The sequence below is a fragment of the Triticum aestivum genome, chromosome 7D, assembly GCF_018294505.1.
Source record: "Triticum aestivum cultivar Chinese Spring chromosome 7D, IWGSC CS RefSeq v2.1, whole genome shotgun sequence".
Lineage (NCBI taxonomy): Eukaryota > Viridiplantae > Streptophyta > Magnoliopsida > Poales > Poaceae > Triticum > Triticum aestivum.
In genome coordinates this window covers 6,283,401-6,427,579 of record NC_057814.1, presented here as the reverse complement: position 1 = coordinate 6,427,579, position 144,179 = coordinate 6,283,401, and the positions used below count along the sequence as shown (strand labels likewise).

Sequence of the window (144,179 nt, the reverse complement as noted above, 5' to 3'; positions counted from 1 at the left end):
TTCACCTTTTTTTTCGCTTGCCTCTTGTTTGCTTGTGTGTTGGATTGCTTGCTTGTCACGATGGCTCAAGACAATACTAAATTGTGTGACTTTACCAATACCAACGACAATGATTTTCTTAGCACTCCGATTGCTCCTCTTACCGATGCTGAATCTTTTGAAATTAATGCTGCTTTGCTGAATCTTGTCATGAAAGATCAATTCGCCGGCCTTCCTAGTGAAGATGCCGCTACCCATATAAATAGCTTTGTTGATTTGTGTGATATGCAAAAGAAGAAAGATGTGGACAATGATATTGTTAAATTGAAGCTATTTCCTTTTTCGCTTAGAGATCGTGCTAAAACTTGGTTTTCGTCTTTGCCTAAGAATAGTATTGATTCTTGGAATAAGTGCAAAGATGCTTTTATCTCTAAGTATTTTCCTCCCGCTAAAATCATCTCCCTTAGAAATGATATTATGAATTTTAAGCAAGTTGATCATGAACATGTTGCACAAGCTTGGGAGAGGATGAAATTAATGATACGTAATTGCCCTACTCATTGTTTGAATTTATGGAAGAAATTAATGTTTTGAGTGGAAAGATGGATGAACTTATGAAATTGTTTGCTAATGAGAGTGTTTCTTCTGATCCTAATGATATGCCTTTGTCTATCTTGATTGAGAATAATAATGATTCTATGTATGTGAATTTTGTTGGTAGGAATAATTTTGGTAACAACGCTTATAGAGGAAACTTTAATCCTAGGCCGTATCCTAGTAATTCCTCTAATAATTATGGTAATTCCTACAACAACTCTTATGGAAATTTTAATAAGTTGCCCTCTGATTTTGAGACTAGTGTTAAAGAGTTTATGATTTCTCAAAAGAATTTCAATGCTTTGCTTGAAGAAAAATTGCCTAAGATTGATGAATTGGCTAGGAACGTGGATATAATTTCTCTTGATGTTGATTCTTTGAAACTTAGATCTATTCCACCTAAGCATGACATCAATGAGTCTCTCAAAGCCATGAGAATTTCCATTGATGAGTGCAAAGAAAGAACCGCTAGGATGCGTGCTAAGAAAGATTGCTTTGTAAAAGCATGTTCTTCTAGTTTTTATGAGAATAAAGATGAAGATCTAAAAGTTATTGATGTGTCCCCAATTAAATCTTTGTTTTGCCATATGAATCTTAATAATGATGGGACTGGAGATGAGTCAACTTTAGTTAGAAGGCGTCCCAAAAATTCGGAGTTTTTAGATCTTGATGCAAAAATTGGTAAAAGTGGGATTGAAGAGGTTAGATATCAATGAACCCACTATCTTGGATTACAAGGAATTTAATTATGATAATTGCTCTTTAATAGATTGTATTTCCTTGTTGCAATCCATGCTAAATTCTCCTCATGCTAATAGTCAAAATAAAGCTTTTACCAAACATATCGTTGATGCTTTAATGCAATCTTATGAAGAAAAACTTGAGTTGGAAGTTTCTATCCCTAGAAAACTTTATGATGAGTGGGAGCCTACTATTAAAATTAAAATTAAAGATCATGAATGCTATGCTTTGTGTGATTTGGGTGCTAGTGTTTCCACGATTCCAAAAACTATGTGTGATTTGCTAGGTTTCCGTGATTTTGATGATTGTTCTTTAAACTTGCATCTTGCAGATTCCACTATTAAGAAACTTATGGGAAGAATTAATGATGTTCTTATTGTTGCAAATAGGAATTATGTGCCCGTAGATTTCATCGTTCTTGATATAAATTGCAATCCTTCATGTCCTATTATTCTTGGTAGACCTTTCCTTAGAACGATTGGTGCAATTATTGATGTGAATGAAGGAAATATTAGATTCCAATTTCCGTTAAGGAAAGGCATGGAACACTTTCCTAGAAAGAAAATAAAATTACCTTATGAATCTATCATGAGAGCCACTTATGGATTGCCTACCAAAGATGGCAATACTTAGATCTATCCTTGCTATTTTTGGCGCCGTTTTTATTTTACTTTGCATCTTTATAATAAATATACCAAAAATATTATCCTATCATATCTATCAGATCTCACTCTCGTAAGTGACCGTGTAGGGATTGACAACCCCTTATCGTGTTGGTTGCGAGGATTTATTTGTTTGTGTAGGTACGAGGGACTCGCGCGTAGCCTCCTACTGGATTGATACCTTGGTTCTCAAAAACTAAGGGAAATACTTACGCTACTTTGCTGCATCACCCTTTTCTCTTCAAGGGAAAACCAACGCAGTGCTCAAGAGGTAGCAAGAAGGATTTCTGGCGCCGTTGCCAGGGAGGTCTACGCAAAAGTCAACATACCAAGAACCCATCACAAACCCTTATCTCCCGCATTACATTATTTGCCATATGCCTCTCGTTTTCCTCTCCCCCACTTCACCCTTGCCGTTTTATTCGCCCTCTCTTTTTCGTTCGCCTCTTTTTCGCTTGCTTCTCGTTTGCTCGTGTGTTGGATTGCTTGCTTGTCACGATGGCTCAAGATAATACCAAATTATGTGACTTTACCAATACCAACAACAATGATTTCCTTAGCACTCCGATTGCTCCTCTAACCGATACTGAATCTTGTGAAATTAATGCTGCTTTGTTGAATCTTGTCATGAAAGATCAATTCGCCGGCCTTCCCAGTGAAGATGCCGCTACTCATCTAAATAGCTTCGTTGATTTGTGTGATATGCAAAAGAAGAAAGATGTTGACAATGATATTGTTAAATTGAAACTATTTCCTTTTTCGCTTAGAGATCATGCTAAAGCTTGGTTTTCGTCTTTGCCTAAAAATAGTATTGATTCTTGGAATAAGTGCAAAGATGCTTTTATCTCTAAGTATTTTCCTCCCGCTAAGATTATCTCTCTTAGAAACAATATTATGAATTTTAAGCAACTTGATCATGAACATGTTGCACAAGCTTGGGAGAGGATGAAATTAATGATACGTAATTGCCCTACACATGGTTTGAATTTGTGGATGATTATACAAAAAAATTTATGCCGGATTGAATTTTGCTTCTAGAAATCTTTTATATTCGGCCGCGGGAGGCACTTTTATGGAAATCACTTTAGGAGAAGCTACTAAAATCCTAGATAATATTATGGTTAATTATTCTCAATGGCACACTAAAAGATCTACTAATAAAAAAGTGCATGCGATAGAAGAAATTAATGTTTTGAGTGGAAAGATGGATGAACTTATGAAATTATTTGCTACTAAGAGTGTTTCTTCTGATCCTAATGATATGCCTTTGTCTACTTTGATTGAGAATAATAATGAATCTATGGATGTGAATTTTGTTGGTAGGAATAATTTTGGTAACAACGCATATAGAGGAAACTTTAATCCTAGGCCTTATCCTAGTAATTCCTCTAATAATTATGGTAATTCCTACAACAATTCTTATGGAAATTTTAATAAGATGCCCTCTGAATTTGAGACTAGTGTTAAGGAATTTATGAATTTGCAAAAGAATTTCAACGCTTTGCTTGAAGAAAAATTGCTTAAAGTTGATGAATTAGCTAGGAACGTTGATAGAATTTCTCTTGATGTTGATTCTTTGAAACTTAGATCCATTTCTCCTAAGCATGATATCAATGAGTCTCTCAAAGCCATGAGAATTTCCATTGATGAGTGCAAGGAAAGAACCACTAGGATGCGTGCTAAGGAAGATTGCTTTATGAAAGCGTGTTCTTCTAGTTCCTATGAAAATAAAGATGAAGATCTAAAAGTTATTGATGTGTCCCCTATTAAATCTTTGTTTTGCAATATGAATCTTGATAATGATGGGACTGAATATGATCCACCTTTACCTAGAAGGCGTTCCAAAAATTCGGAGTTTTTAGATCTTGATGCTAAAATTGATAAAAGTGGGATTGAAGAGATCAAAACATTAGATATTAATAAACCCACTATTTTGGATTTCAAGGAATTTAATTATGATAATTTCTCTTTGATAGATTGTATTTCCTTGTTGCAATCCATGCTAAATTCTCCTCATGCTTATAGTCAAAATAAAGCTTTTACTAAACATATCGTTGATGCTTTGATGCAATCTTATGAAGAAAAGCTTGAGTTGGAGGTTTATATCCCTAGAAAACTTTATGATGAGTGGGAACCTACTATCAAAATTAAAATTAAAGATCATGAATGCTATGCTTTGTGTGATTTGGGTGCTAGTGTTTCCACGATTCCAAAAACTTTGTGTGATTTGCTAGGTTTTCGTGATTTTGATGATTGCTCTTTAAACTTGCACCTTGCGGATTCCACTATTAAGAAACCTATGGGAAGAATTAATGATGTTATTATTGTTGCAAATAGGAACTATGTGCCCGTAGATTTTATCATTCTTGACATAGATTGAATCCTTCATGTCCTATTATTCTTGGTAGACCTTTCCTTAGAATGATTGGTGCAATTATTGATACGAAGGAAGGAAATATTAGATTCCAATTTCCGTTAAGGAAAGGCATGGAACACTTTCCTAGAAAGAAAATAAAATTACCTTATGAATCTATCATGAGAGCCACTTATGGATTGCCTACCAAAGATGGCAATACTTAGATCTATCCTTGCTTTTATGCCTAGCTAGGGGCGTTAAACGATAGCGCTTGTTGGGAGGCAACCCAATTTTATTTTAGTTTTTTGCTTTTTGCTCCTGTTTAGGAATAGATCTTCGATCTAGCCTCTGGTTAGAGTTGTTTTTGTGTTTTAATTAGTGTTTGTGCCAAGTAGAACCAATAGGACCTTCTTGGATGATAGTTATTTGATCTTGCTGAAAAAGACAGAAACTTTGCGCCCACGAATATAATTGTTTAAACTCACCAGAACGTGATAAATTACCGATTCTTTTTGCCGTAGATCAGTACGCAAATTTTCCAGGTTGTCCTAGTTTTTCAGGATCTTTGGAGTTCCAGAAGTTTTCGAACAAATCTTATTACTGCAGACTGTTCTGTTTTTTACAGATTCTGTTTTTCGTGTGTTGTTTGCTTATTTTGATGAGTCTATGGTTAGTAAAAGAGTTTATAAACCATAGAGAAGTTGGAATACTGTAGGTTTAACACCAATATAAATAAAGAATGAGTTCAATACAGTACCTTGAAGTGGTGTTTTGTTTTCTTCCGCTAACGGAGCTCTTGAGATTTCCTGTTGAGTTTTGTGTTGTGAAGTTTTCAAGTTTTGGGTAAGGATTTGATGGATTATGGAACAAGGATTGGCAAAAGCCTAAGCTTGGGGATGCCCGAGGCACCCCAAGGTAAAATTCAAGGACAACCAAAAGCCTAAGCTTGGGGATGCCCCGGAAGGCATCCCCTCTTTTGTCTTCGTCCATCGGTAACTTTACTTGATGCTCTTTTTTTATTCACCACATGATATGTGTTTTGCTTGGAGCGTCTTGTATGATTTGAGTCTTTTATTTTTAGTTTACCACAATCATCCTGGCTGAATACACTTTTGAGAGAGACACACATGATTCGGAATTTATTAGAATACTCTATGTGCTTCACTTATACCTTTTGAGCTATATAGTTTTTGCTCTAGTGCTTCACTTATATCTTTTAGAGCACGGTGGTGGTTTTGTTTTATAGAAATTATTGTTCTCTCATGCTTCACTTATATCATTTTGAGAGTCCTACAAAACAGCATGGTAATTTGCTTAAATTATGAAATTAGTCCTAATATGATAGGCGTCCAAGATTAGTAAAAACCTTCTTATAAGTACGTTGAATACTAAGAAAAGTTTGATGCTTGATGGCTGTTTTGAGATATGGAGGTAGTGATATTAAAGTTGTGCTAGTTGAGTAATTGTGAATTTGAGAAATACTTGTGTTGAAGTTTGCAAGTCCCGTAGCATGCACGTATGGTAAATGTTGTGTAACAAATTTGAAACATGAGGTGTTCTTTGATTGTCCTCCTTATGAGTGGCGGTCGGGGATGAGCGATGGTCTTTTCCTACCAATCTATCCCCCTAGGAGCATGCACGTAGTGCTTGGTTTTTGATGACTTGTAGATTTTTGCAATAAGTATGTGAGTTCTTTATGACTAATGTTGAGTCCATGGATTATACGCACTCTCATCCTTCCATCATTGCTAGCCTTTTCGGTACCGTGTATTTCCCTTTCTCACCTTGAGAGTTGGTGCAAGCTTCGCCGGTGCATCCAAACCCCGTGATATGATACGCTCTATCACACATAAACCTCCTTATATCTTCCTCAAAACAGCCACCATACCTACCTATTATGGCATTTCCATAGCCATTCCGAGATATATTGCCATGCAACTTTCCACCGTTCCGTTTATCATGACACGCTTCATCATTGTCATATTGCCTTGCATGATCATGTAGTTGACATCGTATTTGTGGCAAAGCCACCATGCATATTATTTCATACATGTCACTCTTGATTCATTGCCCATCCCGGTACACCGCCGGAGGCATTCATATAGAGTCATACTTTGTTCTAGTATCGAGTTGTAATCATTGAGTTGTAAATAAATAGAAGTGTGATGATCATCATTCATGGAGCATTGTCCCCCAAAAAAGATAAAGGCCAAATAAAAAAAGAAAATAAAAAAGGGGCAATGCTACTATCTTTTTTTTTCCACACTTGTGCTTCAAAGTAGCACCATGATCTTTATGATAGAGAGTCTCTTGTTTTGTCACTTTCATATACTAGTGGGAATTTTTCATTATAGAACATGGCTTGTATATTCCAACAATGGGCTTCCTCAAATGCCCTAGGTCTTCGTGAGCAAGCAAGTTGGATGCACACCCACTTAGTTTCTTTTGTTGAGCTTTCGTACATTTATAGCTCTAGTGCATCCGTTGCATGGCAATCCCTACTCCTTGCATTGACATCAATCGATGGGCATCTCCCTAGCTCGTTGATTAGCCGCGTCAATGTGAGACTTTATCCCTTTTTGTCTTCTCAACATAACCCCCATCATCATATTCTATTCCACCCATAGTGCTATATCCATGGCTCACGCTCATATATTGCGTGAAAGTTGAAAAAAAGTTTGAGATTACTAAAATATGAAACAATTGCTTGGCTTGTCATCGGGGTTGTGCATGATGAGAGTATTCTTGTGTGACGAAAATGGAGCATGACCAAACTATATTATTTTGTAGGGATGAACTTTCTTTGGCCATGTTATTTTGAGAAGACATAATTGCTTAGTTAGTATGCTTGAAGTATTATTACTTTTATGTCAATATTAAACTTTTATCTTGAATCTTTCGGATCTGAATATTCATGCCACAAATAAGAGAATTACATTGAAAATTATGCCAGGTAGGATTCCACATCAAAAATTCTGTTTTTATCATTTACCTACTCGAGGGCGAGCAGGAATTAAGCTTGGGGATGCTTGATACGTCTCCAACATATCTATAATTTTTGATTGTTCCATGCTATTATATATTCTGTTTTGGATGCTTAATGGGCTTTATTATACACTTTTATATTATTTTTGGGGCTAACCTATTAACCGGAGGCCCAACCCAAATTGCTGTTTTTTTTGCCTATTTCAGTGTTTCGAAGGAAAAGGATATCAAACGGAGTCCAAATGGAATGAAACCTTCAGGAACGTGATTTTCGGAACAAACGTGATCCAGAGGACTTGGAGTGGACGTCAAGCAGTTAACGAGGAGGCCACGAGGCAGGAAGGCGCGCCTCCCCCTGGGCGCGCCCCCACCCTCGTGGGCCCCTCGTAGCTCTCCTGACCGACCTCTTTCGCCTATATATATACTCATATACCCTGGAAACATCATATACGGAGCAAAAACCCTATTTCCGCCGCCGCAACCTTCTGTACCCGTGAGATCCCATCTTGGGGCCTTTTCCGACGCTCCGCCGGAGGGGGCATTGGTCACGGAGGGCTTCTACATCAACACCATAGCCTCTCCGATGATGTGTGAGTAGTTTACCTCAGACCTTCGGGTCCATAGTTATTAGCTAGATGGCTTCTTCTCTCTCTCTTTGGATCTCAATACAAAGTTATCCTCGATTCTTTTGGAGATCTATTTGATGTAACTCTTTATGCGGTGTGTTTGTCGAGATCCGATGAATTGTGGGTTTATGATCAAGATTATCTTTGAACGATATTTGAATCTCCTCTGAATTCTTTTATGTATGATTGGTTATCTTTGCAAGTCTCTTCGAATTATCAGTTTGGTTTGGCCTACTAGATTGATCTTTCTTGCAATGGGAGAAGTGATTAGCTTTGGGTTCAATCTTGCGGTGCTCGATCCCAGTGACAGTAGGGGAAACGTCACGTATTGTATTGTTGCCATCGAGGATAAAAAGATGGGGTTTATATCATATTGCGTGAGTTTATCCCTCTACATCATGTCATCTTGCTTAAAGCGTTACTCCGTTCTTATGAACTTAATACTCTAGATGCATGCTGGATAGCGGTCGATCTGTGGAGTAATAGTAGTAGATGCAGGCAGGAGTCGGTCTACTTGTCACGGACGTGATGCCTATATACATGATCATACCTAGATATTCTCATAACTATGCTCAATCCTATCAATAGCTCGACAGTAATTCGTTTACCCACCGTAATACTTATGCTATCTTGAGAGAAGCCACTAGTGAAACCTATGGCCCCCGGGTCTATTCTCCATCATATAAGTTTACATCTATTTTACTTTGCGTTCTTTACTTTTAGTCTTTATCATAAAAATACCAAAAACATTATCTTATCATCTCTATCAGATCTCACTTTTGCAAGTGGCCGTGAAGGGATTGACAACCCCTTTATCGCGTTGGTTGCAAGGTTCTTATTTGTTCTTGTAGGTGCGTGGGACTTGAGCGTGGTCTCCTACTGGATTGATACCTTGGTTCTCAAAAACTGAGGGAAATACTTATGCTACTTTACTGCATCACCCTTCCCTCTTCAAGGGAAAACCAACGTAGTGCTCAAGAGGTAGCAAGAAGGATTTCTGGCACCGTTGCCGGGGAGTCTACGCACAAGTCAAGACATACCAGGTACCCATCACAAACTCTTATCCCTCGCATTACATTATTTGCCATTTGCCTCTCGTTTTCCTCTCCCCCACTTCACCCTTGCCATTTTATTCGCCCTCTTTTTCCGTTCACCTTTTTTTTCGCTTGCCTCTTGTTTGCTTGTGTGTTGGATTGCTTGCTTGTCACGATGGCTCAAGACAATACTAAATTGTGTGACTTTACCAATACCAACGACAATGATTTTCTTAGCACTCCGATTGCTCCTCTTACCGATGCTGAATCTTTTGAAATTAATGCTGCTTTGCTGAATCTTGTCATGAAAGATCAATTCGCCGGCCTTCCTAGTGAAGATGCCGCTACCCATATAAATAGCTTTGTTGATTTGTGTGATATGCAAAAGAAGAAAGATGTGGACAATGATATTGTTAAATTGAAGCTATTTCCTTTTTCGCTTAGAGATCGTGCTAAAACTTGGTTTTCGTCTTTGCCTAAGAATAGTATTGATTCTTGGAATAAGTGCAAAGATGCTTTTATCTCTAAGTATTTTCCTCCCGCTAAAATCATCTCCCTTAGAAATGATATTATGAATTTTAAGCAAGTTGATCATGAACATGTTGCACAAGCTTGGGAGAGGATGAAATTAATGATACGTAATTGCCCTACTCATTGTTTGAATTTATGGAAGAAATTAATGTTTTGAGTGGAAAGATGGATGAACTTATGAAATTGTTTGCTAATGAGAGTGTTTCTTCTGATCCTAATGATATGCCTTTGTCTATCTTGATTGAGAATAATAATGATTCTATGTATGTGAATTTTGTTGGTAGGAATAATTTTGGTAACAACGCTTATAGAGGAAACTTTAATCCTAGGCCGTATCCTAGTAATTCCTCTAATAATTATGGTAATTCCTACAACAACTCTTATGGAAATTTTAATAAGTTGCCCTCTGATTTTGAGACTAGTGTTAAAGAGTTTATGATTTCTCAAAAGAATTTCAATGCTTTGCTTGAAGAAAAATTGCCTAAGATTGATGAATTGGCTAGGAACGTGGATATAATTTCTCTTGATGTTGATTCTTTGAAACTTAGATCTATTCCACCTAAGCATGACATCAATGAGTCTCTCAAAGCCATGAGAATTTCCATTGATGAGTGCAAAGAAAGAACCGCTAGGATGCGTGCTAAGAAAGATTGCTTTGTAAAAGCATGTTCTTCTAGTTTTTATGAGAATAAAGATGAAGATCTAAAAGTTATTGATGTGTCCCCAATTAAATCTTTGTTTTGCCATATGAATCTTAATAATGATGGGACTGGAGATGAGTCAACTTTAGTTAGAAGGCGTCCCAAAAATTCGGAGTTTTTAGATCTTGATGCAAAAATTGGTAAAAGTGGGATTGAAGAGGTTAGATATCAATGAACCCACTATCTTGGATTACAAGGAATTTAATTATGATAATTGCTCTTTAATAGATTGTATTTCCTTGTTGCAATCCATGCTAAATTCTCCTCATGCTAATAGTCAAAATAAAGCTTTTACCAAACATATCGTTGATGCTTTAATGCAATCTTATGAAGAAAAACTTGAGTTGGAAGTTTCTATCCCTAGAAAACTTTATGATGAGTGGGAGCCTACTATTAAAATTAAAATTAAAGATCATGAATGCTATGCTTTGTGTGATTTGGGTGCTAGTGTTTCCACGATTCCAAAAACTATGTGTGATTTGCTAGGTTTCCGTGATTTTGATGATTGTTCTTTAAACTTGCATCTTGCAGATTCCACTATTAAGAAACTTATGGGAAGAATTAATGATGTTCTTATTGTTGCAAATAGGAATTATGTGCCCGTAGATTTCATCGTTCTTGATATAAATTGCAATCCTTCATGTCCTATTATTCTTGGTAGACCTTTCCTTAGAACGATTGGTGCAATTATTGATGTGAATGAAGGAAATATTAGATTCCAATTTCCGTTAAGGAAAGGCATGGAACACTTTCCTAGAAAGAAAATAAAATTACCTTATGAATCTATCATGAGAGCCACTTATGGATTGCCTACCAAAGATGGCAATACTTAGATCTATCCTTGCTATTTTTGGCGCCGTTTTTATTTTACTTTGCATCTTTATAATAAATATACCAAAAATATTATCCTATCATATCTATCAGATCTCACTCTCGTAAGTGACCGTGTAGGGATTGACAACCCCTTATCGCGTTGGTTGCGAGGATTTATTTGTTTGTGTAGGTACGAGGGACTCGCGCGTAGCCTCCTACTGGATTGATACCTTGGTTCTCAAAAACTAAGGGAAATACTTACGCTACTTTGCTGCATCACCCTTTTCTCTTCAAGGGAAAACCAACGCAGTGCTCAAGAGGTAGCAAGAAGGATTTCTGGCGCCGTTGCCAGGGAGGTCTACGCAAAAGTCAACATACCAAGAACCCATCACAAACCCTTATCTCCCGCATTACATTATTTGCCATATGCCTCTCGTTTTCCTCTCCCCCACTTCACCCTTGCCGTTTTATTCGCCCTCTCTTTTTCGTTCGCCTCTTTTTCGCTTGCTTCTCGTTTGCTCGTGTGTTGGATTGCTTGCTTGTCACGATGGCTCAAGATAATACCAAATTATGTGACTTTACCAATACCAACAACAATGATTTCCTTAGCACTCCGATTGCTCCTCTAACCGATACTGAATCTTGTGAAATTAATGCTGCTTTGTTGAATCTTGTCATGAAAGATCAATTCGCCGGCCTTCCCAGTGAAGATGCCGCTACTCATCTAAATAGCTTCGTTGATTTGTGTGATATGCAAAAGAAGAAAGATGTTGACAATGATATTGTTAAATTGAAACTATTTCCTTTTTCGCTTAGAGATCATGCTAAAGCTTGGTTTTCGTCTTTGCCTAAAAATAGTATTGATTCTTGGAATAAGTGCAAAGATGCTTTTATCTCTAAGTATTTTCCTCCCGCTAAGATTATCTCTCTTAGAAACAATATTATGAATTTTAAGCAACTTGATCATGAACATGTTGCACAAGCTTGGGAGAGGATGAAATTAATGATACGTAATTGCCCTACACATGGTTTGAATTTGTGGATGATTATACAAAAAAATTTATGCCGGATTGAATTTTGCTTCTAGAAATCTTTTATATTCGGCCGCGGGAGGCACTTTTATGGAAATCACTTTAGGAGAAGCTACTAAAATCCTAGATAATATTATGGTTAATTATTCTCAATGGCACACTAAAAGATCTACTAATAAAAAAGTGCATGCGATAGAAGAAATTAATGTTTTGAGTGGAAAGATGGATGAACTTATGAAATTATTTGCTACTAAGAGTGTTTCTTCTGATCCTAATGATATGCCTTTGTCTACTTTGATTGAGAATAATAATGAATCTATGGATGTGAATTTTGTTGGTAGGAATAATTTTGGTAACAACGCATATAGAGGAAACTTTAATCCTAGGCCTTATCCTAGTAATTCCTCTAATAATTATGGTAATTCCTACAACAATTCTTATGGAAATTTTAATAAGATGCCCTCTGAATTTGAGACTAGTGTTAAGGAATTTATGAATTTGCAAAAGAATTTCAACGCTTTGCTTGAAGAAAAATTGCTTAAAGTTGATGAATTAGCTAGGAACGTTGATAGAATTTCTCTTGATGTTGATTCTTTGAAACTTAGATCCATTTCTCCTAAGCATGATATCAATGAGTCTCTCAAAGCCATGAGAATTTCCATTGATGAGTGCAAGGAAAGAACCACTAGGATGCGTGCTAAGGAAGATTGCTTTATGAAAGCGTGTTCTTCTAGTTCCTATGAAAATAAAGATGAAGATCTAAAAGTTATTGATGTGTCCCCTATTAAATCTTTGTTTTGCAATATGAATCTTGATAATGATGGGACTGAATATGATCCACCTTTACCTAGAAGGCGTTCCAAAAATTCGGAGTTTTTAGATCTTGATGCTAAAATTGATAAAAGTGGGATTGAAGAGATCAAAACATTAGATATTAATAAACCCACTATTTTGGATTTCAAGGAATTTAATTATGATAATTTCTCTTTGATAGATTGTATTTCCTTGTTGCAATCCATGCTAAATTCTCCTCATGCTTATAGTCAAAATAAAGCTTTTACTAAACATATCGTTGATGCTTTGATGCAATCTTATGAAGAAAAGCTTGAGTTGGAGGTTTATATCCCTAGAAAACTTTATGATGAGTGGGAACCTACTATCAAAATTAAAATTAAAGATCATGAATGCTATGCTTTGTGTGATTTGGGTGCTAGTGTTTCCACGATTCCAAAAACTTTGTGTGATTTGCTAGGTTTTCGTGATTTTGATGATTGCTCTTTAAACTTGCACCTTGCGGATTCCACTATTAAGAAACCTATGGGAAGAATTAATGATGTTATTATTGTTGCAAATAGGAACTATGTGCCCGTAGATTTTATCATTCTTGACATAGATTGAATCCTTCATGTCCTATTATTCTTGGTAGACCTTTCCTTAGAATGATTGGTGCAATTATTGATACGAAGGAAGGAAATATTAGATTCCAATTTCCGTTAAGGAAAGGCATGGAACACTTTCCTAGAAAGAAAATAAAATTACCTTATGAATCTATCATGAGAGCCACTTATGGATTGCCTACCAAAGATGGCAATACTTAGATCTATCCTTGCTTTTATGCCTAGCTAGGGGCGTTAAACGATAGCGCTTGTTGGGAGGCAACCCAATTTTATTTTAGTTTTTTGCTTTTTGCTCCTGTTTAGGAATAGATCTTCGATCTAGCCTCTGGTTAGAGTTGTTTTTGTGTTTTAATTAGTGTTTGTGCCAAGTAGAACCTATAGGATCTTCTTGGATGATAGTTATTTGATCTTGCAGAAATTTCCAGAAACTTTTTATGTTCACGAAAATAATTGTTAAACATCACCAGAACGTGATAAAATATTGATTCCAATTGCTTCTGATTAATAAACAAATTTTCTAGGTCTTCCTATTTTGGCTGATTTTTTGGAGTTCCTGAAGTTGGCGTTAGTTACAGATTGCTACAGACTGTTCTGTTTTTGACAGATTCTGTTTTTTGTGTGTTGTTTGCTTATTTTGATGAATCTATGGCTAGTAAAATAGTTTATAAACCATAGAGAAGTTGGAATACAGTAGGTTTAACACCCATATAAATAAAGAAAGAGTTCATTACAGTACCTTGAAGTGGTCTTTTGTTTTCTTTCGCTAACGGAGCTCACGAGATTTTCTGTTAAGTTTTGTGTTGTGAAGTTTTCAAGTTTTGGGTGAAAGATTTGATGGATTATGGAACAAGGAGTGGCAAGAGCCTAAGCTTGGGGATGCCCATGGCACCCCCAAGATAATCTAAGGACACCAAAAAGCCAAAGCTTGGGGATGCCCCGGAAGGCATCCCCTCTTTCGTCTACTTCCATCGGTAACTTTACTTGGAGCTATATTTTTATTCACCACATGCTATGTGTTTTGCTTGGAGCGTCTTGTATGATCTGAGTCTTTGATTTTTAGTTTGCCACAATCATCCTTGCTGTACACACCTTTTGAGAGAGACACACATGATTCGGAAATTATTAGAATACTCTATGTGCTTCACTTATATCTTTTGAGTTATACAGTTTTGCTCTAGTACTTCACTTATATCTTTTAGAGCACGGTGGTGGATTTGTTTTATAGAAACTATTGATCTCTCATGATTCACTTAGATTATTTTGAGAGTCTTAAATAGCATGGTAATTTGCTTAAATAATCCTAATATGCTAGGTATTCAAGATTAGTAAAAACTTTCTTATGAGTGTTTTGAATACTAAGAGAAGTTTGATGCTTGATGACTGTTTTGAGACATGAAGGTAGTGATATCAAAGTTGTGCTAGTTGAGTAGTTGTGAATTTGAGAAATACTTGTGTTGAAGTTTGCAAGTCCTGTAGCATGCACGTATGGTAAACGTTATGTAACAAATTTGAAACATGAGGTGTTCTTTGATTGTCCTCCTTATGAGTGGCGGTCGGGGACAAGCGATGATCTTTTCCTACCAATCTATCCCCCTAGGAGCATGCACGTAGTGCTTGGTTTTTGATGACTTGTAGATTTTTGCAATAAGCATGTGAGTTCTTTATGACTAATGTTGAGTCCATGGATTATACGCACCCTCACCTTTCCATCATTGCTAGCCTCTTCGGTACCGTGCATTGCCCTTTCTCACATTGAGAGTTGGTGCAAACTTCGCCGGTGCATCCAAACCCCGTGATATGATACGCTCTTTCACACATAAACCTCCTTATATCTTCCTCAAAAACGCCACCATACCTACCTATTATGGCGTTTCCATAGCCATTCCGAGATATATTGCCATGCAACTTTCCACCATTCCGTTTATCATGACACGTTCATCATTGTCATATTGCTTTGCATGATCATGTAGTTGACATAGTATTTGTGGCAAAGCCACCATTCATAATTCTTTCATACATGCCACTCTTGGTTCATTGCATATCCCGGTACACCGCCGGAGGCATTCATATAGAGTCATACTTTGTTCTAGTATCGAGTTGTAAATAAATAGAAGTGTGATGATCATCATTTTCTAGAGCATTGTCCCAAGTGAGGAATAAAAAAAGAGAGAAAGGCCATAAAAAAAGAGAAGGCCCAAAAAAATGAGAGAAAAAGAGAGAAGGGACAATGTTACTATCCTTTTACCACACTTGTGCTTCAAAGTAGCACCATAATCTTCATGATAGAGAGTCTCTTGTTTTGTCACTTTAATATACTAGTGGGAATTTTTCATTATAGAACTTGGCTTGTATATTCCAACAATGGGCCTCCTCAAGTGCCCTAGGTCTTCGTGAGCAAGCAAGTTGGATGCACACCCACTTAGTTTCTTTTGTTGAGCTTGCATATATTTATAGCTCTAGTGCATCCGTTGCATGGCAATCCCTATTCCTTGCATTAACATCAATCGATGGGCATCTCCATAGCTCATTGATTAGCCTCGTTGATGTGATACTTTCTCCTTTTTTGTCTTCTCCACATAACCCCCATCATCATATTCTCTTCCACCATAGTGCTATATCCATGGCTCATGCTCATGTATTGCGTGAAGGTTGAAAAAGTTTGAGATTACTAAAGTATGAAACAATTGCTTGGCTTGTCATCGGGGTTGTGCATGATGAGAGCATTCTCGTGTGACGAAAATGGAGCATGACTAAACTATATGATTTTGTAGGGATGAACTTTCTTTGGCCATGTTATTTTGAGAGGACATAAATGCTTAGTTAGTATGCTTGAAGTATTATTATTTTATGTCAATATTGAACTTTTATCTTGAATCTTTCGGATCTGAATATTCATACCACAATTAATAAGAATTACATTGAAATTATGCCAAGTAGCATTCCACATCAAAAATTCTGTTCTTATCATTTACCTACTCGAGGACGAGCAGGAATTAAGCTTGGGGATGCTTGATACGGCTCCAACGTATCTATAATTTTTGATTGCTCCATGCTATATTATATCCTGTTTTGGACATTATTGGGCTTTATTATTCACTTTATATTATTTTTGGGACTAACCTATTAACCGGAGGCCCATCCCAGAATTGCTGTTTTTTGCCTATTTCAGAGTTCCGCAGAAAAAGAATATCAAACGGAGTCCAAACGGAATGAAACCTTCGGGAACGTGATTTTCGGAACGAACATGATCCAGAGGACTTGGACCCTACATCAAGAAAGCTACCAGGAAGCCACGAGGTAAGGGGGCACGCCTACCCCCCCAGGCGCGCCTTCCACCCTCGTGGGCCCCACGTTGCTCCACCGACATACTCCTTCCTCCTATATATACCTACGTACCTCCAAACGATCAGAGACGGAGCCAAAAACCTAATTCCACCGCCGCAACCTTCTGTACCCACGAGATCCCATCTTGGGGCCTGTTCCGGAGCTCCGCCGGAGGGGGCATCGATCACGGAGGGCTTCTACATCAACACCATAGCCTCTCCGATGAAGTGTGAGTAGTTTACCTCAGACCTTCGGGTCCATAGTTATTAGCTAGTTGGCTTCTTCTCTCTGTTTGGATCACAATACAATATTCTCCCCCTCTCTTGTGGAGATCTATTCGATGTAATCTTCTTTTGTGGTGTGTTTGTTGAGACTGATGAATTGTGGGTTTATGATCAAGTTTATCTATGAACAATATTTCAATCTTCTGAATTCTTTTATGTATGATTGGTTATCTTTGCAAGTCTCTTCGAATTATCAGTTTGGTTTGGCCTACTAGATTGATCTTTCTTGCAATAGGAGAAGTGCTTAGCTTTGGGTTCAATCTTGCGGTGTCCTTTCCCAGTGACAGTAGGGGCAGCAAGGCACGTATTGTATTGTTGCCATCGAGGATAACAAGATGGGGTTTTTATCATATTGCATGAATTTATCCCTCTACATCATGTTGATGTCTACTACACAACCTTCTTCTTGTAGACGCTGTTGGGCCTCCAAGTGCAGAGGTTTGTAGGACAGTAGCAAATTTCCCTCAAGTGGATGACCTAAGGTTTATCAATCCGTGGGAGGCGTAGGATGAAGATGGTCTCTCTCAAGCAACCCTGCAACCAAATAACAAAGAGTCTCTTGTGTCCCGAAGACACCCAATACAATGGTAAATTGTATAGGTGCACTAGTTCAGCGAAGAGATGGTGATACAAGTGCAGTATGGATGATAGATATAGGTTTTTGTAATCTGAAAATATAAAAACAGCAAGGTAACTAATGATAAAAGTGAGCGTAAACGGTATTGCAATGCTAGGAAACAAGGCCTAGGGTTCATACTTTCACTAGTGCAAGTTCTCTCAACAATAATAACATAATTGGATGATATAACTATCCCTCAACATGCAACAAAGAGTCACTCCAAAGTCACTAATAGCGGAGAACAAACGAAGAGATTATGGTATGGTACGAAACCACCTCAAAGTTATTCTTTCCAATTAATCCGTTGGGCTATTCCTATAAGTGTCACAAACAGCCCTAGAGTTCGTACTAGAATAACACCTTAAGACACAAATCAACCAAAACCCTAATGTCACCTAGATACTCCAATGTCACCTCAAGTATCCGTGGGTATGATTATACGATATGCATCACACAATCTCAGATTCATCTATTCAACCAACACATAGAACCTCAAAGAGTGCCCCAAAGTTTCTACCGGAGAATCAAGACGAAAACGTGTGCCAACCCCTATGCATAGGTTCATGGGCGGAACCCGCAAGTTGATCACCAAAACATACATCAAGTGAATCACGTGATATCCCATTGTCACCACAGATACGCACGGCAAGACATACATCAAGTGTTCTCAAATCATTAAAGACTCAATCCAATAAGATAACTTCAAAGGGAAAACTCAATCCATTACAAGAGAGTAGAGGGGGAGAAGAAACATAAGATCCAACAATAATAGCAAAGCTCGCGATACATCAAGATCGTGCCAAATCAAGAACACGAGAGAGAGAGAGATCAAACACATAGCTACTGGTACATACCCTCAGCCCCGAGGGTGAACTACTCCCTCCTCGTCATGGAGAGTGCCGGGATGATGAAGATGGCCACGGGTGAGGGATCCCCCCTCCGGCAGGGTGCCGGAACAGGGTCCCGATTGGTTTTTGGTGGCTACAGAGGCTTGCGGCGGCGGAACTATCCTGCCCCCCGAAGGTTTTAGGGTATATTGGTATATATAGGAGGAAGAAGTACGTCAGGGGAGCCACGAGGGGCCCACGAGGGTGGAGGGCGCGCCCCCTGCCTCGTGCCTTCCTCGTTGCTTTCTTGACGTGGACTCCAAGTCTCCCGGGTTGCTTACTTTCCAAAAATAACTTCTCCAGAAGGTTTCATTCCGTTTCGACTCCGTTTGATATTCCTTTTCTTCGAAACACTGAAACAAGGGAAAAAACAGGAACTGGTACTGGGCTCTGGGTTAATAGGTTAGTCCCAAAAATCATATAAAAGTGCATAGTAAAGCCCATTAAACATCCAAGATGGATTATATAATAGCATGAATACTTCATAAATTATAGATACGTTGGAGACGTATCAGCATCCCCAAGCTTAATTCCTACTCGTCCTCGAGTAGGTAAATGATAAAAGAAAGAATTTATGAAGTGTGAATGCTAGCAGGTGCACAAGTTTGATCAATTATAATTTCAATCACCTTTTCTAGCATCATTATATGTCATAACAGTAGCTCAACTCATAAAACTTTTCATGATCAAGTAACAAACTATTCACATGTTAAAGTATAGACAATAAACTTTCTTGAAAACTAACAAACCGTGTTATTTAGTCATCAAACAATTACAATTCATCTTATTTTCAGGAAGAGTCTATGTCAGAGCTTTGATTTAGCAAATCCCACATACTCAACTATCATATAGTCTTCCATGATTGCTACCACTCAAAGCATATTTTTAGAACAAATAGCATCCATCGAACACAGAGAAAGATAGGGGCTTAATGTTTCGCCTCCCAGCTTATTTATCATATAGATAATTGTCAATAATAATAATTCATGATCAAATATATTTGAATGGCCATATATGCTCAGATCTTTCCATCACATGATGCTTGCCAACTAAAGAGTAGGTTGGAATGAGGAGGAATACTACTGACTCTTGCATAAAAGTAAAAGATAGGCCCTTCGCATAGGGAAGCAGGGATTTGTAGAGGTGCCAGAGCTCGAAGCAAAAACAGAGATGAAAATAATTTTGAGAGGTATGCTTTCATTGTCAACATAACGACCAAGAGTTCCCAATATCTTCCATACTACATACATTATAGGCGGTTCCCAAACATAAAGGTAAAGATTTTTACTCCCCCTCCACCAACAATGATCAATCCATGGCTTGCCCGAAACAACGGGTGCCTCCAACTAACATCAAACCTGGGGGAGTTTTGTTTGCAATTATTTTTGATTTGATTTCGATCTTTTGATCATGGGACTGGGCATCCCGGTTACCAGCCATTTTCTCTTGAATGATGAGCGGAGTCAACTCATCGTGAGAGTAACCCACCTATCATGGAAGATACTGCTAGCCCTTAGTCGCTACATGAGTGATTCGGGCATACAAAACAGATTATTATTTGAAGGTTTAGAGTTTGGCATATGCAAATTTACTTGGAACGGCAGGTAAATACCGCATATAGGTAGATATGGTGGACACTCATGAAAGAAACTTGGTTCAAGGAATTTGGATGCACAAGAAGTATTCCCTCTTAGTACAGATATTTTGGCTAGCAAAGGATTCTAAATAGCAAGCACCACATGTTAGAGGATCCATAACAATATAACTTATACAAATATACCCAAGCATAACTCATTATGTTGTCTTCCTTGTCCAACTTCAACTAATTTGCTCAGGTTTGAAAATAATTAATGGTGCTCACAATCATAGAAGATGTCCAAGATAGTATATTTATATGTGAAATCTCTCTTCCTTCAATATTCTTTCATGAATTGTTCAAGTGATCAATACAATGTTTGCTAACCTTCAATAAATTTACCACCTCTACTTCTTATATGTGAAATCATTACTCCCCATGGGAAAGGCATATGAAACATATATAATTTCAGATTTATGACAATCAAATCATTCAACCATTTACTCATAGGATATAAGTGAAGCACACGAGTAAATGACAAACTACTCCAAAAAGATATGAGTGAAGATCAATGAGTAGTTAAATAATTATGTAGCTATGTGAAGACTCTCTAACATTTAATAATTTCAGATCTTGGTATTTTATTCAAACAGCAAGCAAGGCTAAAGAAAATAAAATCACGCTCCAAGCAAAACACATATCATGTGGTGAATAAAAATATAGCTCCAAGTAAAGTTACCGATGAACGAAGACGAAAGAGGGGATGTCTTCCGAGGCATCCCCAAGCTTAGGCTCTTGGATGTCCTTGAATATTACCTTGGGGTGCCTTGGTCATCCCCAAGCTTAGGCTCTTGCCACTCCTTATTCCATAGTCCATCGAATCTTTACCCAAAACTTGAAAACTTCACAACACAAAACTTAACAGAAAACTCGTAAGCTCCGTTAGCCAAAGAAAACAAAACACCACTTCAAGGTACTGTAATGAACTTATTCTTTATTTATATTGGTGTTAAACCTACTGTATTCCAACTTCTCTATGGTTTATAAACTCTTTTACTAGCCATAGATTCATCAAAATAAGCGAACAACACACGAAAAGCAGAATCTGTCAAAAACAGAACAGTCTGTAGTAATCTGTAACTAACGCAAACTTCTGGAACTCAAAAAATTCTAAAATAAATTGGTGGAAGTAATTTGTCTAGTAATCATCTGCAAAAAGAATCAACTAAATAGCACTCTCCAGTAAAAGGTTTTAGTTAATCTCGTGAGCGCTAAAGTTTCTGTTTTTTACAGCATGATCATAAAGACTTCACCCAAGTCTTCCCAAAGGTTCTACTTGGCACAAACACTAATTAAAACATAAAACCACATCTTAACAGAATCTAGATGGGTTATTTATTCCTAAACAGAACCAAAAAGCAAGAAACTAAAATAAAATTTGGTTGCCTCCCAACAAGCGCTAACGTTTAACACCCCTAGCTAGGCATGATGATTTCTATGATGCTCATATAAAAGATAAGAATTGAAACATAAAGAGAGCATCATGAAGAATATGAATAGCACATTTAAGTCTAACCCACTTCCTATGCATAGGGATTTTGTGAGAAAACAACTTATGGGAACAACAATCAACTAGCATAGGAAGGCAAAACAAGCATAACTTCAAAACTTTAAGCACATAGAGAGGAAACTTGATATTATTGCAATTCGTACAAGCATATATTCCTCCCTCACAATAATTTTCAGTAGCATCATGAACGAATTCAACAATATAACCATCACATAAAGCATTCTTTTCATGATCTACAAGCATATAATTTTTATTACTCTCCACATAAGCAAATTTATTCTCATGAATAGTAGTGGGAGCAAACTCAACAAAATTACTATCATATGATTGAAAAATAAGATCAAGATGACAAGTTTCATGGTTATCATTATTATTTAAAGCATACGTGTCATCACAATAATCATCATAGATAGGAGGCATGGTTTCATCATAGTAAATTTGCTCATCAAAGCTTGGGGGACAAAAAAATATCATCTTCATCAAACATAGCTTCCCCAAGCTTGTGGCTTTGCATATCATTAGCATCATGGATATTCAAGGAATTCATACTAACAACATTGCAATCATGCTCATCATTCAAAGATTTAGTGCCAAACATTTTATAGACTTCTTCTTCTAGCACTTGAGCACAATTTTCCTTTCCATCATTCTCGCGAAAGATATTAAAAAGATGAAGCATATGAGACAAACTCAATTCCATTTTTTTGTAGTTTTCTTTTATAAACTAAACTAGTGCTAACACAAGAAACAAAAAGATTCGATTGCAAGGTCTAAAGATATACCTTCAAGCACTCACCTCCCCGGCAACGGCGCCAGAAACTGCTTGATGCCTACTACACAACCTTCTTCTTGTAGACGTTGTTGGGCCTCCAAGTGCAGAGGTTTGTAGGACAGTAGCAAATTTCCCTCAAGTGGATGACCTAAGGTTTATCAATCCGTGGGAGGCGTAGGATGAAGATGGTCTCTCTCAAGCAACCCTGCAACCAAATAACAAAGAGTCTCTTGTGTCCCCAACACACCCAATACAATGGTAAATTGTATAGGTGCACTAGTTCAGCGAAGAGATGGTGATACAAGTGCAATATGGATGATAGATATAGGTTTTTGTAATCTGAAAATATAAAAACAGCAAGGTAACTAATGATAAAAGTGAGCGTAAACGGTATTGCAATGCTAGGAAACAAGGCCTAGGGTTCATACTTGCACTAGTGCAAGTTCTCTCAACAATAATAACATAATTGGATCATATAACTATCCCTCAACATGCAACAAAGAGTCACTCCAAAGTCACTAATAGCGGAGAACAAACGAAGAGATTATGGTAGGGTACGAAACCACCTCAAAGTTATTCTTTCCAATCAATCCGTTGGGCTATTCCTATAAGTGTCACAAACAGCCCTAGAGTTCATACTAGAATAACACCTTAAGACACAAATCAACCAAAACCCTAATGTCACCTAGATACTCCAATGTCACCTCAAGTATCCGTGGGTATGATTATATGATATGCATTACACAATCTCAGATTCATCTATTCAACCAACACATAGAACCTCAAAGAGTGCCCCAAAGTTTCTACCGGAGAATCAAGACGAAAACGTGTGCCAACCCCTATGCATAGGTCCATGGGCGGAACCCGCAAGTTGATCACCAAAACATACATCAATTGAATCACGTGATATCCCATTGTCACCATAGATACGCACGGCAAGACATACATCAAGTGTTCTCAAATCATTAAAGACTCAATACGATAAGATAACTTCAAAGGGAAAACTCAATCCATTACAAGAGAGTAGAGGGGAGAAGAAACATAAGATCCAACTATAATAGCAAAGCTCGCGATACATCAAGATCATGCCAAATCAAGAACACGAGAGAGAGAGAGAGATCAAACACATAGCTACTGGTACATACCCTCAGTCCCGAGGGTGAACTACTCCCTCCTCGTCATGGAGAGCGCCGGGATGATGAAGATGGCCACCGGTGAGGGATCCCCCCTCCGGCATGGCGCCGGAACAGGGTCCCGATTGGTTTTCGGTGGCTACAGAGGCTTGCGGCGACGGAACTCCCGATCTATCCTGCTCCCCGAAGGTTTTAGGGTATATTGGTATATATAGGAGGAAGAAGTACGTCAGGGGAGCCACGAGAGGCCCACGAGGGTGGAGGGCGCGCCCAGGGTGGGTGGGTGCGCCCCCTGCCTCGTGCCTTCCTCGTTGCTTTCTTGACGTGGACTCCTAGTCTCCCGGGTTGCTTTCTTTCCAAAAATAACTTCTCCAGAAGGTTTCATTCCGTTTCGACTCCGTTTGATATTCCTTTTCTTCGAACCACTGAAACAAGGGAAAAAACAGGAACTGGCACTGGGCTCTGGGTTAATAGGTTAGTCCCAAAAATCATATAAAAGTGCATAGTAAAGCCCATTAAACATCCAAGATGGATTATATAATAGCATGAATACTTCATAAATTATAGATATGTTGGAGACGTATCACATGTCATCTTGCTTAAAGCGTTACTCTGTTCTTATGAACTTAATACTCTAGATGCATGCTGGATAGTAGTCGATGTGTGGAGTAATAGTAGTAGATGCAGGCAGGAGTCGGTCTACTTGTCTTGGACGTGATGCCTATATACATGATCATACCTAGATATTCTCATAACTATGCTCAATTCTGTCAATTGCTCAACAGTAATTTGTTCACCCACCGTAAAATACTTATGCTCTTGAGAGAAGCCACTAGTGAAACCTATGGCCCCCGGGTCTATTTTCCATCATATTAATCTCCCGACAACAAGCTATTTCTGGCGCCGTTTTTATTTTACTTTGCATCTTTATCATAAAAATACCAAAAATATTATCTTATCATATCTATCAGATCTCACTCCCGTAAGTCACCGTGTAGGGATTGACAACCCCTTATCGCGTTGGTTGCGAGGATTTATTTGTTTGTGTAGGTACGAGGGACTCGCGGGTAGCCTCCTACTGGATTGATACCTTGGTTCTCAAAAACTGAGGGAAATACTTACGCTACTTTGCTGCATCACCCTTTCCTCTTCAAGGGAAAACCAACGCAGTGCTCAGGAGGTAGCAGGCCATGACAACGTCATTGGCGTCAGTAGCATTGTTTGTGGCAGCCTCAATGTTTTCAACCTCCGTTCGTTGCAGAACAGGAGGGTCTGGCACAATCACATTCTCCTCGAGAATGACTTGGTCTGTGGTAGGGGGTGTGGCAACTCTTTCTTCTTCTCTTTCTCCTTGATTTTCACCGGCTGATGCAGCCGGAATGTCTTCAGCAGCTTTAGCTTCAGACTCAGAGACATTCGCAGTAGGGGTGGCTTCAGGAAACACTTGACTGCTACTGAGCTTTGTTGCACTTCCCCTTTTGGAATGCTCGACATGGTGACCTGTGGCCTTTGCGAAGCCTGCGATATGCGGGCGACGCCTTCGGTGATGGAGTGGTCTGCACCATGTAGGTTTCATCGTCAAGTACCGGAGTGGTGACTTGAGGTGGTGGAGTTCTGGGTGTCTCATCATCAATGGGGGTTTCTTGCTATGAGCGCTCGGGCCATGAGTCATCTTGAGCGATTGGCGTCAATGGACGACCAATGCTGATTAATTCACTGCTCATTGGAGCAGGCGATGATACCGACTGGGGCTCGAGTTGAGGAAGGACTTCATCATCTTCAACATTGTCTTCATGACCAATGTATTCAGCTGTGATGGGGTCAACAGCTGGAACTTCTTCATCTTCATGAGCCTCTGTGGAAGCAGGCTTGTGGATCACAATACGTCATTCTTGGTTGTTGGTGGCTGGAAGAGCGACAGAGATAGGTTCAACAATGAGGGGCTGAGAGGCCGCAACACGCTCTTTCTTTGAAGACTTTGTCTTCAACTTCTTCGTTGATGGGGCCTCATCAGAAGCATCCTTGTGCTTGCACTTCTTGGCTTCGGCTTCAACTGCCCTTGTCTTCTTCAGCTCTGAAGTTGCTGAGGCGACCTTAGGCTTCGAGCCTGTCATGCTGGCAGGGAAGATAATGCGAGGTTCTTCCTGCCTTAGTGCTTCAGTTTGTGTCACAACAGACTTCTTTTGTTTGGCAGCCATCCTGGGATCGATGCCAGGGCGCCCAAGAGCTTTGTGCTTTTCAGCTTCATTGTGTGCTTGAACAGATTTCTATGCAAAGTACTTCATGCGCTCTCTTGAGCCTTTAGCTTCATTGCGCTTCTTGTGAAACTCTTCCTTGAGGTCATGCAACATCTTCTTGAAAATTTGAACATCTTCCATGTTGAGCTTGGCCATGTTCTTCTTGAAGTGAGCCTTCTCATAATCAATTTTTTTCTTGAGCTCAACTATCTTCTGAGCCAAGGCCAACTCGGTAGCAATGGCTCCGTGGAATGTGACGCTGATGTCCACAGGAAGCTGAAGATCATCAATGATAATGCTTTGGTCGCCGAACCACTCATCAATGAAGTTGTTCAGAATGTCAACATGAAAGAGGGGCAAATCGTTGAAGATTTCCGCCTCTTGCTTGCTCTTGATTAGCATCTCAAGGGCATCATCACCAAGATCTTCATCACTGGACAGATCAATTGTATCATCCTCATTGCGCAGAACGGCAGCAGGAGTCAGTTCATGCCCAGAGATCTTCTTGGGCTTCTTGGCTTTCATTGTCTTCTTGGCCTTCTTGGAGACACAAGACAAATCTTCAGACTGCACACTGGGTTCAGGAGGTGCAATGGCCAAGGGCTTCACAATCGAAGCTTTTGGTGTGGCAGAGGGATTTGAAGCCTTTGTCTTCTTCTTCTTCTGCGGCTTTGGTGGTGCTGGCGCTTCTTCAAAGTCGGCGTCATCAGCGGATTGATCCACAGTGGCCCGCTGAGCAGCAATGTGGGAGAGGAGGCCATCAAAGTTGTTGAAGGGGCCAATGACATTTGGATTAGCATCACGTGTGCCATTCGGCCTAGGAGAAGATGGACCAGGATTGAAGTTGATTCCAAGATTTTTCTTGTTCTTCACAGCTGACTCTTTTGCAAACTGATAGTTGCGCTTGAAGAGATTGTCTTCGCGACACCATAACATAGATGATGGGTTGGCATTCTCTACCTTCGGTCCTCGGACCATGCATGGGTAGAAGCCTTGAGCAATGGCTTCAGACTTGGACTTGGGCTGCAGATTCCTGTACATAATATCTCCCCATGGGCGCTTGATGGCGTTCTTTTCAGCATACTCTGCAGTGACAAATCTATACTTGAACCATTCTTCTACCCAATATCTTCGAATCCATTGGATTCGGGTCTTGCGCTGGCCATAGCTTTCCTCAGGATCTGACTTGTACAGTTCATACAAATCAGGAGGTAAATCCTTAGCAGTATTTCCACGGCGCTGCCTGCCACCTTTTCTTGCAGATTTCTCAGTTGCCATTATATTCAGACTGAATGGCTTCAGAACTGTGAATGGCTTCCTTTTGCTGGTCAGACAAGAGCTGGCTTCAGGGGAGTGAATATGACGCTGTAAGAACTCTGCAAATGAATGCAGACTATGAGAACCAAGGGATTCTCCCACGAACATGTACCTAAGACAGTATTAGAGGTGCGAGGGAAGGGGAGGAGGTCATATGCATTCTCAGAAGATTTTGAAGATAAATCAGTTTGAAGACATTGACCTCATAGTGCGAAGACATTCACTTATTTGAAGAGAGTTGGTTCCAGATTTGTACGAATCCATGAATAAGTACAAGTGAGGAATCTAACTAGTTATGAAGCATAAGTGAATATACTTGGCATGATATGAGATGCAGATGAAGACAGATCCAGATTTGGAACTGAAGAAACCTCTTTTGGTTGAAGTGGATGGATTTGATGGATCAAAAAGGCAGTAAAAGGTAAGTTTTAATTACCGCTAACGAACTGCTAGACGAGGTAGGGAGAGAGGCCGAGCAGTTCAATCCCCCGCGCCCTAACTTGGCGGCGGAAGACACCTACGGCGGCGGCGGAGAGGACGAGGTCTGCGGCCAGCGTGAGGACGGCGTCGAAGAAGTTGCGGCAGCTAAGCGCTTTGTCTCTGACGTCGACACGAACTAGTGGAGGCGCTAGGGTTTGTGTGAGGTGGCGAGGTGGAAGAAGAGATAATGACCGCGGGGTGTGAGTATTTACAAGGAAAGGGACAGCACAACGTAATTACGCAGGTGCCCCTGGCGGTTCACATCTGAAGGACACATGGCATGCATGCAACTTATTGGAAGTTGTTCCATGTTCCCATGCATGCCTGGATTGTTGGGTGGTCGTTCCGGCTTCTCCGGTATTCAGGCAATAAGGATACAACACTAAAACAGATTTAAATGTTTGTCTCTTTGTCTTCTGCTGACAAGGATTCAGAGAAGACAATCGATAGGTTTCAATAGAATGCATATGATTTGGACGGATAGAATTTGAGGAAGAAGCACAGAAGAGGTTAGGGTCCGATCACATTCACTTAGATCAATAAAGATTCAAGTATGAAGACATAGCTATAAGTGAATGTTGTAGAGGACAGAGCACACACACACACACACACACACACACATATATATATATATTAGACCAAGTCAACATTGTGAAGACAAACCTTGAAGTCAAATCAATGTTGAAGACAAACCAAATGCGAGGACTATGCGACCATGACGCCAAAAGAAACACTTCAACAAGCATTTGGTGGTGGCGTTACCCACCGTATAGGAAGTATTAGACCCAGACACGGCGCACAATTATCGTGGCGCTCTGAAGTCAAATTCCGCATTAATGTATTCACACTTAGAGTGTATGTCTTCATTGATTGAAGATATACGTTACTTCGTGTGTTGCACATCTAAGTCATCAACATGCATAAGCGTTAGGATGTGTGTCCAATTACAGGACATTTGAGAATTATAAGATATTTAGCTCACACGACAACTTGCAAAACCTTTTCTCATCCAAGGGCTTTGTGAAGATATCTGTCAATTGCTATTCAGTGTTGGCGTGAATGATATCAATATCTTCCTTCATGACATGATCTCTGAGAAAATGATGACGGATATGAATGTGCTTTGTCTTTGAGTGCTGAACTGGGTTGTTGGCAATCTTCATGGCGCTTTCATTGTCGCAGTAGAGTGGCACATGCTTCAGATGGATGCCATAGTCCTTGAGAGCTTGCTTCATCCATAGAAGCTGAGCACAGCAAGATCCAGCAGCAATGTATTCAGATTCAGCAGTGGAGAGAGATACACAGTTCTGCTTCTTTGAAGACCAACAGACAAGAGATCGTCCAAGAAAGTGACATGTGCCTGATGTGGACTTGCGATCAACCTTTTCACCAGCATAATCAGCATCTGAGAATCCAACTAGATCAAACTCTGAGCCCTTTGGATACCATAATCCTAGTGTTGGGGTGTAAGCCAAATATCGAAGAATTCGCTTCACAGCTAAGTGATGCGATTCCTTTGGTGCCGCTTGGAATCGGGCACACATGCAAACGCTAAGCATTATATCTGGCCTAGATGCACATAAATAGAGTAAAGAACCAATCATGGAGCGGTATACCTTTTGATCGAACTCTTTACCATTGTCGTCAGGGCCCAGATGACTTTTGGTTGGCATTGGCGTTGTGTATCCTTTGCAGTCTTGCATTCCAAACTTCTTCAGGAAATCCTTGTGGTATTTCTCTTGTGATATGAAGATGGCGTTGCTCTGCTGACGGATTTGAAGACCAAGGAAAACTTTCAGCTCACCCATCATGGACATCTGATATTGCTCTTGCATCATGTACCCAAACTCATCATTGTATCTCTTGGCAGTGTAGCCGAAGATAATGTCATCCACATAGATTTGGCACACAAACAGTTCACCATCATATGTCTTCGTGAAGAGCGTAGGATCTAGAGAACCAGGTTTGAAGCCTTTGCTCTTCAGGAAGTCTTTGAGTGTGTCATACCAAGCGCGAGGAGCTTGTTTGAGGCCATACAGTGCCTTGTTGAGCTTGTATACCATATCAGGATGTTTTGGATCTTCAAAGCCAGGTGGTTGTGCAACATACACTTCTTCTTCAATCTTGCCATTGAGAAAGGCACTCTTCACATCCATTTGGTACGGAAGAATGTTGTGATGGTTGGCATAGGCTAGTAGTATGCTAATGGCTTCAAGCCTAGCCACGGGAGCAAATGTTTCATCGAAGTCAATCCCTTCAACTTGAGTGTAACCTTGGGCAACTAGACGAGCCTTGTTTCTGACAACTTGACCATGCTCATCTTGTTTGTTGCGATAGATCCATTTGGTGCCTATGATATTGTGCTTGCGAGGATCAGGACGCTTGACCAATTCCCATACATTCTTCAGCTCGAACTGTTGAAGCTCTTCTTGCATAGCTTGAATCCATTCAGGTTCCATAAAGGCTTCACCAACTTTCTTGGGTTCAGATATAGAGACAAATGCAAAGTGCCCACAGAAATTTGCTAGCTGTGTTGCTCTTGAACGAGTGAGTGGACCAGGTGCATTGATGTTATCGATTATCTTCTCAATCTGTACTTCATTTGCAACACGAGGATGAACTGGACGAAGATTTTGCCCTTGCAGATCATTGTCTTCAGCTTCAGCATTGACTTCAGGCTGAGCATTGTCTTTGGGTTGATTTGGTGCAATGATGATTTCTTCTTCAGCCTGAGCTTCTGAAGGTATGATTTCTCCAGTACCCATCAGCTTGATAGATTCACTAGGTGGGACTTCATCTAGCACATTTGGCAGGTGCTCTCTTTGAGAGCCATTAGTCTCATAGAACCGCATATCCACAGCTTCAACCACTTTATAGTGAAAGAGGTTGAAGACTCTGTAGGAGTGCGAATCCTTTCCGTATCCAAGCATAAAACCTTCATGTGCTTTCGATGCAAATTTTGAAGTCTGATGTGGATCCTTGATCCAGCACCTAGCACCAAATACTCTGAAGTAACTAACGTTTGGCTTCTTACCAGTTAGTAGCTCATATGATGTCTTCTTTAGAAGCTTGTGAAGATAAACACGGTTGATGACATGGCATGCAGTATCAGTGGCTTCAGGCCAGAACTTCCTTGGAGTCTTGTACTCATTAAGCATCGTCCGTGCCATCTCAATGAGGGTTCTGTTCTTGCGCTCCATGATGCCATTCTGTTGAGGTGTTTAAGGAGCTGAGAACTCATGAGTGATGCCCAATGTATCAAGATAAGTGTCGAGGTCGGTGTTCTTGAATTCTGTGTCGTTGTCACTTCTGATGTGCTTGATCTTGATGCCATAGTTCGTCATGGCACGATTGGTGAATCGTTTGAAGGCATCCTGCACTTCATTCTTGTAGAGGATTATATGCACCCATGTTGAGTAATCATCAACAATGACGAAGCCATAGAGACAAGCAGTGGTAGTAAGAGTAGAGTAATGAGTAAGGCTGAATAAGTCCATGTGAAGCAGCTCGAAGGGACATGATGTCTTCATGATTGTCTTCGAGGGATGCTTGGCCCTTGTCATCTTTCCAGCTTCGCAGGCACCACACAGATGATCCTTCTTAAACTTGACGCCCTCGATGCCCACGACATGCTTCTTCTTCGCAAGAGTGTACAAGTTCCTCATGCCAGCATGTCCTAGCCTCCGATGCCAGAGCCAGCACTCTGAAGCTTTTGCTAGAAGACATACGACCAACTGTGGTCCTGCTGAGAAATCTACCATGTACAGATCATCTTTTCGATACCCTTCAAAGACTAGAGATTTATCAGATTCCATAAGCACAAGGCGACGATATTTTCCAAATATCACAATCATGTTCAAGTCACTAAGCATTGAGACAGACATTAAGTTGAAACCAAGGGATTCAACAAGCATCACTTTATCCATGTGCTGATCCTTTGAGATTGCAACTCTACCTAGACCCAATACCTTGCTTTTACCAGTGTCAGCAAATGTGATGTGACTCTTGTCAGATGGGCGTAAGGTTGAGTCCATGAGAAGACTTCGATCACCAGTCATGTGGTTAGTGCATCCACTGTCCATAATCCATTCTAAAGCCTTTGGTGTCATACCCTACAGTGCAGTTTGGGGGATAGGCTTCACCAAGGGTATTGTGAAGCATAAACATTTGACGAACAAGCGGATTACGAAAGTTCAGATCTTGGTTAGGATAAATAGGATGATTGTCAAGGAATCCAGGAACAAAATACATAATAAGACCATTTGGGCATTTTATCTTGCGCGCCAGAAGGTGTTTAAGGTCCCCAGCATAAGCATCAGACGCCTTTGATTTCCGGCTGGAGACCATTCCCTGCAAAAGAGAGTTAATTTTTCTTAACCACCCACATCTTCAGGGGTGGCTTAGAAGCAATGAGTCTAAGTGCAGCATCTGAGAACTTCGGCTTTGGAGCCCTAGCAAATAGCCTTGCAGGAGGTGAATAATACTCATAAGATTAAGCAAAAAAGTTCTTGGTCTTATGAACATAGCGGTTTGACGAAACACACTCATATTCATAAGTCTGAGTATGGTTTCCCTGCAAAACATTGGCGTTAGGGTGACTCTGGTGAGTCCTCTGTCTGTATGAAGCCTTTGGACCATATGAAGCCTTTGGTCTGGGGTTTGTCTTCTTCCCAGGTGGTATCATGATGACATTGACAGGAAGATTCTCAAGACAACTCTTGGGTACCCAGATCTTCTTCAAAGGTGGTCCATTCCTGCAGTTAGTACCAATATACCTGGCAAACACTTCACCATTCTGATTCCTAAACAGTTTATAGTTTGCATCAAAGGATTCATCAATGATAATAGGGTGAGCACAAGTGAAGCCAGATAAGGTAGATGGATCCACTGAAGGTCCCTTTGTAGCAACCCATGTGGTTTTGGGGTACTGCTCATGCTTCCAGTAAGAACCATCAACATTCATTTTCCTCTCGAACCCAACACCCTCTTTCCTAGGGTTTCGATTCAGAATCTATTTCTTGAGGACATCACATAGTGTCTGATGCCCTTTGAGACTTTTGTACATCCCTGTCTCAAGCAATGTCTTCAACCTGGCATTCTCATCAGCAATAGTAGTGGTATCCTCAACAGAGGGGTTAGTTACCACATCAGCAGTTGAAGATATTGCAACAGTAGAAGCAGTAGAACATTCAACAATAGAGACAGCATTGTCACGCTCAAGACATTTTAGACATGGTGGTTCAAATCCTTCTTGAGCGGAACTGATCTGTTGAGCGCGGAGCGACTCGTTCTCCTTTTGAAGATCTTCATGAGCCGATCTCAAGTTCTCAAGCTCTTGCTTCCTTTGAAGATAATCATAGGAGAGCTTTTCATGAGTAGTTGAGAGTGTTTCATGATGACTTTCAAGTTCCTCGTACTTAACATGAAGATTTTTAATGTCTTCAATTAAGGACTGAGTTCGGGTCATTTTCGCGTCCAACAGGTCATCGCTTTTGTCTAGCCACTTTTGAATATGTTCCATAGCATTTTGTTGTTCAGTTGCAATTTTAGCAAGTGTTTTGTAGCTAGGTTTAGATTCACATTCAGAGTCATCTTCACTTGATGTTTGAAAGTAAGCATCGCATGAGTTTACCTTGGAACCATGTGCCATGAAGCAGTAGGTGGGAGCAGAGTCATCCTCATCCTTAGCATCAGTGTTGGTGACGAGGCCATTGTCTTCAGTGTTGAAGATGGACTTGGCGACATACGCTGAACCCAGAGCCAGGCTTGCCACGCCTTAATCAGATTCCTCTTCAGACTCCACCTCTGCCTCCTCAGATGCAGACTCCTCTGAATCCATCTCCTTGCCAACAAACGCATGAGCCTTGCTGGATGAGCTCTTCTTGTGTGATGAAGACTTCGACGAAGACTTGGAAGAAGACCTTGAGGATTTCTTCTTCTTCTTGTCATCAGAATCATATTCCTTGCTCTTCTTCTTCTTCTTGGGCTCATTGTCCCACTGTGGACACTCAGAGATGTAGTGACCAGGTTTCTTGCACTTGTGGCATGCTCTCTTCTTGTGATCACGAGAGGAAGCTTCATCGTTTCTAGAGCTGGATCTTGAAGACTTTCTGAAATCTTTCTTCTTAGTGAACTTATGGAACTTCTTAACAAGCATAGCAAGCTCCTTTCCATTGTCTTCTGGATCCCCAGAACTGCAGTCAGATTATTCTTCAGATGAGGAAACAACCTTTGCCTTCAAAGCGCGAGTTTGGCCATAGTTGGGACCATAGATATCTCTTTTCTCAGATAGCTGGAACTCATGTATGTTGAGCCTCTCAAGTATGTCAGACGGATCGAGAGTCTTAAAGTTAGGGCGTTCTTGAATCATCAGGGCCAGGGTGTCGAATGAGCTGTCAAGCGATCTCAGGAGCGTCTTGACGATTTCGTGCTTGGTGATCTCAGTGGCGCCGAGTGCATGAAGCTCATTTGTGATATCAGTGAGGCGATCAAATTTCAGATGGACATTCTCATTGTCATTTCTCTTGAAGAGGTTGAAGAGGTTGCGAAGAACACTAATCCTTGAGTCTCTCTGGGTTGAGACGCCATCGTTGACCTTGGAGAGCCAGTCCCAGACTAGCTTCGCAGTTTCCAGAGCACTCACACGACCATACTTTCCTTTGGTCAGATGGCCACAGATGATGTTCTTGGTAGTCAAGTCCAGTTGAATGAACCTCTTGACATCAGCAGCAGTGACACCTTCACCGACCTTGGGAACATCGTTCTTGACGACATACCAGAGGTCGACGTCAATGGCTTCAAGATGCATACACATCTTATTCTTCCAGTAGGGGTAATCAGTGCCATCGAAGACAGGGCACGCAGCGGAGACTTTGATTATCCCTGCAGTCGACATAGCTAAAACTCCAAGTGGTTAAACCGAATCACACAGAACAAGGGAGCACCTTGCTCTGATACCAATTGAAAGTGCTAGTTATCGACTAGAGGGGGTGAATAGGCAATTTTTATGAAAGTCTTCAAAACACGAGGGCTTTGAAGACAAACAGTAGAAATAAACCTATTGATATGCATCAGAAGGTAGACTACACTAGACAGGCCATAGACAAGTAAGCAATGAAGTGAAAGCATGAAGACTATTAGCAGCTAGGTAGTATGGATCAGGATGGCAGATAGTATGAAGCCAAACAACAACAGTCTTCACACAGTGAAGATAATCAGATCATGCAAGCAGGCAATGACTTCACAAAGACAAACTGTAAGTAAAGAGAGGTAAAGGATAGAACCAGTTGCTTGGCGAGGACAAGGATTTGTTGGACCAGTTCTAGTTGCTGTGACAAATGTACGTCTGGTTAGGGAGGCTGAGATTCAACTCAGAAGACCACGTCTTCACCTTATTCCCCTTGAGCTAAGGACACTTAGTCCTCGCCCAATCACCCTGGTAAGTCTTCAAGGTAGACTTCCAAACCTTCACAGACTTCATTCACCGGCAATCCATAACGACTCTTGGATGCTCAGAACGCGACGCCTAACCGGCAGGAGGATTCACAGCCCTCAAGTGTAACAAGTCTTCAGATCACGCGGACAGAAAGACTTCAATGATGCCTAACACTCTGTGGCTCTTGGTGTTTTGGGCTTTGTCCTCGCAAGGATCTCTCTCTCAAATGCTTCGGAGGTGGGTTGCTCTCAAACGACAAAAGCCGTGCACTAACTCTGAGCAACCACCAGTTTATGGTGTAGGGTGTGACGCCCCCAATTCGACCGTACACTAATCATGCACGCAAATGTGTACGATCAAGATCAGGGACCCACGGGAAGATATCACAACACAACTCTACAACATAAATAAGTCATACAAGCATCATAATACAAGCCAGGGGCCTCGAGGGCTCGAATACAAGTGCTCGATCATAGACGAGTCAGCGGACGATCAGTTAACCAAGTTTGCCTTAAGAAGGCTAGCACAAAAGTAGCAACGATCGAAAAGGCAAGGCCTCCTGCCTGGGACCTCCTAACTACTCCTCGAAGCCGAACTCCACGTAGAATCATCCTCGGGGTCTCTAGCTCCTGGACTCCAGCATCTAGTTGTGACAACCAGGTATAGAAAGGGGAAAAGAGGGAGAAAAGCAACCGTGAGTACTCATCCAAAGTACTCGCAAGCAAGGAGCTACACTACATATGCATGGGTATATGTGTAAAGGGTCATATCGGTGGACTGAACTGCAGAATGCCAGAATAAGAGGGGGATAGCTAATCCTGTCGAAGACTACGCTTCTGGCCACCTCCATCTTGCAGCATGTAGAAGAGAGTAGATGGTAAGTTCACCAAGTAGCAATGCATAGCATAATCCTACCCGGCAATCCCCTCCTCGTCGCCCTGTTAGAGAGCGATCACCGGGTTATATCTGGCACTTGGAAGGGTGTGTTTTATTAAGTATCCAATTCTAGTTGTCATAAGGTCAAGGTACAACTCCGGGTCGTCCTTTTACTGAGGGACACGGATATTCGAATAGATAAACTTCCCTGCAGGGGTGCACCGCATAACCCAACACGCTCGATCCCATTTGGCCGGACACACTTTTCTCGGTCATGCCCGGCCGCGGAAGATCAACACGTCATAGCCCCACCTAGACTCAACAGAGAGGTCAACACGCCGGTCTAAATCCTATGCGCGCAGGGGTCTGGGCCCATCGCCCATTGCACACATGCACGTTGTGTACGCGGCCGGAAGCAGACCTAGCCTAGCAAGCGTTCCAGTCCAATCCGGCGCGCGCCGCTCCGTCGCTGACGTCAAGAAGAGCTTCGGCTGATACCACGACGTCGAGTGCCCATAACTGTTCCCGCATAGTTGGTTAGTGCGTATTGTAGGAGATATGCCCTAGAGGCAATAATAAATGATATTATTTATCTCCGAGTTCATAATTATGTTTATGTTCCATGCTATAACTGCTATGGTTCTCGAGTCTGCAATAACCACGAGGCTCGGAGGAAGACTCATATGCACGTGTGGAATAATAAACGGTAAAATGTATTCCTAGTCTGGCCTCTAAGACTAGCTCAAGTGTTGCATGATGGTTATGTTTTCCTGATCATGGGCATGTCTATGTCAGCAACCTTGAGGGCACAATGTTAAGAGAACATTTGTGTTGAATCGACCCGGATTGATGTTATGCTATGAGATTCATTCATCACAAGTTTATTGGTACATAACACAGAGATGGTTAACGTTTGCATGATTCCTTAGACCATGAGAGTATTGAGTTTCTTCATGCTTGCTTCATGAACTTTGGGGTTTGTTAAACGTCATCCGTAAATGGGTGGCTATTACGGCGGCTTACGGGTTCATGGAAAAGTGTGTCAAGTAACTTGATAGCTCAAGATTGGGATTTGCTCCTCTGACGATGGAGAGATATCTCTGGGCCCTCTCGGTGTTACGGTATCCATCATCGTCTGGCCAGACACTTTGTGATTTGATCACGGGGATGCCGGAACACGATAACGAGAAAAGAGAACAATACCGGTAACGAGGTAACTAGCATAGTGGACAAGTTGTTGATCCACGGAATGCCAACATGTCTCACCTCGGGTATTTGTAACATATCGCGAAGCAACAGGAATAGCACACGGCAACTGGAGGTTCACTCGAATATTTATTCGTGTGGGTATAGGGGTCAATATGGGTGTCCACGGCTCCGATGTTGATCATTGATCGGAAGGGGTTCCGGGTCATGTCTATACTTCACCGAACCTATAGGGTCACACGCTTAAGGGTCATCTATCTGCTGAATACTAGACAGGGAGTCTGAGAGAAAATCACCGAAAAAGTTTCGGACACCGAAAAGTTTCGTACAGCGGAATCGTACCGCAGAGAGAGGTCATCGGATAAGTTTCGATGATACCGAAAAGTTGTTTCGGGATACACCATTAAGTCAAGTTGGTTTCGGCACATGCCTGATAATTCTTGGAGGATGCCAGAATCATTCTGGAAGCTTTTTGGAATTTTCTGAGATAAAAACCGGAAATGTTCCGGAGCTGCCGGAGCCACTTCAGATGCGTTTCGCAGATGAAAATCACTAAAACCGGAATTGTTTCGGAACGCGTTGAAAATCATTTTAGTGGGTACTGGAAATGTTCTTAGCCTGCATAAATATTTTTAGTTCGATCAGACGCTGAAAAATGTCGTCGTGAATAGTGAAAATCAGCTTTATGGTTACTTTATGGAAAGCCACCTTTTGGGGCTTTGCTCCAAAAGATCTTGGGGATGACATGGATGGATAGGAGCCATTTTTGGGGCCCCTCATGGGGGTGTGGCCGGCCACATGGGGTATCCCCCCTTGGGGACCCTCTAGTTCCTTGGTTTCACTCCTAGGTCCTTGTGGAAGGACTTCATTCATGTGCATTTTGGGTTTTTTGTGAAACTACCCTACCCCCTTGGGATTTCCTATAAATAGAGGTGGAGGGGCAGCCCTCCACAATCATCTCTTGCTCTCATACACATGCCATGCATTATCTGGCTTCTTCTCTCCCTCCCACGAAAAGAGTTTCGTAGAGCCGTAAGGCTGTCTGGGTTCCGGCAGGAACTAGTTCTGGACGGCGAAGCCCTACCGGATAGATGACACCGTATGTGTGCAACTCTGTAGAGAGATCGTAGTTTCGGTCTTAGTTCGTGAGTGCCTCCCGAAGGGCTGTCCGTGTGACCGTCCGAGTTTCGAAGGTCCTCCCGAAGGGCTGTCCGAGTGACCGTTCGAGTTTCGAAGGTCCTCCCGAAGGGCTGTCCGCGACACCGTCCGGGGGGGTTGTTCGACCGCCTCCCGGAGGGCTGTCTGAGGAGCAGATGAGGGTATACATCCTCGCGGTTGGGAGGTTGTAAATCCTAGCTGCGGGGATCTGCACCGCCGATCGTCATCGACTCTACTTCCCGCTGCGCTACGAGTCGGTAACGAAAAAGATCAAACCATGTATGCAGTCTCCATAGTGGTCCTGGGCTGGTGCGTAGGTCAGAAAATTTTTGTTTTCTGCTGCGTTCCCTACACGTATAGACCAAATGGCCAGACTCAGATCAAATACCAAGATCTCGTTAAGCGTGTTAAGTATACGCGAACACCGACCAGGGCCAGGCCCACCTCTCTCCTAGGTGGTCTCAACCTGCCCTGTCGCTCCGCCATAAAGTAACAGTCGGGGACCGTCAGGAACCCAGGTCCACCTCTACCGGGATGGCCACCTGTCCTTTCAGCCCCCTCACCAGAATCACTTGCGGGTACTCAACGAGCCGACCCGAGTTTAGTCACCACATGTGTCATGTATATAAAGTATATAGTATATACCCGTGATCACCTCCCAAAGTGATCATGGCCCAGTAGTATAGCATGGCAGACAGACAAGAGTGTAGGGCCACTGATGGAACACTAGCATCCTATACTAAGCAGTAGGATAGCAGGTAAGGGTAACAACTGTAGCAACAATGACAGGCTATGCATCAATATAGGATTAACCGAAAGCAGTAACATGCTACACTACTCTAATGCAAGCAGTATAGAGAAGGAATAGGCGATATCTGGTGATCAAGGGGGGGGGGGCTTGCCTGGTTGCTCTGGCAAGAAGAAGGGGTCGTCGTCGATGTAGTCGATCACAGGGGTATCGGCAACGGTCTCAGAGCCTACCGGAAAGAAGTAACGGAGGGGGAACACAATAAATAACAGAGCAATCAAATGTAACACAAAGCAAGACGCGGCAATACGTTGTGCTAGGGGTGGCCTAACACATGGATAGGTGATACCGGCGAAGGGGGGGAACTTCCGGGAAAGTAACCCCGGTGTTTCGCGTTTTCGGACAGATGAACCGGAGGGGAAAAGTTGCGCGTTTGCTATGCTAGGTATGTGTGGCGGACGAACGGGATGCGTGTCCGGATTCGTCTCGTTGTTCTAAGCAACTTTCATGTACAAAGTATTTTCATCCGAGTTACGGGTTATTTTCTATGATTTTTCAAAGTTTTAAAGCTTTTCTCGAGTTCATTAATAATTCAAAAACAATAGCAAAACTGCTATGTGTACCCAACTATGGCTAGCCACAGTGGCTTGCAGGTGGGACCAGTGAGCTGGGTTGACCCAGTCAAAGGTTGACTGGTCAACATATGAATAGTGTAAGCGGGTCCCGCGTGTCATTGACTTAGATCTTTTAATCTAATTTTAGCATATTAATCTAACAGTTGGTCCCAGATGTCATTGACTGGCCTTTTAACTAATGGGTTATTTAGTGTGAGGGACCACCTATCACAAAACCATAGGCTATTTAATTAACATATAAAGTAGCAGCCCTAAACTAATCTAATTAGTAGTACTAACTAATCTGGATAGGCCTCATACACAGAACACACACGCACGCACACCACACAGAACGCACTCACACATGCGCGCATGGCCGCTCGGCCATGGCCGGCCATGGCCAACAACAGGAGCAGCCGGCGGGAAGGCAAGGCCACGCGCGGGACGGGGCCCGGCCTGGGCGCAGTGGGAGCGGCGGCGGACGCGGTTAGGCGCCGGCAGCGCGGACAGGCGGCTAAGGCGGCGGGGCAAGTGCTGCGGCGGCGGCAGAAGCAGCGAAGAGCAGGGAGCGGGCAGGGCAAGGAAGATGCAGCTAGCGACAGCATTAGTAGCAGTTAGCAGTAGCACGCAACAGCAACTAGGAGTAGCATGAGCAGCGGAACACGTACGCAAGAGCTCAGCCTCCGGCCATGGCGGCCACACACGAACACGGGACGGAGCCTAACGGAGTGGATCGAAGATGGGAACGAGGGGAATTGGACGAGGAGCTCACCGCGAACCTGTAGAGGTGCAAAGCAAGCTCGGGGAAGGCTTGGAGGCGACAAATCGAAGCGGCGATGAGTGGCGACCGGAGGTAGAAGATGACTCGATCCAGGCGATGCAGCGCGAGGGGGCTCGAGCTGGTCCTCGTAGGTGATGTAGACGACGAAGGGGGAGCCGGGGGAACAAGCTAATTTGGCGCGGGGACGACGTTGGCCACGCGGACGGCAAGGCCGTGGCAACGGCTGCGGCTGCGCGCGTTGCACAGAAGAGGACGAGCGACGGAGAGGGGGGAACGGGGCGAGGGTTTGTCCAGAGGCGTCGGGGTGCTCTTATCCATCGGGGGGGTTCGTCGGATGCTTGACACGGCATCAAACATCAGCGTGGACGGCGGGGGCGCATCCACCACGCCATGGCCTCCCTGCCTCTGTACAGAGGTTGGGGAAAAGGCCACTGTGGGCTTGGGCTGAGTGCACTGTGCACTTAGGCCCAATGGCACAGTAGGTGTTTAGGCCTTTTTCTATTTGTTTGTTTGTTTGTCTTCTCTTTTTATTTATTTTCTTTTCTGTTTACTTTTAACTTCCAATCTATTTTAACTCTATTAAGATAAATAATTAGCACCTAAATTAGTGTTGTAATTAAGCCTCTGCCATAAAAATCTTGACTTCCAAATAAAATAGTTTAGGATTTTATAAAATACAAAAGTCATTTATTTAATTATTTTAGCCACTATGTTAATTACTTTTGAGCATTTAACCATGTTTTAAAAATGTGGTTTTCTCTACCACTATTACTCATGAATTATTTGACACGTTTAGAGCAGTTTAATTTTAATGTTTGGAAACTTGTATTGTTTGACTTAAATTCAAATTTGAATTTGAATCGGTTTTGAACTAGCGCGAGATTAACAACAGTAGCCGTGGTGGCGTGGCATCATTAACATGGTATTACTGTAGCTTAATTATCCGGGCGTCACATAGGGGTGGGCTATTTATAGCCAGGAGGCAACCCGACTTGATTTATCCAAAATGACCCTGGGTCACTAAGGAACTGACACGTGTCCAATGGTCAGATTTCAAACACACGCAGCAGCTTGACTTGGACTACAAGTAAAGCTGACTTATCCAGCTCTGGATAAGATTTGCTCTCATTGTCTTCGCTCGAAGACATAGGATTTGGTTGAGCATCACATCAGTCACTCTGACTTTGTTCACTTGGACCCCACTTAATAGTACGGTGGTTCCTATGACTCAACAAAGAAGAAAAGGAAACTACGAAACAACTATGTCTTCGCACTCCATAGTCTTCATGCGATTTCTTCTCATGTCATAGTCTTCAATGTGAATATCTTCACAGACCACCATTGTCTTCAATGTCTTCACACATTTTTAGGGGTCATCTCTCGTAGGTAAACCGAATCATTATGGGACTACTACCTGTGTTATCCTACAATTCTCACAAACACATTAGTCCCTCAACCAAGTTTGTCGATACTCCAAAACCAACTAGGGGTGGCACTAGATGCACTTACAACAACACCAAGCAAGACGTAGGGTATTAGTCCTCATTGAAGGCCCGAACCTGGGTAAACTGTGTGTGTGTGTGTGTGTGTGCTCCTCTCTGGTACTTCCGCCCATGTTCGCCACCCTACCCAGGGTACTGATGACTTTCCGCTCGTCACATGTGACCTCAAATGATGGTTATATGTTACAATTAGTTTATCAATATCATGCTTATTACTTCTTCCACCTTTTTAATAATTGCTAAATGGTTTAACCTGTCATTTCCATGATATTGCTTGCTTAATTGCTTTTGGTTTTTCCGAGCTTGTGAGTAAATTCAAAGTACTCACCTGGATTATCATGCCAGATGTAGGGGCTGCCATGCTTAAATATTGAGGACCCTAAATTCTCAAACTAATCATACCGGAGCCCTGTCGAATCTGGATTAAATACCCACCTAGATTATCATACCGGAGCCCTGTTGAATCTGGACGGGAATCTAGACGAGTTTAGGGAGAGGAGTCCAGCGTCCAACTCATACATCGTCTGGAAGATCTAACCGTTCATCGGCTGCAGAATTCCTATATCAACCACCCCTCAAAACTTTAGCTCGATCCGACCGTTCAAACTTCGGGAAACATCCGACGAGTGGATCAATTTTCGGATCTGTTTTCTGCGCAAATACGAGTCCGACCTAGGTTCATCTTTCTTCATGAACGGGATATTGGACAACCTTTTTGGAGGAATTTCATTTTAGGGTATTGTGTGTTGCTCTCAAACACGTGCTCACGAATTTTGGGTCTTTTCCAAGGCAATCTTCACCGTCGCGCCGGTGTCAAACCAACCCGACAACGTTCACGACTGTCGACCTGCGCCAGATAGGTCATCTGTAAATCGAGCCGAGGTCAACCTCATCGGATCATCACCCTGGCTAGCCAACCAAGAGTTTGGCATCACGAAGGCTAAATCATCACCAACATCGTCGCCCCACAGATTACATGGAGCGGTCACACCGGCATCGCCGCACGGTCACTTCATCAAGCCGACATCGACCGCGTCACAGGATCCAACCTGCATCGGCATCGCCGCGCCATTGCTTCTTCAAGCTGATGTCCACCATGCCGACCTACTTCGACCTGCTCGGTCACCTCGGTTGGACTGGGGGCTTCGCCATCTCTTCATCAACCTACTCCGGGGACTTCGGCGTCACCAGCCGACTAGCTTCGTCACGTTAGCTAGACCGGGGCTTCGCCTCGCTGCATCGACCGTGCTGCATCACCATTTCATCAAGCCGAGCTCCTCGCTTGGTCACCTCGGACTTGGGGGTTGGGACCTCGGCCAGGCCGAGGTCTACGTCTTCGTCCTGCCACAAGCCCGAACCTCATCAACAACATCGAGCACATTAACCAACTAAGTCACTTCAATGCTCAGGTTTTTTAAATTTTTAATTCTTGTTCGGTTCGACCAAACATTATATTTGTGTTAAACAAAAAATTGTTTGTTAAAAACTTAGTTTGTCAAAAACGTTATTTGTCAAAACACTTCTTTTACCCAAGTTAACTAGTGGCTCTTAAATTTGTATGAGCCGTTTTATAATAACTAATTTTTTCTAGGTCATTGCAAAGTCTTTTTCTACCACTCCTTTCTTGACTCGAGTGTGTGGTCAATAGCCGGATAGTCTGGTTTTTCTCTAAAAGTCGCTCGAGTTTAGTTTGCTAAACTGGCCTGAGAAGCACTCCACCTTCGGGATAGGAGGTTGAAGCTGAAGGCTGACCCGCTTGAAGTCTTGAGATCGGATGTGTCATGTTAAATCACGACGGAAGCACAAACTAATTTTAAGACCAATGTTCGGATTGGCACCAAAATAACTTGAGTTACTTAGGACGTAAAGTTTTCGCACAAGTTTTTTTGGTTTTTAGAGCTTATAACACTTTTAACCTATTTTATGCTTTTCTTTCAGGAGGCGGGACATCCTCTTGATCAAGGTGTTCTGCATGATGGTTTTGCTTGGGAAATATTTTCCGACCCGCAGTGCGGCATCTCTCCTGCCGAGCTACACCTCATTGTTGTCAAGACGCATTCAATAGATGAAACAGTTCCCGAGGAGATTCGATCCTTACGTTGGTCGGCCGCACCCAACTTGAGTCTCGGGGAATACTGGCTATATATCTCGGCAGAGAATAAATTGCACCAATCAAAAAACTCCGCAAAAAACAGCCCAAGACCGAGGTGGTGCACCACCTCGGAAGTAGTACGGCATAAAGCTCGGATGCAAGTAGTTGGCTCCATAGAGGGCATTTCCGGCATTAAGCTCAGTTGAACTCCTTCAAAGTTTTTCAAGAATGAGGTAATTTATCACACCTCGGATGCAGAACGGCATTGGAGCTCCGTTGCAAATAGACATCACGAATGCAGATCAGCGTTGGAGCTTGGCAGCAAAAAGACACCTCGGATGTAGTCCGGCGTTGGGGCTCGGATGCAAGAGGACACCGCCGTACGGGAAACACTTCAAACCCGAGGTGTGGCGTAAAAAATAACAAGGCATTGATAAAGGCCGAAGACTTGCGGGGCTCCTCCGATGCCCGACGTGGAACTCTTCGGATTTAGCTCGACAATCCTCAAGATCGAAGATGGGAAGATTTGTTGAACCATTTTTCAAAACGACGACCGAAGATGAAGAACAGTTCAGAAGAATCGAGGAGTGTCCCCAACTTAAAGACCAGTTCAGGGGGCTACTGATAGTGTCCTGGACTAGGGGGTACTCACCACGTCATCTCCCGACCAGGTGGATCGGGCCGAGGACCCCCATGGTGGTTCACTCATGGGCCACTTCGGGCAGCCCATGACACATACAAGGAGGATTCCACAAGACTTGGCGCACAAGACAAGGACTCCTCTAAATCCTAGGCCTCTGGTGCATTATATAGATCGAGGCCGGCTAGTCAATAGACGAACTCATATTCAGAAGAACCATCATCCCACTTATCTAGGGTTTAGTTCATCCGATCTCGTGGTAGATCAACTCTGTAATCCTCATACACACATCAATACAATCAAGCAGGACGTAGGGTTTTACCTCTTCGAGAGGGCCCGAACCTGGGTAAATATTGTCCATGTGTTTCCTGTTCCCCATTGATCCCAGAACCACAGGTCGGGACCCCCTACCCGAGATCCACCGATTTTCACACCAACAATAACAGACCCTCGAAGCTTCAAGGAAGGATTAGAAGACACACGAGGGAGCGACAAGCTCACCCCATGGGTGTAGGAGATATGCCCTAGAGGCAATAATAAATGATATTATTTATCTCCAAGTTCATAATTATGTTTATGTTCCATGCTATAACTGCAATGATTCTCGAGTCTGCAATATCCACGAGGCTCGGAGGGAGACTCATATGCACGTGTGGAATAATAAACGGTAAGAACTATTCCTAGTCTGGCCTCTAAGACTAGCTCAAGTGTTGCATGATGGTTCTGTTTTCCTGATCATGGGCATATCTATGCCATCAACTTTGAGGGCACAATGTTAAGAGAACATTTGTGTTGAATCGACCCGGATTGATGTTATGCTATGAGATTCATTCGTCACAAGTTAATGGTACATAACACAGAGATGGTTAACGTTTGCATGATTCCTTAGACCATGAGAGTATCGAGTTTCTTCATGCTTGCTTCATGAACTTTGGGGTTTGTTAAACGTCATCCGTAAATGGGTGGCTATTACGGCGGCTTACGGGTTCATGGAAAAGTATGTCAAGTAACTTGATAGCTCAAGATTGGGATTTTCTGCTCCGACGATGGAGAGATATTCTCGGGCCCTCTCGGTGTTACGGTATCCATAATCATCTGGCCAGACACCTTGTGATTTGATCATTGGGATGCCGGAACACGGAAACGAGAAAAGAGAACAAAACCGGTAACGAGGTAACTTGCATGGTGGACAAATTGTTCGTCCACGGGGATGCAATAAATCTCACCTCGGGTGTTTGTGACATATCATGAAGCAACAGGAATAGCTCACTGCAACTGGAGGTTCACTCGAATATTTATTCGTGTGGGTATAGGGGTCAATATGGGTGTCCACGGCTCCGATGTTGATCATTGATCGGAAGGGGTTCCGGGTCATGTCTATACTTCACCGAACCTATAGGGTCACACGCTTAAGGGTCATCTATCTGTTGAATACTAGACAGGGAGTCTGAGAGAAAATCACCGAAAAAGTTTCGGACAGCGGAAAAGTTTCGCAGAGAGAGGTCATCGGATGAGTTTCGGTGAAACCGATAATTTGTCTAGGGATATACTATTAAGTCAAATTGGTTTCAGCACATGCCTGATAATTCTTGGAGGGTGCCAGAGTCATTCTGGAAACTTTCTCGAATTTTCCGGGATAAAAGCTGGAATTGCTCCGGAGCTGCCGAAACCACTTCAGATGCTTTTCGCAGATGAAAATCACTAATCCGGAATTGTTTCAGAACGCGTTGAAAATTATTTGAGTGGGTACTGGAAATGTTCTAAGTCCACATAAATATTTTCAGTTCGAACGGACGCTGGAAAATGTCGTCGTGAATAGTGAAAGTGCTTTTTGGGATATTTATGGAGAGCCACCTTTTGGGGCTTTTCCCAAAAGGCTTCTAGAGGGACTTGGGGATCAAGGAACCCCCTTTGGGGGCCCCCATGAAGGTGGGACGTTGGAGGGTGCAGCTCCTCCATGGGGCTCCACTTGTCATCCCTTTATGCCCTTTATGCCCTTTATGTGTGACATAAAGTGTGGGCATTTTTGGGTTTTTCATGTGTCCCCTACCCCTTGGGTTTTCCTATAAATAGAGGTGGAGAGGCACTCTCCACACTCACTCTTTCTCACATACAAGTGCCATTGCAATGATCTGGCTTCTCTCTCCCTCCCCGCGAAATAGTTTCGTAGAGCCGAAAGGCTGTCTGGGTTCCGGCAGGAACTAGTTCTGGACGGCGAAGCCCTGCTGGATAGATGACACCATATGTGTGCAACTCTGTAGAGAGATTGTAATTTTGGTCTTAGTTCGAGAGCGCCTCCCGAAGGGCTGCCCATGTGACCGTCCGAGTTTCAAAGGTCCTCCCGAAGGGCTGTCTGAGTGACCGTCCGAGTTTCGAAGGTCCTCCCGAAGGGCTGTCCGCGACACCGTCCGGGGGACTGTTCGACCACCTCCCGGAGGGCTGTCCGAGGGGCAGATGAGGGTATACATCCTCGTGGTTGGGAGGTTGTAAAATCCTAGCTGCGGGGATCTGCACCGCCGATCGTCATCGACTCTACTTCCCGCTGCGCTACGAGTCGGTAACGAAAAAGATCAAACCTTGTATGCAGTCTCCATAGTGGTCTTGGGCTGGTGCGTAAGTCAGAAATTTTTTGTTTTCTGCTATGTTACCCTACAGTGGTATCAGAGCCAGGCTATGCGTAGATGCAGGTAGCGATCTAGAATACATAGAGATGTATGGGTGTTGCACAATATAATTTGTAGTAGATGAGTTCTATTACTGAAAATTATTTGTGCGGGTAGCAGATGAAATATGTTACCCGATGTTCTTGTTGCTTCTCTGGAATTTGCATATTTCTGATCTTGATAACGGCATGGTGGATTTTCAATGTTCTGGCAATCCGCGATCCTGATTGATCAACGAAGTGCTAACAGTTCGTTGAAATCCACCATAGTTAGAAAGAAAGATGAAATTTCGCAGACAAAAGGGCAATGCAGATATGATCTCTACGGGGGTCATGCGTATGATGAAGTTCAGTATGGGGCTCGAGATTTTATTATCTCATGTTTCATACACCCCGCAAAGTTAATCTAGCGACTTGAATTATCATACTTGATGATGGACGTTGGTAGCTTCGGTTTGTTTCGAAACCTTAGAAGCCACGAAAAACAAGTTTTTGCATGAACCGATTAGAGGCGTCTAACTTGGTTTTGCAGGAGGGTTTTACATGTGCATGTGATGTGGTATAGCAGTGCTCATAATAATTTGATTATGTATGAGATGACTATATGATGTAAATTGATTAACATGACCTGCGTGTCATGATTCGGCATGATGGCTGGAGCCATAGGATTGTCACTTTAATGACCTGCGTGTCAACCTTAAGTAATGCACTTATTTTATTAGCTATAGAGATAGCAATATTATCTGGTGCATCGACAAGGTGGTGGCAATCTTCGTGAAGGTGAACACCGACGCGAATGCCGAAGACGAAGGAATGAAATACTTCTCCGTCAGAAAGGGCTATACCATATCATGCTATTATGAATTGCCTGAGATGTTTATCCCTTATGATGCACCCTTCTTGATTGCGCGGTAGTCGCTTTTTATTAGGGTGATCTCTCACTTAAAATATCAAAGTAGTTAGTGTTCACCCAAGTGTAGCACCGTCTGAAATTCGTATCTTTTCGGGGTGCGCCATGTACACATGAGCACGAACGAATCGAGAGGAATGAGGCGGGTGATGTCAGACATCGCAGCAAGATCACTTGGTTGTCTTTGACGTTCAGGCAGGAGAGTCCTGAGCTCGGAACACGCCCATCGAAAGATGAACAAGAATCACATAGAGATGTGATCGGCAAGTTGGCCTACCGATTGAAATTCGTGTCATCAGTGATGAACCCGTCAATGGCATCGAATAGAAATATGGATCTTGAATCACTCTAAATCAATTATGAGAGATATTAAATTGAGTGGGAGCGCACTATAGAATTAACTTGGTTAATTCTCAGTGCAATTAATTATGAACACTGTCTAAGTGTTTCTTGCAAAATAGTTGTACAATAATGGCTCGCGTTTCCACCTTCCCTGTTAAAATTGAATAGCTGTTAAATATCTGGTTAAAACTTTACGATTGGTAACGTAATGTGAGGATTGTCCTCAAAAGTGCCGAGAAGGACTTTTGTCCTATCGCATGCTTTCTGTATACTCCCGCTAAATGCAATGGATGATGAGACTCTCGTCCTTCGATCCAAAAGCTAGAATTCCATTGCGGTCAAGTGCAATATGTTTGCTTCCATGAAACTCGAACTTCGAAAGTTTGGGATAGTTATGTGATATTCATGGAACTGAAAATTAATTTTCAGATACAAACAAAGGCTGAAAGATATGAAATATCCAAAGCAATGTTTGTTTGCAAATTATTAGTAAAGTGTTTACTATGCATTAGACTGATAAGAGAGGGATCCAGAAGAATGCCTGTCATATGATGAAAGGTAAATAAAACAACAACTTAAAGAGAAAGGAAATGTCCAAAGGGTGTTAGTATGACTTACACGCCTAGGAAGTCCGGGGCTAACGCCACTCTTAAGTTGGGTGCTTCTTTTGCGAGTAGGAAATACTAAAAGTTAAACAGTTAGAAGTATAAAGGCAGAAAGAAAGATGTCTGGAATATCCAGCTCATGTATGAATGTCATACAAGTTTTTGATGTATAGAAGGCTGGTCAAAGATATAGTTCTTGGGAGTTATGGTTAAACATGTTAATCACTAATTCTTGGGTATTGTGAGTTAATCACAAAGATACCCGCTCGATTGCATTTTGTTGCAACTTGATGTAAGAACTACTATGGCCTGAAAGACTGGCCAGGAATGAGGTTTAGATACACACATGGAACATAGTAAATGTTACTATATCTTCCATCGGTGTATTACCATATGTATTTATTTTCATAAAACATTTTAGAGTTTTACACACTCTAGCCCATTGCATAAAGTATCTTGCAAGAAGGTTTTTCATAAGAGAACTTTTGATGTTCAGTATTATGAATAAACGTAAGGGCCATACTTTCATTATGAATGAGATGTATGCTATGAATAATGATATTAATATATTACCTCTGTGTTTACTTTCATAATTCATTTTAGAGTTTCTTACACTCTAGCCCATTGCACAATGTTTATTGCAAAAGGGTTGTTCATAAAAGAACAATTGTTGTTCAGTATTATGAATAACATGAAGGGCCATGCTTCCATCCAAGATGGGATGCATGTTATGAATATTGATGGTAAAATGATACATCCATAACACTGACGCTAAATATCGCAAGACTATGAGAATACCACACATATGTGGCACTACATTTGGTCACATTGGAGAAACCTGCACGGAAAATTCCATTATGATGGATTTTGATGTCGTTTGATTTTTAATCATCTGACACTTGCAACTTTCCTGCGAAAAGTGAAATGACTGAAATACCGTTCGCAGGCCATAAGGAACGAGCAACAAACTTGTTGGTGATCATACATTTTAATGTGTGTAGTTCAATAAATGTTGTTGCAAGTAGTGGATTAATCTATCTTCAGAAATGAATCAAGTAGATATATGGATATTTGCTTGATAAGACGTAAGTCTGGATCTTTTGAAATCATTCGAAAGGTTTTCAAAAATGAAGTAGAAGTTATTGTAACAAGTAAATTATGTTTCTACAATTTGATTGCAGAAAGGAATATCTGAGTTACAAGTTTAGCGAATGTCTGATGAGTTGTGAAAAGAGTTTCATAACTTACACATCCCGGAACACCACTATGAGTGGAATGTGTGTGAAGATGTAATCAAACCATTTATGACATGGTAAGATCAAAGATGACATAAATAAATTTGTCATTATCACTTTTAAAGAGTAATGCTTTAGAGACTGCGGCTTTTACACTGAAAAGAGCTCCATCAGGTCTGTTGAAATGATGGCATGGTATGGTACGCCCAACCATGTTATATCTTTTCTTAACATTTGGAATGTGGGGCTTGTGTAAAAGGTTACAAACCTATTCCAAATCAGACAAGTGCTACTTTGTAAGTTATCCCAAGTCATTGGGTATTCCCCCACCACTATACCGAGGCAAAGGATTTTTGCCACAAAACGGTATGCTTTTAAAGAGAATAGTTCTTGCAAAAGGGTAAGTGGGAGGACAGTGCAACTCGACGAGATAACAAGTATCTTATTCATCACGTTAAAGGAAAGGAACCTTGGAAGTGATTCCAGAGTTTCCTACTGTGACTGACACGGAAGCCTCTACATTAGATGTATGGACTTCGGTCGAACTTGCAGCTGAACAACGTAGGCAAAGCTCGTGCAAACCTCTCAGGTGTGCAAACGAGATATTGTTGTTAGACAACAGTATACCTATGATACACAAGGAAGCGTTGATGGGCCCTGACTCCAGAATTGGCTAAATGCCAATATAATCCGAGCTAGTTTCCATAAATGATTCAAGATTTAAATCTTGATAAACCCTCCGAAAGACTTGGAGTCTAACGGATTGTAATGGGACTAAAAACTGATACGGATAAAAATGTTTTATCCATTAATCTCGACTTGTTGCAAGAACAAGTTCAAGGAGTTGACTACAATGAGATTGTCTCACCATAGCAATGCTTAAATTTGGTTCGGGTTAAACTAGCAATTAATACATATTTCAAACATGAGATATGAAACATGGATGACAAAAGAATTCCCATGAAATGGAAATACAACCTAGGACTTGTATGTGATACAATCCAAAGTATTTTGTCAGTCCAGAGTATGCTAGTAAGTATGCAAACTTTAGAGTTCCAGCAATGGACAAAAGAGAGCAAAATGGAGTTGGAATCTTCGTTTTTGATGGAATGGTCAAAGGGGTTTGACTTCATCAATGGGTAACGAAGATGCTTGTGGTTTCAAGAAAGTAAGTGGGAGCATAATAATATTTCTAAAAACCTTGTGTGCTTGACACATTGTTAATTGGAAATAAATTTCTTGACATGAATTAGGACTTCATTTGAAAATAGTTTTTCGATGAAGTGCTTGGGCTAAATAGCCTTGATGTTAGGCATAATGATCTATGGAGATAGATTTACCTAGTAGGGCTGAGAAAAAATACATATTGACAAGATGCTAAAACCTTTCAACACTAAGAACGACAAGGAGTGATTCTTGCCAAAGTCACATGGAAAGAGTTTTTGCAAGAATCGGTGTCCCAAAACACTGATGAGCAAAATAAATGATGGAGATTCCACACACTCATGTGTTTGAATTAATCATGTATTCCATGGTATGTAAAACAACCAGATATGTCCAATACTCCCAAGTTGTTGCGAGTATAGATACCAAAGTGATCAAAAGTATTGATCATGGGACAACAGTGAAAAAAGGATCATTGAGTACTAAAGTAGCACTGATGACATGTCTTCTCGCAAGTGGAGATCATGAAGAGTTCTTTGTAAAACGTTACATCGATACAATCTTCATCATTTCACCATGCGATTTTCAATTTAAATTGAGGGTTTTGTGTAACACACAATATGGTGGTGCAGTTAGTTGGAAATTGTTCCAAACAAGTTACTGTGGCGAATTCTATAACAGAGGCGAAGTATGTTGCCGCTTTAGAAGCGACAAAGACAAAGATGTTGAATCATATAGTTCATTCATGAACTTAGTATGGTTCCAAGAAGGCTATGGTCAATGGGACACTATTGCAGATAGTTGCTCCATAACTCAGTCCGAGGAATCAGGTTTCGACCAATGATTCACATATATACAAAGCCAAGTCCGCACAAAATATGAATTTTGTGAAAGCGTGAAAACGCGAGGATATGCAGAGATACACATGGAGCTGAAGTTGTCAGATCCGGTGGACATCAGGCTATACCACATGCGAAGCATTTTTTACACCGGTATGCCATAGGTGTAAAGTGCATTAGCATTAACTAGATTATTGACTCTAGTGCAAGTGGGAGTCTGTAGGAGATATGCCCTAGAGGCAATAATAAATGATATTATTTATCTCCAAGTTCATAATTATGTTTATGTTCCATGCTATAAATGCAATGATTCTCGAGTCTGCAATATCCACGAGGCTCGGAGGGAGACTCATATGCACGTGTGGAATAATAAACGGTAAGAAGTATTCCTAGTCTGGCCTCTAAGACTAGCTCAAGTGTTGCATCATGGTATTGTTTTCCTGATCATGGGCATGTCTATGCCATCAACTTTGAGGGCACAATGTTAAGAGAACATTTGTGTTGAATCGACCCGGATTGATGTTATGCTATGAGATTCATTCGTCACAAGTTAATGGTACATAACACAGAGATGGTTAACGTTTGCATGATTCCTTAGACCATGAGAGTATCGAGTTTCTTCATGCTTGCTTCATGAACTTTGGGGTTTGTTAAACGTCATCCGTAAATGGGTGGCTATTACGGCGGCTTACGGGTTCATGGAAAAGTATGTCAAGTAACTTGATAGCTCAAGATTGGGATTTTCTCCTCCGACGATGGAGAGATATTCTCGAGCCCTCTCGGTGTTACGGTATCCATAATCGTCTGGCCAGACACCTTGTGATTTGATCACTGGGATGCCGGAACACGGAAACGAGAAAAGAGAACAAAACCGGTAACGAGGTAACTTGCATGGTGGACAAATTGTTCGTCCACGGGGATGCAACAAATCTCACCTCGGGTGTTTGTGACATATCGCGAAGCAACAGGAATAGCTCACTGCAACTGGAGGTTCACTCGAATATTTATTCGTGTGGGTATAGGGGTCAATATGGGTGTCCACGGCTCCGATGTTGATCATTGATCGGAAGGGGTTCCGGGTCATGTCTATACTTCACTGAACCTATAGGGTCACACGCTTAAGGGTCATCTATCTGTTGAATACTAGACAGGGAGTCTGAGAGAAAATCACCGAAAAAGTTTCGGACAGCGGAAAAGTTTCGCAGAGAGAGGTCATCGGATGAGTTTCGGTGAAACCGAAAAGTTGTTTCGGGATATACTATTAAGTCAAATTGGTTTCGGCACATGCCTGATAATTCTTGGAGGGTGCCAGAGTCATTCTGGAAACTTTCTCGAATTTTCCGGGATAAAAGCTGGAATTGCTCCGGAGCTGCCGGGACCACTTCAGATGCTTTTCGCAGATGAAAATCACTAATCCGGAATTGTTTTGGAATGCGTTGAAAATTATTTGAGTGGGTACTGGAAATGTTCTAAGCCCACATAAATATTTTCAGTTCGAACGGACGCTGAAAAATGTCGTCGTGAATAATGAAAGTGCTTTTTGGGATATTTATGGAAAGCCACCTTTTGGGGCTTTTCCCAAAAGGCTTCTAGAAGGACTTGGGGATCAAGGAACCCCCTTTGGGGGGCCCCCATGAAGGTGGGACGTTGGAGGGTGCAGCTCCTCCATGGGGCTCCACTTGTCATCCCTTTATGCCCTTTATGCCCTTTATGTGTGACATAAAGTGTGGGCATTTTTGGGTTTTTCATGTGTCCCCTACCCCTTGGGTTTTCCTATAAATAGAGGTGGAGAGGCACTCTCCACACTCACTCTTTCTCACATACAAGTGCCATTGCAATGATCTGGATTCTCTCTCCCTCCCCGCGAAATAGTTTCGTAGAGCCGAAAGGCTGTCTGGGTTCCGGCAGGAACTAGTTCTGGACGGCGAAGCCCTACCGGATAGATGACACCGTATGTGTGCAACTCTGTAGAGAGATTGTAATTTCGGTCTTAGTTCGAGAGTGCCTCCCGAAGGGCTGTCCATGTGACCGTCCGAGTTTCAAAGGTCCTCCCAAAGGGTTGTCTGAGTGACCGTCCGAGTTTCGAAGGTCCTCCCGAAGGGCTGTCCGCGACACCGTCCGGGGGACTGTTCGACCACCTCCCAGAGGGCTGTCCGAGGGGCAGATGAGGGTATACATCCTCGCGGTTGGGTGGTTGTAAAATCCTAGCAGCGGGGATCTGCACCGCCGATCGTCATCGACTCTACTTCCCGCTGCGCTACGAGTCGATAACGAAAAAGATCAAACCTTGTATGCAATCTCCATAGTGGTCCTGGGCTGGTGCGTAAGTCAGAAATTTTTTGTTTTCTGCTACGTTACCCTACAATGGGCCCGGGTAGGGAGTGTCCTCTGAGCTCGTGGGTCCCATGGGACTCCCCCTGATGTGAAACCAACACCAAAAATTCTTATAAATAGGGAAGCCCCCAGAAAGAGACCTAGAACATCGACTCCGCCGCCGCAAACCTCTGCTTCGAAGAGATCCCATCTGGAGGCCTTTTCCGGCACCGCTCCGGAGGGGCAAATCATCACCGGAGGCCATCTTGATCATCCCGGTGGTCTCCATGACAAGGAGGGAGTAGTTCACCCTCGGGGCTGAAGGTACATACCAGTAGCTATGTGTTTGATCTCTCTCTCTCTCTCTCTCTCTCTCTCTCTCTCTCTCTCTCTCTCTCTCTCTCGTGTTCTTGATTTGGCACAATCTTGATGTACCATGAGTTTTGTTAATATAGGTGAATCATATGGTGTTCTTCCCTCTCTATCTTGTTGTGATGAATTGAGTCTTTCCCTTTGAGGTTTCATTATTTTCGGATTGAATACTTTGGATTTGAGAACACTTGATGTATGTATTGCATGTGGATACCCGTGGTGACAATGGGGTATTCTATTGAGTCACTTGATGTATGTTTTGGTAATCAACTTGCGGATTCCCGTGGTGACATTGGGATAATCTAGGCACATAGGTTGATACACGTTTTCGTCCTACTTTCCTCGATAGAAACTTTGGGGTACTCTTCGAAGTTCTTTGTGTTGGATTGAATATTATGAATCTGAAATTGTTTGATGCATATCGAATAATTGACTCATGGATACCTGTGGTGACATTGGAGTATCTAGGTGACATTAGAGTTGATTCATGCGTATCATATGGTGTTATTCTAGTATGAACTCTAGGGTTGTTTGTGACACTTATAGGGATGGATCAATAGATTGATTGGAAGGATAACTTTGAGGTGGTTAGCTACCTACAATAATTTCATCTTATGTTCTCCATTATTGATAAGAACTTTGGAGTGATTCTTTGTCGCATGTTGAGGAATTGTTATATGATTCAAATATGTTAGCACTGTTGATAGATTGCACTAGTGAAAGTATGAACCCCAGGCCTTGTTTCTAAGCATTGCAATATCGTTTGTGCTCACCTTTATCACTTGCTACCTTGCTGTTTTTTATTGTTCGGATTATAAAAACCTATACCTACTATCCATGCTACACTTGTATCACCATCTCTTCGCCGAACTAGTGCACCTATACAATTGCCATTGTATTGGGTGTGTTGGGGACACAAGAGATATCTTGTATTCGATTGCAGGGTTGTTTGATAGAGACCATCTTCATTCTACACCTCCCACGGGTTGATAAACCTTAGGTCATCCACTTGAGAGAAATTTGTTGTTGTCCTACAAAACTCTACGCTTGGAGGCCCAACCGAGAATAAATTTGTGTAGTAGACATCAGCCTACCCCCCCCCCCCCAGGGCGCGCTGTGCTGCCTTGTCGTCTCCTAGTAGGTCTTCCGGTCCACCCCCAAAGCTCTAGCTCTCTTACATCCAGAAAAAATCGACAAAAAGTTTCATAGCGTTTGGACTTCGTTTGGTATGTATTTTCTGTAAAACCAAAAACAAGCAGAAAATAGCAAGTGGCACTAGGCACTGAGTTAATAGGTTAGTTCCCAAAAATGATATAAAATTGCAAATAAAGTATCCAAGAATGATAATATCATAGCATGAAACACTCAAAAAATATAGATACATCGATAACGTATAATTGAGCAAGAATTAAATATTGAGTTTCAAAAATTTGAGAGCATTGGATTCTATCATGCGAGAATGTTTATCAAGATTCTTCACTGCATGACTTAATCCTTCTACCTCTTCAGAAAGGTAGGCTATAACCTTCTCATTATGGTGAATGCATCTTTGGAAGATTCTGTTGAAGTTGTCTAGATGAAATTTGTATTTATCCATTGTTTCTTAAAGTTCATCCTCCTGCTGATAGATACTAAATATATCCACTTTTTCATTGATAACTTGTTCAACGGGTTTACCTTTTTCTTGAATAAACTTTTAACATTCTTCCATGTCTTAAACACGATATATTTTTTCGGTGGGCTTCATTGTCTCGTCAACATTCCACTTCTCCTTAACAAGCATAATTTTTTCTATAAATGCTCGTCCTTCTTCAAGAGTTAGAGACATGAAACGTTCTCCTGCACTTAGATCAAAAACAGATTTGAATTCATGGTTAATCCCATGATAAACCATATGAAGTATAACATGTTCAGCATAACCATGGTTCGGGCAAAGTTCAAAATTTTGGAATATCTTTCCCAAGCTCCATATAGGCTTCCTCCATGTTCTTGAATGAATAGAGTGAGATTTCTTCGTAATTTAGTAATCTTTGAGCCTGGAAGGAATTTAGCCATAATTTTTTTCCGCGCACATTAGCCAACTGGTTATACTCCCATAAGGTAATTGATTATACCAATTTTCAGCATCTCCCTTAAGAGAAAACCTGAAGAGTCTTAACAGAACAAATTCTCGTGACACATCCTTCAATTTAAAAGTACTACAAAAAGTATCAAAGAACATTCGGTGTGCTTGAGGGTCCTCCTTAGATCATAGTCAATCAAATACTCTTTCGCATAATTTGTAGGATACACTAAAGGAGCTCTTTGACTCATAACCGGAGCACAATAATCTCTTATTGTTTTCTTTGGCTTCTAAGTAATCGACATCTCTGCAAATAAAGTGGTAAGTCCAATGTCTGGTTATTTTTGTATTTTTCTATTAAAGAAGCTTGTTGCTCCCGTGGATAACAGGCAATATAATATGGCAAATACATTCTTCCTGAACAAGTAGAGCGCATGTCACTTACAGGAAGCATCTACAACAACAAAACCTACAAAAAAATAGTTATGAAACAAATACTCTGCACTTAGCTCCCCGGCAACGGCGCCAGGAAATGCTTGATGGCCTGCAAGATACATAGGGTTTCTGTAGTACTTTCTTGGAAGTATCCCAATTATTTATCGTCCAAACAAAGAGCAGAGGAGAGTATTTATATTAGCGCTTCTATCACATACAAGGTGTCACAGTTCTCCTGTGAAGTAACTGCTTGTGCTTCTGCAAATGTTGTTATTGTCCTAGTGGACGGATAAGCCAGAGTGACAAGAATAAAAGGTTTATAGTAACAACAGTAAAAACTCTTGAAAATAAATAACATAAATAAACGTGAAAGTAGGGTTGTGTTTCCTGTGATCGAGAGATTAGGCGTGGAGAGAGTTCAGTTCATGGTATATGTCAAGTGTGCCAGTGCGACGATAATATCAGTTACCTTGTATTATATTCATAGTATTTGATGTGTGTGTTCTATAGGCAGATCACTCTAAAGTCATGGAACTCCTGCTCTCAGGATTACATTTCATTCTATGGTCCTGCTTCGCCATTGCCACAGAGTGGTCGTCTCCACAATTAAGGTCCTCGGACTAGAACCAAGCATTAAGTTTCATGGATCACCGTTATCTTATATTGTCTTCGGTCCTCATAGATGTCTTCACCTATCACATCAGAGATCGCAGATTTCCTACACAATATGTGTTACCTGTGTAGTTCTTGAGATCGTGTTGCCTGAGCCCTTAAATTGGACAACATGCATAGGGCTCACCACATTGTAACAACTTACTAGACAGATCATAAGACTACAAACATGAATGACGACATATAGATCAGTCACAAATGAATCTTACCACTTACCTACATCTCCCACGTCTAGGGGGGATTACTCACGCATGATAAGAGAGAAATCAATCACACTATAGATTAAACCCTTGAAAACCATATCGATAATACCGTGAAGATCCACAATAAGATGAAATGGATAATTCAAATAGTCTTGATCTCCAAATGAGTATGAATAGAGTTACAACTTGTTCTCACAACTTGGAATTCCTCTTACAATAGTGAAGGATGAGATGATGATGGAGTGAAAGGACCAAAACTAAGAAGATCTCCGAAGGTTCTTCGGATCTTCTCTTCTCCCCCTCTTCCCTTCATGAAAGTGTCTTGTATAGACGTGGTGGAGCTACTGGCACCTCATACGACCGCTTATACGAGCGCTGGTGATCATATGGAAGGCCGTCTTTTGCTCTGGTGCGCCTGGTGACTTGGCTCTCCACATGGACGTTACTCCATTTGACTTGATTTGATGCAATTCCCCTTGGTTTCCTTCCATAAATGATATTTCCTACCAAACAATGGAAAACGGACTTTCTTCTCTTTCAAAGGATCAGCGTTAGAAATAACCAAGATGTAGCAAAGATCTGGTGAAAACCAAATAAGAATCACTCGGAAAAGATCACAAATTCTCGAGCCATCACAAGCTAGAATTGGAAGCGAACCATATAAGTTATTGACATTGTTTTATGTGTTGTAGGCATAAGAGCCTCATTCAAACTAATGAAAAACTACATTTTCCTAATTGCAAGATACATACAATATTTTCTTGTAATCCTCTTCATATGGTCATGTTTAGAAGGAAAAAACTTTTATATGTGAATTGTCTTCTTTGCCCCCCCTCCCCCTATGGTCAAACCCTGGCTCCGCCCCTGTTGATGGGTCTTCACCATCCCTGCCTTGGACAATGTGACCGACATCTCATGGACGAGAAGGAATCCTCTGACTATGACACGACTGGTGCGCCGAAGACGACCTCTGGCAAGGAGAGAGGGGGGCATGGAGCCTCGTGTGGAGACCCTCCTCTTTTTCCCGTGATGAGATGGAGAAGTTGCCTATTGCTGCGTTGCACTTTGTCTGCATCGTGCAGAACTTGTATGCACCTATCTCGGCTTGCCACTGTCCTACAAGAGCACGCTAAGAGCATATGCCTGCGGCCTCTGCTCGACAAGGTTTTCCGCAAGATGTGGCCTTGGATCGGCATAATGATATCGACTATTGATCGGCTCATCCTCATTGGGTTGGTTCTCACCTCGATTCCGGTCTAGCACTCCATTGCGATGCAACTTCATCCTGGTTGTTGCTTGCCTTGGAAAAGAGCATTTGTGCCTTCTTTTAGAAGGGAACCGACGCCAGCCAGCAACTTCCATACTCGTCACCCGGCTGAGTATGGAGATCTCGGCGTTCAAATAAACCTCAAGATCCTGGGGTTGGCCTGAAGTTGAAGCAACTTTTGACTCCTCCATCCGAGTCAATGTGCACACAAGCCTATTCTGGACGGGCTGTTGGCTCCATGGCCAGACCATCCAATCGGTTGCCCCTGATCTCTTGACGGTCCCGTGTGCGCGGCTCTAGGATAGCTGTTGACGCCCTAGAGAATTTGTATCTGGGTCGGAGACATGACATGGAAGTCATCTGGAAGACCTGGGCAGCGGCCAAGCGCGAGCTCAACATCTGGAAGACTTGCCGCATCTAAAACAATGATGAATCTCATGCTTTTTGAGCATTGTGTTGTGTGATCAACATCTTCCAAAGCAGAGCATCACAATCGAGTCGGAGGTATCTGGGTTGATGCATATCTCGAGAAAGATCATGTCTAGTTTGCGGTAGCCCACCGGCGACTCACGATTCTAATACATGGACATGCAATAAATAAACACACAAGTAGTAGTTTTGAAAGCAAAACATTGCATGGTCACTGACGCTACACAGGTTGCGCGTCTGCTGACAAACCACACGGTCAGGTTCAAAGCTGACTAATCAAGTCAATTTGACAGACAGTTTAGAATCAGGCAAAGCAAAACATGCATGGCAGCAATTGCCAACAGTGCCAAAACCGGGTCCATCACCCACGAGCGCACAGCTTATCAGACTGGCTGCTGTGTATGTGTCCTGTCCTACATATTCCCCGACAACCGCCTCATCCTCTCCTCATGCCTCATCCTCTCCTCGCGTAGCTGCTCCATCACCTTCATATCATTCAAATCCTTCCTGGCCATGTACTGCTCGTACAGAGGCGCAGCCGCGCGTTTCCTTTCCTCCTCAGCACGTTTGAACTCCTCACGTCGAATCCGGTCCTTCTCTTGTATGGCCAACGCACGCCTCGCCCTCTGCTCTTGCCTGCTTAGTGACTTGTTGGGGTCGTTAAACCAGTAGTCCTTCAATTCAAACCGGCTTTCTTTGCTGCCGATGAATGGTATCTTCATCTGGAACAAAGCCTCATTGCAGATGTCGCCCAAGATTTCCGGGGCATGCTTTTTCAGCTGCCCCGTAATCTCTGACCCCCGATCCATCAGATTCTGTCCAATATAGTAGACACCCCCAACCCCAGACACAATTAATATGAGAGTGAGCGCCTGCAGATACTTCACCGTTTGGATCTCCAGAAGGCAATTGCTTGAGATTCCAGAACAATTTAACTGCTCGGCGAGCAGCTTCTTGAGAATCATGGGGTCAATCTCCACAGCACTCGTCGAGAAGTAGTGTGCCTGAAACAAAACAGTAGCAGAGGCTGGAAGGTTTAGTACAACAAAACTACTACTTATGCGACACATCCAAAAGAAGCTGATCATGTAAAAAAAGTGCAAAGCTCATGATACTACTGCACATTGCGAAAAGTTTTTCGTTTTTCTCTACGTCACGCGTGAAGATTTAAGGGAAGGATGCTGCTACAGTACCATAACTACAGCACATAATTACTAACCTGAGCAGTGCTAATGAGGCTTGTGCCCCTGATGGCTGGGCTTGAGAAGGCAGGCGACAGCAGCAACGCAGAGGCAGTGGCAGCGGGTATAGCCATGGAAATCACCTACACAATGAGAATATGTATTTTATCAACACAAATTGAAGTGCAAACTATTCTGTTATTAATATCTAATCGAAAACAAGCTAGCAATACATTAAAATACTGGTGAAAAACTTGCTGTGCTAAATTGTAGGATGTGCCTCCTGTTTCAGTTCTTTTACAGTAGTATTTAACAACTCATGCATTATGATGTATCTAGGCTACAGCAAGTGATTACTAGAGGCCAGCAACCAACATCCAGCTGGTAAATTTCCTAAGGTATCAATTGGCATCCCTCTTGCAAGGACAAGAAGCAAAGATGTTGCTACTACCCCTGCATTTGAGAGGAACCTGTCTCAGGGAACTGATGGAAGATCTAGATCCTCGAAAGGTTATAATGCTTCACTCCAGGTCTCACAAGAAGGCTGCAAACCATGGCGGATCTGCTACAGAGGCACCTGAACTCCCGCCCCTGTTAAGCTTTCTCTACCACAACCTGATGACCATGGACGTGAGCAAACCAAAACCTTTTCCTTTGGAACAAGAAAAGAACAAGACAGCCAGCTTGACCAACTGCAAAAGCCACCCTTCGTGAGTTCACAAGGAAAGCGCCTAGTGGAATCTGCAGATAAAACCAAACTCAACAGCGAAGTTCTCAGGATGAAGCTGTCGGAGATCCTTCGTACATCACAAACCAAGCAGGCTGTTGCTTCAACAAACCCTGAAGACACTGAGACACCTGACCAACCTAAACATTTAACCGCCAATGGATCATCTTCAGGGAACAAGAAGGTTTACAGTCACCTTTTCCTGATAATATCAAGACACCTGACCAACCTAAACATTTAGCCGCCAATGGATCATCTTCAGGGAACAAGAAGGTTTACAGTCACCTTTTCCTGATAATATCAAGACACCTGACCAACCTAAACATTTAACCGCCAATGGATCATCTTCAGGGAATAAGAAGGTTTACAGTCACCTTTTCCTGACAATATCAAGACACCTGACCAACCTAAACATTTAACCGCCAATGGATCATCTTCAGGGAACAAGAAGATTTACAGATAATATCAAGACACCTGATCTGCACAACTCTCGAACAGCTACGTATGCAAAAGAGTAAACCATCCTCTGATTCAATTGAGTCAGATTCTGATACTCCAGAAGTAGTTGAAATAAGGCCTGTTACTTGCACCTTGGGTTGCAATAAAGCACCAGCAGCCTCCAAGAAGCAGGATAAGAGCCAGAGCGCAAAAACACCATTATCTACAAAACGTTGTGCACCCAAGCAGAAGACAGTGGACAATGCGTTTTTTTATGAGAAATGCACACCCAAAACCGCAGGGAAACCTGCAATTAGTAACTCTGGCTGCTTGAGAAATCTTAGAAGCTCAAATAGGAAGGCTGAAGTAGAGCTTAAGAATGTCAATTGTTCTGACAAGATCACACCGGATGATAAGGAAGGATAGCTATCTTATAGAAATGCACCATCAGAGAATAAGGGAGAGAAAAACCACCTCCTTTTCTTCTTTGTCCCTGACTTGAAAAACTGCTGAGAGCTGCTCTAGCATAACTACAAGGGAGAAACGGCTGAATGGAATGGCTAAAGTAGGGCCTCAGAAGATGCAGTTTTCAGAACACTGAAGGAGGGTGAAGATAAGCTCTCTTCTCAGAATATCTCATCAAAGAGCAAGGAAAATTAATTTTTCACTGTAGCACCGCAAGGAGAGTGCTAATTTGAGCAAATTTTCAGACAGAGGGACATAAAGTAGCAGGAAATAACTTGAACTCGCCACCATCTGGTGCTGCTAGTCCTTACCTGAACCGATAATGTACCCATGGGACAATGAGGCAAGCCCCCAGATAAATGGTAAAACTGGAGAGAAAATTGCCAGTGCATTTGGGAAACAGATTCAGAGATACCTGCTTTGCCAGTCCTACTTTTGCAACTAATGTAAATAGCTGCCACCATACAAGTAACTAAAATGCTACATGATGACACATACAGCCCCAAGTATCCAAAAGGTGTTAACATGTCAAGATCGAATTCCTATGCTTTTGATCCTGGGACTGAGCCAGCCATTGGTAGGCTTTTTTCCCAAGTCTACAAATCAATCATTTCCCAGCCATGGTAAATTTGGCTTGTCCACATACTCATGTAACAGAGTAACTCTCTCTGCTTGTCACTGATTCGTATACAGCTGATATCCAGGACGGGATGGATAAAACCGATGAAAAATTCTACTGTATGTTCAGCCACACAAATCCACCAACAAGCACCTATCCAGCTAGCATTACTACTAATTGCACAAGCATGGGGGGTGTGGAGGCGGGGACGGGAGGGGCTCACGGCTGGCTTGCTGTACAGGACGCGTGGGGCGGAGGGAGAAGCGCCGATGGTCGCCGGCGGCGAGGACCTCGGCGCCAGATGCAGGGCGGCGCTCCTCGTCCTCGCGGCAAGAGTTCGAAGCGCCATGGTGGGGATCTGGACGGGGGCGGGGGAGGGAGCGAGGGCGGCGGCTAGGGTTCCTCCTTCCTGCCTTCCTCCTCCTCCTCCTCCTCTCCCTCCCTTCTCTCTCGCCCTGTCTAGAAGCTTCTATCTCTCCTAGTTTTTTTTTTTGGGACAAAGATTTGCGCTCGCGGCTGCAGCCACGCTCCACTTACTGGGCTACTGGGCCGCTCCCCCACCCCATCACTTGTAGGTTCTACTAGCCATGCTCCCTCTCTTTGTTTTTCTTTTTTCTTTTCAAAAACTTCTTCCCCCTCCATAGCTTTGGAGGAAATTTCACTAAAAAAAACCTGGCCCTTACCCTGCGTGCGTCAGAGACTGAGTGCGCAGTTGCTTGTGACATTTTTTTACGCTAAAATTTATTTATGTTCTTCAAAGAACTAGTCTAGTTCCTAATGTCAAAAAAATAATCACTCAACTCTTAAATTAACCACTCATGTTCAAAGAACTACTACTCCCTCCATTCCTAAATTTGTCTTTCTAGAGATTTCAACAAGTGACTACATACGGAGTAAAATGGGTGAATCTACACTCTAAAATATGTTTATATACATCCGTATGTGGTAGTCCATTTGGAATCTCTAAAAAAACAAATATTTAGGAACGGAGGGAGTATTTGTCTTTCTAGAGATTTCAACAAGTGGCTACATACGGAGCAAAATGAGTGAATCTACACTCTAAAATATGTCTATATACATCCGTATGTGGTAGTCCATTTGAAATCTCTAAAAAGACAAATATTTAGGAACGCAGGGAGTAGTTCGTAAGTATTAAATTAACCACTCATGTTCATACAACTTCTTCATGTGAGCTATCGATCAGTTGGAAGAAAAAAATGAACTCTAAATTTCTAATCTACTCCCTCTGTAAACTAATATAAGAGCGTTTAGATTACTAAAGTAGTGATCTAAATGCTCTTATATTAGTTTGCGGAGGGAGTATCTTTTAGCTTGAATGAGCCACGCCATCCTTGTGAAGTTCATTGATACCCCAAAATAAGACCTAAATTTAAATCTCTATATGGAGCATTTTACCCAAAAAAAATTCTGAAGTGCCATTCTAGTCAAATCTTAGAAAACACTATTCATAGAGATGTGGTATTTAGACATGACTGGTCTTCAAGATACACTTTTTCTTTATAGTTTATTAATAATATGTTAGAATAAAAACCATATGATATTCGGCAAGAAAATTATATTCGTACAAGTGTAATAACTACTCCAAATTAATGAAACTTAATTAGACATGAACAGTATTAAGATGTTAGGAAAATTACAAGAGATATGTAATTGCGACACTTGTATTGGATCAATATCAATAGTCTTACGCCATATGTATATTCCAATTTAGACAAATTTAATTCCATTCTTGATTCTGTATATGAAACACTAACACTTTTTCTTTAGATACAAAGAGGATCATACTCCACCAACGCGGCAGCACCACGCAGAAGGGCTACATGGGTCTATAGCGGGGCGTGCAGTGGAAGGACATCTACGGGAACAACCTCACCAAGGTCTTGGAATGCCACCCTAGGTAAACAAGTGAACTCATTTTAACAGTTTCCCCCTTTTTGGTGATGCGGGCTAGCTCATTCAGCATGGGCTACTCGGCTCAGTTTTTTTCTCTTTGGTGATTGGATTATATGCCAAAAATGCATAGGAGCTCTCGGGTGCTACGCCCCCCCCCCCCCCTATATTCAAAGACAATTTAGTAATTCAAAGAAAGTCAAAAAAATCCCGGAACTTTTTATGGAATCAAACATGACCAAGTAGACTCGTATAAAAAGGTTAAGTAGGGAATGACTTTTTATTGTATCCGGGGTCAAAGATTTCCCAAAAAATGCTAGATACAAGTACTATTCATGCTATATTGTCATCATCATAAATTTGTTTTTTTCTACCTGAAGTCAATGGGAATCATTCCTTGGTCAAACTTTTTATACGAGTACAATACCTAGTCATATTTGGTTCAAAAATATCTCCAGGATTTTTTGACTTTTTTTAATTATTAAATTATTTTTGAATATAGGGGGGTGGAGCACCCGAGTGCTCCTAATCCACTTCCGATTATATGCTAGCTACTCTATGTTGAAGAATCTGTTCATGCCAAATTCAATAAATCTTGTCACGTTTTCATAGATTGCCTATTTGCTCACTCTGCGTGGAATGGCAAACGTTTGTAGCATGGTCAGGGTTTGATTATTTTTATCAGGGCACATACCTTCAGAAAACGGGCTAGCTTGTTCTTTCTAGTTATATACCTACACATGGGATGCCCTGTTAGTTTTGTTGTGCAAATAATCATTCTTTGTGCTGATGAGCAATGATAATGGCTCCCAAAATTACAATATATATACTTGCTGAAAGTGCGCCTTGTTTGCAATACAATCCTATGTATAAATAGATTGTGATTAAAATTTGTTGCTTTTACCCACTTTGGTGCTGCTTCAGTGTATGCATACTAAATCTTGAAAAAAGAAAACTGTATTTTTTTCATAAACTCATTGTCTGCATGCTGATTTATATTTTTAGATATCAGCAAGGCAAAGAAACAAGATCAAAAAATAAGTGGTGAGTTTTTCTATGTTTAAGAATTGTTGTGTAGTAGCACAAATGAGGGGAATAAAATTCTGGGTCAAACTTAATTAACATATTTTTAGTGATATATGCATGCCAAAACTAATGTGTGTTTTTTCAACTTAGTGAACATGTATTAGTATATTTTGGTTCCGTGGCAACACAAAGGCACTTAGCTAGTACTTCCTCCGTACCTAAATACTACCTCTGTACCAAAATACTTGTAGCTACAAGTATTTCGGTACAGAGGGAGCATAAGTCAAAAGGTACGGAGGGAGTAGTTACAAAAACAATGTAGTTATTTTAAGGAAATTCTTCTCTTCCGGGTGTTGTAATGGGTGGAAGAACAAGAACCAACGGTAGGTTGCAAAGGGTAGGCATGAGATAGACTGGGTGGGTAGTCAGGCAGATTTGGATGAAATATGTGTTTTCTTTTTCTTTTGAGAAAAGTTAAGTATTGTCTAACAATCAACTAGTAACTCTTAATTAGCCTATGGTTGGCAATGTTAATCTCCTGGCTTATTGTTGTAGCGACTAGGTGGACTAGTCTTGTTTTAAGTTTTCGTGTGGCGGTGTGTTGGGCAGGACACTGGTAGCGACTAGGTGTTATACGCAGTATTTACAGAAAAAAGTCTTCGTTTATTGGGAAAGAATCAATATGCAACATTCAGTTTCAGAAAATGAAACCAGGAGCTAGCCCTGGGGGATTATATTGTTTTATCAAAAAAGGAACTCTTAGACTATGAGTTTTCCTTTCTTTTCCCCACCTTATCAAACATTAGCTGCTCCCAAGAAATCCATTGCATACTCCGGAAAGATCACTTGTAAACTCTCCGGATAGTAACCATCCTCTAATATAAGCGATTCCCCGTCGCAAAACAAAATCCAGTCTCTCCAATCATCAGAAAAGTATATATCCTTAGTAAAAACAAAATCCAGTCTCTCCAAACATCATCAGAAAAGCATCCTCAGGAAAAAAAATTGATATGAAGATGCAATAAATTCTAAATGAAACAAAAGCTAGATGCTAGCGCGAGAGAGTTTGCGCTTACTTGTTGGCCAGACATGAAAATACAGTGAGATGCAGGGCTTCTCAAGGTCAAGGAGCATCCATGGGTTGCGCGTGGCCTCGCCGCCAGCCGGGGTTTCCAGTGAAACATGCGCTTGGGTACAAAAGCGGCCTCTGCCATGACCGCAGATCCAACCTACATACATAGAGTAGAACAAAGACCGATGTAATTAGACGACGGGTCCTAGTATGATGAACACGTATGACTATGGCTAAAACAAACAAGAGAGAATAAGCGATCCATGTAGTAGTAGATAGAATCGAAATCCAGCTAGATCGGATGAACACGTGCATATGCATAATGTGTGCTTAGATAGAACAGAGAGAAATATATAAATCAAAACCAAGCAAGATCTGATGAAGACTAGAAGAGGGAACTTGACCAAGCCCGGTGCCTAGAATTTAACCTGGCCGGCTTGCTTTTGCCTAGAATTCAGCAGAGACATCAGCTGGTGGCCGTGTCCGGCCGGCCTGCCGGATCACATCGACCGACCGACCGGCCGAGCGGCCGCGAGAGGCGCCCTGCGTGGGTGCGAGCGGCGACGGCAGGTGGGCCGGTGAGGAAAGGAAGACTTGATGGAGCAGCCATGGCCGGCGCGGCTGAGATCCAAGGAGAGATCGATGCGGCCGGCGACGGCGCAGGAGGAAGAGATATGGATCCAATCAACCCATCCAAGAGATGGATAGATGGATAGGAGACTTGTTACAATATGCGCTTGATTAGGGAGGGCCAGACCCAGACAGACAGGGAGAGACCCAGCCCTAATTGCACCCGAATCGTAGTATAGTAACTAGTACTACTCCATCTGTCCACGTCCAGGATGTGCCCAAATTAAAGTGCGGTAGGTGGCCGGCACGCCGGGCCACACTCATTCATGCCTTGTCCTTTTCCTTCCTTGGTGCCAGCCACCAGTCCTGTGGAGCCTAGCTACCTGTGCCTGCATCTGCATGCCCACCAAGTAGTGTAGTAATACACTAGTCCTTGCTCGATGCATCGGGAGCTGTCTTAAGAAAAAGAAAATCATCGTGAGCCACTGCTCCCTCGGTTTCTAAATATAAGACCATTTACAGATTCTAAAATAGACTACATGCGAAGCAAAATGAGTGAATATATACTTTAAAGTATGTATATATACATTCATACTCCGGGGCCTACTTATTTTGCTGGTAGGTAGTTTGAGTTGAAATTTTTAAAAGGACTTATATTTAGATTAGGTAATTGCCCGTGCGTTACAACGGGGCCTACTTATTCTGCTGGTTCAACACCCATCGGTGTCTCGCTTATACCTAGCCATGGGCCGGGCCTAAAAAAAGCCTACGGCAGAAAACTGAGGCCCGGGCCCTACCAGCGGGCCTACTTTTCAAGCCCAAGCCCGGCCCATCTGGTAAAAAGCCCTTAGGGCCATGGGCCGGGCCTCTTCCTTATAATGCTAATATGCCAAGCCCAAGCCCGTCCAGGCCCTGCTAGTAGGCTCAAAACTCAGGACCAAGCCCGGCCCACGGGCAAGCCCATCGGGCCTAGGCCCTGGATTTTAGGGCCGGGCCTGGGTGGGCTGACAGGGCCGGGCCGGAGATGGCCAGGACTACTCTCGCTCCTCCTTCGTTCTTTCACCTCTCTGACGCTCCAATCCAAACTCATCACATGTGTCAACGATCCATCTGGCTCGCAATATCATCCTTCACCCCCACACCCCCGCCCCCACACAAACACATATTTTAATTTTTTGGGTATGACAATGCCTCCGATAATATATTTGGCCTCTATCGTTGAGCATCCAACCTATTCATCTCACAAGTATTATCAAACGATCATATGCACTACATTTGCCACCACAAAAGAGGAAAAACTTGTCATGCAAATCGATCAACCATGACCACATGACAAACCATGTTCTTATATAGAATTTAGTTAATTGCATAATAGAGCCAGTTATTTCGTTATCAATTTCAATTAATCATGTTCTAATAATTAATTTTACCTTTTTAGCGAAATATGTTGTTTTCATGAGAACAAAAAAAAGTACACCATGATGGCAAGCTTCATGACAGACTTTACAGGTATTAGAGAAATCATGTAATGTATAGGTCCAGTCCAGGAACAAAAATGAACTGATAAGAAAGATTTAGCAGATGTCAATATAAAGACAAAAGAAAATAGGGTGATACGGGCCAGTATGCAGCATAAAGATATAAACTTCCAGGTAAGTTTAGAACCTTGGCACATCAAAAATAGTTATAACCAACTAAACATCATGTACTGCGGTATGGATGAGCAGATGTCCTTCATGTTGTGAGGACTTACTGCCTCTCGATTGTAACCCTGTGACTTTGGAATAAAATTCCCGTATTATTCGTTAAAAAAAAGAACTAAACATCATGAACCGATATGCACCCAGGCAACTAAAGTCTGACACCGACATGATAAACCAAATTCTGCATAAAATATCCAGGTAATTAACAAGTAGAACAGCAACAAGTGTATATAACACAAAATCGTTGTCACGCGGATTCAGATGTTCCATCCAAGACAATGGAAGGTCAGAGGAAAATTAAAAGATTGCCTGCATACATGCAATGATAATCTGGGCTGATGGAACAAACCCACGCAGATCTGTGTGAACTAAATATCGGGATTTAAACCGAAGACTTCAAGCAAGCAAGCAAGTGAATGTCTGATTGTATACCAGGTGTGATTCATGACAATTAAAGTAGTCGTTCTTGTAGATGGTGTCAGCCAGATGTAGGTTGGTCTTGGAGATGTCGGCTTCAGCCTTTGATGTGAACCAGTGATCTTCATTATCCACACATCATCTTCTCCATCAGGATCAAACTATTCTTTGAAAATTACCAGAGTTTTAAATAGCCGGCTAAATCTCAACTATAGTGGTTTGAGCAGGTGCCGCTATGTGGCATAGCCCGTTAAACTTGCGAAATAGCCGGCTATAGCGGGCTATAGTTGGAGGGCCAGCGTTATTTGGCGTAGCCCACTATTTAAAAGACTGAAAATTACAGAAAAAATAAGAGTAGAAGAGTGAATATATCAATTGGCGCACAAGAGAAGAGAATCGGATTTTGACCTTGAATCAACGCCGCTGGAGTTCGCAGGCGAGACGGTTGGGCGTCGGGGTATCAGCATGCCAAAGGATGGGTGTCGGGGACGGACAGTCCGCGCCTTCATCCCGCTGCGTCGTGCGGCGTCCTCAACGCTGAGGATGGAAGCCGGCGCTAGAAAGTGCGTCGCGGCGGCGGAGCAGGTGGGAAAGCAGCATCGCGGAGGTCGCAGGGCACTTGTGTCACGGTGGAAAGCTGCCGCCACCGATGCATAGATCACAGGTGGAGATTTTTTAGGGCTCAGTGAATTATGGGATTAGTGAGGTAGCATTTTTTCGGAAACAAACACCGGATGATGGATTCGGCAAAGAAAAAACGAAAGGCATGAAGATGGACATGCGAGGGTGGACGAAACGAGCGACGTGAGATGGGAGAAGGAACTTTGCGTTTCTTTTAGGTAGCAGAGAAACGGAGGGAGCAGCATGCATGCATGTCCACCTGCCAGTGATTGTCCATTGCTGCTAATTATACAGTGCATGCTGAGGTTGAGAGACTTGAAGAAGAAAAAGAAGACGGGAGAGAAGGAAGAAGTGAGTGAAACAAGCAACATGTATAGTACTCCGCTATGAACTACATACGGAGCAAAATGAATAAATCTATATTCTAAAATGCATCTATATATATACATTCGTATGTGGTTCATAATAAAATACTCCCTCCGTTCCTAAATATAAAACCTTTTAGGGATTTCTCTATATAGACTACATACGGAGCAAAATGAGTGAATCTACACTCTAGAATATGACTACATACATTCGTATGTAGTCCATAGTGGAATCTCTAAAAGGTCTTATATTTAAGAACGGAGGGAGTATCTACAAAGATTTATTTTTAGAAACGGAGGGAGTGGCATGCATCATTAACTTGTGCTCGTACTAGTGGCAAGTAAAGTAAGCAGCATGCATGTGCTATTATGCTCGGGGAAGGAGAGAGAGAGAGACTGTAGATAGATGCTCTTTGGAAGAGAGGCGAGAGGGATGAGTCCACAGCTCGGCCGGCGGGAAAAAGAGGGCCCATGCATGCCTCCATAGAAAAATGGCCCTCGCGCATGCATGCACGCACGCAGAGGCTGTCGGCAAAGCAAAGAGAGAGAGAGGGATCTCGACGACCGTGCGCGCCATGGTTACTGTACAATATAATACTCCCTCAGTCCATAAGACTAGCCACAAGTAAGATAGAGTAGTAACATGGGCATGTTACTACCTCTATAGTGGGAAGTAACATATGTGTGGTAACATGCAATACTTCATTTATTATGCTATAGACTCATCTTGCTTTGGTACGTGTGATGTTACAGTAACTACCTAAGTTACTAGAACTACCTCTCTCTTCATTAACTCATTGTCACATAGACAAATTTGCTGAGTTGGACTTGAAATTACTGCTGAAGTTACTCCCACTGTGGCTAGTCTAAGAGCGTTTTCGAATACTCCCTCGAACTAAAATGCTCTTATATTACAGGACGGAAGGAGTACTATACATGAGTGCAGTAGTATTTAATATACTTCATTGTAGTAATAAGGAGTGCTTCAGGGTTATTAGTACCTGTACTTACCGTGGAACGCAGTATACATAGTACGTACGTAGAACGTCTTTTCTATCATGTCGACGCTCGTAGCAGCATGCACGCGGCGTACGCGTACGTGCAGCAGATCCAAACCGAGTGCATGTGACAGCAGTATATCACTTCCCTCTCTCTCCCTCTTAAAAAAGACAGTAGCCTGTAAGCCCCCGAAAAAAAAAGACAGTAGGAGCACTGACTTGGGCCCTCAAAACAGCGACCGAGCGAGCCAGCGGTCCAGCGATGAGATGCTGCTAGCGAGTAAGTGGCAAATAAATGGCGTCCACAATTTTGTTAGTCAGTTTTTGCTAGCTTGATAGTTCATTTTCCTCAAACAAACCAAAATACCTTTTTGAACTATCATATTATAAATGAACTTTAAACGGAATTAAACTGAACCCGGTTGACATCCCTAGATGCTGCGTTTGACCAGGTAAGAGCATCTACATCAGCCTACAGCAGATCCGGATCCTCAAACCCCGCGGACGTGTTCGGGTACCCTGTATCCATACTAAAGTATGGAACGTAGAACTAAACAACATAAATCATCGAACGGATATAGAATCGGAAATAGAAATGCACATTTCGATCATTAAAAGATCATCAACGGATCTCCAAAAATCGCCAAAGTTCACATAATTCACATAAACGACGGACAAGTTTAAACTAGATTACTAAAACTTGAAGTTAAAGATGGAGAAGGCGGAGCTTCACCACTTCATCGCCGACCCTTTGCCCTTTCGATCGCCGGCGCAGCTGTAGGCGTCAACGGCTGGTGGAGGATCGTCCGAGTCGTCGGACGAGGAGCCGTGGTCGTCGTCGTCGCCGGAGGTGTCGGAGAGGATGATGAGCCCTTTCAGCCGCCGAACGGCCCTGTCCTGCTACCGCTTGAGCTTCGCGAGCCGAGCCGCCTCCACCGTCTCGCGCTCGGACTGCTCAATGGCAATCCGGAGCGCCTTGGCGTTCTTCCAGCGGACCCGCCGCACGTCTGTCTCCGTGGTCGTAAGCGACCGGCGGCAGACCCAATCGAGGAGCCGCACGTCCTCGTCGGGCTCCGCCAGCATCCCACGGCAGCGGTGCACGGACTGCGCTGACTCCCTCCTCTCCCTTTCCCGCTACCTCTCGTGGTGGGTGGCATGCGCCTCCAATTCCGGCGTGCGCGTCCGGGACGGCGGGCGGGCACAAGCACCCACCGCTGCCCACGTGGGGGAGCAATAGCCGGTGCGGGCAGGGAATGGCATAGGGGAGGCGCGGACTGCACAGGCTTGTCGGAGCTACGCACGGGCTGGGAGGGGCCAACGCCCGCGGGGGAGCTACGTCTACGATGATTGCTGCAGATGCGGAGCTGCCCCCAGTCTCCACCTTGGACCGCTCCAAGGCAATGGGGAGGGCCAGCTCAAAGTCGGGATCCAGCTTGGAGTCGGAGCGGCTGCCGGAGCTCGACATTGCGCCGGATTCGGTCGGAATCGGTGCGGGGAGAGGAGAGGACGGAGCGAGAGAGGAGAGTGTGAGTGAGCTAAGTTTTGAAGCGAGGAGCCCGATGTTTTTTTTGTGGAACAGCTGTGGGGTCGGTGATGGGCCGGGCTTGTCAGGCAGACGCGCCCGGGTATGCCCAGGCCGCCCCATATCTTCCCTACATTTGGGCTGGATATGAGGGGCGCCGATCAGCCCGGGCGTTTGAAGACGGTTCGAGACACCCGGCTAGGTCGACTTTTTGTGACCGGTCGGCCCGCCCGGACGTTTGAGACGGGTTTAAGACGCCCTGCTGTAGATGCTCTAATGCATCCACGGCGGGTGGGTGCGTGGTCCTTTCGTTCACCACATATGGATTTTGCAGATCAACCACATGACGATTAGGGCATCCCCAAAGAAGACCCGCAAAACTCTGATATATGTATTACCGAACAATTTTGTTCACTTTTGCAGTCGAACGCGGTCCTGTATCGGTCCGTGAAGTGGCTCGGGCATCCGTTTTCCGGTAAAGTAGAGACAAACATGTGAAGCTATACAGAAGTGCGGACATCCACTTGATCAACCAAAAGCCTCCTCGTGGTCCTCCTCTCTCCTCTCTCTCCGCACATGCATGGCCCCGCTCGCCCCTCTCTCCTCCCAACCGAACACCACACCATAATATCCCACCATATGCATGGTCCTCACCTACTTTTTCTCCTCACAACCGGATACTTTGTAATTAGAGTTGGATGGCTCCCGCCTATTTCATGTCCGCGGACCACGTCCGGACACAAAAACAGACATATACAGGAGGAATTTGCGGGTCAGCCCTGGAGATGCCCTTAGAGCATCTGCAACTGGACTTGGCAAATCTGAGCCCCTGTACGTCCGTGGATGCGCCCTGGCACGCCCACAGAGGCATGCGGACGACCTCTCATATCTTGTGCCCGGCATCCACATATCTCAAATTCGGATTATTAAATCCATGCACGTCTATCATACACGCCAATGTCGCATGTAAATAGCATATGTTGGTACCGAAAATACATAGCTGTTACATAAAATTTTAAGTGCACAACTCAAACATTAAGCACTTTGGTTTACATAGCCAACAATCTTTCTGTGTCTTGCGCATTTGTTCTCTCAGATACTCTGCTCTAAACACCCGCACCACTGCGCTGACAAACTTGACAGTAGTCTTCTGCTTAGCAGAGAAAGAAAGTTGGCCACAACCATCCCTTTTGAGGTTGAAGTAGTCATTGGTGCCCCCACCAAGGATTTGGATCCCAAGTGCACGTTTTTTCTCGCGGGGCACCAAAATTCTCGGTTACCACGGTATCCGTGAAATTCCGGAAAAATTTCGGACGAAATTTGAATTTGAATTTTGAATTTGGTTTTCTTTGATATATTATAGATAAGCCCAGGACTCGATTTCATCAGCAACCACCATGTGGCGCAGTGGTTAGGTCTTCTGCGTGTTTCTCTTGCCCTGAGGTTGCTAGATCGAATCACCCCACCAACATGGTAAGCCATGGCTGCCTGCCTATTCTTTGTGAGTTCCTAGCTTATCTAACTGAACACTCGGAGTTTAAATTTAAAAATTTCAAAAAAAATCAAACTTTTTCGCTCGGTACAAAGGTTTCTCGTGGGGTGGCGAGAAACGGGGTTACCGGGCGGTATCCGAATTCCGCCCGGTACCCAAAACCATGGCCCCCACTCCCTCCACAGTGCGCAAAAACAATGATTTCCGCATGCGAAAACGGCGCGAAGCCATGGATCATCCGGAAAAGTTTGGTTCGGAGCAAAGTAGTCATTGTCCAGTAGTCGTACTCCGGACACCCTATCCCGATTGATTACTCTCCGTCTTTTGAGTTGAGGATATGCTCCACCCGCCGATCCATTTCCTCTTCCATGCTCATGAGCATGATCATGTCTACTTCTTGGTCCTGGCGATATTTTTTGGTTTGGCTCAATCTTCTTCGTTGAATCTCGTTTGGGTGCATTCGCAAAAAAGAAAAAGAAAAATCTCGTTTGTGTATTTCATATAGGGGCGCCGGTTACAGAGTGACTAGCAAGAGGCAAGTCACCTGATCTCGGTAGTGGGTGTGCGGCGCCGAGACAGTAGAGTTCTCATCGTCAGCGCATCCGCCGTACAACTAGCCCACGTACACATCGCTGCTCCTGCCGCGGATGCACTAGCTCCACCCGTTCGGCCGTCGGCGTCGCGCAGCAGGTGGTGTTTCGTGATGCGGCCGTGCCCATGCGGACCGTAGCGGCTACGAGCTGCCGCTTGAGCCGGAAGCGGTGCAGTGCATGTGCATGATGGATGCGGACGCGCAGACGTGGAGCATGCGTGGCGCCAAGGCCAGGCATCCTGGGCTTGCTCGCATGGGCGTTCGGGTTGGAGCGGAGACCGACGACGTGCGGCTGTGAGCCTGTGACACAATCCCCCTTCCATGCATCACCGTCGTCCTTCATGTGCTGTACCTCGTTTTCGTCTGGCTGGTACCCTGACCTGGTGGTGCAAACTGCGTCACTGTTCCTTAATAAAACTGTTATAGATAACCTTGCACCCACCTAGCTGTGTGGCGCTGTGGCCTCCGGTTCCAGTACCGCAGCATGCAAATCATTTTACTTACACTATAATTTCTTTCCACGAATACGCAAAATGTGTATCATTCCATTGATAAAAAAGAAGCAGAAAAGCGGGCTCCAAGGCAACATATGTCGGGTACACAAAGCTGGCGGGACAAACATTGGGGAGTAGAAGACTAGGGGTGCTCAGCCCGAAAAACTCAAGGACACACTACGAAGGGATGATGGCCGCCAATCCTTTTGCACCGCCCTGGCCCAAGACCGTGCGTCATCCTTGATGGACTGAAGGAGCTCCCAATAAGACGGTTGAGCGTTGCCGAAGATGCAAGAGTTGTGCAGCTTCCAAATGTGCCAGGCAGCGAGGAGGATGATTGATGACAGTCCTTTCCTCATGGCCGAAGGAACGGTAGTGGTGGCCACGGCCCACCATTCGACCAAGGTGGAGCTGGTAAGCGGAAGATCAACAGGGGTTTGACACCAAGCAAGGAGCTCATGCCATATCGAGCGCGAGAAGGGGCATCGGATCAGCAAGTGTTGCATGGTCTCGGCGGCCTGGTCGCATAGGAGACACTCGTCATGATGGGGGAGGCCATGGCGCTCCAATCTAGTGGTCGTCCAGCAGCGGTCGAGATCGGCGAGCCAGATGAAGAATCTGATATGAAGAGGGGCCCAAGTGCGCCAAGTAACCCTCCAATCTGGAGGTAGTCGCATTTAACACCAAGTCACCAACCGAAGCACGGCTGCCGCCGCGTTGGCTGAATTCGATCGCGTGCTACGTGGCGTATGTGTTGCGTAGTTTTCTTTGCAGCGTCCGATGAGATGGGACGACGACCTCGACGTCATTCGGAGGCCCGTATGTACGACGCGATCTCTGCTCAATGGGTGGAGGGGAGGGAGCAGGCACCCGTCACCAGGGGCGGATCCAGCAGTGTGAACATTGATAGGCGCACCCAAAAGAGATAAATGCACTCGGGGTCACTGTATTTGAAGCAAAAGCATGATACGGTCACTGAACTTTGAAATACGCTCATTACGGTCACTGTATACGCGAAGCCCACTCACCGTATAGCATCGTATTGAAATCTGTTGACCAGTCAAATGGCTCTGTTGACCGGTCAAATAATCAGCGTGGCAAATATTTGTAGTGGGCCATGCCTGTCAGTGGGTCAAGAAATTAAATAAGAGAAACAAAAACAGTGCCTGCGAGAAGATTCGAACCCATGCCCTCTCCCATGAAGGCGCCCGCGCGAAACCACTGTGCCAAATGAGTCAAGATGTCACTTAGTAGGAGGTTTGCTTTTTAAACAGCACAATTCACACAACGCACACAAGCGATCCAAGCAGTTCTCAAAAATTATTTTCGTCTTATAAAATTATATAACTGTGCCAAAACAGTGAAATCTTTTTTCATCCAACTTTTAAAAGTGTTTGCACCTTAAAAAAAATCCTGCAATTTTTGAAAACATTTTTTTACTTTCTGTAATTTTATATATTTAAAATTCATGAAATATTTCTTAAAAATACATGATTTTTTATGGACACAGACAGACATTCCTATAAAAGTAACACTACTTCATATTACATGAGTATTACTCGTAAAAGAAATTGACATTACATGAGTATTTCTAAAAATGTTTGCATAATATTTAAAATTGTATGAACATTTTTTAATTAAAGAAACACCTTTTAGACTACATAAATATCAATATAGTAATATAAAATAGAATATATTTAATCAATTATGAGTTGGCGCGAATATTTTTTGCTTGTGAATTCTTTTACGTGGCACATGCTTGCGTGCATGGGTGCCGTTTCAAATCAATAAACTAAGCTTCTGCATGTAACCATAATAGGGCGTTGCTCAGTTGGCCGGCGTGCCTCGGTTTTTTGCGCGAGGACCTGGTTTCTAACTTCCGCCCGCGCTAAATTATTTTATTATTAGGTTTTCTTTATTTCTTCTGTTCATTGACAGGTCGGACCCACAGGACTGAACGAAATGCACGGTGACGAGGCTGCGCTAGGCTGCGTGCATGCTTTTTTACATAATTAACGTCAGCGCCTAAGCAGAAACAAAATTGTGTCGACGGGTGTAGTGGCTACCACGGGCGCGCTCCGTGCGCAAATGCTCTGAGGGGCTCAGGTTCGAATCGGCTGGCTTCCACGGCTCCCAACGTACTGTTTTGTTTGTTTTCAGTTTATTTCTTTGACCCACTGACAGACAGGGCCCACTGCAATATTAGCCACATAAGTCTTTGACTGGTCAACAGAGCTAGACCATTTGACTGGTCAACAGATTTCTATACAATGCTATAGACTGTATAATCACCGCTACACGTATACAGTGACCGTAACGAGCGTATTTTAAAGTTTAGTAACCGTATCGACCATGAGTGTATTTATCTCCACCCAAAACTGTCCCCAGAATAGCCTACATGACTTGCATGCCATTGATTTAAAGCATCAGACGGTGTTAAATGGGCGAAACGCTAGACGGATGCCACTGTACAGCCGAATCCCTTCATTCTTGGCCGTAGCTCAGTCAAATCGGACAGCTACTATGCGCCGCGTGCATGTGTGGTGGGCAGGTTCTGGACATTTCACTCGCATAGGCTATAGTGACTGCCTGCACAGTGACACACGATGCTGACCGCCTGCACAGTGCACACAGAGATGCACACATATTGATGCAGAAGAAACAGTTATATAATTGATGACATTTTTGTGAATATATTATTATTTTTGACAAACTCACGGGTAAATGTCATGATTGATGTATTCATTAAGTAGAAAAATAATTGCTAGGTTAATTATGAAATCCGGGCAAAAAGTGTAAAAATGCCCAAACAGGTATTCATGACATTTTCTAATGCATTGTTGCACTTTTGTGATTTGACTGAAGAATCAAAAAGCTTCCATGAGTTCCCACTAAAAAGTAGAAATCCCCTTTAGAAATTACATCAAAAATTTATCATAAAATTTGTGATTTGGTTTTAATTCTAATGCTTTAGTGTTTTCTATACATAAAAATCTGACTTACAAAGCACGTAAAAATTACTAGTGTGTGTCTATATATATAGAAAACACTAAATGCTAGCGTGCATGCCTATTTCGGCCGACAGGCCTGCCCCATCGGCAGCAGGCCAACAACCCACTAGACCAGAAGCGCGAAACATCTAGGGTGCGGTGCGTTCGAAGTGCAGGAAAAGTTATAGGAATCGGATCCTACAGGTTTTTCTGCACTTGTGCGTTCGGGTTGAAGGAAAGTTCTACAGCAAAATGGAGGAAATGTTTTTATTCCTGCAGTTTCGTACAGGTTTCACGGGAAAAAGAAAATCTACTCTGAGCTCTTGTTCTCGTGGAAGCTCGAGGCAAGATGTTGGCTGGGTGAATAAAAAAAATCGATACATGACTATCAAGGGCAATAAAATATTCATAACGTATTAGTACTTTACATAGGCCTGACTATCCCATTCCATTGCTTTCGAGACCTGTGCTTTGCACTGTACACCTGCATTCACTTCCTGTAGTTTTTTCCATTCCTTTGCTTTGCTTTCCTCCGGTCCGAACACAGCCCTACTTTTGCCCAGTTCCCATGCACGGCTAGTCCTATTTGGCGCATAGGTCAATGAATAACGATGCAGCGCGTACCCCCTCGCTCTATGTTAACTTGGGCCACCCCAATAAATTTGTTTCTGGTTGTGGTAAGCTTCTAGAACCTTCCCATACCAGTTTTCTCTTCTTTTTAGCATTTTCTCTTCTGGGTTTTCTGCTTTTTCGTTTTCCTTCTATCCTTTCTTTTTTTTTCCTTTTTTTCCCTTTTTGACTTTTATTCTTTTTCATATTCATTTTTTATAGTTTTTCATACTTTTTTATTTTCTCTTCATTTTACGAAGTTGTTTCAAAGAAGCATACATATTTTGCATTCATTAACATATTTCAAATCATGAATATTTTATGAATTTATGAAAATTATTTTGAAATCATCATCCATTTTTCGAATACTATTTTTTACATATTCATGAATATTTTAAATATTGTGAAAATGTTTTGAAACTCGCGAATAATGTTTAAATCGGCGAAGGATTTTTTTAGTTCAGAATTTGTTTTAGAAATGGATGAACATTTTTCAACCTAATGAAAAGTTTCTGAACAGTTGAAATTTTTTGAACATGGAACTTTTCTTAGAATTTTGCGAACAATTTCTTTTTGAAAACCATGAATATTTTTTGAAATTTGGTACTTTGCAAATCCCGAATTATTATCAAGAAGGAAAAAAGCACAAAATAAAGAACAAATATAAAACAACGATCCGAGAAAAACCATGGGGCGTCCCACCCCGTAAATGGCCTGGGCCAATAGGGCTCGCGGGACTAATTGTGCGTTTCCTGTCACCTGAGCGCGCACTGCGTCTAATAAGATCTCCCGCGGTTTCGCGATTTTAAGTTTTCATTGCCAATTTTAAAAAACATTGGTATAAATTATTCTTTTATTCAAAAGAATTCATAAATTCGAACAATATTCATGCACTCATTTTTTCTGCTGTCAAAACGAAAAAAATATTCATGAATTTAAAAACTTGTTCGCCGATTTGAAAAACATTATCAATTTAAAAAAAATACAAATTAGTAAAAAATGTTTAGAAATTCTGAAAAAATATCAGAATTGCAACAAATGTTCATGAATTTTAAAATGTTCTGATTTACAAATAAAGTTGCAAATTTGAAAAAATGGTCAGGATTTCAAAAAATGTTCTTAGATTAGTAAAACTGTTATTTAATTTTAAAAACGTTTATTATTTCACAAAATATTGACTAATTACAAAATTATTCAAGATTTCAAACTTATTTCCCATTTTGAAAGATATTCAACAAAAGTAAAAAAATAAAAATTAAAGAAAATAAGGATAATATGTAAAGGAAAATGTAATTTTTTAGTTCAGATTATTTCTAGCTTTTCATTATAGTTCTTTGCTTTCCTTTTTCATTTTCATTTTTTATTTCGTTTTCCATTTTTTTTCCTTTTTCTGGTGTTCATTTTTCTTTTCTTGTCATTTTCCTTTTGTCTCTTTTTTCTTTCTCATTATGCGAACATGTTTCAAAATTATGAATGTACTTTCAAAGAATGAATATTTCCTGAATTATCTGTTATTTGAAATCTTAAACATTTTATATGATATTGTGAACCTTTTTTAGAAATTCTTGAACATTGTTTAATTGTCCACTTTTTTTTTCCAATTTACGAACATTTCTTTTGAAACACTTCAATAATGTTTTGAATCAGCGGATCATTCTGTGTAATCCAGAAAGATGTTTTGGAATGCTTGAACATTATTGGAATAGATTTACTTTTGTTGATATTTAAGAACAACTTTCGAAACACGCAAACATTTTTTATAAAATGTGATTTTTTAATTCATGGAAATGTTATTCAATTTATGATCTTTCGTTCGAATGCGTGAACAGTTTGCCAAAATCATGAACATATTTTGATTTCCCGAGCTTTTTGCCCTCAAAATCATGTTTTGTTTTTGAATATGCGGACATTTTTTCCAAAACCACAGACATTTTTGAATTCACGGTCATTTTTAGAATTCATGACCTTTTTGATGAATTCTCGATCATGATTTTCTCTAATTCGTATTTTTTGTGATTTGGAACTTTTTGGAATCCGAAATTATTTTAAAGAAGAAAAATAAAAAACATTAAAAAAACAAATTGCAAACAAACAATGAAACGAGAAAAGAGGGGGTGTCTGCCCGTACATGGCCGACCCAAAAGGTGCACGAGACTGGATTAGTTGGGGTGCGCCTTTCCTGTCTCTTAAGCACGCACGACGGCAAATAGGTGGTCTAGCGATTCTGCAAACTTCAAGATTTATTCCCAAATCTTTACCAACTAATAAAGCAGACAGTGCTTGTGTGGTTCACCGTCACACACTTTTTACCAAAAAGGCCCTGGCTTTTATGAAAATAAACCCGCAGTCCTGATGAAACTCACCCTGAACCGATACGAGCTAGAGAAAAAAAGAGAAAAAAGGAAACGTACCCACCCGCACAACCCCTTCACCCCTGCCACGCGCCGCTGACCACCGCCTCGCCGCCTACTCCGCCGGCGCGCCAAAAAGGAAGAAAAAAGAGTCAATCCGACGAATCGTCTATGGTGACAGTGGCAACGTTTCACCTCAATTCCGATGATGGCGATGATGGACGAACGGGCTGGGCGTTAGGCAGAAGGGTGGTGAGGGCCAAGGGAGACAATGGAGTAGAGTGGCGGGAGCCAGTGTGTGGTTGCCGGCGAACAGGGCCGGGCCGGCAAAATTCGAGGCCCTGTGCCAAACTAAAAGATGGGGCCCTATCTCACTAGAAAAAAATGAACTAACGAGCAATTATTATATACTAACCCATTTTCCTATATATATATATATCTAAAAATATTATAATGTATATAATATAATATTTTACATAACGGTTGGATATATAAAGAATCATACCTACTCAACTCCCGGTTGCATAATGTTTATTTGGACAATATCGTTCATTCAGTATTCTTTAAAATGCAATCTTCAATGATATCCTCGTAATAAATCTTCTTCAACACTTCGCTCTCAAGTCCTATTGTGACCAAATCATTGAGTCTTTGTTGTGTCATAGTAGTACACATATAGGACTTTAATAACTTCAATTTAAAAAAGCTGCGTTCTGCCAATTCAAACATGCAAGATTAATGCAAAGCAGCAGCCATGTTCCGATTAACCTTGTATGAATAATTAGGAGTACAAGCCAGCGGCAGCGGAATAAACATCTGAACGACACGACAAACGCGGCACCTGAAATCCCCCAAGGACCCATGCACGCATCATGATTAACTGAAATATATTATATATGATTGCTTTCCTGAAAGAATTGAGGCGATACAAGATCATCTGTATGCCTATCCAACTTGACGCGTGTCTGACACACAGTAATCCTAATCTAGCTTCATCGCCGGGTTGACATATCACAGCTGAATCTCATTCTCATATAACATTTCGAACTTGAATTGTTCGTTTTGGGGCCGGAAGTTTTCAAAATGATATGGAAACAGATTGAGTTTTTTTGCGGGGGGAACAAATCGAGTAGCATATGTAAACCGGGCTGTATATGGGACTGTGCTCGAATTAAACTACTCCCTCCATTTCAAAATAAGTGACTCAAGTTTGTACTAACTTTAGTACAAAATTAGTACAGGTTTGAGTCACCTAATTTGGGACGGAGGGAGTATTAATTACACATCGGTTTGTTAATTAATCAACCTACCAGTATATGTGCAAAAATCAGAAGAGAAAGAAGGACAAAACAAAAAACCAAAAACAGTTTATTCCGTAGGGCAATATACCCGGTGATATACAGGCTACTGTTTTCACGAGATCACGAGAGGAATCAGACGAATTGCCCCGTCTGTCGCCGTGTCGCCCGTCGACGGATGCGCCGTGTCGCTGCCTGCCAATTTGCTCTGGATGGGATCGATCCCGTTCAATTTCCTATCGAGGCGTCGAGCAGGCGGCCTGGGACGCTCGACTCACATGGAGTCGCGGACGTGCCAGTGGCCCAGCGCCATGCGCGGCCAACTCCAGGAAGAAATATGTACATAGGTCTATAAAAAAAATTGGGGCCCCCAAAATTTATGGGCCCTATGCAGGCCGCACAGTCCGCACACCTATGGGACCGGCCCTACCCGCGAAGAGGCAGTTGCGGGGGAGTGGCGGGGGAAAGGCGACAGAGAGGCGCGAGAGTTATCCTCCGAGCGGTAGCGACGAAGTAAAAATAGGGATGGGATAGGCGCCGGCGGAAGTACTTCTATGGATAAGTTGACTTTGGAGCAAAGTATTCTCTCATTATCTTGGCATGGCCTTCTGCTCTATCACGGTTGATGTGTATGCAGCTGAACTGCAATCCTTTCCTAGGGCGCCGAATATTATCATTAAAAATTATGCCTAAAACAGTTTCTATGTCTTTGTCGTCTTCTTCCTCTTCGGATGACGACGAGTCTTCGAAGACAATCTCCCTCAACCTCTTCATCTACAATTCAAACGGCTAGATTCAATCCAAATGGCTTGGTTTAAAAAGAAACGAACGAAAAAACACATCTAGGCAATCCGTTGAACACTTGCGGTGCGATGATGATGCACCGGCCATCCGACGTCTTTTCGGCCAAACCGGCGAGTGGCGAAGCGTGGAAATGACCTGCAGCAACACGGAAGCAAGGTCAGGAGCGGCGGCCGCCAAAGAGGAAGAAAAAATGAATCAATCCGACAAGTCGGTTATGGCGACAACGACGACATTTCACCTCGATTCCAGGGACAACGATGGTGGATGAACGGACTGGGCGTCAGGCAGAAGGGTGGCGAGGGGCAAGGGAGGCAACACGGTAGCGGCGGGGGCCGGCGGGCGGTCGCCGGCATAGAGGCATTTGCAGGGAAGTGGCGAGGGAAAGGCGACAGAGAGGCGAGAGAGTTATCCTTCGAGCGGTAGCGACGGAGTAAAAATAGCGTTGTGATAGGCGACGAAGGATAATTTATCCTCCGCTAACGGCTATTGCGGATCGACTAGGTCTGCGTTAGAGGAGAAAAACCGAAATTATGCTCCTCAAACGCTGGATAGGGGATTAATTAGAGTTGTCCTAAGGCCAGCGAAGATGAGTCGAACCAAGGGCGGTGCCGATGGAAGGCAGATGAATCCTAATCTTTTAGAGAGAGAGAGAGAAAGGAGGCGGCCGCGTGAACTTTGTGGTAGCTGAAATTTAATCATAAGTTGGCTGTGGTTGATTTCAACTGAACGAGGCAACTTTAGTTAGGGTGGAAAAAAAATTGAACACCCACCTGAAGTTAACTTCCTAGATCCGCCACTACCCGTCGCCTAGTTTTAGGTCCGTGCACAGCCCGTTTGCTTGCTGAACGTGCGCACGCACTAGCGTTCTTTGAAATGCCACTCGATCAACAGGCCTTTGGGCGCGCAGTTCGAACCCGGTGGAGGTCCAAGAGTGTACGCGCACGCCTAACGTGTGCGAATCGACAGCAATATCTCTGTTCTACATTCACACATTCCATACAAAAATATAAAAAACAAGACCAGCCCTTATTTTTTGCGGGGTACAAGACCAACACTTATAGGCATATTTCTGTATAGAAGATATCTCTAAGCACAGCAATCTATACAGAAATATACTTCCTCCGTTCCAAAATAAGTGACTTAACTTTATACTAAAGTTAGTACAAAGTTGAGTCAAAATTAGTATAAAGACTCAACTTTCTACTAACTATTAATTTTAGTACAAAGTTAAGTCACTTATTTTGGGATGAAAAAAGTATAAACTAATCCCTTCATTTCATAATATAAGAGTGTTTTTGACACTACACTACTTAACAAAAGACACATTGTAAATTGCGTGAACTACCCTTGATTAAACTGTGGTCATATTTCCCTTTTTTTCCAGAGAAAACTAGTGTCATATTTCAACATAGAAACAACACAAGTGCATGTTTGGCTCTTTTTCCTTCTTTTTTCCCCGTTTCATCCCAAGTTCAGCTAATTATAGAGCCAACCTTGAATGGCTCGCATACCTCTCTATTTCCCTTTGTCAAATTTTTACTGAAAATTCCCGCACAAAAAAACTTACTTTGGACAACGGGAAGAACCCGAAGGTCCATGCTGGCATTACTATGTCAAAAATATTGCAACACCACACAAAGGACCCCGAGAAGGATAAAAAAAATACAACAAGATCTTTTCAGTTTGCAAACATGACCCATAACTAAGACTTAGATTACAATCCAGCCCTGCTACACTCAACGACCTCGCCGGAGACGCCTATGCCACCGTCTCCAACCGCCTTGCCGAACCTAGGCAACGGAGAAAGGGCCTCCCACTAGAGGATGTTGATTGAAGCAAACCAGAACCTTCTGCTTGCATGATCCATTGCTCCAGTTACAGTGGTCGATGTGGCAATCCATGGAGGATGAAGAACTTCATAATCGACAACCATTTCTTGTTGGATTATAGATGGACTTTGGCCCATATAAAACAATAATCCCTGGTTAATCTCTAAGCCCCATTTAGATGCATGACAAGTGTTGAAAGTTCAGTACCATACTGCTAGTGTAGTAAGAGTGAGACTCCTTTATAAGAGCTGCTCTACCACAATGTCATCGGAAGTTTGGGGAGAGGAGCTATACAAGTGAGCTCCTCCCCTCCTCCGCGGTCCGCGTCGCCTCGCCGTCCACGTCGCCTCACCTTGCCTCGCCGACCGCGTGCATGGTTGGTTGGGAGAGCGGGTGCCTCCGGAACCCCATCCTCCGAGATCCTACCTGGGAGAAGGGCGATAAGGTTTTTGGGGAGCGTCTTGGCGCGACTGCTCCCGATCCATCCCCCTCCCCGCCCTCCTCTGATTCGACTACTTCCGCTGCATCTACTCCATGGCTGCCGCCGCCGCCGCCAAGAAGAAGGCCAGCTGCCGCGTTGGCCTGGCCAACCGGAGGGTATGACTTGTTCATCCCCTATTTACTCGTTCATGCGTTGGCCGTATATGCTGTGTTCATAGATGTTTCGGTTCTATGTATTGTACGTGCTCCCATGCTTATGTATCGGTATGTTGCATTCTGTGATTGCCATGCTTACGCGGTTCTATGTATTGTACGTGCTCCCATGCTTATGTATCGGTATGAGTTGCATACTGTGATTGTCATGCTTACTGTTTACTTGTGGATTAGATTAATCGGAGAAGTCCTAATATTTCCAGCACTTCCCTCAACATGCCAGACCGAGGATGAACGGCCAGGGATCAGGGCCTCCTTCTCAATCCACCTCCTTGGCGAGAGAGAGATAGAGAGATAGAGAGAGAGAGAGAGAGAGAGAGAGAGAGAGAGAGAGAGAGAGAGAGAGAGAGAAGGGGCCGATCCGATCAGCCGAGACATCGATATTTTGCTAGACTCGCCACGCATCGTCGCCTTCCACATTGAAAGGCCGCCGTGGGAGAGAGCTGGCAGGTGCGTACGAAAGGGCCTGTCCTGAGATTTTGAGGGTCTGGGGAGAAACTCAAATTTGGGATCCTTAGTATAAACATTATAAAACTAAAAGTCAATGCACTATACATGAAATGTCACCAATAAACACTTGGATTTGTGTCACTCTGATCTCATGAGTATCCGAAGATCTATATAATGGCCACTTAAGGAAGTACACAAAGGTATGTATGTGTCTATCACAAGACCTCCTTGAAAATTCAAAACCACGTTTAACGCCAGGCTATAGTACAACTATAGGAGCCATTATATGTTTAAGGTAGGAGAAGGTTAAGAGACATGTGACTCCATAAAAGTTGTAAAATAAATTTGCATCCAAAATGAGAGTAGTTCTTCGACCAACTTCGAGTAACTAATGATATGATTATTATTCTAAATAGCAGTATTCGGTAATTCAAGATAGATGAACAGTCTATATGAATGATATTTAGAATATTCTTTCATATGTCAAAATTTCAAATCAACAATATTGCATTAGTGCAAAGTTACTCTTATACTTAGATGTGCAAATGAGTAAATCAAAAAAAAAAGTTGCCCCCCTATTTATGCGGTCATTTGCACAAGCACAAGGCGTTGCTACATAAGAACCTCCACCATCAACTGGGATTTTCTCAATATTGAGAAACATGACTTAAGCCCATTGGATGCTCCGTTCACTGAAGATGAGGTCAAGGCTGATGTCGTCTCCCTGCCTACTGGGAAAGCACTGGCCCCGACGGCCTCACTACTAATTTCCTCGGGCATGCTTGAGGGTTGATTAAAGGGGATGTTCTGGCTACTCTAAATCAGTTTTACGACCTCTGAGGTAGGCATTGGTACCTTCTCAACACAGTGCACATTACCTTGATCCCCAAGGCCAAGGATGCCATGAGAGTAAAATATTTCCGGCCCATGAGTTTGATGCATTCCATTACCAAAATCCTTTGCAAGCTCCTATCTCTTAGATTGGCACCGTTCCTTCAGCAGATTGGTTCCCCCTTCCCTGATGCCTGCTAGAACTGCGTCGGCATTTCCTCAAAGAGGAAGGGATGATGCAGCACAGCGACAGTAGGTATTTCCCTCAGTGATGAGACCAAGGTTATCGAACAAATACTCGCAACCCGACATATTAAAGGGGTTGTCAATCCCTTTCGGGTATTGGTGCCAGAAATTGGCAAACGGACGTGAGAAAGTTGTAATAGATTGATAGATTGAACGCCAAATAAAATAAAGTGCAGCAAGGTATTTTTGTTTTAATAGATCTGAAAATAAAAGCAAAGAAAAATAGATCGCAAAGGCAAATATAATAAAGAAGAGATCCGGGGCCGTAGGTTTCACTAGTGGCTTCTCTCGAGAAAAATAGCAAACGGTGGGTGAACAAATTACTGTTGGGATTGCTAAAACTTTAAATAATCATGATCTAGGCAATGATCATTATATAGGCATCACGTCCAACATTAGTAGACCGACTCCTGCCTACATCTACTATTATTACTCCACACATCGACTGTTATCCAGCATGCATTTAGTGTATTAAGTTCATGGAGAAACGGAGTAATGCAATAAGAACAATGACATGATGTAGACAAGATCTATTTATGTAGAAATAGACCCCATCTTGTTATCCTTAATAGCAACGATACATACGTGCCAGTTCCCCTTCTGTCACTGGAATCAAGCACCGTAAGATCGAACCCATCACAAAGCACCTCTTCCCATTGCAAGATAAATAGATCAAGTTGGCCAAACAAAACCCAAATATCGGTGAAAAAATACAAGGCTATAAGCAATCATGCATATAAGAGATCAAAAAAGACTCGAATAACTTTCGTGGATAAAAAGATAGATCTGATCATAAACTCAAAGTTCATCGGATCCCAACAAACACACCGTAAAAAGAGTTACATCATATGGATCTCCAAGAAACCATTGTATTGAGAATCGAACGAGAGAGAGGAAGACATCTAGCTACTAACTATGGATCCGTAGGTCTACAAAGAACTACTCACGCATCATCAGAGAGGCACCAATGGACATGATGAGCCTCTCTGTGAAGGTGTCTAGATTGGATCTGATGGTTTCTGGAACTTGCGGCGGCTGGAATTGATTTTCGTCGACTCCCCTATGGTTTCTGGAATATTGGGGTATTTATATATAGAGTAAAGAGGCGGTTCGGGAGGCAACCGAGGTGGACACAACCCACCAGGGCGCGCCCTGGTGGGTTGTGCTCCCCTCGGAGCACCCCCTAGATGCTTCTCCGGCCCACTGGATGTCTTCTGGTCCAAAAAAATTCACAAAAAGTTTCGCTGCGTTTGGACTCCGTTTGGCATTGATTTCTCGCGATGTAAAAAACATGCAAAAAACAACAACTGACAGTTGGCACTATGCTTAGAGATATAAAATGACTATAAAATGATTGTGAAACATCCAAGAATGATAATATAACAACATGGAACAATAAAAATTTATAGATACGGTTGGAGACCTATCAACCCCCCCCCCCCCCCCCCCCCCCCCCCCCCCCAAGACAACTTCTTATACATCAAGAACTCCATCAACATGTTGGACATGAACAAAGAGGATGCCCCTATGCTTAAGCTTGACATTGCTGGTGCATTTGTCGCTGTTTCTTGGAGCTACGTGCTTGAGCTCATGGAACATTGGTTTTGGCGCAAAGGGTGTGACTTAGTCTACTTAGTTTGGGCCTCTGCATCGTCTAATGCCATGGCTAATGGAGAGCTAGGGGAAAAGTTCACTAATCGCCGCGGTTTGCGTTAAGGAGACCCCCTCTCTCCAATCCTTTTCAACATCCCCATTGCTCCTTTGCACTGGCTTTTCGACATGGCGGCTTCCTTGTGGATGTTTTTTTCCTCCCCGGTTGCCTCCCCAAGCTAAGAATCAGTTTATTCGTGGATGCTACCGCCATGTTTATCTCCCCTTGCCCTCAAGATGTCACGGTCACTAAACATATTCTTCATTGTTTTGGCAATGCCTCGGGCTCCAAGCGAACCTAGACAAGAGTGGCTTTTATCCGATTGGCTGCGAGGACATTGATCTGCCTTCTCTGCTTGTCAACTTCCCCATATGAGTGCTCCAGTGCCCTTGCAGATATCTAGGGTTGTCCCTACATTTCATGGATATCACCGGGGTGGAAATCCAGCCGACCTTGGATAAGATGGTCGCCAAGTTGCAGAGATGGAGAGGAAAACTCACGTCCAGAGATGCAAAACTCCGTTTGATGGACTCTGTCTGTCGGCCATTCCCTCCCACCTCATCTCTGTATTCAAGATGGATAGCTGGGCCATCAAGCAAATTGATAAGTTACATCGCAACTTCCTTTGGCACTCCAAACCAGATGCCTTGGGAGGGTTGGCGTTGGCCAACTAGGCTACGATCTGTCGTCCCAAAGAGCTAGGTGGCGGCGTTTTGGATCTCTGCCGCTCCGACCGGGGACTGTGTCTCAGATAGAAGTGGTTGCAATGCTTGCATGAGGACAGACCTTGGCCAGGTTCCGCGATTTCATGTGACAAGGATGGCTAGGCCCTATTCAGTGCTGCAACTAGTATTACTCTTGGCAGCGGAGAGTTGGTCCTCTTCTGGCAAGACCGATGGCTGGACGCTGTCACTTCACATTGCCCTAGATCTTTTCCCTCTTTGCACGCAATAAGCTATCAGTCAAGAAGGCGCCGCACAACCAAGCCTGGATGTCCGGGCTGCACAAGATCTCCACGCTCACCCTATTGGCACCGTTTGTAGCACGTCCAACTACAAACCCGCCGTTCAAGATTCCTTCAAATGGAATTGTGACCCATGGGCGATAAACAGTGCGTGTACGGCCTACCGCTGCCAATTCCTGGGCTCCTTCTCTAGAATCAACTTTGCCAGGATTTGGAAGGGCAAGATCGAAGGCAACTGTCAGTTCTTCATGTGTCTATGGCTAAAGGGCTGTACTGTCACTAACAACAACCTAGCAACCTAGCAATTAGAGGGCTGGATCATAATGATTATTGCAACCTGTGTGACCAAGAGGATGAGCCTCCTTTCTACCTGACCCTGAAATGCTCTTTCTCCTTGGAGGTTTGGTTCCTGGTTTCTTGGTGGACTGGTACTCGGGCATTTAGCTTCAGCGCCAACTCCTGCATCTCCATTGCTTCCCCGTAGAGTGGTATGATCTGCACCCTCCCCGAGGAGGACATAAAAACAACCATCTACACTTGCCAGCACATTTGGAAGGAGCAAAACAGATGAGTTTTCAAGGGTTCTTCCTTAAGCGCTGCTGCCCTTCTTAGCCTCATCAAACATGACATCTTGCAGTCTTCGTCTTCAACTCACTGGATGTCGGATGACGAAACTACCCACCTCCAAACCCAAATTAATTTGTACTAATATTTGTGTGCTGTATAAACTACCCACTTCCAAACCCAGATTAATTTGTACTCCTGTGTGTACTGTTCTAGGCACCTACGCCCTGTAAAACTTTGTAGCAACATTTTTATGTTGCTCCTTCTTTATATATATTCAAGCATTGTCAATTCCTCAGAATATCCATATATAGTCATAGCTATAGACACCCATACATAGCTGATACGCATATCAATATTCAATACATGAGTTCCCTAACATAACCTATTAACAACTCAGAGTTCTATATAACATAATGAAGTACTGACACATGGCTGATAGGCATATTAATACATGAGTTCCCTATAATGTAACCTACTACTCGTTAAGAGCTCACAGCTAGCTGATGATAAGACATCTCAGCTTGTTCCACTAGCTCATCACCTCAGTTTGTTCCGCTAGCTAGTTCATCAAGTGCTTCTTCCACTAGTTCATCACCTCATCTTCTTCCGCCAGTTCACTAGGAGAAATGAAAAATGCTATGACTTTCACCACAACAGCACAACAGGCCATACGCTTTAGAGTACTCCAAGTATCCTTCATGATTAGATCAGACCTCTCCTTCTCCTTGCTTTAGAAAAACATGTATAGTTGTATGATTATTTATTAAATGACAGAATAAAACTAATATTAAGGTTAGAAAAGGGAAATCATAATCATACAGCGTACGGTTCAGACACTCTTTGATCTGTTCCTCTAAAAAGGTTGCCTCTCGTAAGAGCTCCTCCTGGCTAGCTGATTCCAAGTTAATTCTTGTGCGCTACAATAAAAATAGAGAAATCCTGGTTAAATAAGAAACCTCACACCTCTTCTAAGGCAGCTTGTACTTGTATCTGCTTTACAAAAGTTGCTGAAAATAATACTATTAGCTAGGATCAATGTTCAAAATAACAATAAACAGTGAACGAATAATCACCCCACCATTTAGTGTTTACAAGATAAAGGGGAATGCACACTGTTTAAAACGAGCCATATACATATATACTTGTACAATGAAAAGGAAACATCTAAAAAGATCATTTGTCTAGGATCTAAAAATCAAAATCTCAACAATCATCCAAGGAAGCAGCACAAAGGGGAAGATTTGACTAATCTATGCTTGTTCAACCTAGATGCTTCATGGTACAATTTGTAATGGGCAGGGGGTAAAGATATTTCTACTAAAAAAGCCCTATAGCATATTCGATGTCTATATAAGCTGCCGTTTCTACCAGCCTGACCTTTAAATGTGGTTTGATACAACAGGTCTAGAATCTTTTCACAAAGGCCTTTATCTAGAGCAATGCCTAGAATCTCAGGGTTGGTTTCGATAAAATGTGATTGCATTTTCTAGAATTGAACATAAGAAAACTGGTGGAAATTTTACATACTAGGGGTGCCCCAAAGATTACAAAACTATAGCAGTTTTATGTTTCTAACGATTATAAATCACTAGGGTACTAGTATCCAGATTTATCCTATTCACTTTTGTGTGAGATTTACATACAAAGTTTAGCTCTGGCATTACCCATGGTCAAACCGCCCCAGCAGATCATGGAAGATATCAACAACATGGCTGCACATGCATCTATTTACGCCCAGCCATCTACTGCCCGCATAAACTCCACACTCAGCAATAATGATACTCACTCTGATCCAAATTAATTGACGCAGCCTCTATACAATTGATTCGAATCGGAGGAAGTAGTTTCAATAACAATACGCCCAGGAAACAAGCAAACATATCCTTTGAACCTAGTGGCCGACATGATTTATTCGTGCAGTGCAGGGATTGTGTGAAATAGCAAAGGGAAAACTATCTGCAGAGATGAGGAGGGGTCAAAACAACAAAATTGAACCAGCAGCGCGTATCAGAGAGGAGGGGTCGGGAGGTACCAGGAATCTGGTGGAGATGAGGCAGGGACGACCGCCGGCCGGAGGGGAGAGGCGGCGGGTGGCAGCAGCGGCGGAGTGGAAGTTGGGGCGGCCGCCGGGCAGAGGGGAGAAGCCGAGGGCCGGCGTCTGGAGGCGGAGCGCAGGGGCGGAAGTCCGCACCCTCGCCATCAGGGCACGCAGCGCCATGGATGGCGGATGAGGCTGGAGGCTGTGGGTTGGCGGCGCGGCGATGTCTCTCGAAGCAGCGGACGGGTGTCCACCTCGTCCCGTCCCCTCGTACATATGTCTGCGACAAGTAATGTCTCTGGAAGCCTCTTCGTGGTCCGAGCGGTACTACATTTTTCTTTTTTTGAGGAAATCCGAGTGGTACATGTTGTACGAGGACAAAATTGCTTGCACCCAACCAAAGAAGTGCGGTTATACCCAAACGCGGCTCGAGGGGGAAATAGCCCTCGAACTTGATTTTCTTTTTTGGCAGTACAGTTTCCACGCAAATTTAACAAAAACACAAAAATTTAAGATTGTTTTCAGATTTAAAATATTGTTCCCAAATCTCAAAATGTTCGCAAACTAAGAAAAATGTTTTTCAATTTCAAAAATATTTCCAAAGTTAAATAAAAATAAGTAAAGAAAAAAGCAGGAGAAAACGAAAAGAAAAACACACACAAAAGAAGTAAAACCTAACGGGGAAGGTTCTAAAATGTTACCGGCGAAACCAAAACACGGGAAAAAAATGACAAAATGGGACGACACATGTACGTCTCACAGTTCCTCAGAGGGTACATGCATGAGCAATATCCAACGACACCACGCGGAATCGGAGGAAATTGCACCCGGCGAAAGAAGTTTCATTTTTGATCCGCAGATGCGGCCTGGATATTGCAAAGGAGCTCCTATTGGGGCGAGCAATTTGTATTGGGCCTACCCATTCGCGCGGCATAGAATGTTGAAATAGCAGAGGAAAGGGGAGAAGCAGGGATCGATGTCTCCAGGGAAATCGCGGGCGCTGCTAGCCACTCCACCCAGGTCCCATTCATGGTAAGTAGTACGGGTTCCGTCTTACTTGAGGCAATTTGAGAAGGTTTTCTTCTTTCCTTTTTTTCCCATTTTCATTACTTTTTGCACTTGGTTTCTTCATTTTTTTCTTTTTTACTTTGTTTATTTTGTTTCTTCTTTTCGTTATTAAACTACATTTTTTATATGTCAACTACATTTTCTAATACATGTCTAACATTTTTCAGTACAAATTAAACATTTTGTAATACATGGTTAACATTTTTGCTACATACATTTTAAACATTTTTCAAATGCTTGGTTAACACTTTTCAAATACAAGATTAACTTCTGAATACATGGTCAACATTTTATATACTTTTTAAACATTTTTTAAATCCTTGATTAATAGTTTTCAAAAAAAAGTTTAACATTTTTCTAATACATGGTCAATATTTTTCGATACACATTTGAAAAGATTAATGCTTGATTAACATTTTTTGTTCAATAAATTTTTAAATGCTTGATTAACATTTTTATATACATGATCAATTCTATTCTTATTTTGTTAATACATAGTCAACATTTTTTCTGTACACACTCAACATTTTCCAAAATGCTTGATTAACTGTTTTCAGTTACTTGTTCAACATTTTTTCTATACACATTCAACATTTCCCTCTGGTTTACTACATAGCGCACCAATATTATTATTTTTTAAATGATTGATTAACATTCTTCTATACATTTCCCGCAAAAAAAAACATTCTTATATACATGATAAAAAAATCATCATATTTTGTGAGAATAAATTTACTCTCGTTCTTTTGGCGGTGCCATGAGGTTAGAGACTTCACAGAACCCATTACTGGGATCTGATGAGTTAATGTTGGTGTGTCAAACTTTTTTTATTGGTTTGATTAATTGTGGAGTTGAAAGCTTTCAGCAATGTGGAAGATATTGTGATTTGATGGCATGCACTTATAAGGGATCATCCCCGACCCAAGCACGTTCATCGATCAAGGCTTTCCATCTTTTGGGATAAGCAACTTAAGGCGCTTTCAAAAACGTTATTGATAATGCTTGTACGGGTGAAAGAGTGGCAACATCGTTGCTCCAGTCCAATTGCAGCGTCTTTACTGAAGTATTTGGAATATTTCTTCTAGCAGAGATTGATACAACAAAGAAGGTGTTTGCAAGATATTTCATTGTAATTCTTAGTCAGAGGAGTTACTTCTATTTTCTTAAAAGTTTAGGTTGTAATTGTTATTAGTATGAATAAGATTACAAATGTTTCTAAAAAAGGAGACACGCCCCGCTAATTTCTTAAAAAAAAGAGTCACGGCCCGTTATCTTCCAAAACAATTACTCCTACAAGCGGTTATAATTTGGCTATTTGTTTCTTCACATACCATGTGCTTCCAAGTCTATGCGAGCGCACGCGCTATTCATACATGTGTAGCCATAACAAAACTCCCTTCTAACCATGTGCTTCTAGCATTTCTAAGAGATAATGGGAGCCACCCTTATATGTTGGTCACCTACTCCTCAGCCTAAAAGGGGGTCGTGCACTGCCATCGTGGAATCTTTTTGGTGACCATGGTGTCGCTCGTGGACTGGGCGGTGCTGCCGCGACCGACGTTTCTGTGAACACTGCCCATGTTCCTGTTGGGGAACGCGGTAATTTTAAAAAATTTCCTACGATCACACAACATCTATCTGGGAGATGCATAACAACGAAAGGGGAGAGTATTGTTCACGCACCCTCGTAGACCGAAAGCGGAAGCGTTATGACAACACGGTTGATGTAGTCGTACGTCTTCACGATCCGACCGATCCTAGCACCGAAAGTACGGCACCTCCGCGATCTACACACGTTCAGCTCGGAGACGTCCCATGAACTCTAGATCCAGCTGAGGTCGAGGGAAAGTTTCGTCAGCACGACGGCATGATGACGGTGATGATGAAGCTACCGGCGCAGGGCTTCGCCTAAGCACTGCAACGATATGACCGAGGTGGAAATCTGTGGAGGGGGGCACCGCACATGACTAAACAATCAACTTGTGTGTCTATGGGGTACCCCCTCCCCCGTATAAAGGAGTGGAGGAGGGGGAGGGCCGGCCCTCTCATGGCGCGCCAAAGGGGGGAGTCCTACTCCCGGTGGGAGTAGGATTCCCCTTTCCCTAGTTGGAGTAGGAGAGGAAGGAAGGGGGAGAGAGAGGGAAGGAAAGGGGGGGGGGGGGGGGGGCGCCCCCACCCAATTCGGATTGGGCTTGGGGGGGGGGGGCGCCCTCCACCTGGACGCATCCTCTTCTCTCCCACTAAGGCCCAATAAGGCCCATACTCCCCGGGGGGTTCCGATAACCCCCCGGTACTCTGATAAATGCCTGAACTCACTCGGAACCATTCGGATGTCCAAACATAGTCTTCCAATATATCGATCTTTATGTATCGACCATTTCGAGACTCCTCGTCATGTCCGTGATCATATCCGGTACTTCGAACTACCTTCGGTACATCAAAACACATAAACTCATAATACCGATCGTCACCGAACGTTAAGCGTGCGGACCCTACGGGTTTGAAAACTATGTAGACATGACCGAGACTCATCTCCGGTCAATAACCAATAGCGGAACCTAGATGCTCATATTGGTTCCTACATATTCTACGAAGATCTTTATCGGTCAAACCGCATAACAACATACGTTGTTCCCTTTGTCATCGGTATGTTACTTGCCCGAGATTCGATCGTCGGTATCTCAATACCTAGTTCAATCTCGTTACCGGCAAGTCTCTTTACTCGTGCCCTAATACTTCATCCCGCAACTAACTCATTAGTCACAATGCTTGCAAGGCTTATAGTGATGAGTATTACCGAGAGGGTCCAGAGATACCTCTCCGAAACACGGAGTGACAAATCCTAATCTCGATCTATGCCAACCCAACCCAACAAAGTGTTCCTCCGGTATTCGGGAGTTGCATAATCTCATAGTCTGAGGAACTTGTATAAGTCATGAAGAAAGCAGTAGCAATGAAACTAACATGATCATAGTGCTAAGCTAACGGATGGGTCATGTCCATCACATCATTCTTCTAATGATGTGATCCCATTTATCAAATGACAACACATGTCTATGGTTAGGAAACATAACCATCTTTGATTAACGAGCTAGTCAAGTAGAGGCATACTAGGGACTATAGGTTTTGTCTATGTATTCACACGTGTACTAAGTTTCCGATTAATACAATTCTAGCATGAATAATAAACATTTATCATGAATTAAGGAAATAAATAATAACTTTATTTTTGCCTCTAGGGCATATTTCCTTCAGTCTCCCACTTGCACTAGAGTCAGTAATCTAGATTACATAGTAATGATTCTGACACCCATGGAGCTTTGGTGCTGATCATGTTTTGCTCGTGGAAGAGGCTTAGTCAACGGGTCTGCAACATTCAGATCCATGTGTATCTTGCAAATCTCTATGTCCCCTTCCGACACTTGATGACGGATGGAATTGAAGAATCTCTTGATGTGCTTGGTTCTCTTGTGAAATCTGGAATCCTTTGCCAAGGCAATTGCACCAGTATTGTCACAAAATATTTTCATTGGACCCGATGCACTAGGTATGACACCTAGATCGGATATGAACTCCTTCATCCAAACTCCTTCATTCGCTGCTTCTGAAGGAGCAATGTACTCCGCTTCACACGTAGATCCCGCCACGACGCTCTGCTTGTTACTGCACCAACTGACAGCTCCTCCATTCAATAAAAATACGTATCCGGTTTGCGACTTAGAGTCATCCGGATCAGTGTCAAAGCTTGCATCAACGTAACCGTTTACGATGAGATCTTTTTCACCTCCATAAACAAGAAACATATCCCTAGTCCTTTTCAGGTATTTCAGGATGTTCTTGACCGCTGTCCAGTGCTCCACTCCGGGATTACTTTGGTACCTCCCTGCTATGCTTATAGCAAGACATACATCAGGTCTGGTACACAGCATTGCATACATGATAGAACCTATGGCTGAAGCATAGGGAATGACTTTCATTTTCTCTCTATCTTCTGCGGTGGTCGGGCTTTTAGTCTGACTCAATTTCACACCTTGTAACACAGGCAAGAACCCTTTCTTTGACTGATCCATTTTGAACTTCTTCAAAACTTTATCAAGGTATGTGCTTTGTGAAAGTCCAATTAAGAGTCTTGATCTATCTCTATAGATCTTGATGCCCAATATGTAAGCAGCTTCTCCGAGGTCTTTCATGGAAAAACTCTTATTCAGGTATCCCTTTATGCTATCTAGAAATTCTATATCATTTCCAATCAACAATATGTCATCTACATATAAGATTAGAAATGCTACAGAGATCCCACTCACTTTCTTGTAAACACAGGCTTCTCCAAAAGTCTGTATAAAACCATATGCTTTGATCACACTATCAAAGCGTTTATTCCAACTCCGAGAGGCTTGCACCAGTCTATAAATGGATCGCTAGAGCTTGCACACTTTGTTAGCTCCCTTTGGACCGACAAAACCTTCCGGTTGCATCATATAAAACTCTTCTTCCAGAAATCCATTCAGGAATGCAGTTTTGACATCCATTTGCCGAATTTCATAATCACAAAATGCAGCAAATGCTAACATGATTCGGACAGACTTAAGCATCGCTACGGGTGAGAAAGTCTCATCGTAGTCAACTCCTTGAACTTGTCGAAAACCTTTCGCAACAAGTTGAGCTTTGTAAACAGTAACATTACTGTCTGCGTTGGTCTTCTTCTTAAAGATCCATTTATTTTCTATGGCTTGCCGATCATCGGGCAAGTCCACCAAAGTCCACACTTTATCTCTTCTCCGCTTTGCTCTGTTACTCCTTTTGCAGATGGTTGGTCACCACTCTTAGGCTTTTTGTTCTCTGCTTGTGGTGGGTCTCCACTTGAATTGATCAGGATTTGTTAGGTTGAGTGCATTTTCTTCAAAATCCAGTCAATTTCAAGAAAAGTATCGAAACTCATACATGGATCCCATCTCAGATTTCATGGCCTCAACCATTTCGCGGAATCTGGGCTCATCATCGCTTCCTCATAGTTCATAGGTTCATCATGGTCTACTAACATGACTTCCAGAACATGACTACCGTACCACTCTCGTGCGGATCTTACTCTGGAAGACCTATGAAGTTCGGTAGTAACTTGATCTGAAGCTTCATTATCATCATCATTAGCTTCCTCACTAGTTGGTGTAGGAATCACTGGAACTGATTTCTGTGATGAACTACTTTCCAATAAGGGAGAAGGTACAGTTACCTCATCAAGTTCTACTTTTCTCCCACTCACTTCTTTCGAGAGAAACTCCTTCTCTAGAAAGGATCCATTCTTAGCAACAAAGATTTTGCCTTCGGATCTATGATAGAAGGTGTACCCAACAGTTTCCTTTGGGTATCCTATGAAGACGCACTTCTCCGATTTGGGTTCGATCTTATCAGGTTGAAGCTTTTTCACATAAGCATCGCAGCCCCAAACTTTAAGAAACGACAACTTTGGTTTCATGCCAAACCACAGTTCATAAGGCGTCGTCTCAACGGATTTTGATGGTGCCCTATTTAAAGTGAATGCAGCTGTCCCTAGAGCATAACCCCAAAACGATAGCGGTAAATCAGTAAGAGACATCATAGATTGCACCATATCTAATAAAGTACGGTTATGACGTTCGGACACACCATTTCGCTGTGGTGTTCCAGGTGGCGGTAATTGTGAAACTATCCCATGTTGTTTCAAATGAAGACCGAACTCGTAACTCAAATATTCTCCTCCACGATCAGATCGTAGAAACTTTATTTTCTTGTTACGATGATTTTCCACTTCACTCTGAAATTCTGTGAACTTTTCAAATGTTTCAGACTTATGCTTCATTAAGTAGATATAACCATATCTGCTCAAATCATCTGTGAAGGTGAGAAAATAACGATACCCAGCACGAGCATCAATACTCATTGGATCGCATACATCGGCATGTATTATTTCCAATAAGTCAGTAGCTCGTTCCGTTGTTCCGGAGAACGGAGTTTTAGTCATCTGGCCCATAAGGCATGGTTCGCAAGCACCAAGTGATTCATAATCAAGCGATTCCAAAAGTCCATCAGTATGGAGTTTCTTCATGCGCTTTATACCGATATGACCCAAATGGTAGTGCCACAAATAAGTTGCACTATCATTATTAACTTCAATCTTTTGGCTTCAACACTATGAATATGTGTATCACTACTATCGAGATTCAATAAAAATAGACCACTTAGCAGGGGTGCATGACCATAAAAAATATTACTCATATAAATAGAACATCCATTATTCTCTGATTTAAATGAATAACCGTCTCGCATTAAACAAGATCCAGATATAATGTTCATGCTCAACGCTGGCACTAAATAACAATTATTTAGGTCTAAAACTAATCCCGATGGTAGATGTAGAGGTAGCGTGCCGATCGCAATCACATCGACTTTGGAACCATTTCCCACGCGCATCGACACCTCGTCCTTAGCCAATCTCCGCTTAATCCGTAGCCCCTGTTTCGAGTTGCAAATATGAGCAACAGAACCAGTATCAAATACCCAGGCGCTACTGCGAGCATTAGTTAAGTACACATCAATAACATGTATACCAAATATACCTTTCACTTTGCCATCTTTCTTATCCGCCGAATACTTGAGGCAGTTCCGCTTCCAGTGACCAGTCCCTTTGCAGTAGAAGCACTCAGTTTCAGGCTTAGGTCCAGACTTGAGTTTCTTCTCTTGAGGAGCAACCTTTTTGCCGTTCTTCTTGAAGTTCCCTTTCTTCCCTTTGCCCTTTTTCTTGAAACTAGTTGTCTTATTGACCATCAACACTTGATGCTCCTTTTTGATTTCTACCTCCGCGGCCTTTAGCATCGCGAAGAGCTCAGGAATAGTCTTGTTCATCCCTTGCATATTATATTTCATCACGAAGCCTTTATAGCTTGGTTGCAGTCATTCAAGAACTCTGTTAGTGACACAATCAACTGGAAGATCAACTCCCAGTTGAGTCAAGTGATTATGATACCCAGACATTTTGAGTATGTGTTCACTGACAGAACTATTCTCCTCCATTTTGTAGCTGTAGAACTTGTTGGAGACTTCATATCTCTCAACTCGGGCATTTGCTTGAAATATTAACTTCAACTCCTGGAACATCTCATATGCTCCATGACGTTCAAAACGTCTTTGAAGTTCCAATTCTAAGCCGTAAAGCATGGCACACTGAACTATCGAGTAGTCATCAACTTTGCTTTGCCAGATGTTCTTAACGTCATCAGTAGCATCTGCAGCAGGCCTGGCACCTAGTGGTGCTTCCAGGACATAATTCTTCTGTGCAGCATTGAGGATAATCCTCAAGTTACGGACCCAGTCCGTGTAGTTGCTGCCATCAACTTTCAACTTAGCTTTCTCTAGGAACGCATTAAAATTCAAAGGAACGGTAGCACATGCATTAATCTACATCAACATAGACATGCAAAATACTATCAGGTACTAAGTTCATGATAAATTAAAGTTCAATTAATCATATTACTTAAGAACTCCCACTTAGATAGACATCCCTCCAATCATCTAAGTGATCACGCGATCCAAATCAACTAAACCATGTCCGATCATCACGTGAGATGGAGTAGTTTTTAATGGTGAACATCACTATGTTGATCATATCTACTATATCATTCACGCTCGACCTTTTGGTCTCAGTGTTCCGAGGCCATATCTGCATAGGCTAGGCTCGTCAAGTTTAACCCGAGTATTCTGCATGTGCAAAACTGGCTTGCACCCGTCGTATGTGAACATAGAGCTTATCACACCCGATCATCACGTGGTGTCTCGGCACGACGAACCGTAGCAACGGTGCATACTCAGGGAGAACACTTGTACCTTGAAATTTAGTAAGGGACATCTTATAATGCTACCGACGTTCTAAGCAACATAAGATGCATAAAGGATAAACATCACATGCAATCAAAATATGTGACATGATATGGCCATCATCATGTTGTGCTCATGATCTCCATCATCGTAGCATCGTCATGACCTCCAACGTCACTGGCGTGACACCTTGATCTCCATCGTAGCATCGTTGTCGTTTCGCCACCTATTGTTACCACGACTATCGCTACCGCTTAGTGATAAAGTAAAACAATTACATGGCGATTGCATTGCATACAATAAAGAGACAACCATATGGCTCCTTCTAGTTGCCGATAACTTTGTTGCAAAACATGATCATCTCATACAACAATTTATATCACAATCATGCCTTGACCATATCACTTTGTTGTTGCAAGTTTTACGTGGCTGCTACGGGCTTCTAACAAGAATCGTTCTTACCTACGCATCAAAACCACAACGATTTTTCATCAAGTGTGCTGTTTTAACATTCAACAAGGACCAGGCGTAGCCACACTCGATTCAACTAAAGTTGGAGAAACAGACACTCACCAGCCACCTATGTGCAAAGCATGTCGGTAGAACCAGTCTCGCGTAAGCGTACGCGTAATGTCGGTCTGAGCCGCTTCATCCAACAATAACGCCGAATCAAAGTATGACATGCTAGTAAGCAGTATGACTATTATCGCCCACAACTCTTTGTGTTCTACTCGTGCATATAACATCTACGCATAGACCTGGCTCGGATGCCACTGTTGGGGAACGTGGTAATTTCAAAAAAATTCCTACGATCACACAAGATCTATCTAGGAGATGCATAGCAACGAGAGGGGGGAGTATTGTCCACGTACCCTCCTAGACCGAAAGCGGAAGCATTATGACAACGCGGTTGATGTAGTCGTACGTCTTCACGATCCGACCGATCCTAGCACTGAAAGTACGGCACCTCCGCGATTTACACACGTTCAGCTCGGAGACGTCCGACGAACTCTAGATTCAGCTGAGGTCGAGGGAGAGTTTCGTTGGCACGACGGCGTGATGACAGTGGTGATGAAGCTATCGGTGCAGGGCTTCGCCTAAGCATTGCAACGATATGACCGAGGTGGAAATCTGTGGAGGGGGGCACCGCACACGGCTAAACAATCAACTGGTGTGTCTATGGGGTGCCCCCTCCCCGTATATAAAGGAGTGGAGGAGGGGGAGGGCCGGCCCTGTCATGGCGCTCCCAAGGGGGGAGTCCTACTCCCGGTGGGAGTAGGATTCCCCTTTCCCTAGTTAAAGTAGGAGAGGTAGGAAGGGGGAGAGAGAGGGAAGGAAATGGGGCCGACCCCCACCCAATTCGTATTGGGCTTGGGGGGGGGGGGGCGCCCTCCACCTGGCCACCTCCTCTTCTCTCCCACTAAGGCCCAATAAGGCCCATACACTCCCCGGGGGTTCCGATAACCCCCCGGTACTCCGGTAAATGCCCGAACTCACCCGGAACCATTCCACACTACAAAAAATACACTTCCGTGATGATACGTGTTTGTCACAGTAGGTCGCGTTTTTTGTCATGCATGTACATCCATGACAAATTTATGACAGAATCAAGATAGTCATACCTGTGCTGTCGTAGAAGTGTTCCATGACATTACCAAAATTATCATCACGGAAGTGTCCACTTCCATGACGATAAATCGCGCGTCACAGAAGTGCTTTCGTCAAGGGTGACCGACACGTGACATCCACCGTAACGGAACACCGTTAATCTATCGGTTCGGGTTTTGGATCCGATAACCCGTTAACAGCCGCGACCAATGGGGATTTTCCACGTGTAAAATCATCATTGGTTGGAGGAAACACGTGTCGGCTCATCGTTGGGACAGATGTCATCCACTCATTGGACAGAAGGCGCCTATGATACGTCGACACGTGGCATGGCCCATCAAGTTTAAATGGGCCGGCCCAACTAAAGGCCCACAAGATTTTGCGGACCATAATGGGCCGGACCAGCTAAAGGCCCACGAGATTTTGCGGACCATAATGGGCTGGCCCACCTAAAGGCCCACAAGATTTCGCGGGCCATAATGGGCCGTCCCAGGTAAAGGCCCACAAGATTTTTGTGTGCCATAATGGGCCGGCCCAGGTAAAGGCCCACAAAATGCTTACGGATCGTAATGGGCCGGCCTAGCTAAAGGCCCACGAGATTTCACCGACACTAATGGGCCGGCCCAGCTGTAGGCCCACAAGATTTTGAGGACCCTACTAGGCCGGCCCATTAACTGGCTGCCATGTTTTGGGCCAAATGCCGGCCCATATTTGATCCGGTCCATTAATGGCCTGCCATGTTCCGGGCCTAATAATGGCCCATATGAGATCCGTCCCGTTAAAAGCCTCCCACGTTCTGGGCCAAATCACGGCCCAGATCAGGTCCGGCCCTTTAAGAGGCTTTGGTCTCAATTATGGCCCATATCAGATTCGGCCTGTTAACTGGACGCTATGCTTTTGGGCCCACTTGCTAAAGGCCCATTTAGTAATTCGGCCAGATATTAGTTTCGGCCTATTAAGGTATGTATGCAAGTACAGTGATACAGGACAACAGGTACTAACAAGAGCAAAGCAGCGGGCAACATATTTGCGATATCCTGTCGTTCTTTTCAAACCGGAATTCTTCTTCGAGCAGATTTCCTGCAAAAAAGATCCGTAAGGCACATGCGGAAAAGTAGAAGTTCAAATTGTCATGTGATTTGATAGACAGTACCTCATCCTAGGAACGAGACCAGTGCATAACAAGGTTTTTCCATTCAATGTCTTCTAAATTTAGCACAGGAGACTTCACCGGAAATTCGTTTATAGACTTGCCATCAAAGTGTGATTTCCTCAGGTAACACCGATACTGCTGCAATGCTTCCTTGAAAAGCACAAGCAAGCTTTCCTCGTCATGACTATCCAGATTGACCCTCGCCTAGTTACAACAATGTAATGTAAATCATTGATGTGTTCGATCAGCAGAAAACAGGAAAATAATAACCATGAATAATAGCACTTACACGTAAGTTGGACAGGAAGATGTGAAAATGGTGTTTGTCTTCACTACAATCTTCCCATGATGGGAATATATGCACGTAGTCCCTAACAACATTGAAAGCATTGTCTTTTAAACTGGGAATAAATGGAATGGGGTTCCAATCTGCAGGAATTGGCCGTCTCTGCAGTTGGGATAGGTCTTCGGCTGGTGGACTTGCTGTACTTTTTGCTGGAGTGGGATTTTTCTGTGGTACGACTGGTGCTATGGCAAATGAAATCGGTAATACCTTTTGCTGGAGTGCAGGTCCTGTGTGGTGGGGCTAGTGGTGTGGCCAGTGAAGTATGGGTACAGTCTGCTGGAGCCGGTCCTACGTTTTGTGTCACTGGTTGTACAGCCAATATAAGTGGGGCGCTGTCTGATTTCTCCGGCACCACCATGTTTTTCCAGGACTTTGCTGGTGTTCCTTCAGGTTCGGCAATCACCCTCTTCCTTTTTGATGTCTGATGCACAAGAACAGCATTTGAGTGGAAAAACATGGTATGATGACAGATGAATATGTATTAATAATGGATGGGCATGGCATCTCGAGTTATATGATGAGTAAACTAAGAAGATGGCGGTGCAACAAAGTAGAAGAAATGCAAGACAACATATGCAAGATACACGCAATCAATAAAACCTTGCCAAATTAGAACAGACACCTTGATGGGTGAACATGACAGGCCATCTGCCTTTGACTCCTCGAGGTTAGAATAGTCATTAGGATGATATTCTGAACAAGAATCAACAGGTGGGGAGCATATGAGTGTCATTGCTTCCAGAATGGCACTCAATGCCTTGGTGCCAATTTTGTAAGTCATTGCAGTGTTCCACAATATTCTTCTGATGCGCGGATTCTAATATTCACTATAATTGCGTATAATATCTGAGAACCATGGAAACATAAATAGTTGTGAGATTATCTTTGTAATGCAGATGATATTCTAATATAGGGGCGCCCCTGTAAACACTTGTGTGCTATCACTGGATTCTGATGAGAGAGCTCATGTGTGCTGTAATATGGTGCGTGCATTTATATAATCTGGCACAAGTACACAAAAAAATAGGCTCCAGAAGTAAGGATAGCTGGCAGATGATAGGTTCATAATATACTGTATAGAGAGTTTATTGCCAAACCATGATAACAAGAGCACACAGCAACTAGGCAGATCATAGTGTACATAACAGGGGTACACCATAACCACGATATATAAATCGGGAAAGTGGAACTGGCTTGAAAATACGGTGTTATATTGCCGCTAGTAATTGAAAGCCTATCGATCACGTACAGGCCAACTCTATCAGCTGTTGACTGCAGAGTCCCTGTGCCCCTTCCTGACAAGGAACATACTGTACGTACTAAATATAGAATAAACAAAGAGGAACATGTTAAAGAATAGAAGAGGAAGCATATTCTTGAGGTTCCGCTTCATTGCATACAATGTTGGTTGCCCACTCATGATGAATCACAGCGCCCAAAGAAATGCAATTCCATGCTGTCTCTCTATATGTGGCAATTTTGAACAAGAGTCATTAGGATCATATTCTGAACAAGAATCAACAGGTGGGGAGCGTATGAGTTTCATTGCATCCAGAATGGCACTCAATGCCTTGGTGCCAATTTTGTAAGTCATTGCAGTGTTTAGCTTCAAGAGTGGACTGCTGCTAGTGCGACACAAAGCAGCTACACAGATCATAGTGTAGATATAACGGGGAAAACCATAAGCATCAGAGTAAAATCAGCAATGTGGAACTTGCTGGAATATATGTGCTAGTATTGCCAGTACGGCTAGAAAGGCTTCGGATACCAGCTTTCTTCAAGTGAAGGTGTGGTACTGTTAATATCAGTGTTACTCTCAAAGGCGACACAGCTCCCCGCATTTCCTTGCTATTCTTATAGGATTCAAGTGGGCAGGTGACTACAAATCCTATTCCTATGTTTACAAGATCCTACGAATCAAAGAGGCTCAAAGTGTCCATCACAACCGACCGTATAGACCTCTACACTGCAAATATCCCTGCTCATCTTCAGTACAAGGAACATACTGTACTACTATCATACTCCCTCCGTTCCAAAATATAAGTCTTGGTAGAGATTTCCACTATGGATCACATACAGATGTATCCAGATACATTTTAGAGTGTAGATTCACTCATTTTGCTCCATATGTAGTCCATGGTGGAATCTATACAAAGACTTGTATTTAGGAACGGAGAGAGTACATATTAAAGAAGAACGGAAGAGGAACATGGTAAAGAAGAGCAAGCAGATTTTGGATAATAAAATGTTGGTTGCGCAGTGCCCACACATGATGAACCAGAGCGCATTAAGAATGCAACTCCCAGCCGTCTCTCGACCTTTTCAGGCGGTTGGACGAAGATCCTATGTCTCCTAACCCATCTTCTTCCTCGTCTCTGATTCTTCCCATACAGAACACGCACGGGCCGCCGGCCGGACCACCGGCCCCCGCCGCCTGTGTTCCTCCGCCACCCCCACCCCCCACCCCCGCCCCAACCCCCACCCGCGTCGAGTTTTCTTCGTTCGTCGAGGCCTCACAACCACCCGAGCCCCTTCGTTCGCACCGGCGAACTCTGGCGAGCTCTGAAAAATCGACTGACCATATTTTGAAATTTAGTCTACTGTGATTTAACTAGTGTGGAATATAAAGGGGAAAACCATAAGCATTGGGAGTATAGTGTTGAGCGTGCCATGGCGGATCTGAAGGTGCAAACCGGACAAAGGCAACTTCGCAACCAAGACAAGAAATCAGAGTAAAGTAGTGGCGATCTATTTTCTTGCTGCGATAAATAAGTTGAGCAGATACGAAAGAGTACCGCCTCTGGTGCGGCGCCGTGTACGCATCTGCTGAGAATTTGACGGTGCTGCGGTAGCGATGGCTGTCGGCGGCGTGGAAGCAGATCTAGGAGGGTAGACGGTGGCGGCGGGGCGCGGTGGACGAGACGGTCATAGGAGCGGCGCCGGCAAGGTGGACGACGGCGGGGATGAAGCGAGAGGATGGGATGCAAGGATCCCGGTCCGAAGCCGTGGATGAGAGAGGTCGATCTCTTGTAATGGAAGGTGGCATCGGGGTATCAGCTCCGGCATGGTGGAGGAGGACGGCGGTGGATGGGGTGGCGGACGGAGGAATGTGGGGTGGAGAGGGTGTTTTGGCGCCCACGAAGTATGAATGGGGAAAAGGGAGGTAGAGAGGAAGGGGGGAACCATGTATTCAGGGCGTCGCTTGTCTCAAATGCGAGGAAATTTACAAAATTAGCCCCCGTTTCAAATTTCTACTACATCATAGCAATATTAGTCGGTTGGGGATAGGACGGTAATCTCGCATACACCGAATATTTGCCGACGAGAGTTTGTTTTTGGCGCCCACCGTGTATGAATATGAATCGGGGAGGGAGTCGATTTCGGCTGAGGACACACTGTGTTTTGGCGCCCACCGTGTATGAATCCAGGTGAGAGGCGGTTACGTCACATTTGGGTGAAATTACAAACCTACCCCTATCGAAACCTATAGAAATCCAGCAGATAGGCTTTGCGTGTGAGGGATAGGCAGTAGTAGTAATTTCCATCTCGCAGATTTTAGTTTCGGGCGGTTACTGCGACTTTCCCGCTTCCTTCAAATTTTGCAGAGTGCACGTTTACCGTGCCAACTCAATTCGAATCCCGTTTGTATTCTATTTTTTTTCAGGCGGGATCCATTTTCAATTGGAATTACATTCTATATACATCATTTTTTATATATACTTTCAAAAGGAATACAAAGAATTCTGCTCCTTTATATGTATAATATGATTTACAAATACAACGATCTCAAAATCTTAAGGTTGAATTCGAATTTTTTTAACCAAATTATGCTCTACTAAAATGTATGGATCAGTAATATCTACATATTAAATAACATAGATGTGCGTGAATTCATATGAGTATGCATGTTTGATAGATCAATTTTGGTTCGAGTATGGATTACATGTATCATCATCTCGAATTCAAATATTTGAATCCCTTTTTTTATTCACTCCTTTCACGCCCAACTCTCTCGCATGCATGCTCCTTCAGGTAGCTATCACTCTCTTTTCTCCAGCTCACCCGCACGCTCACTTCATGTTTCTCCTATCCTCGCAAACATGGTCTCTCGACGTCTCCCTTGAGAAGTTTCACACTCTCCCTATCATTATACATTACACGGTTTTCATTATCTCTCACGTCTCTACTGTTCTCTGGTATCACTCGGTACCTAAGCTTTCTTTTTCACCGCCACACACACAGTATCCACTCGTCTTTCACTTTGTCTTTCTCTCTATGGGATTCTCTCACACACCCTATATGTCTCTACATATGACTCATACCACTAAAATTACTCTCTCCTCTCTCTCTCCAGTAGACACAATATTTGTTGTGGTCTCCTTTTCGTCTCCATCCCAGACTGACATTATTCATTTGTTTACCGATCAGACAACCCCGACTACCATCTCCTCTCTCTCTCTCACAGACACACACACACAACTCCTGCTTCCACTCCCCTTCCCGACTACCGTCTCTCTCTCACACACACAAAACTCTCGCTTTCGCACCCCGACTCGTATTTCTCTCACAAACATTTATCGACTAGCTAGCCTCTAGATAGGTTTATACACCCGCACACTCGTGCTTCCACTATCGCATACATGTCTCTCTCCCGCTCCTTGTATCCACTGGCGGAGGAGCCCAGTGGGCAAGGTGTGGCGGCCGCCACACCTTGATTCGGCACCAATTCTTTTTGTACATAAGCATACACTTTTTCTTCATGAGAATACCTAAGCATATACTGCTTGTTTGTTTTAGATCACACTAGATCGATTCACCCAAGCAAAGCTAGACGGAAGCACACAAGTTAGATCAGAAGCAGATAAGCAGGCAACTTGATTGATGTGCTGCATAGCACATGCACATCTCACCCTGTAGACGTACGTGAACCAGCCCGCTTCAGCTGCACAATGATCGGATATAGATCAGATATAGATCGGACGGCCTTTATTGCAGGATGGCAGGCACACGATCATCACCGACAATGCTTTTTATAAGAGTAGGGATAAAAAATTGAGTTGGTGATGATGGTGGGCCTGCCATCCTGCAATGTAGGTCGTCCGATTTATATCTGACGGATAGGAAGGAAAATATGGCAATTTACCCGCACTCTTCACCACATTTGCAGATAAGGCCTTCCCTCGTTCATCCTTTTCTCCCACAAGATCTTGATGTTCCGTGCAACGAACGGGCATCTTGCTAGTAAGAGTAGATATTAGACATATACCACTTCTCGAATCTTGAAACCAACAACATTCCTCCCTTATCTCATCAAAACCGCCAAAGGAATATATTTTGAGTGAAACATAACATATTTTTAGTGATATATGTATTTCAAAACTAGACTTTTTTTCTATCAAATCGGTGAATATGTATTAATCTACTTTGATTGTGTGGCAACGCATTGGCACATTGCTAGTAGTTATTATAATTTTTGGAGACCAGACAAACGGTGGAGTACATATACGAAGAGAAGAGGCGCACGCACGCAGTCGGCCTCTGGCTGTCTCGCACACATGAGTGTTACGTAAAGGCGACATTAACAAATAAACCCTAAAACACTAGGTGCACGATTGCTGCATTCGCGGGTACCGGGTACGTGGTGGGGCACCTTTGTAGGAATAGTCAGCTCGCGTGATAATTTGATCCGTAGGAGTTGATGGTCGGGACCACAGGTGAACGACTTGGAGCGCGGTGGCTCGCCAGTTGCCACAGATCGAGTAGCCACGTTTAAAATATCGTTTTTTTAGCGGGGTTAAGAGTTCCGATTTTCAATGGCGCGTTATAAGTAGTAACTAGTTTTTAGAACGATTGGTATGGAGCGAAAATGGAATTCATAGTACTACATACCTCCTTAGCGTATGGTTGTATGCGTTTATGTTGTGAGATGTTGAACCTGGTAGTTCTAGGGCAAATACTATGGTTTAGATTTAGATGCTGGTTTTCAGTAATGAAAATCGGAAGGGGAAACCCTTCTTTGATAAAAAAAACTACTACCTCCATTCTGGTTTACTAGTCCCCATCGTACTTTGGGTCAAAGTTTGTCCACGAATTTTACTTGTAAAATGTGAATGGAAAACGAGATTTTGTTATACCCAAACAAAAAAAGGACTGGAGGGAGTGATTGCTCTGACACGGACGCGACCTCTCATAGCGCAGGCATTGAACCGGCGCGCCGGCCAAGAGGGTCGCACTCGCTGCAGGCCCGGCTGAGCACGCCTCCTCGCTGCGTGCAACCAGCTTAAGACTGCCCCGCCTGCCTTCATTGAATCCGCGTGTGTGCCGGCAACACGTCCTTCCGTGAGCCGGCAGGCATTTTAGAACACAAAAAATGACTAAAATATAATTAATTTATGCATGGTCTTGACTTGTTGTGCTCGCACTGGTAGCAGGAACTAGTAGAGGTTTTTCTTTATTTATAACTCTCCTCACATTTTTTTGGCTTTGAAGTGAATCATGGTTGTGGACATTATGTATGAATGTGCAGATATATGTGAACAAGAGTTTGATGTGGAAGTTGAACTTGGAATGTCGGGCTTGCGCGTGAACTATACCATGTCCAATGCTTCGTCTGTTATTGTTTGGAAAGTAATTGTTGTTATTACATGACCCAAAAAAAACATTTTGTGCCACATCAGTAGATGCACGGACATCACAACAGGCATGCTGACTAGATAAACATTTGAACCTAGCTATTATGAAGGAAATTTTGTATTGACAACAGTTTTAGATAGCAGGAGACGCCTAGCCTGCTCTGCCTCTGCTAGCTTATTTCTGGCTTCTTCCATCTCTTCTTTGGCTTGGGTGAAGAGAGCATCTGATTGCTCTTTTCGCTTCTTCAGGAACTCAGCTACATTCTCAAGGGCTGCTGCACGCTTTCTTTCAGCCTTTACTAATGCCACGAGGACACGAATAGCTGACGACTCCACCTGGCTTGTGTGTAATCCAGCATCTGGGAATTTGCACCTTGTGTCTAATCCAGCATCATTAGGGAACGGGCACCTTCTGTGTAATCCAACCTCATTTTGGAAACATGATCTCGAGGTTGACCATACTTCCCTCCTCGCAGGAACTGCATCCTGACATGAAGTTACTTCTTTTTTAGATCAATACTCAGAGCAACCTAGATCCATTTAGTAGAAGCCAGATAAACAGAACTCGGAGAAGTGAATTCAAAAGCAAAAAAAAGTATAAAAACAGACTACAAGGTGAGAACACCCACTTCCTACATAAAGCTAAAAACGAAAGCATTAGGACGATTAAGACTCTTCTTATTACACATCGAAGAACACCACGTTTAAGAGAAACAGAAACTAAAACATATACACATCGAAGAACACGAGGCTAAACGAAAGTAATTGAAAGGGTGTTACTTACCAAAGCTCGTTTTACAGGTTCGGTGCAGCTCCTCTTTAACTTGCCACGCTCCTTGAAGATGTCCCGAATATCCCGTGTTTGGTCTTCATTGCTCCTCAACATGTTCGCACTCGTGGTTTTAAAAATCTCAACATGGCAAGAAAAATATACTACTAGTAATACTCGCGCATCTTGTGGGCAACATTAAAGCACTCGTCTGCCATGTTAGAGCATCTCTAACAGAATCGCAACCCGCGGCGCTTTAAAAAAGCGTTTACAGTGCTGAGATCGAGAAGTAGATACTAGAGAGTAGAGGATAGTTCTCAGCATAGATAGATAAAAAAAAGATAATTCAACTACTCCTCGTCGTCCGACTCCTCCTCGGTGATGTCCTCCTCCAACGTCTGACTGTAGGCGTGAAGATACCGATCGTCGTCGGATTCCCAGGGAGACGCTGCTCCTAGCCTCATGTTGAATTGAGCGTCCGCTTTTCGCCTACGCTTGTCCTCGCGATAGGCAGCTCGCTCCGCCCTCCTCTTATCCCTCTCCGCCCTCCTTTGCGCGTAGAACTCGCGCTCGTTGATGATGTCCTACTGAAAGTGTTGGTGCCAAAGCGCCATGGCTTCCTCATCCTTCTCGGCGATGCCGAGACGGTGCTCCCGCCTCCGGTTGTCGCGACGATCCTCGTCGGTGCTAAGCCGCGGCAGAGGCGCGAGCTCCTGCGCCCGCTCCCGCGTCGGCACGTTGGGGAAGTTCAATGTTCTATGAGGCCACCGGAGGCGCCACGCCGCCGCGTCGTACGCGCGGGCGGCCTCGTTGGCGGTGTCGAAATTGCCGAGGCCGAGGCGCATCCCGCGGAACCGGATCTCGGCGGAGAAGCCGCCGGAGGGGCGCGCGCGCGGACGCCGTGGTATCCCCAAGTTTCCCGGCGACGCAGCGGCATGGTGGCGCGGCGGCGGCGAGGCGAAAAAGAGCGGGGAGAGAGCAGTGGCAAGGCACAGAGCGGTGGGAGGGCGTTGGATTTTATAAAGCGCGCCAGACTCCGCGCGCCAAAACTAGCGCACGCCCGGCCGCTTTTTCCCGCACGCGCGCGATCCTTTCCCGACGTCTCTGCTATCTCTACTCTCTTCTCTACTGTTATATTTATTTAATATTTAATATTTAATATTTATCTCTACTTCCTTTACTGTCTACTTTTTTTCTCTATACTTTTTTTCTCTATACTTTTTTTCTTGCAATATAGGCCGTCCGATTTATATCTGACAGATAGGAAGGAAGCAAATGAGAATTTTGCAAAAAGATACCCATACCCTCTCCAGATTTGCAAATCAGGCCTTCCCTCGTTCATCCTTTTCTCCCACAAGATAAACTACTCATACAAATGCATCTTGATGCGTGCAACGCATGGGCATCTTGCTAGTTCTAAAAACCTTTCCATCATTTGCCACACTACTGGTTATAGATGAAAAAGCTACCCAAGCACAGCGCGATACAGGAGCGACGCACAATCACAAGCTGATATTCTGTTGGACAATGGAGGCTATAACCAATTACTTTTACGGGAACAATAGCACCCAGGAAATTTGAAGGGTAGGTATGAACAAAATTGGAACTGCACATGTACTGCTAAGGGATTCAATACACACATTACCAATCGAGGAGGAGAACGATGGTCGCGGCGGTCTCTGTGAGTCATGGTCGGCAACGGGAGTCTGTTCATTGTCCACGACGGTGGTACTTCTGCGCTTGGCGTCGGCTTCCGGGAAGCAGATCCGAGACCGTGGAAGACGATGCCGGGGAAGAGGCTCCGTGTACGACGACAACGGTGGACCGGCTCCAGTGCGGCGTACGAGGTCGTCGATGAGGCAGATGCGCTGCGGTGGACGAGTGCACCGATGTAAAGGGGAGGAGCACGAAGGCTGCGGTGCTGTGGAGAAGTCTATTTTGCGGTGGGGATAGAAAATGGGGACTATTCAGGTGTACTACTCTGGGTGCCGGGGTGGGGTTGGCTGGGTAGGGTGAACATGAAGTTACAAAAACAGCCCCCTACCAAGCGTCATCCGTAGGCCTGTTCCGAAGGCTATGATGGTAACTTCCCACAGCTCGAATCAGGGTCGCGGGAGATTTTCCCGCCGACCTCAAAATTTTGTGACACTGGACTCCCCGTGTGGCGTGTTGAGTGATTCGGCTAAGCAACTAGCGAGTAGTAGTAGTAAACTCTGCATATTAGGTTTGACCGAAGTCAAACTTCCTAAAGTTTGACCAAGTTTATAGAAAAATATAAACATTTACCATAACAAATATGTATGATGTGAAAGTACATTCGATAATGAATCTAATGGTATTTATTTGTTATTGTATATGTTAATGTTTTTGTTATGAGCTTTCTGAGAGTTTACAAAACTTGACTTTGACCAATGCTAATACGCGGACTTAAATAAAAACGAAGGGAGTACACATTTGTTTTCTTAGTTTGTAGTGAACTAATCATTTGTTGAAATTGTGAAATAAATATATTAGACTATTGACTTCGAATGTAATGGTCTATACAATTTAATAGTTACAATCATTGTCGAATCCCAAGATGTATACAAGGTCTATAGTACTTCACAACATGCTCAAACTCACATAATCCCAGTCAAATGAGAATCTAAATGCATTTCATAGTTATTACTTTGTAGGATGCAACAAAAACAACCATAACTCTACATCAGCCATTATAGAAGCAACATTTTGACATATCCCAATGTGTGAATGAAACGTGCAGAGAGAGCTATTGAAGATGGAGCAGATAGGGCGGGAAAGATTGTATGTATGTGGACGAGAGAGTAGGAGACAAACCTAACGAGACAGAGAGAGAGAGATAGAGAGTGAAAGAGAGAGGAAGAAGTTAGGTCTGTGAGAAAGATGGAGACATGTAATATACGTGAGATGCGTGTGCATCCGGATTCTGTATACGTCGAAGGAGAAGAGACAACATGTTTGATGAGAGAGCTGGAAAAACATGGACGAGAGGGGAAGGATCTCGTGGGTTGAGGGATTGACAATTTTGTGCGGGGGAGAGAGGGATTGGTAATTTTGTGCGAGAGAGAGAGAGGGTGGGGGGAGGAGTCAGTCAGCGGTCGTCACATCACCCTGCTTCCAAATGACCCTGCATTCTCTAGCGCGGTGTGGTCGCCGTCTTCGATATGCTCGATGCCCTCTTTGAAGATTGAGGTGTTGTGCATGTTGGGGTGCAAAGAAGCACAAAGCGAGAGTGGTCGCCGTATAACCTTGGATGGGGATGAATTGTGTGCTCGGGGGAGGGTGTGTGTGTGTGTTGTGCTGCGTGTGTGTGTGTGTGTGTGATATTGAGAGAAAACAAACCTAAGGAGAGAAATGGGTATTCACGAAGAGATTGTGCGGGCCTTGAGGTGGCAGGGGCCGGGTGAGGGTGTCAAAATGTGCGCATTGATGCATGTGTTGCATGCGATCGTGCGAGGGACGGACGAATCGAGAGAGATGGTAGTTGTGTTACGGATGCTCCTCTCTGTCTCTCCCTCTCTCTCTCTCTCTCTCACACACACACACAAGTAAACTAGAAGACCGTTCTCTCATGTATACACAACGTATCGACATCTGTCTATGTCTCACTCATGCATGATCATTTGCACATTCACATCTCTCTATGTCTGTATCACATGCACACCGTCTCCACATTGCCCTTCCGCCACAACACACATATGGACACATACACACGTTCTCTCTCAGTCACACACACAAAATCAGTATTAAAAAAAACCTAGGGCGCACCTAAAACGTCCAAATCCAAATAAACACGAACTGGAGCTAAATTCAAATATATGGAAATATTGCAGCGTCAAGAACTTTCCCAGGAAAAAAAATGTTGAGTAATATTCGAGGATTGTTTTCACACACACAAAAAGGTTCGGTGGATGTCCTTCGAGCACGACACGGTGACGCACCGTTCGATCGACCGCGCGGCCGCGGTTCACGCGCTTGCACATGATTCCGTATCGTGGCTGTGGTACTAACTAATAAAACCGCTGCCTAAGTCTAGTGTTTACGTGTACTAGTACGGTTTTCTTTTAAGTTTGACCAACCTTATATAAAACTAAAGTAAGCTCCCACACGCGCACTCATCAATATGCCGCCGCTGCCGTTGCGCATGCCGGCGCCCGCCTGCTCCGGCCAACAATTTCTCGCCCATCACCGGCGTGTCGCCGCCATCCCTGTGCCATGAAGCCGAAGGCTCGCCCGCTCACGTCGTCTGCAGTCCCTCCTCGCGATGCCGCCGCACTGCCAAGCACGTGAGCAGCTGGTGGAGCCGCGTCTATGCACGCAGCGTACGAAGAGGAGGACGAGCGCGTGCTCCAGCACACTGGCGAGGAGGAACTAGCGTGTCATTGTCGTCTCCGCCCGCGCGGAGGAGGCACGCATGGTGGCTGTCGCGGCGGAAGCCGGTCGCGCGCGCGTCGAGCCCGCAAACCGGGTGCGGACGCAGAATCTACCTTCGAGACCTTGAATGCCACGTGGATCCTGCAATCTAAAGGAGCAATTTGGGCCAGTCGACTCATGTGAGCCGTTTGATGCAACATGGATGGCTAGAAGGGCTTCTTCCACCTCTTCTGCCGTCTTCTTCCTTCGCTCCGTCGAACTTCTTTCACAAATCGACTGACCCAAATTATACTACTAGTACGAATGTATTAAGTAAAGTAGGAACACGAAGATACGAGCAGTAGTACCAACTGCAAGAAGAAGAGTAGTAAGACATAGTACTAGTACTACTGTACGTACTAAAGAGTTCAAATAACGAGAAAGAACATAAACATAGTTCTGCTGGGGCCTCAGCACAACACACCCTTGAAAATAAACTAAGCAACTAGTCCGCTTGACACTGCAGTAGAACCAGCATGAGCGACGACACTGCCACCTACTCGGAGTCCGAGTCCACGTCCTCGACTTCGTCCTCGTCCCTCTTCCTCTTCCTCTTCGCCGACGCTTCTTTGCTTGAACCGGACACTGGGCTCTGCTTCTTCATCCAACCCTTGTAGATATTTAAACAAAGGTAGGCATCCATTGCTGCGTACAGAATGTGATCTTCATCTAATGTGTTCGACTCCCATGCATGATGAAACTCGTGATGAGGTTTCTTCAGTTTAGTGTACGAAGGATCAATCATGGCTGCTGCAGGGTCAGCATTGAAGGTTGAGAGGAGGACACCACGCTTGCCTTTTGGAGATCGAAGGGCTGGCCTACAACGAGACCTATCCGACGCAGGACATCCCTGTCGTTCTTAAAGCCTACAGTAACGAATTTCACTCTTTTGTCCTTGAGGAAGTTCTTAAAATCCTGGCACTCAACGTCGGCATGGCATATGTGGTAGACCAAGCAAACGTTATGTACGCAAACCTGGATCACGGCGGGCTTCTTCCTCTCTTCGTCCTTTAGATCCTTCTCGTCCCAGGACTGTGGTGTTGGGGATCGTAGCAGAATTTTAAAATTTCCTACGCATCACCAAGATCCATCTATGGAGTATACTAGCAACGAGGGGAAAGGAGTGCATCTACATACCCTTGTAGATCGCGAGCGGAAGCGTTCAAGTGAACGGGGTTGATGGAGTCGTACTCGCCGTGATCCAAATCACCGATGACCGAGTGCTGAACGGACGGCACCTCCGCGTTCAACACACGTAGGGAGCAGCGATGTCTCCTCCTTCTTGATCCAGCAAGGGGGAAGGAGAGGTTGATGGAGATCCAGCAGCACGACGGCGTGGTGGTGGAAGTAGCGGGGATCCCGGCAGGGCTTCGCCAAGCACAAGCGGGAGGGAGAGGTGTTGCAGGGGGAGAGGGAGGCGCCAGGGGCTGTGGTGCTGCTGCCCTCCCTCCCCCCACTATTTATAGGGGCCCTGGGGGGGGGGGGGCGCCGCCCCCCTGGAGATCTCATCTGAGGGGGGGGGGGCGGCCAAGGGGGGTGGCTTGCCCCCCAAGCCAAGTGGGGCGCCCCCACCCCTAGGGTTTCCAACCCTAGGCGCAGAGGGAGGCCCAAGGGGGGCGCCCCAGCCCACTAGGGGCTGGTTCCCCTCCCACTTCAGCCCATGGGGCCCTCCGGGACAGGTGGCCCCACCCGGTGGACCCCCGGGACCCTTCCGGTGGTCCCGGTACAATACCGATAACCCCCGAAACTTTCCCGGTGGCCGAAACTGGACTTCCTATATATAATTCTTCACCTCCGGACCATTCCGGAACTCCTCGTGACGTCCGGGATCTCATCCGGGACTCCGAACAACTTTTGGGTTTCCGCATACTAATATCTCTACAACCCTAGCGTCACCGAACCTTAAGTGTGTAGACCCTACGGGTTCGGGAGACATGCAGACATGACCGAGACGCCTCTCCGGTCAATAACCAACAGCGGGATCTGGATACCAATGTTGGCTCCCACATGTTCCACGATGATCTCATCGGATGAACCACGATGTCGAGGATTCAATCAATCCCGTATACAATTCCCTTTGTCAATCGGTATGTTACTTGCCCGAGATTCGATCGTCGGTATCCCAATACCTTGTTCAATCTCGTTACCGGCAAGTCACTTTACTCGTACCGTAATGCATGATCCCGTGGCTAACTCCTTAGTCACATTGAGCTCATTATGATGATGCATTACCGAGTGGGCCCAAGATACCTCTCCGTCATACGGAGTGACAAATCCCAGTCTCGATCCGTGCCAACTCAACAGATACTTTCGGAGATACCCGTAGTGCACCTTTATAGTCACCCAGTTACGTTGTGACGTATGGTACACCCAAAGCACTCCTACGGTATCCGGGAGTTGCACGATCTCATGGTCTAAGGAAATGATACTTGACATTGGAAAAGCTCTAGCAAACGAACTAAACGATCTTTAGTGCTATGCTTAGGATTGGGTCTTGTCCATCACATCATTCTCCTAATGATGTGATCCCGTTATCAATGACATCCAATGTCCATAATCAGGAAACCATGACTATCTGTTGATCAACGAGCTAGTCAACTAGAGGCTCACTAGGGACACGTTGTGGTCTATCTATTCACACATGTATTACGATTTCCGGATAACACAATTATAGCATGAACAATAGACAATTATCATGAACAAGGAAATATAATAATAACCATTTATTATTGCCTCTAGGGCATATTTCCAACATGTGGTGTACTCAACATCTAGCCCAGCGACCCACTCATCCGTTGAACTGTTGAACATGCGTAGGAAGCGAGCAAGCCATGCTTTCACCGTCGCAGATCCACGTGTGTAGATGGCGATGAACTGATCGCCGGTGATGGCTCTAACCTGGTACTCAGCGGCGACCATGGAGATTTGGGAGGCCATGGATTTTGGAGGAGGGTTAGGAGAAGTTGAACTGTTGTACCCCGAAAAAAAAACTGGGAGCGAACTAATGTGAAAGGACGGGATGACTGGGAGCGAACTGTTGTAAGGTAGAAGACGGGGACGAGTAGGGCGTGCGAACGACGTGGGGTTGCTGGCTTGCCCGGTGGATAAACGGCTGCAAGGCCCCAAAGAGTTCTCGAGAACTATGCGGGACCCACTAGATGTCATGTCTACTAGACCCATATCGTAGGCCTGACGGTATAGCTTCTGCCTATTCGCACGCCATGCTGGCGCGTGGATGTAACTTCACTTAATTCCATCAACCGTCGCGCCTCCCACGACCTTTGCCTCCCTCGCGCAGTCGCGCCCTTTGAGACTTCGACCGGCTATAAATGAGCAATTTTTTTGCCTACTTCGCATGCATGATAATCCCTCTGGTCCTTTTTACTCCCGTCAACCGTTTTCAAAGTGTTTGACCAAATTTATACTTTTTTTGAACACCACCTTATATTAATTAACCAGCCACACGAGTACACTCATTCGATACAATATTCACCACACAGGGTGGTACATTATTGACAAGAATATCATCTAATCTATTGTCAAAGCTATACTTAGCGATTAAGTGTGCCACCTTATAAGTGTACATTTTTCTATAAGTCTGGTGAAAGTAGAGGTACATTGACTTCAGACAAAACTTAAATGCGCAATGCAGACTAGTTCCTCCGTCCAGGTGCGTGCCATGTCCTATCTTGTCATCACAACAAGGTTAGCTATTAGAGTACCACTACCTCCCTTCTAGTTTAAAGGGCTCGATTCAAAAATTTCACCTACTCTTAGCAAGATAGTAGAGGCGGTGGAATAGTTTTTGAAGTCTGCAAAAGTACTCAACTAATGCTGTCGTTCTTCACAAAAAAATGTGTTTACCAATGCATGCATGAACACTAGTTACTCTAACCCCCCTCTCTTCTTTAATTCTTTGCCACATCAGCATGTTTGCTATTCCCGTGTGCATGATACCAGCTAAGATACGACCATTATGGCCAGCCTTAATCATCGCATGCAATAATTTAGTGCACCTTGAAATATGAACATGTGTGGGGCGTGTATGTTTTTAATGACTTGAGACTATATATACCTAGCCCGGCATGCAAGATGACTTATTATGCACCGTTCCCCATACCTGCAGGAAGCCCGTTCGTCTCCAACTCTTTTCCTCTCCATGTGTGGAAACAATATATGCCTGCCAAACTCTCCTTCTCCCTCCGGCGGTCCCACCACTCCACCCCGTGTGAAAAAATCTGCATGCATGACTCTCCTCCCCCCACGCTCGTCCAATCCGTTGTGACCAGCAATATTTCCACCCCTTCCCTCCCCCGTAATTTACTCCAATAAATATGCCCACGTAGATGTTACTTAACTGCAGGTGCATTGGTTCACTGACATGTGGGCCCAACAGGGGTCTGGCCCACATGTCAGTGACGCAACTGGACCTTCAGTTAAGAAAGTGCAGCTGAGTCCATATCTTACGTAGGTGTGCCATTGCTCGCTATAAATACTGCACCTCCCACGACATCGCTATCTCCTCCCCCTCACGTTCACGTTCATCGCTATCTCCTCCCCCTCCCTCTCACGTCGACCACCATGGCATCGCCCCTCCCAAGCCCTAGGGGCCCCTCGCTGCACCGCGCGGACGGTCGCGCGTCGCCGTTCCATTCCTCGCCGCCACTAGTCGAGGAGGACGCGTCGGTGTTCCGCTCCTCGCCGCTACGTGATGCGTCGCCGTTCCGTTCCTCGCCGCCGCTAGTCGAGGAGGACGCGTCGGCGTTCCGCTCCTCGCCGCGACGCAACGCGTCGCCGTTCCATTCCTCGCCGCCACTAGTCGAGGAGGACGCGTCGGCATTCCGCTCCCCGCCGCGACGCATCGAGGTGGACGCGTCGGCGTTCCCAATCTCGCCAGCACGCGCGTCGGAGGACGCGTCGGCTCCCCGCTACGAGGACAACGCTGCGCCGCTCGCCGAGCCCGCCAGCCTTGAGGAGCTTTGGAAAGAAATGGATGTCGCCTTGTTGGAGGCTTTGCCTCCAGCAGAGTGCGCCAAAATAGAGGCGGAGAAGAAGGCCGAGGAAGAGAAGCGCACCGCGGAACAAGCTGCCTGGGAGGCCTATGTCGTGTCCGAGAGAGTCAGGCAATTGGCTCTTTGGCAGAAGGCTCGTGCGAGGGCCGTGAGGGTGGCGGAGGACGCCCGTGCCGACGCCCTGAGTGCAGTCGGGCCCAAGCGCCTCATGTACGCTTGGCGGTACGTGGACCGGGTGCACGCTTCCAGCGAGGAGGAGTACCTGTTGGCGCCGGATCACCACACCGGTGAGATTGCGCTCGCCCGCCGGCAAGCCGCCAATCGGCACCTCGCGAGTTGCGAGGCTGAGGAAGAGGCGTTGTGTCGGCGCGCCGGGAAACGGCCACGCACCAGGGCACTCGTGGTGCACCGCAAGCGCTCCTGCGAGCGCCGTGGGTTTTAGGAGGAGTATAATTTTTGTTTCGTAAGGCGATCTCATTAGTTTTGGGACGCAAATGATAAATCCCGAACGTTCAGGAATTTTTAGCGTCCTTAATTAAGTATGTAAAAGGGAAAGTTTGGAAACCTTGTGTATTCGTACGCATTTTGCAAGTACGTGCATATAGCACAAACTTTACTATATACTATCGCACTACACGTCTCTCTCGATATATGCTTGCAGACTGTGCTACTCCCTCCGTCCAGGTCAATAAGTCATCTTTGGTTGTGCACCGTGACCAAGAAGGAGGGAAGACTTATACACCTAGACGGAGGGAGTACTACTATTACTTATGTAGGTGCAAAAGCACGTTTTAACATTGCGATGCGGTTTTTGTAAAAGTAGAAAAACAGCACTAGTCAAGCTTGTGAAACGATTCAATGCAAAACAAATGCAAAAATGCTCGTTTGATTGTTTACTTTTAGCTTCCTTCTCTGTGGTTATTGACTTATTTCTCTGTCGTACTTTGTACGGAGTATCTCACTGGTTGGAAAGGCATGCAAATTCCCAAACCGCTTCCTACACTCTGTATCGAATTTTTTGCCTAACAAGTTGTGCCATGAAATTGGCATTCCAACTTGAGTACTACTACTAGTAGGAGTACCAGGGGCCAGTTCTTTTAGGCTTCTAGATTAGTAATCCCATAACTACTTACCTCCGTCCTGGTTTATTGGTCCCCATTGTAATTTGTGTCAAATTTTGATCATAAATTTAACTAATGAAATGTTAGTGCATGTCACATGCACTACTCCATCCGTCTAGGTGAGTAAGTCATCTTAGGCTGTGCACCATGACCAAGGAGGAGGAGAAAACGAGAAACATTAATGTTTATTTGCTAATTAATAGTATTGCATGCGATGAACTAACCACTGCATGTCGTGTTTGATATCTCAAGTCATTAAAAGCATGCACACTCTTTATCTCTTATTGGTTGATATGTCAAGAAACAAGAAACGAGGTAGAAGTTAATGCACCGCGCCTAAGTGTTTTGGGATTATTTGGTTTTCGTAAGATGACTTACACACCTAGACGGAGGGAGTAACATTTTATCAGTTAAATCTTTGGTCAAAATTTAGCACAAATTACAATGGTGAGGAATAAACTAGGACGGAGTAGTAGTTTAGAAGCCCAAATAAATGAGTGAGGCACCTTATTGTTACTCTCCACTGTGACTAGTCTTATGGGAAAAGCTGGGGAAGCCGCCAAAAGAACTGGCCCTAGGAGTAGTAGCTAGGGATCGAGTGTGCGAGATGAACTGGAGAAAGTAAATGCAGAGAGATGAAATGCAAAAAAGACGGAGGGATGTGATGGTTGCTTGTCCGTTTATTTTACCAGGCCACTTATTACTGGGAGTGGTTGGGTTTTGTGATATGACAGTTTTACTGCCGCGCCACGAGCGGGGTGAGAGGTGAGACTCCCGTGCAGCGGCGCCCTCTACACTTGTACTACATCGATCGTGGTTTATTAGTCCCCCATTGAATTTGACTGAAGATTTAACTGACAAAATGTTAGTGCATGTCAACAAAAACTATATCGTTGGATTCGTATTTGAACATAGTTTTGAATGATATAATTTTAGGTGACATGCATCAGCATTTATTGTACTATATATAATGTTAGTTCAATTTTTGGTCGTACTAATCTATAGTAGTAAGGTGCCCGTGCGTTGCACCGAAGAGTGAAATGCATTGATCGGGGAGTTGTTTATTTTGACAAAGGATGTTGGGGTCATCTCATGTGTAACGGGTATTGATAGGTTTCTTCGGATATTATTTCATCTCTAGAGCTCACAAACATCCGGGTGAAATAGATAAAAAGGTATCTTTTGCAAACAAAAGCGTTCAACTGTTCAACCTGCATCCAAAACTTGTGAAGAAATAACACTTATTGTGCTTTGCAAGAAATGATCTTTAAGAATTAGTTTTTGAGTATCGATTGTTACATGTTGGCTACAGATGACATGGCACTTTCTTATAGTCAACAGTTGGCTATACTATTAAGTAATATTAACCATGCCCTTATACACCTAGACGGAGGGATTAAATCATGATGACTTTCAAGGGGGCAGAGGAGATGTAAGAAATGGTCCATCGTATGTATTTCACCAGTACTGTAGTAAAAATTCATACATGGAAGATTCTAGACTAAACCATAAACGGATACACTTTTATTCATGCGCGATACTCCAATAGAGCAAGATCCTGCATGGAAGTCTCCACATGCTTAGACAGCGGATTACATTGAGCGAAGACTAATGATCAACATTTAACTTGATAATGCGTATGTCAGGTGAACCTCCTTGGAGTCCCCGTGCACCGCGTCGGCGGGTAAAGGATGCCATGGGTTTTCCAAGTCCACATTGGCGGGATAGTCCCAGCTCCCCAGAGTCCAAGTCCGTTCGATGAGGCCGGTGTCGCCACCCAGGTGACCCGGAGGGGTAGTAACACTGACCACGCACCCGTACATCGGCCTCGTGTCAGTGTCAGCGTCAGCGGCGTCGCCCCTGACGCACACTACAAAGACGGGGCGGCGGCCTGCGCGGGCCTCGCCGGTGCCCACGATCAAGAGGAAGACACTGTCGTCCTCCTCCGAGACTAGCAGGCGGCTGTGATCCTCCAGCGACTCCGGCATGGTGAACGGGTAGCACGTCTCGTACTTGATGTTCTCCGCCAAGGGCCAGCAGTGACCGCTGCACGCATCCGTGAGGTGATGCACCATGTCCGCCGGCGAGCCCCAAAAAGGCATCGGGCACTCATAGCAGTGGACGAAGGGCTCCTTGGAGGCATCGACTAGGCCGTCCATGAAACGGGAGTGGCTGTAGGGGACGTTGCGCCAGTTGAATATGTGAGCAAGTTACTACGAGATTTAATCCGAATAAGCACAAAATAAATCATGACGGCTATAACAGAGATGAAACTAATCATGTGGACTAGCATAGTAGTAGGATACAGAGTAGAAACATGAATTCTACCATGATTTTGAACAGGAAGGACGGAAACACATACGGTGCAACGGGAGCAGCACCGTTGGCGTTGAGGTTGTCGCCCATGTCGTTGAGCAAGAGGTTGCCGAGGTCTGGGAAGAAGTCGTCGTCGGTGAAGTCGTGGCTGCCAGCAGTCGCGAGAGCGCGCTCCCCAAATTTCAACAGCGCCCGCCGAATGGAGCGCAGGAGGGAGTGGCTGTAGGGGACCTTGCGGCCGCAGAATGGAGCGCAGGAGTAGCACACGAAGCAGTAGATGGTGTCCTTACTAGTACTCCCTAGTCTCTATCTATCTATATCTACTCTTATAGAAAACCGAGTTGCTGATGATGGTATGCCTGCCATCTTGTAATATAGACCGTCCGATCTATATCTAACGGATAGAAAGCCAACTATGACAATTTTACAAAAGATACCCGCACCCCTCTCCACTTTTACAGATAAGGCCTTGCCTCGTTCATCCTTATCTCCCACAACCTCGTGCTCCTCCCTAAGTCTCTATCTCTACTACTCTTCTTTGTTTTTTATAACAAATCGAGTTGGTGATGATGGTGTGCCGTGCAATGCACGGGCATCTTGCTATTTTTTGCATATAAGTCCAAACACCACGTAGACACAGTCTTTGAGCACGGTTCGTAGTCGTTCCACGCTCGGGCATTGAAGTTTGTAACTATTTTAGATTAGAATATACTACTCCTCCGGTGCTAGTAGTAGAGCAGAGTCCTACTCTACTACTCTACTCAAGCAAGTTAGGGCATAGTACTGTAGTAGGTACTGTAGGGAGTACTAGTACTGTGATCACTGAAGCAAGTTGTCTGGCATCGATATGACCCTACGCTACTGGTATGTGTCTCGTAAGTCAAGCGGCGTGCTGTAGTCATCATCACCTGTCCACTTCCCGCAGCACATATTCGCTTCTCCATCTTTGTCCGCACATAATCTCGTCCAATCTTCCATCCCCGCTCGTCCGAAACCCAAGCACTAACAATGGCAGAACCGAGCAGCGTCAGCCGAAAGAGTGGCTGGAATTCGCTCCCCACAGAGGTAATCAAGCTCATTGTTTCGCGTGTGGACAATCTCAGTACCATGCCGCTCGCCGCGTGCTCGTCGGGGCTGTACCGTTTACTCAAAGCCCTCAGGCCGGAGCTTTTTAAGCCATCTCCTTGCTTGTTGGTGCCGCCTGATCTTCAAAAACGGCGTGTCACGCAGCATAACGATCGTAGGGTGGCGAGCATCAACCCCCTTGACTGCGATCCGATCCCCGTCAGCCTCAACTACATTAACGGTATGTACTGGGTCGGCATGAACACGTCTTGGATGGTGCTCGTCGACGGTCGCGGCAGCTGGATGCTCGTGGAGGTCTACCCCCGGCGATTGATCCCCCTTCCTTCGATTAACACTGCACTGCTTTGGCACCGCAGCCCAGAATACTCGGAATCTTACAGTAGCCAACATGATAGCAAGTTTGATTTGCTCAAGGTTGTAATCTGCTAAGTGCCCACAAGATCTGTGAATTATAAAGACTTCAGGCTAATTGCGTTCTTCAACCGCGGTCTCGCCTATCTGACAGATCACCGTGGTAAGTGGATAAATCTGCACGTCCATCGTAGGATCATACATCCTCCATGGTTCTCTGATGCCATTGAACACAAGGGCTTCATTTACGCTGTCGACTCCTTCTATGGCTGGACGTATTGCTGGCCTACTCCAGTCATCGCTACAAATGGCTGTTGCAGCAGTATGTTACTTTCCTATGATATCATGATGGCTTGCTTATATTACTGTCAACATTTACTAAAAATATATTCATGCTCATAACATTCTCTTCTTAAGATTGACTAAATCAAGAGCCCTTTTTTATTTGACTCCAACTTGATATGATGTTGTAGGCCGCCTGGTGTCCCTACCCTTCCTAATCCCAGAACCTTTCAAAGAAAGCGGCATGGCAGTTGTAGGTGGTTCCTGGCTCGATCAGACGACGGCGAAAGAATGATGATCGTTCGCACGTACCGGACGTGTTGTTTCGCGGAATACAATCACAGTCACTGCAAGGTCTTTGAGCAGGATCCCAGCTTCTCTGGGCCTTCAGGAATTTTTGACTCGAGGCTGGTAAGTAGCCTTGGTACATGCTCTCTGTTTGTCGGACTGAATTATCCGATTAACCAGGAGATAATCGATGGCAAGGATCATGATGGCAGCGCGGTTTCGTTCATCAGGCAAAACTGTGTGTACACAGCGTACCATGCGTCTCTGCATGCACCATACCCTGATATGTGCCGCCACGCTCTGCAGCCCAAAGTAGGAGAGAGGGTCGCAAGTATCAGACATCGACCTGCTGGCTGGAGTTTCCCCCGTCAGGCACCCATCTGGTTCAAGCCGTCAGCCAATCTCCACAGCTTAATAAATAGTAACATCTAACTGAGCCAGTTAGTTAGATGCGTACACTTGGTCTAGTAGGATCTTTATTTAGTTTGATGCATACACTTGTTCTTTTTTGGTAGCCCTTTTGTAATGATGGCTGATGTTTGGTTTGGAAGAGAGAGCTGCGTCTTCACTCTTCTGGCCTGCTTACTGCTTCTGTTGCACCCCCAGCCCTGGTTGCTGCTGCTGCTGCTGTTTTCAATGTACAATCAGTAGTATATTTCGTCTGTTGGTTGAATAAATGTGTTGTTAGAACGACAAACACAATGTTTTGGAAGTCGTTGCACGGTTCGATCCTTTAGTGCCCCGTACCGTACGTAGCTCATACGGAGTACTATTTTTCGTACGGAACACATTTTCCACTTGTTGATAACATGCAGCCCACTGATGAAGGCCCAATAGAGAAGCCCATAATTAACTGGAAGGGAGGCTCTCACATGAATCCGGCCCAGGTACATGCTCATGATCCCCTAAACATAAATAAGTAAATAAATAAACAAAGCTAAATGCTCATGCACCAGTTCTTTGGGAAAATAGGTAGCCCAGTATTTCTTTTTGAAGAATACCCAAGCTAGGCCTATTTGTTTTCTCCGAATTACTGGGCTGCAACTCTTTCAAGACGAGGAGGGATGCATTCCGTCCTGGCCAAAGAGTATGGTCAATGTCTGTTAAAAGTAATATCAAAAGGGGTTGACAATTCCAAAAAAATTATAGCAAATGGGATATTAGTTTCTTTTTTTGTTTTTGTTCTTCACTGATATCTTATACGTATTTCATTGGATTTAACATGACATAGTACTAATTTATTTTTAAATTTGTTTTAGTATGGCTATTAATTTTTGGATTAAGAATATTTCGTTCCCCAGCAAAAATTTGCGAATTTTCAAAATTTCCCACATATTTAGTTAATTTTTTGACCCTGGTACTAACCAGAAAATGGCCAGCAATTCTAAAAATGGAAAATGGGCTGCAATAAATTCCATATGAATTAGAAAATGAGTAAAAATTATAAAAATAATAGCAAATGGGCTGTACACGCCACAGATTTCGAGGCTGACTTGTGTACGCAAGGCTTTGTCAGTGAACACACGATTCTAGCAGCAGTGACTGTTGGATGTCCATCCAACGGTCGACGTGCTTCTTCAATCTCTGATCTTCCTGCTCCAGCCGCCTAAACTAGCGCCGGCGGGACTGCCTGCTCCCTCCTCTTGTGGCCCGCTGTGATGCCGCGCAGGCTTCCCCGGCCCACCCTACTCCCTCCGCTGGCCTGGCCGCACGCAATCAACTGCCTCCTTATTACGCGAAAAAATGATTCCTCCCACTGACATCTGGGGCGCACCGGTTGAGGCTGACCTGTGGGCCTACTAAGTTGACGCGTACGCAGGGCTTGTCAACTTAGTCAACAAACGATTCTAGCAGCAGTAACCGTTGGATTTGAATCGAACGGTCCTGCTGCTTCTTCAATCGCTGCTCTTCTTGCACCAGCCGCCCAAACCAGCACCGGGGAGACCGCCTGCTCCTGCCTCCAGTGGCCGGCTGTACTGCCGTTGAGGCTTCATCGCCCCCTACTACTCCCACCGCTAGCCAGGCCCTGCGGCGACGGCAGCCTCACACCGCAGCCGAACCAGTGAACCCTCGTACTCCTCTCCACGTGGGCATCCACTGCCGCGTCTTCCCCGGCTCCGCGTTGTCCCCTTCCTAGGCCTCGCCGTCGTCCACCGCCTTGGTGCTCTCGGCGCGGCGTGGTCAATGTGGTCAACGACATTCCATCGAAAGAGTACTGTACGTGGAGAGGCTGACAGCTGGGTCCACGGCCACAGCCCAGTTTTTTTGTGATTCGCCATGTAAGTCACTTTGTCAGGCCTGTTGGGCTGCAAATCTTTCAAGACGAGGAGAGCTTTCATTCGACTGGCCGAGAAAATGGCCCATCAGTAATGAGAAATGGGTTGTACATTTTTAAAACACATCAAACCGGCAATTAGTTTCAAATATCTTTTCTTTTATTTCAAGATTTTAAATTACATTAATTTTTATGCGTGGAGAATTTGTTGGATTTTATATTGATATACATTTATTTTTAAAATCAGTTTGAATGTGAGTCGAAATTTCGGGATTAAAAACAGTTCGGACTGCACTGAAATATGCAAAATTTCGTATAATTTTTTAACCGTGGCCACAATATGGGCTGTAATGCTAACAAAAAGAATATGGGCTAAAAAACCTTAAGAATTAGCAAATGGGCTGTAAATTATTAGAAATAATGGCAGATGGGATGTATGCTATTTTCCACAGATTTGAGGCTTTCCTAAAAAAAAGGTTGACACACAAGCAGTGACTGTTGGATATCCATCCAACGGCCGTCGTGCTTCTTCAATCTCTGCTCTTCCTGCTCCAGCCGCTCAAACAAGCGCCGGCGGGACTGCCTGCTCCCTCCTCCCCACGGCCGGCTGTGCTGCCGCGCAGGCCTCACCGCCCCACCGTACTCCCATCGCTGGCCTAGCCATCCCTCTACTCACCCACACCTGCTGTTATTCTCCGGCGACTGCAGACGAACCAGTAAACCCTCGTACAGTCATACTCCCCTCCGCGTGGGAAACAACTGCCGAGTCTTCCCTGCCTCCGTGTCATCCCCTTCCTAGGCCTCGCCGTTGTCCACCGCCCTGGTGCTCTCGGCGCGGCCTGGTCAACGTGGTCAACGACCGACATGCATCTGAAGTGGACTGTACGTGGAGAGGCCGACAGCTGGGTCCACGGCCGCACGCAAGGAAATGCCTCCTTATTACGCGCAAAATAATGATTCCTTCACCTGACATCGGGGACCCACCGAAAGGGCCTCTGTATTTCGTGAAAAAAACGTTACCGCCGCTGACAGCTCGGACCCACCAGCTATATCTTCGCACACAAGTGCCTCCTTATTACGCACAAAAAAATGAATACTCCCCCTGTTAGCTGGGACCCAGTATAGTGGCAGGCTGACTTGTGGGCCTACTAAGTTGACGGGGACGGAGGGCTTTGTCAACTTAGTCGATATGCACGATTCTAGCTCCAGTGACCGTCCGATGTCCATCCAACGGCCGTAGTGCTTCTTCAACCTCTGGTCTTCTTGCTCCAGCCGCCCAAACCAGCGCCGGTCGTGCCTCGTGCTCCTACCTCCCGTGGCCGGCTACGATGCGGCGGAGGCCTCACCGCCCCTACTACTCCCACCGATGGACAGGCCATCCCTCTACTCACCCACACCCCCTGTTATTCTGCGGCGACGGCAGCCTCACACCGCAGCGAACCAGTGAACCCTCGTAGTCCTCTACGTGTGGGCATCCACTGCTGCGTCTTCCCCTGCTCCGCGTCGTCCCCTTCCTAGGCCTCGCCGTCGTCCACCGCCCTGGTGCTCTTGGCGCGGCGTGGACAACATGGTCAAGGAACGGCTTCCATCGGACGTGGACTGTACGTGGAGAGGCCGACAGCTGGGTCCACGGCCGCAGCAAGGAAGTGCCTCCTTATTACGCGCAAAATAATTATTCCTCCACCTGACAGCCGGGACCCACCGGACGGGCCACCGTATTTCGCAAAAAACGTTTCCCCCTGACTGCTGGGACCCACCAGCTACATCTTCGCACGCAAGGAAGTGCGTCTGGGCAAAAAAAAGATTCGCCCCCCCTGACTGCTGGGACCCACCAGCTACATCTTCGCAGGCAAGGAAGTGCCTGACAGTCAAGACCCACATGGTCGAAGCGTACGTAGCGTTGTCATTCTGGTCGCGAACGTGTACGTACATACTGGTCGTTGTAGAGGCGCGCACGTGTCGTAGTAGAGGCACGCACGTAGCATGTACACGTACGTACAACGGCCAGGGTGCACGAAAGAAAATACGGCCACGTACGTACATACAGGCGGGGTCTCGAACGCCTACTCGCGCATACGTACGGCCAGGGCTCGTGTACATGGCTGGGTCGGAACGGAGAAACAGCGTCGTCGTGTTCATGGGGAGCCAACCGGCTGGGTCGGAACGGAATGCGTGGTCGTGTTCATCGGGAGGGCTTGGACGGAACAGGCGATGGAAACGAGGCCTGGTGTACCGCACAACAGAGGAAACGGACCTCCTACGTTCGGAACGGGGTCCTGTTGATCGGGAGGGGTGTGGCGTACCGCAAAACGGAGGAAACGGACCTCCTACGGTCGAAATGGGGGTCCTGTTGATCGGGAGGGGTGTGGCGTACCGCAAAACGGACGAAACGGACTTGTGTTGGAGCGCTACGGTTGAAACGGGGGTCCTGTTGATCGGGAGGGGTGTGGCGTACCGCAAAACAGACGAAACGGACTTGTGTTGGAGCGCTATGGTCGAAACGGGGGTCCTGTTCATCGGGAGGGGTGTGGCGTACTGCAAAACGGGACTCCACGGGATACTGTTCATCTCCACCGTCGACCTCCTCCAGCCTCCACGGGCTCCTGTTCATCCAGCCTCCACCACGCGCTACTCCACCGGCTACTGTTCAACCACGCCTCCACGGGCACCCCTCCACCGTTTACTGTTCATCCAGCCCTCCACACCACGGGGTCCTGTTCAACCACCCCTCCACGGGCACCCCTCCACCGTCTACTGTTCATCCAGCCCTCCACACCACGGGGTCCTGTTCATCCAGAGGCAACGCCGCCGCTCACTGTTCATCCAAACCCCCCGCAACGCTCACTGTTCATCCAATCGATCGGCTTCAGTTAGCAGCAGTAGCAAAGGAATCATAAATAGACCACTCAGCAGGGGTGCATGACCATAAAAAATATTACTCATATAAATAGAACAACCATTATTCTCTGATTTAAATGAATAACCGTCTCGCATTAAACAAGATCCAGATATAATGTTCATGCTCAACGCTGGCACCAAATAACAATTATTCAGGTCTAAAACTAACCCCGATGGTAGATGTAGAGGTAGCGTGCCGACCGCGATCACATCGACTTTGGAACCATTTCCCACGCGCATCGTCACCTCGTCCTTAGCCAATCTTCGCTTAATCCGTAGCCCCTGTTTCAAGTTGCAAATATGAGCAACATAACCAGTATCAAATACCCAGGCGCTACTGCGAGCATTAGTTAAGTACACATCAATAACATGTATATCAAATATACCTTTCACTTTGCCATCCTTCTTATCCGCCAAATACTTGGGGCAGTTCCGCTTCCAGTGAACAATCCCTTTGGAGTAGAAGCACTCAGTTTCAGGCTTAGGTCTAGACTTGGGTTTCTTCTCTTGAGCAGCAACCTTTTTGCCGTTCTTCTTGAAGTTCCCTTTCTTCCCTTTGCCCTTTTTCTTGAAACTAGTGGTCTTATTGACCATCAACACTTGATGCTCCTTTTTGATTTCTAACTCCGTAGCCTTTAGCATCGCGAAGAGCTCAGGAATAGTCTTGTTCATCCCTTGCATATTATAGTTCATCACGAAGCCTTTATAGCTTGGTGGCAGTGATTGAAGAACTCTGTCAATGACACAATCAACTGGAAGATCAACTCCCAGTTGAGTCAAGTGATTATGATACCCAGACATTTTGAGTATGTGTTCACTGACAGAACTATTCTCCTCCATTTTGTAGCTGTAGAACTTGTTGGAGACTTCATATCTCTCAACTCGGGCATTTTCTTGAAATATTAACTTCAACTCCTGGAACATCTCATATGCTCCATGACGTTCAAAACATCTTTGAAGTTCCGATTCTAAGCCGTAAAGCATGGCACACTGAACTATCGAGTAGTCATCAGCTTTGCTTTGCCAGACATTCTTAACGTCATCAGTAGAGCTTCGCTGAAGCTTCAAGATGGCACGGTAGTTACTGATCATCTGGGTAAAGCAAAAGAGTTGTTTGACACTTACAGGGAGAGATTGGGCAAGAAAGGAGAGTACGAAATGAAGTTTGATCTGTCCAGAATCATTAAAAAGGTGGAGGGTCTAGAGGAGCTAACCACACCATTCAGACATGATGAGATTGACAGAGTCGTTCGAGAGATGCCATCGGATAGAGCACCTGGCCCCGATGGATTTAATGGCTGCTTTCTGAAATCGTGTTGGCACATTATCAAAAACGATTTCTATTGGCTATGCAATGATTTCTATGATGGTGTCATTGATCTCCAAAGCCTAAACTCGGGTTTTATAACTCTCATCCCAAAAACCCAGTCACCGGAGACTGCTAATGACTTCAGGCCCATCACGTTACTCAACTGTTGTCTGAAACTTATAACTAAGTTGCTGACCAACCGTTTGCAGAAACTTGTGCTCAAGATCATTCATCGGAACCAGTACGGTTTCCTGAAAGGGCGATCGATCCAGGACTGCTTGGCCTGGGCATTTGAATGCATTCACCAATGCCAGGCATCGGGGAGAGCCTGTTGTATACTGAAACTGGACTTCGCGAAGGCTTTTGATACCATCCAGCATGAACCGATGATTGAGATCATGAAGCATATGGGATTCAATGAGAAGTGGTTGGGGTGGATCAAATGTATCTTTTCCTCAAGGAGCTCTTCAGTGTTGCTTAATGGAACCCCAGGGAAACAGTGTGACTGCCTTTGTGGGGTGCGACAGGGAGATCCACTGTCACCGTTGATCTTTGCTCTCGCTGCGGACCTATTACAGTCAGTGATCAATGATGCTAGTCGGTCTGGTCTGCTACAGTTACCCTTGCCCACTTCTGACAGTAACTATCCGGTAATTCAGTATGCAGACGACACGATCGCTGTGTTCCCTGCTTGTACCTCGCAAGCGCATGTACTGAAATCTATCCTGGTTGACTACGCGAAGTCGGTGGGCCTTAAGATCAACTTTCACAAGTCGACTTTGGTTCCCATCAATTCTGATCCGGTGCTGGCGGAGGAAATTGCAGCCATTTTTGGCTGCTCTCTTGGCAGCATGCCATTTACTTACTTGGGCCTGCCCATGGGCACCACGCGCCCGAGCGTGACTGACCTGATGCCGTTGGTCACCTCGGTTCAGAGGAGGGTACCTGCTGTAGCTTCGCTCCTGGATTACGGCTCCAAGCTAACTTTGCTCAATTCTGTGGTCACATCTTTGGCTATCTATGCCATGTGCTCCATCAAGATAAACCCAAAGATAATTGAGCACCTTGATAAATTGCGCAGGTCATGTCTTTGGGTGAGAAAGTCGGGTGATGGGTATAGGGGCAGCTCACTGGCAGCTTGGGGTATGGTGTGCAAACCCAAAAGCAAGGGAGGGCTGGGGATCATCGATCTTAAGACCCAAAGCCAAGGGCTGTTGTTGAAATAGCTTCACAAGTTCTATAACAAATATGATGTTCCCTGGGTAAGTTTGATCTGGGATACCTACTATGTGGGCAAAATACCGCATGCTTCTGAACCATGTGGGTCTTTCTGGTGGAGAGATCTCATGCAACTATCTGATATATACAGAGGGGTCACCGAATTGGAGGTTTTGGCTGGGGATACGATCCTGTTCTGGAAAGATAATTGGAATACTGAGATTTTTCAAGACAGGTACCCGAGAGCTTTCTCCTATGCTAAGGAACCAGACATATCAGTGAGGAATCTCCTGTCCTCTGAGAGGTTGGGAGATGTGTTCCACCTGCCTCTATCTTTGGAGGCTAGGACTGAGGTTGCTGGTCTGCAGTCAGAAACCATGGAGATCTCATTGTCTGATGACAAGGACATGTGGTCTTGTGTTTGGGGATGTGGTGATTTTCGATCCTCAAAATACGATGCCCACTGTTTTAGCCAGATACAAGTTGATGAGATTTTTGGTTGGATCCGGAAAACCAAATGTACAATGCAATGGAAGGTGTTCTTGTGGCTGCTGTTGGCTGACAGGTTGAACACTAGAAATATGCTCCGGAGAAGACATTTCGGAGTCCGAAATGATGACTATACCTGCCTACTCTGCCACCACCCACCCGAGGAAGATATTGTTCACCTCTTCTTCACCTGCCCTTTCAGTCAGAGATGCTGGGATGCTTTGGGGATACAATGGCCAAATGACACGGACTGGGTCAGAATGCTGCATGAGGGCAAGGACAGATGGGCAAGGCCGACGTTTTTAGAGGTTTTTGCAGTCGCTGCATGGGGGATCTGGAAGGAGAGGAATGATAAACATTTCAGAGGAATTCAACCTTCTTTTGATTCTTGGAGGAACAGATTCAAGCAGGACTTTGCCATGCTGGTTCATCGATCGAAACAGGAGCAGGGCCCTTACATCATATCAATAGTTAACTTGCTTTGATTTCGTCTTCTGTTTTGTTAGGCTACTTATCTAAACCCCCACCCCCCCTCCATGTAATTTGTATAGTGCTAGACACTCTAACCCCCCTAACTTCTTCTTATTAATATAAAAGGCAGTGAGAAAATCTCACTGTCATCAGTTCTAAAAAAAACGTCATCAGTAGCATCTGCAGCAGGCCTGGCACCTAGTGGTGCTTCCGGGATGTAATTCTTCTGTGCAGCAATGAGGATAATCCTCAAGTTACGGACCCAGTTCATGTAGTTGCTACCATCATCTTTCAACTGAGCTTTCTCTAGGAACGCATTAAATTTCAAAGGAACGGTAGCATGGGCATTGATCTACATCAACATAGACATGAAAAATACTATCAGGTACTAAGTTCATGATAAATTAAAGTTCAATTAATCATATTACTTAAGAACTCCCACTTAGATAGACATCCCTCTAATCATCTAAGTGATCACGTGATCCAAATCAACTAAACCATGTCCGATCATCACGTGAGATGGAGTACTTTTCAATGGTGAACATCACTATGTTGATCATATCTACTATATGATTCACGCTCGACCTTTCGGTCTCAATGTTCCGAGGCCATATTTGCATATGCTAGGCTCGTCAAGTTTAACCCGAGTATTCTGTGTGTGCAAAACTGGCTTGCATCCGTTGTATGTGAACGTAGAGCTTATCACACCCGATCATCACGTGGTGTCTCGGCACGACGAACCGTAGCAACGGTGCATACTCAGGGAGAACACTTGTACCTTGAAATTTAGTAAGGGATCATCTTATAATGCTACCGACGTTCTAAGCAAAATAAGATGCATCAAGGATAAACATCACATGCAATCAAAATATGTGACATGATATGGCCATAATCATCTTGTGCTCATGATCTCCATCATCGTAGCATCGTCATGATCTCCAACGTCACCGGCGCGACACCTTGATCTCCATCGTAGCATCGTTGTCGTTTCGCCACCTATTGTTACTACGACTATCGCTACCGCTTAATGATAAAGTAAAACAATTACATGGCGATTGCATTGCATACAATAAAGCGACAACCATATGGCTCTTGCTAGTTGCCGATAACTTTGTTACAAAAGATGATCATCTCATACAACAATCTATATCACAATCATGCCTTGACCATAGCACATCACAGCAAGCCCTGCAAAAAGAAGTTAGACGTCCTCTACTTTGTTGTTGCAAATTTAACGTAGCTGCTACGGGCTTCTAGCAAGAACCGTTCTTACCTACGCATCAAAACCACAACGATTTTTCGTCAAGTGTGCTGTTTTAACATTCAACAAGGACCGGGCGTAGCCACACTCGATTCAACTAAAATTGGAGAAACAGACACTCACCAGCCACCTATGTGCAAAGCACGTCGGTAGAACCAGTCTCGCGTAAGCGTACGTGTAATGTCGGTCTGAGCCGCTTCATCCAACAATACCGCCAAATCAAAGTATGACATGCTGGTAAGCAGTATGACTATTATCTCCCACAAATCTTTGTGTTCTACTCGTGCATATAACATCTACGCATAGAGCTGGCTTGGATGCCACTGTTGGGGAACGTGGTAATTTCAAAAAATTTCCTACGATCACACAAGATCTATCTAGGAGATGCATAGCAACGAGAGGGGGGAGTATTGTCCACGTACCCTCATAGACCGAAAGAGGAAGCGTTATGACAACGCGGTTGATGTAGTCGTACGTCTTCACGATCCGACCGATCCTAGCACCGAAAGTACGGCAGCTCCGCGTTTTGCACACGTTCAGCTCGGAGACGTCCCACGAACTCTAGATCCAGCTGTGGTCGAGGGAGAGTTTCGTCAGCACAACGGCGTGATGACGGTGATGATGAAGCTACCGGTGCAGGCCTTCGCCTAAGCAGTGCAACGATATGACCGAGGTGGAAATCTGTGGAGGGGGGCACCGCACACGGCTAAACAATCAACTTGTGTGTCTATGGGGTGCCCCCTCCCCCGTATATATAGGAGTGTAGGAGGGGGAGGGACGGCCCTCTCATGGCGCGCCCAAGGGGGGAGTCCTACTCCCGGTGGGACTAGGATTCCCCTTTCCCTAGTTGGAGTAGGAGAGGAAGGAAGGGGGAGAGAGACGGAAGGAAAGGGGGGCCGGCCCCCTACCCAATTCGGATTGGGCTTGGGGGGGCGCCCTCCACCTCGCCGCCTCCTCTTCTCTCCCACTAAGGCCCAATAAGGCCCATACACTCCCCGGGGGGTTCCGGTAACCCCCGGTACTCCGGTAAATGCCCGAACTCACCCGGAACCATTCCGATGTCCAAACATAGTCTTCCAATATATCGATCTTTATCTATCGACCATTTCGAGACTCCTCGTCATGTCCGTGATCATATTCGGGAGTCCGAACTACCTTCGGTACATCAAAACACATAAACTCATAATACCGATCGTCACCGAACGTTAAGCGTGCGGACCCTACGGGTTCGAGAACTATGTAGACATGACCGAGACTCATCTCCGGTCAATAACCAATAGCGAAACCTGGATGCTCATATTGCTTCCTACACATTCTACAAAGATCTTTATCGGTCAAACCGCATAACAACATACGTTGTTCCCTTTGTCATCGGTATGTTACTTGCCCGAGATTCGATCGTCGGTATCTCAATACCTAGTTCAATCTCGTTACCGACAAGTCTCTTTACTCGTTCCGTAATACTTCATCCCGCAACTAACTCATTAGTCACAATGCTTGCAAGGCTTATAGTGATGAGTATTACCGATAGGGCCCAGAGATACCTCTCCGAAACACGGAGTGGCAAATCCTAATATCGATATATGCCAACCCAACAAACACCTTCGGAGACACCTGAAGAGCACCTTTATGATCACCCATTTACGTTGTGACGTTTGGTAGCACAAAAAGTGTTCCTCCGGTATTCGGGAGTTGCATAATCTCGTAGTCTGAGGAACTTGTATAAGTCATGAAGAAAGCAGTAGCAATGAAACTAACATGATCATAGTGCTAAGCTAACGAATGGGTCTTGTCCATCACATCATTCTCCTAATGATGTGATCCCGTTTATCAAATGACAACACATGTCTATGGTTAGGAAACATAACCATCTTTGATTAACGAGCTAGTCAAGTAGAGGCATACTAGGGACTATAGGTTTTGTCTATGTATTCACACATGTACTAAGTTTCCGGTTAATACAATTCTAGCATGAATAATAAACATTTATCATGAATTAAGGAAAGAAATAATAACTTCATTATTGCCTCTAGGGCATATTTCCTTCAGTTCCACACCAATGGGTGGAGCTTTCCTTAGGGAATGGTAGTCGGTGGCGGCACCAACGTCTGTCTTGGCCTCATCGACGCCAAGGATGTGTACACCGCCATCACGCATCATGGGGTCACACATCTCTGTGGCGCGCCCGTCGTGCTCAGCATGCTGGACAACGCGCAGGAGGGTGTGCGCAAGCCTCTGCATAGGAAGGTACGGATCATGACCGGCAGCTCGCCGCCGCCCGCTATGGTGCTACATCGTGCGGAGGCATTGGGCTTTGTGGTCAGCCATGGGTACGGGCTGACGGAGACTGGAGGCCAGTTCGTGTCATGTGCGTGGAAGGGCGAGTGGAACTAGATGCTGGTGTCAGAGCGCGCGGGTCTCAAGGCGAGGCAAGGCGTGCGCACAACTGGCATGGCCGAGGTGGACATTGTGGACGGCAAGACAGGTCGCAACGTTCCCCGAGACGACACCACGATGGGCGAGATCGTGCTCTGTGGTGGGTGCGTCATGCTGGGGTACCTCAACGATAGCGAGGCAACAAGGGCGCGATCCAGCATGATGGGTTGTTCTACACGGGCCATGTCGGGGTGATGCACCCGGACAGGTACCTGGAGATGCGTGACGTGTCCAAGGACGTGATCATCTGCAGCGGCGAGAAAATCAGTAGCGTGGAGGTGGATTCCATGCTTTACAGCCACCCAGCGGTGAGCGAGGCGACAGTGGTGGCGCGGCCGGACGAGTTCTGGGGAGAGACACCATGCGCGTTCGTGATCCTGAAGGAGGGTGTGGCAGGCGTGGTGACCGCGATCGAGGTAATCGCATGGAGCCGGGAGCACATGGCGGGGCACATTTTTTTGGAAAAGGAGGCTGACGTGGCTTGAAACCGCGTCGGTATTTCCCCAAAGAGGAGGGATGATGCATCACAACTACGGTAAGTATTTCCCTCAGTTATGAGACTAAGGTTATCGAACTAGTAGGAGAACTAAGCAACACTATGTAAACGGTACCTGCACACAAAGAACAAATACTTGCAGCCCGACACGTAAGAGGGGTTGTCAATCCCTCTAGGGTAAGTGATTGCCAAATAGATACATGTAGATGCAAATAAAATAACGGCAAATAAAATTTAGCGAGGTATTTTTGAGTTTTTGATAATATAGACCCGGGGGCCGTAGATTCATTAGTGGATTCTCTCGAGAAATAGTACACGGTGGGTAAACAAATTATTGTTGGGCAATTGATAGAAAAGCGAATAGTTATGACGATATCCAAGACAATGATCATGTATATAAGCATCACGTCCAAGATTAGTAGACCAAAACGATTTTGCATTACTACTATTACTCCACACATCGACCACTATCCATCATGCATCTAGTGTATTAAGTTCAAGGAGAAACGGAGTAATGCAATAAAAACGATGACATGATGTAGACAAGATCTATTCATGTAGGAATAGGCCGTCATTTTATCCTTAAATCGCAACAATAAATGCGTGCCTCGCTACCCCTTCTGTCACTGGGTGAGGACACCGCAAGATCGAACCCATCACAAAGCACACTTCCCATTGCAAGATAAATCGATCAAGTTGGCCAAACAAAACCAAAGTATCAAAGAAGATATACGAGGCTATAATAATCAAGTATGGATATTAATGCAAAATAAATCGGATCATAAATTCACAATTCATCGGATCCCAACAAACACACCACAAAAAGTCATTACTCAAATAGATCTCCAAGAGCACATTGTATTGAAGAACAAAGAGAGAAGAAGCCATCTAGCTATTGCCTACGGGCCGGTAGGTCTGAGGTGAACTACTCACGCATCATCGGAGCAGCACCAATGAGGATGATGAACCCCTCCGTGATCGTGTTCCCCTCCGGCGGGTGCCAAAAAAGGGCTCTAGATTGGATCTCGTGGTTTTGGAACTTACGGCGGCTGGAATAATTTTTCACCGACTCCCCTACGGTTTCTAGAACATTTGGGTATTTATAGAGCTGAGAGGCAGTGGAGGAGACCCCCGTGGGCCCCACAACCCATCAGGGAGCGCTAGGGGCCTCTAGCGCGCCCTGGTGTCTTGTGGGCCCCACCGGCCTCCCCCCAGGAGCTTCCTTGGCTCCCAAGTTGTCTTCTCGTCCAAAAGAAATCTCCAAAAAGTTTTCCTGCGTTTGGACTCCTTTTATTAGGGATATTCTACGGAGTAAAAAAAGCAAAAAATAGCAATTAGCATTGGGCACTAGGTCAATAGGTTCATCCCAAAAAAAGATATAAAGTTTCTATAAAATGAATATAAAACATCCAAGATTGATAATATAACAGCATGGAACAAGCAAAAATTATAGATACGTTGGAGACGTATCAGAGGCTTACCCCGGCCTCTGCATCCGAAAGATGCATGCGGCCATATTATTAAAAAGTTTGAATAAAAACATAGTCTTAGATCCATTACAGCTCGTAAACGAAGCAAAAAGTGAACTAAAAACTCATTGCCACAACCGGCAGGATAATAGGACAAGATCACTAAACGCCTATCCTATTATGAGACCGCCATCCAAACCGGTTGAAAATAACCCGTGCTACCATCTCCCACTAGTTGCACCCAGTAACCAAAGACTCCCTAGAGTCCGTAGGAGTGAGTAAGTACCACATACGGATCCATGCGTAACTCTGAAGATAACCTGCAAGCAAGTTAAATTATGTTGTTTGTTAAAGATCATATCGTTCCTGCAGTTCCATATAGCCCAAATAAACACACATATTCCAATCCGAATATGAGCCGCGGTAATATGGTCTACTCCAGCTAGCCATGTCCCAAATAATGCTTCAATGCTACCTGGAGGACTAATGTTAAAGGCTATATGTATCGTTCGCTAAAGTAATTCCGCGAGAGGGCAATTTATGAAGAGGTGTTGTATTGTTTTGTCATGATCATAAGAACAACATCGTGCACCACCTACCCAACGTCGCTTTAGTAAATTATCTTTGGTAAATATTACTTGCTTGTGGACAAACCGCATGAAAATTTTGATACGCAAGATAACATTAACTTTCCAAATATGTATTGACCTTGGGATTGGTTCAGAATTAATTAGATCCATATACATAGATTTGACCGTAAACACTCCGCTTCCAGTTAACTTCCAGTGGAAGGAATCAGGTTGGTCGGATAGTTGAATCTTCATCAACCTCCGCACCAAGTGTAGCCAGGAATTCCAACGATGTCCAACTAAAGACCTCCTAAAATGAATATTTAAGTGCACCACATGTAATACTGCAGCCACGTAATCCTCCTTACGTTGTACAATATTATACAAGGTGGGGTCCTGTAGAGCTAGAGGTGTCTCCCCTAATCACGCATCCTCCCAAAATCTTGTTGTCATCCCATTGCCAACAAAGAATTTGGCCCTACAAAAGAACATATCTTTCGTCCTCATAAGCCCTTTCCAGAATGGTGAATCATTAGGTCTTGCGGTAACTTGGGCCAGAGATTTAGATTGTAACTACTTGTTTTGTAATATCTGTGCCCATATACCATTACTCTCTACTGGTAACCTATATAACCATTTACTCATTAGGTATTTATTTTTAATCTCCAGGTTCTCAATTCCGAGACCCCCCACCTCCCGGGTCCTTGGGTCGGCAAATGATATCCCATCTTGCCAGGCGATATTTTGTCTTAACATCATCTGACTGCTAGAAAATCGAGATCGATAAAAATCTAGTCTCTTCCGTACCCCTTTAGGTACTTCGAAGAACGATAATAGGAACATAGGCATACTAGTTAGTACTAAATTAATGAGCACCAAACGACCTCCATAAGACATAAGCTTACCCTTTCAGTAGCTTAGTTTTTTTTCAAATCAATTTTTGATGCATTTCCATTCTTTATTACTAAGTTTACGATGATGGATCGGGATGCCTAGATAACTGAAAGGCAAAGATCCCAATTAACATCCGAACAATTGTCTATATGCATCTTTCTCCTCTTTGTCCCCACCAAAACAGAACAATTCACTCTTGTGAAAATTAATTTTTAGTCCGGACAATTGTTCAAAGAGACTCAACACCAGTTTCATATTCTGAGCCTTTGCAAGATCATGCTCCATGAAAAGAATAGTGTCGTCGGCATATTGTAAGATGGATACTCCCCCACCGACCGGATGGGGATGAGTCGACAACTTGGCCGTTCTCCTTG

The 144,179-nt window shown here is 44.1% G+C and overlaps 2 protein-coding genes and 1 pseudogene across 4 annotated transcripts; 1 reads left to right on the top strand and 2 right to left on the bottom strand.

Moving 5' to 3' along the window:
• Positions 1-60,383: 60,383 nt before the first annotated feature.
• LOC123164179 (uncharacterized) lies at positions 60,384-68,457 on the bottom strand. 3 transcript variants are annotated; one of them, XM_044581590.1, is made up of 4 exons: positions 68,082-68,457; positions 67,658-67,810; positions 61,434-61,538; positions 60,384-61,218 (listed from the first exon to the last, which is right to left on the bottom strand). In XM_044581590.1, the coding sequence occupies exons 1-4, from the start codon at positions 68,118-68,120 to the stop codon at positions 60,628-60,630; spliced, it is 888 nt and encodes a 295-aa protein (XP_044437525.1). In that variant the 5' UTR covers positions 68,121-68,457; the 3' UTR covers positions 60,384-60,627. The 3 variants fall into 3 exon arrangements, with proteins under 3 accessions (XP_044437525.1, XP_044437527.1, XP_044437526.1); XM_044581592.1 differs by lacking the exons at positions 67,658-67,810; positions 68,082-68,457 and adding an exon at positions 67,373-67,639; XM_044581591.1 differs by lacking the exons at positions 67,658-67,810; positions 68,082-68,457 and adding an exon at positions 63,868-65,604.
• A 23,483-nt stretch (positions 68,458-91,940) lies between these two features.
• Positions 91,941-93,999, bottom strand: LOC123166384 (uncharacterized). Its single transcript, XM_044584181.1, has 3 exons — positions 93,704-93,999; positions 92,491-92,588; positions 91,941-92,399 (listed from the first exon to the last, which is right to left on the bottom strand). Exons 1-3 carry the CDS (start codon positions 93,983-93,985, stop codon positions 92,255-92,257), a joined length of 525 nt encoding a protein of 174 aa, XP_044440116.1. The 5' UTR covers positions 93,986-93,999; the 3' UTR covers positions 91,941-92,254.
• A 2,248-nt stretch (positions 94,000-96,247) lies between these two features.
• LOC123170567 (2-methylpropanoate--CoA ligase CCL4-like) lies at positions 96,248-140,862 on the top strand (annotated as a pseudogene).
• Positions 140,863-144,179: the final 3,317 nt, after the last annotated feature.

Bases quoted from the DNA above. Each gene is read 5' to 3' on its own strand.
- LOC123166384 (XM_044584181.1), bottom strand. From the start codon at position 93,985: ATGTACGAGGGGACGGGACGAGGTGGACACCCGTCCGCTGCTTCGAGA. The intron at 92,589-93,703 runs GTACCTCCCGAC...TTTTTATTGTAG, and splicing joins TCATCTCCACCAGATTCCTG to CGCACAAGAATTAACTTGGA. The intron at 92,400-92,490 runs GTATGATTATGA...GTTTTTCTAAAG, and splicing joins GAGTGTCTGAACCGTACGCT to CAAGGAGAAGGAGAGGTCTG.
- LOC123164179 (XM_044581590.1), bottom strand. From the start codon at position 68,120: ATGTCTCTGCTGAATTCTAGGCAAAAGCAAGCCGGCCAG. The intron at 61,539-67,657 runs GTAAGCGCAAAC...CTCATTGTGTAG, and splicing joins TTTTCATGTCTGGCCAACAA to GTGATTTCCATGGCTATACC. The intron at 61,219-61,433 runs GTTAGTAATTAT...GTTTTGTTTCAG, and splicing joins GCCTCATTAGCACTGCTCAG to GCACACTACTTCTCGACGAG.